This window comes from Dendropsophus ebraccatus, chromosome 6 (assembly GCF_027789765.1).
Source record: "Dendropsophus ebraccatus isolate aDenEbr1 chromosome 6, aDenEbr1.pat, whole genome shotgun sequence".
Taxonomy (NCBI): Eukaryota; Metazoa; Chordata; class Amphibia; order Anura; family Hylidae; genus Dendropsophus; species Dendropsophus ebraccatus.
In genome coordinates, this window is record NC_091459.1 from 48551451 (window position 1) to 48695629 (window position 144179).

Sequence of the window (144179 nt, forward strand, 5' to 3'; positions counted from 1 at the left end):
TGTATTACCGTATATGTGTGGTTCTCCCACACAGGTAGCTGATAGAAATCCAGGAAGTGAAGAAAATTGGCCTCTGTGCCAATTCATGGTCTCCTGCTCCTTCTGCTATCCCCCTTAGGAGACAAATATTCCATGCCTCTGTCTCCCAATTGTGTGTGTTTGCTGAGCACAGGCTGATGATGCAGACAGGGGGCAGGGCGTGATGTCACAGGAGGCTTGGCTGGGTTTCCCAATCCCCTGAGTGATTCACCATCTCTGACCGGCCAGAAGCAGCTGCTGCAAGGACCTTGGACTGTGATGAACAGCTGAGGGAAAGCATTTCATTCTGGAACCAGTACTGCATTCTGGGAACTGCTCAACCAGGAAGTACAGAAACACAATACAGAACAAAAAAAACCCCAAACAAATGGATTTTTGGTAGTTTCAAACTGGGATAGATATGTAAGAAATGCATTATGCTTCTGCAGAAGTTTCTTTTTTTTCACCTCTACCTGGAGTTCCCCTTTAAATGGTCCGAACAGCTTTGGGCAGGAGACTGGCAAGAGTGGAAGAACTGTGATCAAAAACTGAGGAAAACCAATGTATTCTGCAACTTGTAGTACTGAGCAATTGCTCAACAAGGATGTTCAACCAAAATGCATGACTAAGACCCCCAAAATAAATGGATTTTTATTACTTTCAGAACTGAGGCAGAAATGTAAGTAAGGGTGCCTTCACACGTACCGACTCGCAGCGTTAATAACGCTGCGAGACGGCTAGGTCCTGGCAGATCACTGTCAGTACATACACGCAGCGGTCTGAACGACCGCTGCGTGTATGTAATTCTGACGGGCGCTTAACCCCTTCTGATGCCGGCCACCTCCCGCTCCGCTCTGTATACATACCTCCTCGCTCCACGGGGTCCCGGCGTCCTGCTCTCCCGCCCGGCCAATCAGTGGCTGCGGCAGGGCAACACACTGGCTGGGCGGGAGAGCAGGACGCCGGGACCCCGTGGAGCGAGGAGGTATGTCTACATAGCGGAGCGGGAGGCGGCCGGCAGATTTATATACACGCAGCGGTCGTTCAGACCACTGCGTGTATGTACTGACAGTGATCTGCCAGGACCTAGCCGACTCGCAGCGTTATTAACGCTGCGAGTCGGTAGGTGTGAAGGCACCCTAATACTATTTTTTTCTGTCGCAGGTTTATTTTTTACCTTATGTCAGAGTACCCCTTTTAAAAGGAATGTATTACCAGCAATTATTTGCAATGAGATACTAAAAAAATTGTTTTATTTTGTGATTTTAGATTTTTATTCTACTTCCAGCACATGACTATTGGGGAAATCCTGCCTGAGCTGCTTAGAAATATGTCTTACAACAGCCACAAGAACAACAGAAAACGAAAGTCTGGAGCGACCTCTGTGGGAAAATATTCTAGGTATGCTCTACGACCTGGACTGAGGGAGGAGGTGAGCTATGTCCATGTAATGGATCCTGTGTTACCTATACATAGATGTTATTTTTTATTGTAATCCTGCATGTGATTATAAGGAGGAGGAACTACAGGAACAGAAATTGTCAGTTTATTAGGCTTAGTGGTCGGATTGAAAATTGTGCACTTTAAGCCCATGGGGCACTCCCTCCCTCATGTGTGGCCGATAACGATAGATTTTAAAACCTGCTCTAAATACACCATCAACCGAGGATCAAGCATTTTTCCTGTCCTCAGCTGATCACTGTTACTTTTACACAGGCTGATTATTGGCTGCAGGAGTGTTTTGTGCAACACTAAAAGGCCCCTAACATATCTCGGGACTGTCAGAGCCGATGTACACAACAAAAGTATTGCCTGATTAAGGATGAGGAGATCTGTTCTACCATGTGCTTGTTTTACAGACTGGTGTACAGTCTCTACTTTTGTCCCTGGATAACCAGGGATGATGTGCTACAGCTGGGCCCACCACATCAGGGGTAGCTTTGCTGTGCCAGGAAATGGCATCCTGTTGCGCACACCCGTAATAGCGCCCGGCTGCTCTGACCCTGAACACCCCCCCCCCCCGCCCCCTATTCTTGGGGTCACTGTACCTTAATGATTTGCCACAATGTGCAAATGATCTATACTACTGTACCCTAATAATTTGCCATACACAAAACAAACTGTCCCTCTAATGTACTAACCCGCTATTCTCCTAATATACTGAATGTACTGTGCCGCTGTCCCCTCTAAAGTACTGTGCCACTCTCCTTTCTAATTTACTGTGTGAGTGTGCCGTCTAAGGGTCCTTTTACATGGCCTGGCTATGCGAGGACACAAACAGAGTTTGTTTACAGTACTATGTGGCACAACAAATCAAATCAAGCAGCCAGACTGCACAAATAATCCCTGTATCATTCATGCAGCCATGGAAACTGACAGCACAGATATGCATATGTCCATGCTGTAAGTTTCCATATCACAAGCAGTGCATACTTACCGTCTGTGTTGCTTGTTATCCGTCATCCTGCTCTCCAGCTCTCCCATCCTGCTCCCAAGCTTAAGATACAGCAGCAGCCGGATGACTGGAGAGCCAGAGGGCACGGTGCCGGATCACAAGCAGTGCAGAAGGTAAGCGTGTAATGCTTGTGATCTGAAAACTGACAACACGGATATATGCATATCTGTGCTGTCAGTTTCCCTTTGCTATCTCCTGTTTACACCGGAAGATGTGAAGCCAATAACAAATTTTTAAGCCATGGATAGGGCGTTTTCCCACTCCTCCACTGATCGCTGTCACTTTTACAATTTACGTTTATCTGAGCATTCAGAAACTGTGTAAAGAGCCTATCTATTGTCTACCAGCGAAGGAGCTGAGAATTTGTCATATATATACACAGTGGTACCTCGGTTCTCTAACTTAATTGGTTCCGGAAGGCAGTTTGAGAACCAGTTTGAAAACCGAGCAGTGTCTTCCATAGGAAATAATGTAAATGTGATTAATTGGTTCCAGCAGCCACCAATAATTACCTACAATACTCATTTATTACACTGATAAGTGCTCAGTATAATCACTACAGTACAGTACAGCACTATACTGTACAGGACGCTAAACATAAGAAATGTTCATCAGAACCAGCAATTATAGTACAGTAGTCACCAACTCCTCACCCATCCTTTACTGTATAGCGTCCCCCCCCCATCCAAGCACCGTAATGTATGGGAGATGGTGGTGCACTGCCTGTACTACTACTGCACTGTATATGCACTCCAGCAGTCTTATACAGCACTGTACTGTATGTGAAGCCTCACCACTGCTTAACTCACCAGGTACAACCCACCATCCACGCTCGCAAAAACGTTCGAAAAACGTTCGAAAACCGAGCAAAGTTCCAAACACTACAAACACTAAATTTTCGTTCGAATACCAAGCAGTTCGAGTTCCATAGCGTTCGAAAACCGAGGTATTACTGTGTGTATATATATATATATATATATATATATATATATATATATATATATCCATCTAAATCCACCATTAAGAAGCTGAGAGTATTGGTCTACTACTAAGAAACTGTGAAGCAAACTATTCTATGAATTGCACTGTATCTAAAGATTGTATTGCATGTATTTCTCATGAGAAGGTTTCAGTAAACCTGTTCCTGTTTAAAGCGACTCTGTACCCACAATCTGCCCCCCCCCCCCAAACCGCTTGTACCTTCAGATAGCTGCTTTTAATTCAAGATCTGTCCTGGGGTCCGTTCGGCAGGTGATGCAGTTATTGTCCAAAAAAAAACAACTTTTACACTTGCAGCCCTGTGTCAAATTGGCGAGGCCAAGAGTACCCATGTCCTAAGATTGGGACACCCCTCTGCCCCTCCTCTCCACCCTCTTCATCATTAGAAATGCTTCTAGAACAATTTCTCCTATTCATCACCTGTGTAAACACTGCACATGTTTTGGATCATTAAGGCACGTGTGCAGTGTTCATACAGGTAATGAATAGGAAATATCCTCTCTGGGGGCGTACCTAGTGATGAGGAGGGCTTAGAGTCCATTTACACAGAAAGATTTTCTGACAAATTATCTGCCAAAGATTTGAAGCCAAAGCCAGGAATGGACTATAAACAGAGATCAGTCATAAAGGAAAGCCTGAGATTTCTCCCCTTTTCAAATCCATTTCTGGCTTTGGCTTCAAATCTTTGGCAGATAATCTGTGTAAATGGACCCTTAGACACTCTAGGCTACACCATTTTGACACAGAGCTGCAAGTTTAAAAGTTTTTTTTCAGGACAATAACTGCATCACCTGCCAAATGGACCCCAGGACAGATCTTGGAATGAAAAGCAGCTATTGGAAGGTACAAGCGGTTTGGAGGGAGGGGGGGTCAGATTGTGGGTACAGAGTTGCTGTTAGGATAGGGACAGGAAAACACAAGGACAGGTGAGCCCTGAAGCTGGCACCCGCCCCGCTGCCCCTACCTGCTTGCCTCAGAAGCTCTAATAGCAACGGACAACTGAACGGCAGTCCCTGATCTCACTGAGTGGAACACAGAACAAAACAAGACAATACAAAACACAATAAAGGGAAAGTCAGGAGTCCAAGTCAAAACCAACCGAGCAGCAAAGTACACAATCGTGTCCAGAGGGGAAGTCAAAGGGTTAATAGCCGAAGTCAGGTAACCAGAGAATAAATGCAGGAAAACGCTAGGTCAAGTAAACTAGGAGCTAGATACTATCGCAGGCAGGAACATGATACAAATGCTGGTACTTATAGAGCCTGTAGTTCCAGCCCCAGACTTGATTGGAGCTAAGGCTCCAGGTCCTGCCCAGATACTGACAGCTTATTGGTGAGTCAGCTGTCAGTCAACAATCAGTGAGAACACACAAGACCTTTGTTGATCAGCCAGGGGAGTGAAACCCTGGCCTCTGCTACAACATGGAATAGCAGAGCAGAGTAGGTGAAAAACATGAGAAGCAGTCAGCTTGGGAACCATCCATGCCCTTTCTTATGAAGAAGCTGTCTTTTTTCTTTGTGTACAAATATGTGTGTGTGTGTGTGTGTCCAATAAACTATAAGCTTGTTTCAAAGAATCTAGTGTCTGTGTCATGTCTCCCAAGCTTGTAAAATACTCTACTGATAATTTGGAGTCCCGATAAGATTAGCACAGGGTTAAACTGATGAATGGATTTTAAGGGCCTGTGGTATTCACCCTTTAACCCCTTTGAAAATTGGACTTTGCTAAACTAACAACATTCCTTGATTCCATCAGAAAGCAAAAATCTTCAACTTTGTTAAAACAGCTTTAAAAAAAAATGCGCACCTTTACCACTCCCCTCACCACAGAAAGGGTTACACTTTTTAAAGCCTTGGCCATGGTCTTATTATAATAAAATTGCAGATTTTTTTTTTATCATCAGGAATTGCCCATCCACCAATCGCAGTTCCAGTTGGGATGACATGTCACAGAAACCATTGGTGAGTGTTGGGGACTGGAAACTATTGAAAAAGCAGCTGGCTACAGTGGAGTATCACCCTAACTATGTTTTAATTTTTGTTTTTTAAGGGGCTGAAGAACTCCTTTAATCTGCTGCTTGTGATCTTTAATTTATTTGTGCTTTCAGTTTTCTTTTATCATTCTAGGCCACACATAACCCTATTTACACAAGAAAATGTGTGGCTGGCAACTATAAATTTTAAAGCCTGCTCTAATGACACATTGTGCCAAGGATTGAGCATTTTCCCCACCCTTGGCTGGTCGGTGTCCCTTTTACACTGGCCAATTATCAGCTACAGGAGTGTTTCCTTCTGTGGTGTAGCCCCAGTGTGGGACTCGACCAGTCACTTGCCAGATGGGGAAGTGTGACTCCACTACAGTGGGGGTTGGTCGGGCAATAGCTGAGCCAGGTGTTATGTTGTGGTGACGCCAGTGCCAGTTGGGCACACAGGTATGATGGCACACCTGCTTTTAGTTTAGATGGCTATACCCTTTCCCCTGTGGTCAGTAACCTGCCGGGATGTGAGGGGGTCCCTTAGGCGCTTATCACAGTAGTCCGGAGTGGAGTTGTGACCCACTTGGACTATTGGTACCGCCCTCCACAGAAAGGGGAGATGACCCAAGGAAGGTGCCGTTACTGTGTAGGTGCTGAAATAAGAATCACTGAGTCCTGTTACAAAAAAATAAATAAATTCTTCTTTACTACAGGAATACTTGTTTAAGTGGTATCCAATACTTTGGACTTGACTGACAAGATTTGCGCTGAGAGTTTGAGAGGTAGAATAGTCGTGCTGGCTTGGTTGCTTGCTGAGAAGTAGAGTAAGTTCAAAAAAGTAGAGAGGAGGATGTCGAGAGAGTCCCAACCCAATGTAGTATTGTGCTCTACCAGAACATTAGAGTTAGAATAAGTAGAATACTTGACAGTAGATAGAATACTTGTTCCCTTGTTTCGACTCTTTGTTCTTTGCACCACCAAGAGGTTACGTAGGCTTCTAGCAACTCTCGGTTCCTCTTTCTTAAAGGGGTTGGCCACTTTATAATAAAATAGGTTGGTGTACAGTATTAGTAATTGTACTCACTGTATATACTGACAGCAGCTCCCTGTGTACCTCATAGAGCTAATATCAGACTTCCCTCCTCCAGGCTGGGCTGCCCTGCTCGGTTTTGTTTCTGTCCATAAAATGTCTGACATGGAGGAGCATGTGACCATGCCCCGCACCCTGTGTCCTCCATAGACATATACAGGCTCAGTGGTGGACACTGGGGGGGCGGGGCATGGTCACATGCTCCTCCATGTTGGCCATTTTATAGACAGAAACAAAACAGAGCAGGGCAGCCCAAAATTGGAGAAGGGGAGTCTGATTTTAGCTCTGTGAGGTACACAGAGAGCTGCTGCCAGTATATACAGTCACTACACCAACTAATACTGTATACTGAACTATTTTACTATAAAGTGGCCAACCCCTTTAAGGATACTGTCCTGCACCTTTAGACTTATTCTCGGCGTGGGCTGTGATGATCCCTCTCTCTGAGAGTGTTTAGCACTGCATAGTGTTTAGAAGTGCTGCTTTCAAGAAAAGAGTGTCCTTGCTTCTCATGTGCATCGGTTCTGCTTAACAGCTAGGCTACACTCGACTTGTCCTATATCAGGGGACCTGGCATAAGCCAGGACCCAACTTGGCTACTGTAGGGATCGTTCTGGCTTGCATTCTACATATCCTACTGCGCAGCGCAGGTAACTGAGAAGACTCAGACACCTAGCTAGACCCAGATAACTATGACTGGGGCTTTTACTACCCTACTGGGATGGGTTCTACGATACCAGAGGGCAGAAGGCGGTCGGATACAGTCTAAATGTGAGTATGAGTATCACTTCACTAAAGATATCTACCAAAGGTTCCGGCAGAGTACAAGGCTACATTGGGTTGGGGCTCCTCTGGCAAACTCCTCTCCTCTCTACAAGCACTACTACAACTCCTTCTTCTACTCTTCTCAAGCACTAAGTCAAGCACTGACATTTCTATGTCAAAGATTTATACTGTCTGCAAAGCGTGTACTGTAACTTGCAAAAACCTCTTAGTAAAGTTGTTATATTTTTATATAAACGCATGGGACTTAGTCTATCACTTCTAGGCACCTATACACACCAACGCTCACTTTGGGCTATTTTTTCCCCTTCTGTGGGTGGCGGTTCCGACAATCCGGGCGGGTCAGCTGCCACTCAGGGTTGCCATGACAAGAGCCCAAGGAACCCACAACAACCCAGCAGGTCACTGACCATTTGGGGAATACAGCCAGCCATACACAACAAAGCAAGTATCAACATTACACTTGTGTGCTGGACTAGCATCGGCGTCACAACAACTAACATCACTGGCTGAGTTCACAACAAACACCAGTACTTCACCACACTTTTATCTATGTAAACACTCCACCTGTGACTTTTTGAAGTGAGAATCTGGGCTAACATTGGGTATTTATCATGTATGGACTCCAAATATGCCACAATACACATAGAGGGAGATTTATCAAACTGGTGTAAAGTAGAATTGTCTTAGTTGCCCCTAGCAGCCAATCAGATTCCACTTCTCATTCCTCACAGATCCTTTAAAAATTAAAAAGGTGGAATCTAAATGGTTGCTAGGGGCAGCTAAGAATTCTACTTTCCAGGGATTACACAGGAGGAGCTGCGGTTGCATGGGATTGGGTTGGATCACTTATGCTTCGGAGTATTGTGCCTCTCTTCATTGCACAACCTGCTCAGGTGAAATCATTACCTTAGGTTGCGTTTACACAGACAGGCTTATCTGACAGACTTTTGACATATGGTCACTATGAATAAAATGTGTAGTCACTGCTTAGTGTGTCAACTTATAAAGCAGGGGAATGGGGAACCTTCGCCCCTCCAGCTGTTGCAAAACTACAGTTCCCATCATGACTGGACAGTCTTTGTCTGTCCAGGCATGATGGGAAATGTAGTTTTGCAACAGGTGGAGGGACGAAGGTTCCCCATTCCTGTTATAAAGCCTGGTTCACTGTGGTGTGATTTGATTGTCTGTTGCCTTCTCACACAGTGTATACCCACACAATGGACTTTGTAGACAGAGTCAATAAAGCAGAGACATCATAGTACAGACAACTAACAATGCAAAAAGGAGGTTTGACGGTGAGACGAGCAATTTATCATTTTTGCATTGTGAGTTGTCTGCACTATGGAGCACTGTCTCTGCTTATTGTTCTTTTGTATTTTCCTGTGGCACAATAAATTTATCTACTCTGTCTACAAAGTCCATTGTGAGGGTGTGCACTGTGTGGGAAGGCAACAGATGATCGAATTGCATAACAGTGAACCAGGCTTTATAAGCAGATGCACTAAGCAGTGACTAGATATTTTGCTTATAGTGACCATATATTGTAGAGTTACTATGTTGTTTCTGTGGCTGGTTCTGGTAATGGGCAATCTGGAGGAATCCAGTCAAAATGAGATTTTTCCTCCGTTGTGGGAATTAGTTCCTGAAAACCTAGCTGATTTTAACATTCAATCTGGCAAAGTCATCATCAACCCCTGGAATTACCTGGAGAGGATGGGAATGTATAAAGTATTACTAAATGTCACAGCACCATTTCTGGACATGAAGCAAGAAGACAACAAAAAAAATATTCTTTGGGGATTACCACTGCAACACGGATGGCAGTTCCGTACAGGTAATGTGATCATCAGCGATTTATATATTCTGTGTATGTCTTGGGATATCAAATATTTTGGTCGCTTGTGATGCCTTTTATAGTGACGCCGCATACAAATCAAATATGCTACTAATCCAAACTCTTGAACTAGTAATCCTATAAATGTAGCCTTTTTTATCCTTATAATTACAATTTAATCTCTAAAGGTTTTGTCTGGTAAATGTTAAAAAATTCTCTACAAGCTAGGGCTGGGTTAAAAAAATATTACATCAGTCTCAGTTTGAAGGGAATTGTCTAAAAATATGCACCAACCCCTAAATCGCACTCAGGGTTCTGTATAGGCAGAACTTTATTTTCATTAATGTTTATGATAATTCTTGTCTTGTATTTTAGTTCTTTGTCAATTATGTTGGGGTTTCTACTGCTGAGATTAAACAGGAAATTGTGGGTCTAACTTTTTTTTAACTTACAGAGGAAATTACCAATACATTTAGATAGTTGTTTTTTTGTTGTTTTTTTTTTTGTAGTTTCTGGTACAAAATGTAGACTTGTTTCTTTAGCATTATTTTTTTGTGTCAGATGACTTAAATATCATGTACTTCAATTACTTTATCATCCAAGTTATCTAGAGGGGCAATTGCCAAGATGAGAAGACAAACATAGATCTGTCTGAGACAAGAAAAGTATTTTGAGATCTGTAGATTCCCTGCTTAGGTCTGTTGTGAGTTTAAAGTGTCACTGTCGTTAAAATTTTTATTGCAGAAATCAATAGTCCAGGCGATTTTAACCCCTTCATGTCAGCAATCTGTATATATACGTTCCTATTGCACATGCCCCGTGCAGTAGGAATGTATATATACGTTCCTGACTTCAGGGGGCTTTGTGATGAGAACGGGATCGCTGCAGGGATATCGATCCCGCTCTCATCTGACTGCAGCACCGAAGATAATGAGAATCAGCTGCGATCCCGCAGCTGACCCCCATTAACCCCTTCGTGACCGCCGATACGGCGGTCATTAACGGGCCGGTGCCGCCGATGCATTTCATGTCCCTCCACCGTGAATCCACGGTGGGGGGAGATGAAATAAGTAAAATCAGACCCCAGATCAGCCCCGTTCACTAACCCCCCCTCCCCGCGGCAGCCATCAGATCCAAGATGGCCGCCGCCATCACTGTGAACAGACTAATGTCTGTTCACAGTGATCTTAAGTAAAAATTAATGAAAGCCCCATGCTCTCCGCCACCGGAGGTAGCGGTATCATGCCAGATTACATGTAACCCCCCAGATTGCACGCAACCACCACAGGTTGCCTCTGACCACCGCACCTTGCCTTTGACCACCGCACGTCGCCTCTGACCACCGCACGTCGCCCCTGACCACCGCACCTTGCCTCTGACCACCGCACCTTTCCACTGACCACCGCACCTTGCCTCTGACCACCGCACCTTGCCGCTGACCACTGCACCTTCCCTCTAACCACCCCAAATTGCCAGTGACCCCCTCCAGATTGCCCGTAACCACGCCAGATTACAGGTACCCACCGCAGATTACCTATAAGCACTTCAGTTTATCCGTAACCACCCCAGATTGTCTGTAACCACCCCAGATTGTCTGTAACCACCCCAGATTGTCTGTAATCACCCCAGATTGTCCGTAACCACCCCAGATTGTCCGTAACCACCCCAGATTGTCCGTAACCACTTCAGTTTGTCTGTAACCACCCCACTTTGCCCGTAATCACAGCAGGTTGCCTGTAACCACCCTAGATTGTCTGTAACCACAGCAGGTTGTCCGTATCCACCCCACGTTGCCCGTAACCACCCCAGGTTGCCTCTAACCACCCCAGTTTGCCTGTAACTACCCCAGGTTGACCGTATCCACCCCAGATTACCCGTAACCACCTCCACATTACCCGGAACCACCCCAGACTGTCCGTAACCACCCCGCATTACCTGTAATCTAATTTTTTTATTTTATTTTAGTAACTGCTCTATTCTAATAACTATTACTAGCTGCGGTTTTGCTCCAGCAAATTGGCGCTCCTTCCCTTCTGAGCCCTTCTGTGTGCCCATACAGTGGTTTATGCCCACATATGGGGTACCGTTGTACTCAGGAAAACCTGCGTTACAGATTTTGGGGTACATTTTTTCTCCTGTTCCTTGTGAAATTTAGAAATTTCAAACTAAACCAACATATTAATGGAAAAATTCAAGTTTTTCATTTTTACTGGCCAATTTTGAATACTTTCCTCTAATACCTGTGGGGCCAAAATGCTCATCCTACCCCAAGATGAATTCTTTGAGAGGTTTATTTTCCAAAATGGGGTGACTTTTGGGGGGTTCTATTCTGTAGACATTACAGGGGCGCTGCAAACGCACCTGGCGCTCAGAAACTTCTTCAGAAAAATCTGCACGGAAAATGCTAATTGCCGCTCCTTCCCTTCTGAGCCCGGCTGTGTGCCCTTACAGTGGTTTATGCCCACATATCGGGAACCGTTCTACTCAGGAGAACCTGCGTTACAGATTTTGGGGTGAATTTTCTCTCCTGTTTCTCGTAAAATTGAGAAATTTTAAACTAAAGGAACATATTATTGGAAAAATTCGAGTTTTTCATTTTTACTGTCTACTTATGAATACTTTCCTCTTTTATCTTTGAGGGGTGCACTTTCCAAAATGGGGTGACTTATGGCGAGATATTACTCCGCTGGCACTACAGGGGCACTGCAAAAGCACCTGGCGCTCAGAAACTTCTTCAGCAATATCTGCATTGAAAAAGCTAATTGGCGCTCCTTCTCTTCTGAGCCCGGCTGTGTGCCCATGCAGTGGTTTATGCCCACATATGAGGTACCTTTTTACTCAGGAGAACCTGCGTTACAAATTTTGGGGTACTTTTTTCTCTTGTTCCTCGTGATATTGAGAAATTTTAAACTAAAGGAACATATTATTGGAAAAATTCGAGTTTTTCATTTTTACTGTCTACTTATGAATACATTCCTCTAATACCTGTGGGGTCACAGGTGGGGAAGCTTCTCCTGAGTACAATGGTACCCCATATGTGGGCATAAACCACTGTATGGGCACACAGCAGGACTCAGAAGGGAAGGAGTGTGTCATTTTAGTTACAGGCAATATGTTAGTGTTTACTGGCTATCTGGGGTGGTAATGGACAATCTCGGGGTGTTTACTTGCTATCTGAGGTTGCGAAAGGCAATCTGGTGTGGTTATGGGCAATCTGGGGTGGTTACAAGCAGTCTGTGCCAATCCGGGGTGGTTAGGGGCAATCTGGGGTGGTTAGGGGCAATCTGGGGTGGTTACAGGCAATTTGGGGTGGTTACAGGCAATCTGGGGTGGTTACAGGCAATCTGGGGGTGTTTACTGGCTATATGGGGTGGTTACGGGAAATATGGGGCTGTTTACTGGCTATCTGGGGGTGTTCACTGGCTATCTGGGGGGGGTGATGGGCAATCTGGGGGTGGCGACGGGCAATCTGGGGTGGTGACGGGCAAACTGGGGTGGCGACGGGCAATCTGGGGAGGCGACGGGCAATCTGGGGAGGTGACGGGCAATCTGGGGAGGTTGCGAGGAATCTGGGGTGGTGACAGGCAATTTGGGGTAGCTACGGGCAGTCTGTGGCAGTCTGTGGCAATCTGTGGTGGTTACGGGCTGTCTGCGATGGTTACAGGCTGTCTGCGATGGTTACGGGCTGTCTGCGATGGTTACGGGCTGTCTGCGATGGTTACGAGCTGTCTGTGATGGTTACGAGCTGTCTGCGATGGTTACGGGCTGTCTGTGATGGTTACGGGCTGTCTGCGATGGTTACGGGCAATCTGGGGGGTTACGGGCAATCTGGGTGGTTATGGGCAATCCGGGGTGGTTACGGGTAATCTGGGGTGGTTACGGGTAATCTGGGGTGGTTACGGGTAATCAAGGGCACTTGACTTTGGTGACGGGTAAAAAAGTGCCGACACCATTTGGAACAAGCGATCAGTGGTATATAGTATATACACCGCTGATTGCTTGTACTGGGACCACACTGGGTGGTCCCCGATCATTGCCCCATGCTCTCTGCCACCTCTGGTGGTGGAGAGAATGGAGCTTTGATCATTTTTAGAAATTCCATCACTGTGAACAGAGTCTGTTCACAGTGATGGCGGCGGCCATCTTGGATCAGATGGCCGCCCAGGGAGGGGAGGGTCAGTGATCAGCTCACTAGGGTTAATTCTGGGGAAGGGGGGGACATGTTCTCATCTCCTCTCACCGTGGATTCACTGTGAGAAGAGATGAAAAGGGTTCAGCTGCGTTGACAATGTCCGTTACCGGTGGCCGCCGTTATACTGGTAATAACAGCGATCGCCGGTGCGGGGACTGGCCGGGACTGAGCCCACACTCTGCCCCAACCCCTCAGCTACCTCCGATAGCTGAGAGGAGGGGGCTGCGGGCATTAAAGGCGCCGCTGCACTATTCTGCACCATTGCCATAAAGAGCTGATGGCAGCAGAATAGAGCCCATTAGTGATCGCCGTAAAAATCCGTATCCGCAGTCACTAATAACATTATACATGTATTCTCTGGGTCACTACGGTTACGGCGATACCACATTTGTGTAGGTTTTTTTAACTATTATCACTTTGGCGCAATAGAAACTATCTTCCTAGCAAAAACCCACAAAAACTGTCGCCGCATTGCAAGATCCATAGCGTTCATATCTTTTGCACGACAGAGCTGGTTTGGGGCTTATTTTTTGCGGGAAGATCTGTAGTTTCTATTGATACCAAGTTTTTTATGTATATGACTTTTTTATCTCTTTTATGACCTATTTTCCAAAGTGGATTGATAAAATACAGCTATTCTGGTGCTGTTTTTTTTTTTTTTTTACAGCGTGTGTTGTGCAATATAATTATTGATATCGTTTTATACATTGGGGTACATAGGATTTGTGTTTTTGATCACTTTTATGTCACGTTTTATTGGGTATAGGTAATGTAATGCATCTTTATTATTGGGGGGGGGGGCTGGGGGGGCTGGGTTGTGTTTGGTGCACTTTTTTTCCACTTTTTTTTACTTTTACACTAGTGTACATTACTGTACACTAGTGTAAAATACTCAGATCACTGATACAATACATTGCAGTACCTGATGTACTGCAATGTATTGTATCATGCCTCATGCTGACCCCTGTCAGCATGAGGCATCTCCATGGTGACCCCGGGGACCTTCATTAGGACCCCGGGATCACTATGGAGACATCGGAGGACCCGACGGTGCCGCGGGACATCGCGATCACGTAAGTGACCCACGGCGCCGACCGGGATCCACCGGGACCCGTTAGATGCCGCTGTCATGGTTTAGAATCCTCCGCTCCGGGCAGTTACAGGAGGGTGTCAGCGGTCACACTGACCGCTGATCCCCCGTCCTGCAGCCGCCGCCGGGTGGTAATTTATTCCGATGCGTCCGCCGTTAAAAGGCGTACGCATCGGAATAAAGCCCATTAGTGGCCGCCGTGAAAAGGCAGCATGGCGGTCACTAAGGGGTTAAAAAGAAAGGAACAAATGTGGTTGAGCAGCAACATTTCAGAAAGCAGCAAGACAAAATAACTAGAACATCTCTATTATTACATAGTCAAGTTGAGCTCTTCCTGACACAGCTCTCATAATAGGTAACATCCCCTTTTTCTCAGTCCTATTGCTATTCTCATGATTAGAGATGAGCGAACCTCGAGCAGGCTCGAGTCCATCCGAACCCGAACTTTCGGCATTTGATTAGCTGTGGCTGCTGAAGTTGGATAAAGCCCTAAGGCTATGTGGAAATCATGGATATAGTCATTGGCTGTATCCATGTTTTCCAGACAACCATAGAGCTTTATCCAAGTTCAGCAGCCCCTGCTAATCAAATGCCGATCTTTCGTGTTCGGATGGACTCGAACCCGAACCCGGTTCGCTCATCTCTACTCATGATATGTCAGACCTGACAGAGTTCCAGAGAGAAATGACTGTTGGCAGTGGTGTAGCTACTATAGAGGCAGGATAGGAAGTTGCTATGGGGCCCGTGCAGGAGGAGGGCCCCGGGGAGAAGGTAAGAGCCTGTGTCCTTCGGCTTAATCCTTATGTACTGTTTCAATGCACTGATAACCTCTGACCTCTTTTGTCCAGCTGGCAATCAAGTAGGAAAGGAAAATGTGCAGAGCTCCTGCAGAGGTCAGGGGTTATCAGTGCACCAGCAGTAAGGTGTGTATGTGTGTGTATATATATATATATATATATATATATATATATATATATATATACATACAGTGCTTTGCATTGTGCGTAGGGGAGGGAGGCCCCTTAAAAATATTTGCTATGGGGCCTTACGCCCCATACGCCCCTGATTGTTAGTGTGCACCTGGTGGAGTTGTCTGTTACCTGAGTTGCTGAGTTCATGGGTGTATTAAAGTCTACTGCTTCCTTAATCACATCTCAATATGAAAAAACCAGCAGAACATCTGAAGACAGAAGTAACTATGGTTGAAAGTCAAGGCTTGATGCGAAGGGCAGAGAATTGCTTTGTTGAATTGTAACAGAAAACAGAAACTATGGCCCCTCACATTACTGGAGAGTTGAATTCAAGTTTAAAGCGACACTATCAGCAGGTTGGGGCCAGTGAACCTGCTGATATGAGCCAGCCGTTATTTACCTCAGGATTCCCGGGCTGTCCTTCTTATTCCTGTGGGGTCTGGTAAAGTGGTGTTTTCTGCTATCTGCTGATATGCTAATTAGCGGGTTCAGAGCATTTGGGGCGTTCCCCATGCTCCTGGAGCACCTGTTCAGCCCACCTAGCCTGCCCCCTCCCGGGCCCGCCCACTATGCATATTCATATATGCATAGTTAGGCCGCTTGTTACGGTGCATGTGCAGGAAGCAGCCCGTAACAAGTGGTCTAGCTATGCATTTGATATCAGTGAAACGGTGCACACAAGTAGCATAATTTGGTGGGGGAGGAGCAGGCAGACGCTCCCGGGCGCAAACAGGCAGGAAGACCACTTAAGATTTCACCAGTAAATGCTGTCTGCAAAAGCCAGCACCCAGCAAGTACGGGCCCCACTCGGCTTACGGGAGCTGTGCCTGACCATTTAATTGTATGCGCTCATGAGGAGCACATACAGTTGAATGTGGCAGAGTGATTGACAAGGCGAGGAAAGTTTGGAACAAATCTGGGTTCGGGAGGCTCAGTTTGCTCATCTCTATTAACAATATAAAAATGTTGGCCCTATTTCTTGCATTAATATTTTATTTTCTGCCAATCCTAGGTCGCTTATATGACTCCACGAACAGTGAAAAGCAGATAATCATGTCGGTAAAAAGTTGGTGGGCTTGTAAGTATAGAAGTATAATTCTGTTCACTAGTAAAACTTGCAGCTGTCAAATAATTACATCTGCAGCTAAGGGGTCTTTCTCAACTCAATAAATAAAATAATCAACAATAAAATAATCTCTTATCTACAGGACAGGGGATAACTATCTGATCCCTGGGGATCACTTGTGATTACTGCTCTTTTCAATGGCTATGGGAGCTGTAGAGATACTGTAGCTATATACTGTACTTGGCTATTTCCAGCAGAATCCATTGAGAATGAACAGAGCGATGAGAGACACAGATTAGATTTAGATTAGAGAAATCCCTGCTGTTGGATCCCCTACAATCAGATAGTTATCCTCAGGATGGGGGATTACTTTACCAGTTGGTATAACCCCTTTACTTTAGTAAAATATTACATAATCAAATATTAGATAAAATATATGAAAGAGGATAAATGTCAGATATGGGCCTACACTAGATCCACTGTGCAGCTAGTGGATGGATGAGTTGTGTAAAACCCTTCTTTTACAAATGACACTAGTGTTTAACAGAATGTATCTGTATTTACAAAAAGAAATAATACATGCAAAAAAAGAGCAATGAAAGAAGTCTCCAGCAAATCCCTTCACAATATACATAGGGTTCTGTATGTGTCCTTGGTGGTCTGTGCTACTTATCTGTTTTTGATGTTTAAAAGATCTCACCAGAGACCACAAGGGCATAGAGTTTGTATCTCCTGTTTTTGTAAGATTTTATCACTCCCAAAAATATACCGTCTTCCCATAAAAAAACTTTCCAAACCATAATGCCAAACAATGATAATGTCCAAAACAATCTGTCTGTTCTACCCATTCATTTCTATGTGCTGATTGTAGCCTAAGGCTAAGGTCACACACCGTAAAATAAAAGCAAAATACAGGGTATTTTCAATGTAATAAATTATTACATTGAAAATACCCTGTATTTTGCTTTTATTTTACATTTTACATTGTGTGCACTGCCATCCAATTTCCCATTGACTTCAATAGTGCATTATTACTAATAATGCACTCTATTGAAGTAAATGGGAAATTGGATGGCAGTGCACACAATGTAATGATGAACATGCTCATTATTTACAATCTGATGTTTTTGTTTTTTGTTTTTATTCTGTTCACACCTTTTTATTTTTACTCAAGATGATTTATTTAGCTTTTATTTTACTGGATGTGAACCTAGCCTCACTCAAAATTACAGCTGTTTTTGGCATTAATTGATTGTGAACATAGCCTAAACGTGACCACATTGGCACATTTGCAAGTGTATATTGTTTATCTATAGAACTCAAAGCACTGTAGTGTTTCGACCTAAAGGTCCCAATACGCCTTATACTTTAGACAGCCAAACCCGCTGCCTGCCATGGATATGGGTGTCAATATAAGGTGTATGGGGCTTCCCCGAACAACCGTTGACAATTGAAGTCGGTGGTGATAGGGGTCAGGCATAATGAACAATCAGACATAAGCTATAATGAGAGCTCTCTAGCTGCGGCTTACCTCTCCCCATAGAGAATACAGGAACGCTTGGACTTGCTCATCATTCTAATGTATAGGGGGATGTGATGTACAGTATGTGCTGCACAGCTTATGCCAACTCCACGCTGGTGTAGATTTCAGCTCGGAGCCTGTTAATAATAGTGAATTTGGCAGACTGCTGTGGTCACACCGATTTTATGGGCCTCATTTACTAAGTTACCCTGCTTTTTCCCCCCTCTGCCATAGTTTGTGTCATATTATTTCCCATCTAATTTACTTCTTACTTCTTCTAACTACTACTATTTAAACAAAACACACCATGCTACTTGAAAACCATATCTACATATCAAACGCCTCAGTGATGACAGTAATGAGTTTTGTAAATACCTTTGTGTTTTTTCCTCTTTATATGCAATATTACATTATGCTTTCTTGTAGGTATGAATTACTACTTGGCGACAATCCCATTTCTTGGAGCTCTTGATGCTGGATTATTTGACGAATTTCCTTATGGCATAGTCATAGCTCAACCAAATGAATCTCAATCTGATTTTTGCTACAGTGTAGAAGGTTGTCGCTCATTTTCTGCTACAACCATGGATGCATGGAAAGCCTTTTTTGAGGTAACTGTATGACCCATATGGTAGAACATGTACATGTAGGTTGTTACTAGAGATGAGCGAACCTCGAGCATGTTCGAGTCGATCCGAACCCAAACTTTCGACATTTGATTAGCGGTGGCTGCTGAACTTGGATAAAGCCCTAAGGCTATGTGGAAATCATGGATATAGTCATTGGCTGTATCCATGTTTTCCAGACAACTTTAGAGCTTTATCCAAGTTCAGCAGCCCCAGCTAATCAAATACCGAACGTTCGGGTAAACTTTTAAAAGGGTACTCCGACATCAGTTGAAAGAAAATTCTGCTAAAACATAAAGCATTGCTTACCTTTCTTACTTAGTTCTAAAACCACCAAAACTCCATTCATTTTGGAGGGTGTTAGTTCTGTATTGCCTAGTTGAGCAGTTGCTCTGTACTACAAGTCCCATAATGCATTGCTTTCCCTCAGATCTTCACCATAGTCCTCCCATCCTGCCTACTCCTACTCCCACAGCACTCCTGTCAGTACCACACCAAAAGTTGTAGCTGAACATCACATTTTACTGAAAACTATCACACAGTGAGGTTGCAGCCCCTGGTGATGGTGATGTGGGCTGGAGGGGCTGGTCAGAGATGGTGACATCACTCAGGAGTGGGAGACAAAATCCAGCCAAGCCTTCCGTGACATGAGGGATTGATGGGTCATCACAGGAGAGACATTTTTTATGCCTTAAATTTTAATTTCCTGCCAGTGGAGGAGGACGGAAAAGCAGATGAAGCCAGTAGTATTAGGTATTACACTATATTAGTAACACCAAAGTAATAGGGTCCTTATAAGCCTTTAGAACTCACACAAGATCCTCCAAGTGGCATAGTGCAGGTATATATATAGGGGTAGGGTAGTCAGTGGTAAGCCTTGTGTTACTGGCTGCCAATGGATATGACTCCCGGACCAGATAATGGTACAAAATGCCAAAACAGATTTATTAAAAATAGCGACGCGTTTCGACACTCTAGTCTAAGTGCACAGAGATATATATATACCTGTAGTACAACAGATCCCAGCGCGGCACTTTCGGTGTTGCGGAATGCCGCCCAACATGCATCACAGGTCATTGGGTCATATCACATAATGCCATGTATATATCACACATCGATAAACCAAACAGGCGTCTACTTACTGTCCTCTATGTGATGTGATATGACCCAATGACCTGTGATGCTGGGCGGCATTCTGCGACACACCGGAAGTGCCGCGCTGGGATCTGTTGTACTACAGGTATATATATATATATATATATATATATATATATATATATCTCTGCACTTAGACTTTTGTTAGGCTTGAGAAAGGCACTGATAGACTAGAGTGCCGAAACGCTTTGCTATTTTTAATAAATCTGCTTTGGCATTTTGTACCATTATCTGGTCCGGGAGTCATATCCACTGGCAGCCAGTAACACAAGGCTTACCACTGACTACCCTACCCATATATATATATATACCTGCGCTATGCCACTTGGAGGATCTTGTGTGGGTTCTAAAGTCTTCTAAGGACCCTATTGCTTTGGTGTATGTACTCCACACGCTGTGTGGATGATCCTGTGCTGAGCTGCAGTATTGGAATTACGCGTGATATAGTGTTGTGCCTATCACTGCACAACACAAAAAGGTGAGCACATTGAGTGATAATCTCTACACTATTGTTACTCAGTAACTACTTTGTTGCACTAGGAGGCGCCCTTTCCCCTCTTCTCTTTTACTATATTAGTAAGTTACTAAGTTTTTCTGTATGAAATGGGGATGGTCTTTGTAAAAGGAATTGGCTTAACCTGCCACACTGTTTGCCAAAAAATGTGATATATATATATATATATATATATATATATATATATACAGGGGCGTAACTAGGATTCATGGGGCCCCATAGCAAAAAAGTGTATGGGGCCCCCCCCAACATATTACCTGTACCGGCAATATGGAGCTGTCCCCCTGCCTTTGGCAGCTCTGAGACGCTGTGCCCTGGGGTGGGTGAGTGGTAGCAGGCCACTCGGAGTCCCTGCTGGTTGGAGCAGCTCTGAGTCCAGGAGGGTGACCTCCATTATACTGACCACTATACAAGATGCTAGGAAGGCTGAGTGACCCCATTATACAGGATGCCAGGAAGGCTGAGTGACCCCATTATACAGGATGCCAGGGAGGCTGTCTGACCCCATTATACAGGATGCCAGGGAAGCTGAGTGACCCCATTATACAGGATGCCAGGGAAGCTGAGTGACCCCATTATACAGGATGCCAGGAAAGCTGGTGACCCCATTATACAGGATGTCAGGAAAGCTGAGTGACCCCATTATACAGGATGCCAGGAAAGCTGGTGACCCCCATTACACAGGATGCCAGGAAAGCTGAGTGACCCCATTATACAGGATGCCAGGGAAGCTGAGTGACCCCACTATACAGGATGCCAGGGAAGCTGTGTGACCCCCATTATACAGGATGCCAGGGAAGCTGAGTGACCCCATTATACAGGATGCCAGGGAGGCTGAGTGACCCCACTATACAGGATGCCAGGGAAGCTGCTGACCCCCATTATACAGGATGCCAGGGAAGCTGGTGACCCCATTATACAGGATGCCAGGAAAGCTGAGTGACCCCAATATACAGGATGCCAGGGAAGCTGGTGACCCCCATTACACAGGATGCCAGGGAGGCTGGTGACCCCCATTATACAGGATGCCAGGGAAGCTGGTGACCCCCATTACACAGGATGCCAGGGAAGCTGGTGACCCCCATTACACAGGATGCCAGGGAGGCTGGTGACCCCCATTACACAGGATGCCAGGGAGGCTGGTGACCCCCATTACACAGGATGCCAGGGAAGCTGAGTGTCTTCCAGCTGGCAGTGATAGTTACCATCTTCCTGCTGTGTCTCCTCCTCAGGCCCTGTGCACTCTGCCATGAGCGAATATCCCACCCGCGGTGGGCGCTGGGGGGGGGGCTTGCCGCGATGGGGGAGGGGCTTAGCGGAACGTCCCGGGACTGTTCCACTTGTGGAGAGGGGGACACTGGTGCAGGATGCTCTGAGCCTGTGTCCGGGGGAGGTGCAGAGGTGTTTCAGAGGGGATTGCAGACGCTCCCTCCTGCATCTCTGGCAGGGTGCTTTGCTATCAGTAGCGTAGCTACCTTAAAGACAGGGGAGACGGGCAAGGCGGCCCCCGGGCCCCCTGTAGTCCGGGGCCCCATAGCAACTGCCTTCCCTGCCTTCATGGTAGCTACGCCATTGTATATATATATACACTCACCGGCCACTTTATTAGGTACACCTGTCCAACTGCACGTTACCACTTAATTTCTAATCAGCCAATCACATGGCGGCAACTCAGTGCATTTAGGCATGTAGACATGGTCAAGACAATCTCCTGCAGTTCCAACCGAGCATCAGTATGGGGAAGAAAGGTGATTTGAGGCCTTTGAACGTGGCATGGTTGTTGGTGCCAGAAGGGCTGGTCTGAGTATTTCAGAAACTGCTGATCTACTGGGATTTTCACGCACAACCATCTCTAGGGTTTACAGAGAATGGTTCGAAAAAGAAAAAACATCCAGTGAGCGGCAGTTCCGTGGGCGGAAATGCCTTGTTGATGCCAGAGGTCAGAGGAGAATGGGCAGACTGGTTCCAGCTGATAGAAAGGCAACAGTGACTCAAATAGCCAACCGTTACAACCAAGGTAGGCAGAAGAGCATCTCTGAACGCACAGTATGTCGAACTTTGAGGCAGATGGGCTACAGCAGCAGAAGACCACACCGGGTGCCACTCCGCTCAGCTAAGAACAGGAAACTGAGGCTACAATTTGCACAAGCTCATCAAAATTGGACAGTAGAAGATTGGAAAAACGTTGCCTGGTCTGATGAGTCTCGATTTCTGCTGTGACATTCGGATGGTAGGGTCAGAATTTGGCGTCAACAACATGAAAGCATGGATCCATCCTGCCTTGTATCAACGGTTCAGGCTGGTGGTGGTGGTGTCATGGTGTGGGGAATATTTTCTTGGCACTCTATGGGCCCCTTGGTACCAATTGAGCATCGTTGCAACGCCACAGCCTACCTGATTATTGTTGCTGACCATGTCCATCCCTTTATGACCACAATGGACCCAACATCTGATGGCTACTTTCAGCAGGATAATGCGCCATGTCATAAAGTTAGAATCATCTCAGACTGGTTTCTTGAACATGACAATGAGGTCACTGTACTCCAATGGCCTCCACAGTCACCAGATCTCAATCCAATAGAGCATCTTTGGGATGTGGTGGAACGGGAGATTGGCATCAAGGATGTGCAGCCGACAAATCTGCGGCAACTGTGTGATGTCATCATGTCAATATGGACCAAAATCTCTGAGGAAGCTTCCAGCACCTTGTTGTATCTATGCCACCAAGAATTGAGGCAGTTCTGAAGGCAAAAGGGGGTCCAACCCGTTACTAGCATGGTGTACCTAATAAAGTGGCCGGTGAGTGTATATATATATATATATATATATACTGTATGTCATCAATACAATCCTTGTTTCCTGCACCATAAGTATTCCCTAAGTAGTTGTTTTGTTATATTTATTTCAGTTAATAAAGACAATAAATCAAAATACTGACAAGTCTGTACCACCATTGTCCCCAGAAGAAGATAAAGCCTTATCCTCGATGTGGAAGGCTCATATTGGGTCTATTAATGCTGCACTTCCACGGTGCTCAAAAAGGTAAAGTGGCTAAAAACCCAAATCCTTATCAACACAACCAGGAATGTCCCTGTGAGGCATAGCTACAGTATTTGACATGTTCAATGTGTTGTCCATGGTGCTAGTCACAGAGCTGAAGCTGAACTTTTGAAACACAAGAGGTAATTTAAATCACACTCTATTTTGATAATTCTGATCTTCTTTAATATGCTAAATGACCACCTTCTCATTGGAAAAACCTACCCGTGATCCAATATGTCGGCCATGCATGACACATAGCCTAAAATATAGGACCATTTAACCCATTACTTGCTGGTGTATTTAGATATGTAATTTTCCCTTTCATTTCTGAAATAAAAAGGTGCACTATGACTTTGACTATGACTCTATAGAATAAAATTTAGGCTATGTTCATACACTGTTGTTTTTATGCCCATCTTTTAATAATGATCACCGCAAATTGGGAGAGATTTATCAAACATGGTGTAAAGTGAAACTGGCTCAGTTGCCCCTAGCAACCAATCAGATTCCACCTTTCATTCTTCACAGACACTTTGGAAAATGAAAGGTGGAATCACTTTTCACCATGTTTGATAAATCTCCCCCATAGTGTTCATGTTCATTATGTGCAGCCGTCATTATCAAGAGATGGCCTCCTTTTGCCATCAAAATGACGACTTAAAAACGATCGTTGTGTGAACATGGCCTCAAATCCATCACTCTGACCTCCAAAGCTCTCCACAGTGCTGCACCTCTCTATATCTCCTTTCTTATCTCTGTCTACCACCCTGCCAGGGATCTTTATGCTACTAATAAACTGAAATTAACTTTCTTTATATTTGAATTGGAACCTCCAAATCCCAGCTCCGAGACTTATCCTGATATGATTGTGATATCCTGGACAATCATGTTAATTTCCAGCAACCATAGTTTAAGGTGCACCCTAAAAACACCGGTCTTTCTTAGTTTTACCCTTTTATTTTATTCAAATGCACATGATATTTGTACATGCACAGATACTGGCTGGGTGACTGGCTTGTATACTTTTATGTGCACTTCCCTATTTTTAATGAAAAGTTACTGTACAATTGTTCTCTTTGTCTCCCCCATATTTCCTTACTCAATAAATTGAATGCTCAAATATAGCGTTGTCATTCCGTTTGAATTGTTGCAGTGTGAATTTTGGTCTGCACGTGCATGTACTGTAAAGGGCAGAATTTATTGAAGCTTTATGAAGAAGGCCTATTATATTGGGGAATTTTATATTGAATTCAAGTCGAAATCAGGAGTAGATGTGAGTGAATTAAAGCAAGTTTGCAATATACATTAATTTTTATTTATATAAAGCGTAACTGTAATTTTTTTTTTTTTTTTTTTGCAGAAATCAACAGTATAAGCGATTTTAAGAAACTCCTATAATAGGTTTAATTAGGCAAAAAAGCCTCTTTCTGTACTAAAAAAACAATATCCCAGCCTCCCCCCCTGACTTCTTATCTGTGCATTATGAGGCAAATCAGTCTTCATTACAGAGAAGCCAGTAAAGACGGGTTCTGCTGTGTCCATTATTTCCTATAGAGGGGGGAGGGGCCGAGGAAGATGAGAGAGCAGGAATAAGAGACATGAAGGACAGCTGTGTGTAGACTGTCTGGGCACCTAAAACGCTGGATTCAGGGGTCAGAAAGGTCAGTGCTTATTTAGGAACTTGTTAAAAGCAGATTTCAGGGTGTTGTGTTGTGCAGGACTGCTCTGTGCTCACTCACTCCTCTTAGCCCCTCCCCTCTCCGTAGCTACATAATGGACACAGAAATCCTGCTTCTTCTGAAGTCAGGGGGGAGCTAGAAAAACATCTTTTTCAGTACTCTTTTGGTAAATAAAACCTATTACAGAGTTTCCTAAAATTGCTTGTACTATAGATATTTATTGTTTTCAGAAAAATGACCCTGAAATGACAGTTACGCTTTAATTTTTAATTTTTTTTTTATGCTGTAAAACAAAGCTTTACATACCAGAAATCCAGGTCCAGTTTCCTGAAGCTTTTTAGTATTGTCCTTGTTGGAAAAAAAGGGACTAAACACACGAAGCCCCAACCAGTACTGAGTGTCACAGCACAATGTGTCCATCAGTCACATGACTACCTTCTCTGTGAGCGCTCAGATGACCTGGGAAACACAGGACTTCCTGTGTTTAGACTCTTTGAGGAAAAAAAAAAAGGAGTCAGAACACAGGAATGGCCGTGTTTTCCATGATAACCAAAAAAATATATAAATGAATGTATATTACAAACTTGCTTTATTTCACATCTACTTTTGATTTAGGTTTTGAAAGTTATAACGACAGTGACACTTCAACCTACTTTACCTAACTTTACAACTTGCATACAATTTGACTTGCAATAATAATTAGAAATGAGTGAAGTTTTCAAAAGTTCGGCAGTTTTGCTAAACTTTAAGACAAATTTTTAGTTCATTGGAACCAATACTTAAACAGCTAAACGATTACAGTTATTTAGTTGTTAAAAAAATCCTCTTATCTATACTAACCTGTCCATGCTCCCCCAATGTCCTTCTGTTCCAGTGTCTAGTGTGTCCCCCCCCCCAGCCACCAAAATCCCACTGACTGACTGACTGAGACAGTCAGCTAGAAATTGGCTGAGCGCGCTGTCAATCTCTAGACAAGAGTGACAGCCTGCTTAGCCAATTACTGCCCGTGGTGCTGTCCCATCTCAGTCAGTGACTGAGAGACAGGACAGCGTCATGGCCAGCGATTGGCTGAATGGGCTTTCATTCTCAAGAAAAGAATGACAGTCTGCTCAGCCAATTACTGCCCGTGGTGCTGTCCCATCTCAGTCAGTGATTGGCTGAAGGGGCTGAAGGCAGCTGCAGACACCAGAGGAGAAAATCCAGGAAGCATGGACAGGGGAGAAAAATATTTTTGTTTGTTTTTAGATATGTAGACATTATTTTTCCGAACTTCTTCCAAACTTTTGCAAATTTCAGAATAACTCTTGCTTTGGGAAATTCAGTCACTCATCTCTAGTTATAATACAACTTTTTAATAATTCTATAAACAAAATATATTTAAATTACCTTCATGTATTTTTTTTCATTATTTTCCATTATATGTACATATTTAAATTACCTTCATGTAATTTTTTTCATTATTTTCCATTATATGTTCTACGGTTTTGAGACAGGAGGAGGCTATCCTGCACCTTAAAAAGTTTATGTGATCGGGTCATTTTTGGATTTAGATGATAAAAGTTAAAAACAAGTGTCACATCAAATTAAAGAATATTGTGTGTTATTTTTTATTGTTGTAAATGACAGAACATGCTGTTTTAATTAATATTCATATGTCTACACAGGTTACAATACCTCTCAGAACCTGAAGGAAACTTTGGACTAGACTGGTCAACAGCAGTTGACTTCATTGCAGCTACCAACTTCCCCACTAATTTTCCCATCACAAATGAGTTCCAGACATTTCTACCACAAAGAATGTTGAAAGAGGGGGATAAGGCTCCCAACATTCCCGACTTCTCAGAACAAGAAAATAGTGTTCTGCACACATTACATTTGCTTAAAAAATTCAACTCTCTTACAGGTATGTTACATAGATTTTATACACTGGCTAAAAATAAAAAAAAGTTTAAAATTTTAAAGGGAATTTGTTGCCCCTCCAAAAAGGCTGCAAAGCCTATGCTATCATGTCATACCTGTAAAACATTTGTCTGTGGCTTTATTTAATGAAAAAAATACTTCTATTCCTTGCCCTGTGTCCTAGAAGCACAGCGACTCTTTCCTCTGTATTACTGCCTATGCCCTCCCATCTGAATAATGACATACATGCTGGGCCCTGCCTACAATGCTTTTTTTTTTTTAATGCTTTTTATTTGTATAGCGCACACAGATTCCGGAGCACTTTACATAGTTTTGACAACTATTGCTCCCTGTCCCCAATAGGGCTCACAATCTAAATTCACCTATCTGTATGTTTTAGGGTGTGGGAGGAAACCGGAGTACCCGGAGGAAACCCACGCAAACACGGAGAGAACATACAAACTCTTTGCAGATGTTGCCCTTGCCTACATTAAAGTTAGTATAGGCACCGAATTATCATAGTGCCTATCATTTAGTTGGTGCAGGCACATTGAGTAATTGAAGCCTTGTCCTCAGTTTTTAAACTGACTACATGGACAAAATGACAGGAAGCGTACTAACTCAGCACTGCCGGGAGAGCTTTGGAAGAATGACAGAGCCCCTGGAAGTACCCGAAGCCTCTGTCATTCTTCTAAAGCTTTCCCGGCAGCCGAGTGTCTCCAAGCTTCTCAGATGAGACGCTCAGCTGCTCGGTAGAGCTTCGGGGTTCCCCGGCACAGTCAGTGTACGTCACACTGCCTGCGCCAGGAACAGGACAGGAGGCGCGTGGAGGCCGGGAACGGGCCCCAGGTGAGCTAACTGTTTTTTTTTTTTTTAATTTAGCTGCAGTTAACCCCCTGCGGTCAGGCAGGTGTTAACATTTTCCGGCATACAAGGCGAACCCCTGACACTCTTCTTAAAAGTCAGGAATCGTCTTATACGCCGGGAAATACAGAATATATATATATACTAGAAAATGTACCTGGCGGTGCCCGGGTATAAAGTGTCAGTGTGTTAATTAGATTTGTTCTAAGGTGCCCAGGAGGCCAAGCTAAAGGTATTGTTTCATCTGAGTTAATCAGTGGAATTAGTGTATACCTGTAGTGCATAGTTGGAGGGGTTCTGTATACCCACAATGTATAGTTTTTAGGGGTCTCGCATATCTGTAGTGCATAGTTGGGGGGGCTGTATACCTATAGTGTATAGTTGAGGGAGGTCCTGTATACCTGCAGTGTACAGTTGGTGAAGGTCCTGTATACCTATACTGTATAGTTCAGGGTCCTGTATACCTGTAGTATATAGTTGGTGCTGTATACCTGTAATGTATAGTTGGTGGAGGTCTTGTATACCTGTAGTTTATAGTTTGAGGGTCCTGGATACCTGTAGTGTATAATTGGTGGAGGTCTTGTATACCTGTAGTATATAGTTCGGGGGTCCTGTATACCTGTAGTAAATAGTTTGAGGGTCCTGTATAACTATAGTATAGAGTTGGTGGAGGTCCTGTATACCTGTAGTGTATAGTTTGGGGTCCGATATACCTGTAGTACATAGCTGGTGGAGTTCCTGTATACCTATAGTATATTTGGGGTCCTGTGTACTTGTAGTATAGAGTTGGTGAAGGTGCTGTATACCTGTATTATAGAGTTGGTGTAGGTCCTGTATACCTGTAGTGTATGGTTTTGAGGTCCTGTATACCTGTAGTGTATAGTTTGGGGTCCTATATACCTGTAGTATATAGTTGGTGGAGTTCCTGTATACCTGTAGTGTATAGTTTTGGGGTCCTGTATACCTGTAGTGTATAGTTTGGGGTCCTGTATACCTGTAGTATATAGTTGGTGGAGGTCCTGTATACCTGAAGTATATAGTTGGTAGAGGTCCTGTATACCTGTAGTATATAGTTTTGGGGTCCTGTATACCTGTAGTGTAAAGTTTGGGGTCCTGTATACCTGTAGTATATAGTTTTGTGGAGGTCCCGTGCACTTGTAGTGTATAGTTTTGGGGTCCTGTATACCTGTAGTGTCCTGTATACCTGCAGGGTTGTATTTACCTGTATGGCAGTGTTATTCAGTCACAGAGTGTCGGTATTGGTCATGTCTGGTATGGGGGTGTTATCCAGTCACAGTATGGCGGTATTGGTCATGTCTGGTGTGGCGGTGTTATCCAGTCACGGTATGGTGGTATTGGTCAGGTCTGGTATAGCAGTGTTATCCAGTCACAGTATGGCAGTATCGGTCAGGTCTGATATGATGGTGTTATCCAGTCACAGTATGGTGGTATTGGTCAGGACTGGTGTGGCGGTGTTACCCAGTCACAGTTTGCCGCTATTGGTCATGTCTGGTATGGCAGTGTTATCCAGTCACAGTATGGCGGTATTGGTCAGGTCTGGTATGGCAGTGTTATCCAGTCACAGTATGGCGGTATTGGTCAGGTCTTATATGACAGTGTTATCCAGTCACAGTATGGCGGTATTGGTCAGGTCTGGTATGACAGTGTTATCCAGTCACAGTATGGCGATATTGGTCAGGTCTGGTGTGGCAGTGTTATCCAGTCACAGTATGGCGGTATTGGTCAGGTCTGGTGTGGCAGTGTTATCCAGTCACAGTATGGCGGTATTGGTCAGGTCTGGTGTGGCAGTGTTATCCAGTCACAGTATGGCGGTATTGGTCAGGTCTGGCAGTGTTATCCAGTCACAGTATGGCGGTATTGGTTAGGTCTGGCAGTGTTATCCAGTCACAGTATGGCGGTATTGGTCAGGTCTGGTATGACAGTGTTATCCAGCACAGTATGGCGGTATTGGTCAGGTCTGGTGTAGCAGTATTACCCAGTCACAGTTTGGTATATCTGTTGTGCCCTGTATATACATGTACTGTATGGATAGAGTAGGGGGTCCTGTATATACATGTACTGTATAGATGGAGTAGGGGGTCCTGTATATACATGTTCTGTATAGATGGAGTAGGGGGGCCTGTATATACATGTCCTGTATAGATGGAGTAGGGGGTCCTGTATATACATGTACTGTATAGATGGAGTAGGGAGTCCTGTATATACATGTACTGTATAGTTGGAGTAGGGGGTCCTGTATATACATGTACTGTATAGATGGAGTAGGGGGCCCTGTATATACATGTACTGTATAGATGGAGTAGGGGGTCCTGTATATACATGTACTGTATAGATGGAGTAGGGGGCCCTGTATATACATGTACTGTATAGATGGAGTAGGGGGTCCTGTATACATGTACTGTATAGATGGAGTAGGGGGTCCTGTATATACATGTACTGTATAGATGGAGTAGGGGGTCCTGTATATACATGTACTGTATAGATGGAGTAGGGGGTCTACCAGTTATTACTGTGGATGTTGTGAGGCAGCTTCCCTAGCAACCATTGCTCCCTGTGAAAATGAAAGCAGTAATCCTATTGGTTGCTAAGGCTCCAACTGCCGTGTCTGCTGCAGCTAATTATATCACCTGTGTTTGCAGTGAGGAGATTTTCCCATTCATCTCTATGGGGCGCCTCTCTTTCCCCTCCCCCTTCCCTCCTGTACATCTGGCGGGGACGGGAACTTCGCAATAACCTTCCCGGGCACCCAATGTATCTGTGTGCCAAATTTGGGGTCAAACGGTTCAGGCGTTTGGAAGTCTATAGAGGACAGACAGACAGAAGGACAGACAGACAGACAGACTTTGATTTTTATGATATATATATATATATATATCAATGTCTCAGAAAGATCAGTGGCAACTGTAGTGAGTGGGGAAAAGCCAGCCAGTATTACTTTATAATCCTCTATATTCTGTTTCATCAGCCGTAGACTGCACACCTCCTATTACATGGAGCGATGTGCAATTGGCGGCCAATAAGTTTAGACCATGCTGAAAGACAACGATGAGCCAATGATCAGCTCCTCCGCTGATTGTTGTCATTATTACAAAAGGCAATATCAGCCCTATTGTGTCTGATTGGGCAGAGAAATGCCCCGTATAATAGGGCCTATAGGCTGAGTTAGGCCTTATTCACATGTTCAGCAATTCTGTCTGTAGTGCATCTGTAATCCATATTTTTTGGAGATCCGCTAAAAATGGGAGGGTGATAGTTACATTAAGGTGATCCATATTTTTCTTCTCCTTGCCATGCGCATGCTTAGGCTAGGTTCACACTGCGTTTTCAGCATCCGTTTAACGCATCCGTTTTTTGCAAAAAACGCATGAAAAACGGATTGCAAAAAATGGATTCATTTGTGTGCATCCGTTTTTCCATTGACTTCCATTATAAAAAAAAACGGCTCCGTTCCAAAACGGACCAAAAAACGTTGCTGACCCTATTTTTCTGGACGTTAAAAAAAACAGATCCGTTAAACGGATGCTGAAAACGCAGTGTGAACCTAGCCTAAGCAGTTATGCCCTTATTTTCAAGAAACTTTGCAGACTTGATTATGTTGAACACTCTATCCTTTGTACTGTAAATATGTTTTTTGTATTCTATTTTTATTTATAGTTTGGTAACAGAGAAGCATGGAGGTTCACCTCTGGCTGTCATGTGTTTCTAGAGCTAGCATGGGGAGACCATTATGTGACTAATGTGGATGACCCCATGTGATCATTTCATGGGCAAATCTCTATGCTCAATTTAAAGATGGTGAATTTCCCGCTAGATGAGGAGTGTAAGCTTGGACATCAGAGTTCCTGGCCAGTGTGACAAGCTACCCCTTGTACAGTGTGAGAGAGAGAAGCCTGCTGAAGCAGTAGAGGAATCAGAAGGCAAAGTGTGTGCTGCCAAACATTGTGTATATATGCTGCCAAACATGTACATATGTACAGTATATATGATGTAACTGCCAAGCTGGAAATGCCACATGTAAGTAAAGTGATCCAGAATGTGCCATCAAAGGACTGTTCCCAGGGCCAGAACTGTCGCCAAAGCAGCCATAGTTATTGCTAGTGGACACATGCCATCAGGCTACCGGCCTGTCATTTCCTGGTCAGGACTTGTGTGTAGGAACCCCTTTTTAGCTGTTTATGTATCAGGCTTCTTAGATTACCATTCTTGTAGCCTGCAAGGCAGCTTTGTGCTGCATATAAGACACTGTGTGCAACCTTCCATGTCCCAATGCACGTTATGATATCAATGCGTGCTGGGAATTTTGATATGTCAGTATATGGCCCCTAGTTTAGTCCCCCTATTAGTATATAGCCCCCAGTGTAGTCCCCCTATCAGTATATGATACCCAGTATAGACCCCTAATAAGTATATGACCCCCAGTGTAGTCCCCCTATCAGTACCTATCAGTTACCTGGCCTTGGTTTTTCCCTTGTCATTACATTGACTTATAGGGCCACTTAATATGATGGTTTTGGTGGTTTCCTTACAGGAGCCACCCCTTGGCTGGGTCCTTCCAGGAGGGATATCTGGCTAGTCCTGTGTTTCGAGACTCTTTGATGAGGCTCCACGGGCTCTTCTTTTGCATCTTTCAAATCAGCTGATATGAGAAAGTAATATAGATTTGTAATTTACTTCTATTAAAAAAAACTTCAAGTCTTCCCAGTCTTATTAGCTGCTGTATATCATGCAGGAAGTGTTGGTTTATTTTCAGTCTGACACAGTGCTCTCTGCTGACAACTCTGGCCGAGACAGGAACTCTCGGTTTTCTATAAATCCCCATAGAAAACCTCTCCTGCTCTGGACAGTGCCTGTCTCGGCCAGAGATGTCAGCAGAGAGCCCTTTATCAGACTGAAAATAGAACATTTCCTGCAGGACATACAGCAGCTGATAAGTATGGGAAGACTTGAGATTTTTTAATGGAAGTAAATTACAAACCTATATAACTTTCTGACACAAGTTGATTTGAAATAAAAAGATTTTCCCTGGACAACCCCTTTAAAACCACCTTTAAAGTAGGGTGTTGGGCTCCAGATAACAAGCGTTGAATCATGTTGCTGGGCTGCATAAACTCTCCCTGGATAATTCATACAGTCCTTTAAATTTATCATTATCAGGTGAACATAACTGGTTTAAAAAGGACAATATGCAGCAAATAACAATCATTTAGATGATCCAGTCAGCCAAGGAACATGTATTTGTCTTTTCTTTGGCTGATGGCTGGCTTTTTTACATGGACTGATTATTAGGAACGATCATCCTGTGTAATAGGGCCTTAAAGGTTACTCTAGAAAAAATATTTTCTTTCAAATATACTGGTGTCAAAAAAGTTATGCAGAATTTTAAAATACTTCTATTTAAAAATCTGAAGTCTTCCAGTACTTAGCTTTCTGCTGCCACCTCTGTAAAGAGCAGTAGCAAACCCCATAGAAAATATTTCCTGCTCTGCACAGTTCTTGACATGGACAGAGGTGGCAGCAGAGAGCACTGTGTCAGACTGGAAAGAATACACCACTTCCTGAAGGACATACAGCAGCTGAGAAGTACTGTAAATAGAAGTCATTTACAAATTTATATACCTTTTTGACACCAGTTGATCTGAAACAATTTTTTTCCCTCTGAAGTTCCCCTTTAAGTTGTCTATAGTACACTTCAATTCCATCATCCTAGACTTACAATGATCTGTGACATCAGAATTTGCTTTTAACAAGACTTCCCCTTTAAATATTTTATTGTATACTTATTATATAATAAAAACGTAACTAATACAATTAGTAATGCAGTTCTAACCTTTTCTGCTAGGAGACATATCGTTCTTTATTTCACATCCTGTGGTGAATGAATGAGCACTGTGGTGGGCTCAGAAAGACAATGACCACATTTCCTTTGTATTTGCACCCTAAAATATTTTTGACTTTAGAAGTAACATTTGGTGTACAATGTAACTCTGGTTAAATTTAGCTGTCACATGTATTTTTATGTGAGATGTACTATTTACATTTTATTTGGCAATAATGCTTGCCAAACTATATGTACTTTGATGGATAATTGAATGTAGAGTTTGCTGACTTAATATTACAAGATGAATAATTGAATGCCTTCGCTTCAAATGTAATTTTCAGAAATGATTTAGTCAAATACGCTTCTGTAAACTGGGGACTTTATGCTAGAATTATTCTCTGAACATTTCAATGCAGGTCTCATTTGCCTGAGTGTTCATCAAGGTGCATAGGAAAGAATAGGTTTAAAACGTGCTCAGGATATTAACTCTCTGAAACAAGTCAACTGGTGTGAAATAACAGCACAGCCAGATGTGACAGATAGTAATACAAATCATATACAAAGGAAAAGCTTACTATTGATTTCTCTATTAGAAAGAGTATTACAATTACTTTTGTCATTCCGCAGGCTTGTAATGAATGTTGTTACTAGATTGGTTAAAGGCTATTAAAGTGAATCTGTACCCACCAACCCAGCTCTTTAAACCATTGAAACTGTTTGTTAGATGAACTGAAGCCCTTCCCAGATCTGCTTTTCAAAATATCCCTGGTGCCTTCTTTAGGTTGACAAATCATCTTTTATTCTGCAGCAATGATGTCAATGAGGTGGAGCCTAGAACGTAAATGCCCTTGACCTGCAATGCCTCCTGGGTCTTCTCCACCCCCTCTAGTTTCTTGTACCATCCCCGGCCCAGATCTCTGCTGTACAATGCTGTTGGCCATATGGCAGCCACCGAAATCTACACCATGTTTATGTGTACATATTTTACCCACATGGTATAGACTTTTTCTGCAGAAAATAGATTTTAAAATCTGCAACACAGTCTCGCAAACATTTTACCCTTTTTAAGCACCACCCACTGGAACAATAGTTCTCTGACAATATGTTCTTTTTTCTCTTGTATGACTTCCTACCTCTAATCTTCTATGGGCAGCATGTCACCTGAGTGAAGTTTTACAAATTTATAAATGTAGTTATAAATGTATAAAGGTGTGAGGGTGGTGACTTTTTCTGATAGATTTCCATTCTCATACATTACATTATATATGCTGTACCAATGATTTACTCAAAGTAGGTTGAAACAGACTGACCATAGCAAAGTCTAGAATGCATTGTTGGCCATTATAGTTGTCATTTGGAGCCCTGCTTTATTATTATTAGAAATAATTTGTGATTCATTTTTCTTGCCTTTTTTTTCCACCAAAGGTGGTTTGCTATTGAAACTCTGGGAAAAAGCCATGTGTTCTGAAGAAGGAAGAGCTGCAGGAAGAAATCTTCTTCAAAATATGGTCAATGGTGACTTTGCACCAGCAACAATAATTACGGTTATTATTGAATTAGCCAAAAATTCAGCATGTGATGTGCAGAAAAACATTCGGAATTAACTGAATTATATTCAGCAGAACCGGAATGTTTCAAGTGACACTCAAATTGTACCCAATCTTTTAATTATGTTTCTTGCTTCGCTCACTTCACTCTTTTCAAGACATCTCTAGATAGGAATACCAATGAGAACTCTATTAATTAGGCTTCTAAGTCCTTAGAAGATTAATATAAGGACAAATGGACTAAAGCTGTCCATTTTCTTGTAAAGCAAAGGATCAGACTGTAGCAGGACAAGTACTTTGCCTTTAATTACTTCATATTATTTTTCTCTGAATGAATTGATTTTTGCAGATAGCATTGTCATTAAGCCCACCTCAATGAACTGTGATGATGATACAACAGCCAATACCAAGGGATTTTACAAGTTCACAGACAATCATTGTTTTCTATTCCTTTCATTGCATCTGAATCAAGTACTAGACTCAAGAGCATTGACTAACCCCCCCAAGTACATTGCTCAGACAGTAATTAAAATCTTTACAACACTACTTTATATATTTTTTTTTACACCGTAACAGGTCAATTTCATGCTTGGTGAGTGCACTCACAGCAATCAATTTCACAAGTCTATAATTATATATTTTTTTTAATCTGAAAAACTTTTTCCTAAACAAGGAAAAATATAAATAAAAGAAATGACTGGGAGTTTTCAGGGTTTGATTAAATATTTTGATGACCTTTAATATCACCAGATCCAGCTTTCAATTACATTGTGTCACTCAATGGATACCCTTGTAATATGGTGTCATTATTGAACAATTTTCCAAGGAAATAAAGTAATGAGGTCTAAGGAAGTCTGTTTTTTTTTTCTTTTAATTACTTGGTTCATAGATCAGAGTAATTATATTTTAACAGATATCATGTATTATAATCTTAAAGTAATTACTGCAGCTGCCAGCTGTCGAATAATTAGGTTAATTCACCGAAGCAATGTTTTGCCATAAGCAATGTTTGTATCGTTAACAACATATATACAAGCAGATTAGAGGGACAGTGAGATTAGCGCATCTGTAGAGGATTGTAATGGATACATGGCAAAGGGCTGGCTGGATAATTTGGCCACAGCTGGAACATTACTTAGTTATTTAAGAGACAAAATCAATAAAGTCAGTTAAATTACATTTTATAATGATGCATCTGCCAAATCAACAAGCAGGTAATAGTTTCTATTGATTGTAAATATGGCAATAACATTAATTCCTTAGAGCAGTTGTTAGATATTGTTTAAGAGTTTTTGCTTGGCAATATCATGGTAAATAATTGAGTTTAACACTTATCAACTAGCTGACGCTAATAGGAACCAGTAGCCCAGAAACCAGGAAAGGCATCATGCACACCACAAAATGCACAGAACCTTCAAAGTGGTCCCTGTTGCATCATACTATACAGCCATTCTGTGTGATGCCTTATTATGGAAGAATACAGCCCTTAGTCCCCTTGCTATCTCGTTCTCACTGGCAGCTGCTGCTGCAGAAAAAGCAAAGTGTTTCAACTCTGCAGTGAGGAGAACAGAGGGTTAACATGGCTGGCTGCTGAGCATCAGGGCACAGGTCTCCAGGGACAGATTAACTTTACCATAGGCCTGTCCAAACTTGCCCACCAATCCCCTCCCCCCAATCATTACACATACCCCAGTGGAGAATACTGCCCAAAGTAATTACATTTTCCCATTTTTAATTTGCCGCCTAAGTACCTTAACAGAGGCACCATTGTCTCTACTCCATGCTGTCTGTACCTGTGAATTAGGAGGCAGGGGGGGAGAGGGGGCCATCTATAAGGGAGGGGAGAGAGGGGGGCCATCTATAAGGGAGGAGAGAGAGGGGGGCCATCTATAAGGGAGGGGAGAGAGGGGGCCATCTATAAGGGAGAGGAGAGAGGGGGCCATCTATAAGGAGGGGAGAGAGGGGGGCCATCTATAAGGGAGGGGAGAGAGGGGGGCCATCTATAAGGGAGAGGAGAGAGGGGGCCATCTATAAGGAGGGGAGAGAGGGGGGCCATCTATAAAGGAGGGGAGAGAGGGGGGGCATCTATAAGGGAGGGGAGGGAAGGGGGCCATCTATGGGGGAGAGAGGGGGGGGATCTATTGTGGAAAAATAATCACTATGGGGGGCATTTATCAAGATGTGCCCCAGGCGTACACCACAGAAAAGAGGCCGATTTGTCTCTTTTACAGGGCGTACACCGGCCATATCCGCGCTCACCTGATGAGTGGGCGCGGGTAATAAGACGGGGAGGAGGAGTGACCTCATCCCATGCCAGATATATTATAATTGATGCCCGCTTCAGAGCAGGTGTAGATATGTTTTGCAATACCTGCACCAGACACAAAGCCGGCTGGTTTTACCAAAATGATTCAGGAGCTTCAGTAGGCCAACAGGACTCTGTGAGCAGTGATTTGCACACACACACACACACACACACACACTCTTAACTTATTTATTAGGTTCAAGCATCCTCCTGTCCATTTTCAATGGAGTTCGCCTTTAATCTTTGCTTCAGCATCACATCTCAAAAGAAAACTGCTTGTATTTAAGTTAAAATGAAAATAAACATACTCTATAGGGGAGATTTATCAAACATGGTGTAAAGTGAAACTGGCTCAGTTGCCCCTAGCAACCAATCAGATTCCATTTTTCATTTTCCAAAGAGTCTGTGAGGAATAAAAGGTGGAATCTGATTGGTTGCTAGGGGCAACTGGGCCAGTTTTACATTACACCATGTTTGATAACTCTCCCCCTATGTCCCAAATATTTTAAGGTTTACACCATCTTGTGTGTTAGATTATGCAGGAGCTTTGCCCCCACCTGCAGTAAATGGGATATTTAATGCTAAGCATAAAATGATGCTTTAAAAATGTAAAAAGTAAACAGTCATATAACATAAATAATAAAATAAAAATGTAGACAAAACACATTAAGTAAAAGAACATCCAAAAAGATTTTTATTTTTTTAGCATATTTTAATACTCAATACAAGGACAACAAACAAAACAATCTATCAGAATTTCTCAGGCATGTCTGTGTGTACACATAATAAAAAAAAAAATATTTAAAATTTAAAAAAAATTACAGCTGTTTTCCAATCACTGTGTTTTTACATAGCTGGTACCCATTAAGCATGATAATTCGTTTCCCTGACATCAAAACTTCAGACCCCCCACTGTAGCAAAATTACCATTCCCACCAAAGATCTGGCTGTTGAGGCATATTATGTGGGAATTGTAGTTTTGCGATAGCTGGAGGGCTGCAAGTTTGACACCACTGCTTTAGATGGTCAGATCGCCCTGCCAATACATGATACAGTGATACAGGGATGCCTGCTTTCGAAATAGGATAAACTACTCATTGCCTAGGGGAATAACCATAATCTCCAGGCTCTGGCATTTCCTCTGGGCAGTGCACTTCTCTTGCTGCTGTGACATCTATCTTTAAAGGAACCAATCAGCATGATTGTGCTGATATGGTTCCCAGCAGCACACTATAGATCTACTGTGCCGCTCGCTGAGCATACCAACCGTGGCTGCAGCAGTAGCTTTACAAAGGGAAAAAAGTAGTTTTATTACACTGTGCAAGGTAGCAACTAGTCAACTGAGCGAGGAGCTGCCTGTGACTAGTTATGGCTCTCTGCCTGTCAGCATGCTCTGTGGGGATGATTGACAGGCAGAGAGACCCATTAGTGGCTTTCTGCCTGTCAATCATCCCCAAAGAGCACACTGACAAGCAGAGAGCCATAACTAGCCACAGGCAGCTCCTCGCCAGTGGCGTAGCTACCATAGAGGCAGGGTAGGCAGTTGCTATGGGGCCACTGCAGCAGGGGGGCCCGGGGGAGAAGGTAAGAGCGTGTGTGCTTCTGATTAACCCCTTAGGTACTGCAGTGTGTAAGTGACCCAATGTTTACTTACATGCTGCATCACAAGAAGAAGACAAAGATCTCTGCTTCACTGCACCAATAACCTCTGACATCTGTTCTCCAGCTAGCAATCAAGCAGGAAAGGAAAATGTACAGAGCTCTAGCAGAGGTCAGGGGTTATCATTGCACCACAGTGCTTTGTGTTGTGCGTAGGGGAGGGGGGCCCCTTAAAATTTTTTGCTATGGGGCCCTGTGAATCCTAGCTTGGCCTTGTGCAGTGTAATAAAACATCTTTTCCCCCTTTGTAAAGCTACTGCTGCAGCCACGGCTGGTACGCTCCATGAGCTGCACATTAGAGCTATACTGTGTTGGGAACCATATTAGCACAATTGTGCTGATTAGTCCCCTTTAAAAGAGTTGTGTTTTGACTTGGTCCTCTTCTATTGTTGATTTTCAGTACTGGGAAAATTCTCTTGCCAACACTGGTTGGCTAGGGCTGCCCTGGTTTCAATATGGATATGAAAATGGGAGCAAGGGAAATAAAGGAAATATGCAAAGCATGGGCCTATGTATATACACCTGTATGTGTCCCAAGTGTACATGTACAAATGTACTATATTTGTTTAGGTATTTTGAGTGGTTTATATAAGCTTGGCTCAATGCAACTAATACCAAGTAACTATTATATAATGTTAATAAGGCTCTATTCAATTTTTAGAAAATCCACTGAAAGGGCTTTTCCAAGACACAACTGATTTCTATGGCCTGAAAACATAAGCTTAATAAACCTTCAAATATACTTGTCTTACTGATTCTCACCTATTTCCACAGCACTTGTCTCCCTAGTCCCCTGTCAGTCCTTGTTTAATCTTGTGTGACATGTCATCTATGAAAATGAGACTGTAGAGTTAATGTGCATGACAGCAGGTTATATAAAGGGATGTCTTCACGGACAAGATGCTACAACACACAGTTGTAAATAAGGGACAAGTGGTGTGGTTATAGAAATGAATTGCCCTACAAATAGCACTTACTGTTTATCCAAATCATATACTGACCATATCAGAGTCAAAGGATTTGGAGCAAAGACTATATATATATATATATATATATATATATAGTTATCAACCGATGTAAAACTTTCACTTTCTTACTAATAATTAAAGTAGATCAGCTAGCACTATGTAAGGGCCCTATTTCACCGAATGATTATCTGCCAAATAAGGCAGATACTGGCAGGAATATCGCCCTATGTAATAAAGACAACAACTATCGGCCATTGACCGCACATCGCTATAGTGATGTGTGACTGACAGCTGATGACAGGATAAAGAAAATAATAAAGAATAAACTTACCTGTCCAGACTTCCCCTGGTGTCAAGATACTTTCACGCTCACCGCAATTGCCACTGAAGCTTCTAAAGTTGTCTCTGAAATGACAGACGGCTCAGCCAATCACTGGCAGCAGCATTGCCCCGTCTTGGTCAGTGATTGGCTGAGAGGCCTGTGACTGCAGAGATATGTCAAAAATGTCAATGGCGGCTGCAGTGAGTAGGAAAAAGGCAGCAGGACACCAGGGGAGCCTGGACAGGTAAGTATAACTTTATTATTTTCTATGTAAAGCAAGGGCTGCACGGCCATCACTATACATATATAAATATATATATATATATATATATATATATATATAAAATAAATAGATATATATATACACACAACTGCAAGATTCTCAAGCTGTTCAGTAGGCTCTGTAAGCAAGCACCAATCTAACAGATCGGCGCTCGTTTACAATGGTCATGGGGCTGTGTATTACCACTCTAAAAGCCCTATTACCTATTACACATTACGGACGACAATCGTTTTGTGTCATAGGAGACAACGATCAGCCAATATTGTCTTTCAATATGTTGAAACGTCAACGATGTTGCTAGCAGTGATCTGCTGCCATTGCACCGCTATCCTTTATAGGCTGCCTGGATGATCTAGCGATCACTAGGGCAGCCCCCCGGCGCACCTCCCCGCAGCCCCCCCTGCACTTACCCGCTCACTGTCCATGCATGTAATAGCACCGGCAGCGAGCGAGGAATGACGAGCAAGCAACCACTGACCTGACAGGTCGGCGCTCACTTGCTCCTTTTAATCGCCCCGTGTAATAGGGGCTTAGGATGTGGTGCTCAGGTTTAGAGAACGCCATAATAAAAAACAGAGGAAGCTCTTTATAATTCAGAAATGCTAAAAGAATGCCCATGCTTCAAACAGTTGGTGGACAGGGTGTGCCATCCAGGCTTAACACTGAGAAGTACACATACAGCATTACAGGTAGAGTTCAATGCGGAGGCAGATCAGCATGCTTCAGCTCCTGAACTCAAGAGACCAAGAACACACCACACCAAGCAGGATCCAACAGGTGCCGACCAAAACGTGATAACCAAGGAGGTAGGTAAGTATTATATTTTACTGAATAACGTGCAACATGAAAGTGTTTCTGGGTCGCTCAGATCCCTTCCTCAGGCTGGAAGGAGTGTAAACGACTAAGAAACATATGTTATCAAATAATATATAGTTCTTACCTACCTCCTTATCACGTTCCGCTCAGCGCCTGTTGGATAATGCTTGGTGTAGTGTGTTCATTTACTATAGTAGACTCCTTTAAAAATTCCAGCTTGAATCTTTAGCCTCTAACAGTTCAATACAAAGCATTACTATACAATGCACACTTAATAAATGGCTGTCACTGTCAATGGGTACATCATCACATATAAATATTTAACATGATAAATAATTTATTAATAGCAGATGCTAACAGACATACAGATGGCTCAACCTATAGCTCTACCAAGGTGAATAAATTTGCAAAGACCCGGCAGTAAAACAGCTCCATACAAATTGTCCCCTTTTTCGGGAACATTGTCTCAATGCTCTGGAACGATATCTAAAAGAGAAATGATAAATATGTATAATGTTTCTCTGTAAAAATATTAGTGATGGCAAGTGGACAAACCTGCTACATGACAATTATGGGCTAATCACTTTTGATTTATTAAGACATGTATTCAGAAAAGACACAATGACCTACTGTTGTTTCATGCATTCTGCTTTAGTCTGTATATATATATGTGTCACTGTGGATTATCAAGTAATACTGTAAACATGGACATAGAAAAAGATGCATTAAAAAATGATATATCTAAAAAAATTTGATACTCCAGGGATTTTTTTTTTCTTTAAAATAATTGGTGTCTGAAAGTTATATAGATTTTTTATTTACTTCTATTTAAAAATGTGTATTCTTTCCAGTCTGGCACAGTGTCTCTGCTGCCACCTCTGTCCATGACAGAAATGTCCAAAGTAGTAGCAAAACCCCATAGAAAATCTCTCCTGCTGTAGACAGAGGTGGCAGCAGAGAGCACTGTGTCAGACTGGAAAGAATACACCACTTCCTGCAGGACATACAGCAGCTGGAAGAAATATATAGCAGCACAGGGAGACTGGAAAGGAGACCTCAGCCCCCTGTGCTGTTGCTGGAGAAGCTGACGGCTCGGTAATGGTCGCTCCGTCCTGAGGGCTCAGAGAGGCGGCGCTCGGTGTCATTGTGTCTCAGCGGGTAAGAGACAGCAGCCGTGCCCGGGCCTGGCTCTCCTCCTGGGGTCTGTTTTGCAAAGAGACCCTGGGTACTCTGTGTGTGTTCAGACATAGCCGGCACCAGGCCTCCCGGTAACCAATCATAAGGGGCCCGGAAGAACACCCAGCAGCTGCGTCCCTCTCTGCTTCCCCTGTGCTGCTTCACCACCGCGGCACATCTCCGTGCAGGAACGCTGCTGCTGGATAACCTTCCCGGTCCCTCTATCTCTCCTCCTTAGGGTTGGTGCAGGAGTGCGTTCTTCTGCTTTGATGTTACTGGGGATGCAGCGAGGTGAGCGCTCCTGCACAGGACATAAAATTCGGGGGTCCCGACCACAAATCTTGCCTGCGGCCTAATTCTCCTCTGAGACTGGGGCCTCAAGTACAGGAGCAGCACCAGGCACGTTGGATCTGCGGGTGCGGTAACATCAGAGCAGAGGTACGCACCCCGGCACCAGCCCTAAGTAACCTGCCTCTTTGCTTGGCTTGCACGCCGGGAGGAGAGAGCGGCCGGGAAAAACACTCAGCAGCGGCATCCCTGCTAGTGTTTTGGGACGTCTGTTCTACATATAGCACGCCCCCTGCTGGACTCTGCCGGAACATACGGCTTGAGACATGACATCACGATTTTTATGAGGAAGTAAAGCCTGCCTGATCTACTATATTGAGGAAAATTGCAGAATATGTGCATTTCCTGTGTATAATTCCGGTGTATATTAGAGAGTTGTATAACTTTCTTTATGTAATGACATATTTAAAAATATGTTTTGCCCGGAGTACCCCTTTAATCAATATGAGGTGGTTTGGTGCACTTGTGGTGGGGCTACTGTTCTCAGTACACTGATCTGACCCGGCCTTTTAATGAGTATTCATCCAGTTCTCTACAGTGTTTAACCAATATTCATTAGGAGGGCTGGGCGGATAGGTGCACTGACAGTGGCAGCCCCGCCCCAGTGCACCAAACGCCTTATTAGCATATGGATTAAACTACAAAGTACACACAAACAGCACAGAGGATCATGGTAAGAAACGTTCCTTCATCCTCAGTGCCTTGTGCACTATAGAGACATAGGTTAGATATCGCTGATAGTTTCCCTTTAACTAAATTAAATAAATCGAATGCATCATCCCTCAACAAATTTAACTCTTGGTTAATATCTCCCGCAAACTCCCCTAAAGGTATTTCTAAATCCTCTTGCATATTTACCTCCTAAGGACGGAGCCAATTTTCGTTTTTGTGTTTTTGTTTTTACCTACTTGTGTTTAAAAGGCCATAGCACTTGCATTTTTTCACCTAGAAACCCACATGAGCCCTTATTTTTTGTGCCACTAATTGTACTTTGCAATGGCAGACTTATTTTTTGCATAAAATATGCTGCGAAACCCAAAAAAATTATATGCACAGTAAAATTGAAAAAAAAAACGCAATCCTTTTTCTTTGGGGGGTTTCGTTTTTACGCCGTCTGTCCTATGAAAGAACTGACATGTTATAGATGTTCCTCAAGTCGGTACGATTAAAACTATATGCAACTTGCATAACTTCTATATTATTTGATGGCTTTCAAAAAAATAAAACCTTCTACAGCAAAAAAAGGTTCCCTTAAAATTGCTCTATTCCCATGCTTATACCGCTTTTATCCTTTGGTCTATGGGCTGATTGAGGTGTCATTTTTTGTGCCATGATGTGTTCTTTCTATGGGTACCTTGATTGCGTATATGCGACTTTTTGAACGCTTTTCATTACAATGTTTCTGGATTTGATGCGACCAAAAATGCACAATTTGCGCTTCCCTTGCGTCCCATTGGCATCACAACGATAGGGGAATTTTCGCCCCTGCGAGCCCCTGGAACGAAGGAGTATTTAATGAAACATATAAACTTTAATAAATTTTTCCAATAAACCCCTCCCACAGGAAGTATAAATAGGTCCTCCTCCCCACAATCATCAGTCTTTTTTACTTCGTCTCCTCTTAGCCCCAGGCTATGGCACATGCGTTATCTCCAGAGGGAAGTCCTGACAGTCTGGAATCGACAGATAGAACATCTAGACACTCTTCACATACTGTCCACAAGAACCCGCCAATCTCTAACCTGGTGGAGACAGGTCAAGCATGGAGCGGACATACCAGAACCACAGTGGATAACGATTACCACAGATGCGTCAGGCTCAGGGTGGGGAGCGCATCTGGAGGAGATGACCGTATCAGGCACTTGGAACAACCAAGAGGCGGCTCTCCCATCCAATGCACGGGAACTAAGGGCTATATATCTAGCCCTTCTTCATTTTTCGCAGAAACTAATACAGATGGCTGTCAGAATTCGTACGGACAACATTGCCTGTGTTGCATATATAAACAAGCAGGGAGGCACCAGATCTCCCCTACTTCTCAGGGAAGTAGAACAAATATTCAATTGGCCAGAACCCAGAATAACGAAACTACACATAAGAGGTATCCACAACACATTGGCAGACCGTCTGAGCCGAGGTATGACGATACCAGGGGAGTGGTCGCTTTCAAGGAAAGTGTTTATCCAGCTAACCCAAAGATGGGGATACCCTCAAATAGATCTTATGGCAACGAAAAGCAATGCCAAACTGAGGAATTTTTGTTCCCTATACTCGGCGGACAACCCGACGGTGGTGGATGCGATGTCTATCCAGTGGAATTTTCAGCTGGCATACATCTTTCCTCCGATCTCCATGATTCCCAGGTCACAGGGTCAGCATCTTTGCCAGGACCTGCCCAGCCTCAGCCTAACAGCCTGGAGGCTGAAGGGTCGTTATTCTCAGACAGAGTTCTCGGACAGAGTCCTACAGACCTTATCTCATGCCCGCAGCCCTGCAACTAACCTATCATATGCCCGAATATGGAGAATTTTCCAATCCTGGTGTAATTCTAAAGGCCTAGATGGAGATAAACCTTCTACTCCCCAACTCCTGGAATTTTTCCAGGAAGGCTTTGATAAGGGTCTATCTCCAAGTTCCATCAAAGTTCAGATTGCGGCCTTATCAGACCATCTGAAGTGCAAGCTGTTCCAGATATCGGAAGTGAAAAACTTTGTTAAAGCTATTAGGAGATTAAGGCCAAGATTAAATAAACATATTGACTCCTGGGATCTCTCTTTGGTCCTACAGCAGTTATGTCTTCCACCATTTGAGCCACTAGAGTCAGTGGATTTAAAATTCCTCACTCTGAAGTGCGTTCTTCTTCTGGCAGTGACTTCAGCTAAGCGTGTGAGCGAGCTTCAAGCTCTAGGATCAACACCTCCATACATTCTATTTTCAGAGGACAAAGTCACACTTAGATTCTTGCCAGGATTTATCCCTAAAGTGGCTTCATTTAGGAACATTAATGAGCCCATTATTCTTCCGTCATACTCACCTTCAGATCCATCACAGGAGAGAGATCTTTCTCTGTTAGATGTGCCCAGAACCCTAAGAATTTATTTGAACAGGATGGATCCTTTAAGAAGGGAAGAAAACCTGCTGATCCTTTTCTCGGGGAAAAACAAGGGGAAGAAGGCCTCTAAACCATCTATTTCCAGGTGGATCTGTGAAGCTATCGAATCATGCTACTCTACAGTCGGTAAATCTCCACCATCTTTCACTAGAGCACACTCGACGAGAGCTGTAGCTTCTACCTGGGCAGAAAGATCTTCGGTCTCCTTGGAAGACATCTGTCAGGCTGCTTCATGGTCATCTACCTCTACGTTTGTCAAGCATTACAGGCTGGATGCTAGACTTTCCGCCAGAACAACGTTTGCCAGATCAGTGCTTGATGCTGCTGTTCCGGATGTCCCGCCCTAGGGGATGATACTTGCTAGTTCCCCTATCGTTGTGATGCCAATGGGACGCAAGGGAAGCAAAAATTATGATGTTAATTTGTTTTCCCTAAGACCCATTGGCATCACAAGACTCCCTACCCTTGATTTCTTCTTGTTGATTGACTGATGATTGTGGGGAGGAGGACCTATTTATACTTCCTGTGGGAGGGGTTTATTGGAAAAATTTATTAAAGTTTATATGTTTCATTAAATATTCCTTCGTCCCAGGGGCTCGCAGGGGCGAAAATACCCCTATCGTTGTGATGCCAATGGGTCTTAGGGAAAACAAATTAACATCATAATTTTTGCTTATGCTGTATACCTTGTGAGATCAGGATGGTAATAAATTAATAGTTTGTGCAATTATGCATGCGGTGATACCAAACATTTATTTTTATTTATAAAATGGGAAAAGCGGGGTGATTTAGACTCTTATTAGGGGAGGGGGTTTTGTACTTATAAAAAAAACTTTATACATAATGTTATTGGTAATTGTAAGGGTGTAAAGGTAAAGATTTCCCTTTCCAGGTACTGGAAGTACTGAGTACTGAGTGGTCATGAGTATTGGTCTGGGGAGGGGCGTGAAAGGATCGGTGGGGCCGATACTGTGTGTCTACCAGGGCACTCTATTCCAATCCAATTGAAGGATGGTTATTAGTGTAAGAACGACAAATATAGAACAGGGGGTAAAAAAAAATGTACATGTTCTAGAGCTGTGTGGAGATACATCCCATGGATAGTAAAGTACTGTAAAATGCAATATTGATGGAAATAAGTGAATTAAGCTATACCTAATTTAAGTAACCTTGGAGGGGGTTGGGCATCTCAAGTCTCTCTAATTTTATGTGGATTTCTGTATGTATGTGATTTGTTAATAAATAAGAAAAAAAATATTTTTTTTCTTTCACTTTTACATTAATTTGAAGTCCCCCTGGGGGACTTCTAATACAGCTACACTGATCTCTCGTAGAGATCAGTGTAGCTGTATAATACAGCTCCGATCCATCAGATCGGTGCTCTATTGCTTTGGTCTGCTGCAGGCCAGTGCAATAGAATACCGAGCCGGCATCAGCGTCATTACGCCGCTGAGGCCCGGCTCGGTAAGACCAAGGTATCCCCCCTAATAGATAGCAGTCGGCATCGTGGCAGTTCAGAGCGGGGTTGCGGCGTGCCCTCCTCTGAACTCCTCTTGCAGGTATATACCGTACGGGTACGGCATATGTCCCTAGGAGGTTAATAGAATCCCATTTTGACTGCTTAGTCAAACATGGGAACAGGATCTCATTGTAACTGTTGGTATGAATCTAATATTGCTTCCTAAAGGTATCACTCCTAAAATACTTTGATTGAAAGTATTTACCACTATATGAATATTGCTTCATATAGTGGCTAGATTCACCATATAACACGGTTTTGATTCCCTAAATAGCCTTATAGCAACATAAGGGAAGGTTCACATGCGCCAACCTGCTGTTATTTTCCCTTTAATAGATGAATAACCAAGGACATGCTATTTGTTTGTTAGGTATCGAGAGGTGGAGACATCTTTATTATATAAACTAAAAGATTTAGGATTAGGTAAAACACAGCTACTTTTTTGCAAAAACAGCACCACCCCTGTCCTCAAGTTGTGTGTGGTATTACAATTGAGCTCCCTTAACTTCAATGGAACTTAGCTGCAAAAAACACACACCGAAACAGTGATGTTTGGGGAAGAAAGTGACCATGTTTTTGTGAGCCTGAACAACCCCTTTAATTAGGACATTACAATATTATAGTCACAACCTTTAATCTATTTAGATCATCTTAAATGACCATTAGTAACTGTGAAGTTTTTTCAGGAGAGGATCTGGCTCCGGCATGGTAATGTCATTCCCCAGATAAATATCAACCTCTGTACAAACATGTTATATTATGCTAAAATACACAAATCAATCACACCACCTGTAATTTCCCCAGGGATGTTTATTTCCCATGCTAAAATCCTTGAGGTAATTGCTGTTACTGTGATAATTCTATTTGTTTAGTGACTGCATTGAATCTTATGACTTGGAAAGTTAGGAGATGCATAATAAATGGGTATTTCACCACTGTGTAGAGTCTTAGTACTAATTAACAAATACTGTCTATTCTTAGGTCGCACCAAATTAACTTCACACAAAAAAAAAATTTGATGTGTTTTAATTTGCACAATCACAAATTACCCTATAACTAGAATAGTCCAAGGTCTGCACTTTCAAGACCTTGCTTTTCTACAACCCATGAAACTAAATTGTTTTCTAAACAAATTCCCATCACCTACATTTTTGTTAGGTGATGGGTAATGCAAGAGAAAGCAGTTTTTCGAAATTTACTAAATTGGTCTCTTTTTAAGTTTGGCCCCTTAGTGTCCCCGTACTATTGTCAGTTTGTTGCCTGGGTTCCCGAACATCGCTCTCTGCTATGGTGTAGTGGCTAGGCAAGTCGGGTTATCTCCCTCTCTCTCTCTCCCACTGAGGTAACATACGTCTCCAGGGCTTGGATGTATAACCTAGAGACTGCTCTCATTGATTGAGAGAAGCATGTGACCAAAGCATCTTACTCTCTTACAGAATTGCTAACCCTTCCACTGCAATATACCTAAATGTATGCTGGTGAGCAGTGTTTAGCAGTGTTACAAGCAAAGTGGCAGTACATACAGCAAAAATGCAATATCCAAACAGATACTAAGGTATTCCTCAGCCACATAACAACTTTATACCTTAAGTAGCTAGGATAAAGGTATAGGCATTTTTCTTTCTCAGGGTGCGTTCTCACGTAGGGGATCTGCAGCAGATTTGTTGGCCTAGATTTGAAGTTGCAGATTCAATGCAAAGTAACTCTGGGCCATCAAATCTGCTGCGGATCTGCTGCGGATCCTGTACATGTGAATGCACCCTTAGTGCAGTTTTAGGTTTGGTTTGGTAAAACCTGAACTTTAAGGGCCAGTTCACAATGATTAAATTTGGCGGAATTCCTCAGTGTCAAACAGAGGAAGGCTGGTGCGCCTCGGCTCTCTACTCAAAGAGTGGAGAAAACCACCCTTCTGAAAGAAGAAGGTCATGTGACCAAATTTTTATTTTCTTCTATCTTGTCTAGGATTGCCCACCTGGACTTTGTTCATAAACATTAGTGAACATAGTGATCCATTGACTGTTAATGCACTAATAGGCTTATATATCATAGTGCCTGTTTTCTTAGGCCCAGCAACTTTTACTCTAATACTTAATATCCCAGGAAATAAAATACCTATTAATGTGGTATTTTGGAGCTTGTACTGCAGAATGGTGTCAAAATGGCTTTGTCTATACCTTGATTCTTGTCTTCCACAAGTGTATTACATTCTAAAAAGACAGAAACAGAAAATATAAAGATTAAACAACAACAACAATAATAAACTATACATTTATATTATTAGGCTATGTTCACACAAGGGCAAAAATATTGGCGGGCGATTTTCATATTTTAAAAAACATCAGTTTTTGCCGAGATTTAACTGACTGCAATGGCAATGTATTAAAGTCAACGGGAAGACAGATGTACACACTGTATTGAATAACGGAAGTTTTTGCTGCAGACGTCAAAATAATGAACATGATTATTATTTTCGGACATCTTTTGCAAACAGCGGACGTTTTTTATTAGTTGTTCACACACAGTTTTTCTTTTGTCACCGTTCTTTCTCCGTTTTTACCATAAAATTTAATGGACTTTTTAATTAAGCCACCCCCAAAGGGCAATTAGTAACCCCAAACTAGAATAATGTACAAACACCAGTCATTGCACTAAGGGGAGGCAAGGCTGCTAAATGACGTCCGTTATTTTAGACTCAAAATAATGGACGTCATTTTTAAATGGAGTTGAAAAAACATTGTGTGAACATAGCCTTAGAAATGTAACCGTCGGTCATCCACTAGATTACATTTTATTTTTTAATTACCTATGAGCTTTCCAAAGTAGATGTCAATACTAGGACACTGCTAACAGAAGAAAACACTCTAAAATAAAAAAGTATAAGTATATAAAGTATATTAAGACTGTGTTCACACAACGTCTTTTTAGGCAAAATAACAGCGGTTGTTTGATAATGGCGTATGTCTGTCTGTAAGATAACAGACTGAGGCAATCCTATGACCTGGACCAAAAAAATATATGTGCTGTTCCCAGCACTCCAAAATATAAAAAAAATCAATACTTTAATATTTAAAAAAAAGGATAAAAAATGATGAGAGCCACATTAACTACCATGGTTATTTATGTGGCTATCATTATTTTTTATCCTTTCTAATATGAAATAAAGTATTTTTTTTTTATATTCCAGAGTCCTGGGACCATCACATATATTTTTTATTCCATGGAAAATCAACGACTGGCTACCGTTGGACTCGTGCACCCTCTTAGATGAAGTGTGATGAATGCGAGGTGAGCAGACATCCACTCTATCTGAAATCCTATGACCTGTCTGCAATAGGAAAATCTAATCATTCAACTAATGGTCCTTTTATAATCGTTAAAGATGGTTTAGCGATTGTTTGTTGTTTGAAACGATTGACGTTTACACAATGAAATAAATTGCTCCTAAAATGTTATATAAATCGCTTTAATATCGTTCAACAGATCCATCGTGCCTTTAAGGCCAGCCCACACACCAGGGTGAATCTACAAACTACAGTTTTGACGAACCGATCTGTAAAATATCAGCAAATGACCAGCTACAATTTTAGGACATGTTAAAAGACCACCATTAACAATTTATCCCTCGTTGTTTGATTGTTAACTGATAATCGTTGAATTTTGATCACTAACACGAAGTTTTGAAAGATAACCGCTACATGTAAAAAGACCATAAGCCAACCTCTTTTGCTGTTTCTCATCAAAGAGGAAACAGATCTTTAAAAACCCTGTTTCCTCTGCACCTACAACTATGTTTAACCCCTTCCCTCCTCACTTTTCCTTTTTGCACTTTTTATTTTTTCCTCCTAATGTTTACAAAGCCATAGTGGTTGATTTTTCCAACTACAGGCTATGTTCACACTACGATTAACAGCGTCCGTTGCATAGCAACAGACGCTGCTAAACTGCTTTCCGCCAAGCTGCATTTAGGACGTTCCTGCAGCCGATACCTCTGTATCAGCTGCAGGAACGTTCTTTTTTTACTAGGTGTGCGGGCAAATCAATTAGCCATTCACTTGAATGTAATGTGCAGCCGCCATGTGAACAGCTATTTTTTCCCGATGCTGTTCAGTGAACAGGGAATGATAGGCAACTTATAAAACTTTTGTTTTATTGCTTTTAAAAAAATATTTAGCACTTTTTATTCAAATTGTGACCAAAATCTGCAATTTTGCACTTACACAGTTTACCGTTTATCAGAATACAGTTTATCAGAATAATTTAATAGTTCAGGCAATTCCGCATGCAGCGATAGCAAATATGTTTGTTTTTTTCATATATAAAATGGGAAAAGGGGGGAGATTTAAACTTTTAATATAAGAAGGGATTTTTTATTTATTAAAATATATTTTTTTTAAACTCATTTGTAGTCTTACTAGGGGACTCCTATGAGTAATACCATGATTGCTCATAGGGATTAATGCAGTACCTATATACTGCATTGATCAGTGTTTTCTTCACTCAATTTTTTCAAGCTGCTGCAGACAACCTGAAACAATTGCTGAGCCTGGGACAGCACCAGGAGCCAGAAGAGGACCCGAGCCGTAAGTATGATGGATTGGCTTGCTGCAATGTGATAAACTAGACCACTGGACCAATGGGAATGGCTTCTTCAAGCCATTTAAATGCAACTGTTAGTTTTGTCAGCTGCATTTAAATGATTAATTAGCTGGCACAAACAATCAGTTCATGCCGGCTAACAGCTGTGTTCCCTGGCTGCTGATAGGAGCCAGGAGTGGCATGGTACACAGGGGCTTGTGTCCTGATGCCTCTCTGTATCCCCTTAAAGAAAATATGACATTGCTTGATGTCATAATGCATTAAGGAGATAATATGCTGCAGCTGTACAAGGTAATTCAAAAAACCATGGGGCAAAAGTAAAGGCCTATAGTTAAAGTAACGTCAGTTGTAAATGGCCAGTGACTGAAAATTAAAGCAAGACTGTCTTCATTGCCCATTGTCACCATTTTTCTTTTCAGGAGCCAAATTTGAGACATGCCTACATAGTCTGACATAAATTGGTGACATAAATTGATTCAAGAATAAGCTTTTTGCATGTTGGAAGTGCAGAGAAAGTGTCAAAATGAATTTGGTAAATGTGCTCCACATAGAAACTGTATTTTGCATTGGATGAAGCAATTATATAACGATGGGTGTTTTTGTCATTGGACTATTCAAAGACTTTACAAGACACAATGAACAGGATTCAAGCTGTGTACTATCATAGTCCTGGAAGGGCAACCAGACCGACCAGCATGAAACTACAGGAGCCACAAACTATTTAAAAAAAAAAGTGTTGTAACCCATACAGATTACATCTTCTCCAAGGGCTGAAATATAAACGACAGACCGAAATGCTAAAACTTTTTGCATTGACTTGCAGGGAGAATTTGTTGACGGGATGTCGTTCAGCGATAAGGCTACCATTCACTTAAGTAGCAGGGTCAATCACAGGGATTTTAGAATTTAGGTATCAAGAAAAATCATGTTTTTTTATTCAGTGCATGAGGGACTCAGGGGCTGTGCAGGATCTATGAGTGTTGGGCTGTCCTCAGTGTACCTGCCCCCATTCACAGTATATGAACAACAGCATACAATGCATCACTGAAACAGTGGAGTCCATATACTGGCACACATCTGGACAGAACTGGACTACCACCTTAACATCTGCCGTATCACCAATGAAAATCACTTTGGATACAAATGTTAAAACTAATACCATCATGTATGTCATATGACATAAAACAAAAAAAAAAGTATTTTTTTCAGAATTTTACATTTCTTTTAGAATAGAAAAAAGTTAAATGCTAAGGTGTATGTTCTACATAATGGTTTCAAAAACAAATCTTCCATTAAAATTACCTTTTCATTTGCCCAGTATGCCACAATGAAGAAGATAGATAGGAGATAGATAGATAGATAGATGTTTAATGTTGCATTTAAAACTATTTAGTATTAATGCACATATACAATTCTTGGCATAAAATTTCATTTTGATTTTAAGCATTATGACAAGAGATGAGCACAGTGGCTTTGTAAAAGTTTGTACAAAGCTGAACCATTGACTTTTGTATCCATTCCATGGATAAGGTGGATACATCCTGAGGACCCCTTTGAAAACATGGATACAACCATACGCCATAGGCTGTATCCATGTTTTCTAGGCTGTCCTCATGTATCCACGTTCATCTTTCTATAAAATTCTAATTGGATTTTGTGTATGACCTATTCTAATTTGTGAATTAGATACATAATGCAGGCAGCTGTTTAAGTAAGCGATAGCGTATTTCAGTTCTTTTCATAAAACATTTTACCTTTTAATAGTTACATTTTCAATATAAATTTATGAACGAGACAGAAGATTTGCTTTATGCAAATACTTGGAGACATTAGAGCATGGAGCAATTAGCAATAAGGCAGCACCGATGACAGCACACGTAAATTACCACATCTCTAATTAGGTTTTACAATTCTGTACAACTCAGCTACCAGCATCTAAAGGGAACATGAGTATACAGCATGGTCCTTAAATATTCAGAATAAGGGCTAATACTGTATAGCTCCTCAACATGGATCTGAAGCCTATGGCCGTATCCATGTTTTCTCGGACTCCCTAGGGCTGCATCTAACTTCATTAGCCACCAGTGCCGAATGCCGAACAATCGGTCTTGAGCATGCATGAGTAGTGGCCATAGAAAATGGAGTCATAATATTGCTATGGGTAAGAATCATAAGACTCTTTAACACTTATCCTATATGGTCTACCGCCCTGATGGCGAACTTATGACACGCGTGTCAGCACTGACACACGTAGCCAGAGACGCTGACAAGTGGCCGCCCTGTGGCCGCATACAGGAGAGTATGCGGCTGCATGAAAGCTCCAAGGCAGTCCAGAGGCCTTACAGTGCGGCCCGACCCCACATATTCCCTGCCCCATGTACCACCCGGACGCAGCTACTGTGACTTCACCCGGCACAGTAGCTGCGTACGGCCGGCCGGAGCGGTGCCGCGATCCAGCCCTGTCTTCCTCCTGCTTCCAGCCCCGCCTTGCTCCTGCCTCCAGCATTGTCTCCTGGTGCCACAGCCTGCATCCTGGACCACAGCAGTATTGTAAGTGTGTGTGGGGAGGGATGGGGGTTGGGGGATAGGTCAGGTGGTGTATTGTGTGTGTGTGGGGGGGAGGGATGGGGGTCAGGTAGGGTAGTGTATGGGGAGGGATGGGGGTCAGGTAGGGTAGTGTATGTGGAGGGATGGGGGTCAGGTAAGGTAGTGTGTGTGTGGAAGGGTCAGGTCAGGTGGGGTAGTGTGTGTGTGGAGGGGTCAGGTAGGGTAGTGTATGGGGAGGTATGGGGGTCAGGTAGGGTTGTGTATGGGGAGGTATGAGGGTCAGGTAGGGTTGTGTATGGGGAGGGATGGGGGTCAGGTAGGGTAGTGTATGGGGAGAAGTGGGGGTCAGGTGGGGTAGTGTGCGTGTGGAGAGGTCAGGTAGGGTAGTGTATGGGGAGGTATCGGGGTCAGGTAGGGTAGTTTATGGGGAGGGATGGGGGCCAGGTGGGGTAGTGTGTGTGTGTGTGTGTTGTTTTAGTTTACTTACCACAATTATGTTTCGGTATATTAAGTACAGTTTTATATTACAAATACGTTTTTTTGTTATTTAAACTACAAATAACAAAATTATGGTGACACACCATTCGAGTTATACCCGCTGTCTTCCACCTCCGTGGAGAGGGTGGATACAGCCTGAGGACCACCTGGAAAACTGGGATACAGCCTATGGCTATGGCTGTATCCCAGTTTTCCAGGCGGTCCTCCGGCTGTATCCACCCTCTCCATGGAGGTGGAAGAAAGCGGGAATCATTGCCGAGAGTTCAGGTTCGTAAGAACCCGAACCTCGGCAGGTTCGGACCATCCCTAATCAGAACTCGGGGAAAAATGTCTTCCGTGGGGGTCCCGGAGCCTGTGAAGCTGGGAAGCCCCGGAAGGGCGAGAGGTAAGTAATGATTTTTTATTATGTTCCCCCCTGATGTTAACAATTTTATTCAAATCATCAGACTTCTCCTTTAAACATGGGAAACTGTTGCAAAGTATCACAGCCATCCAGTAAGGACAGAAACAAATTAATTATGCATACAGGTTTCTGATTGCTGTTAGTGGATACATGGATTACATTGAATAGGTTAATACTAATGATCCTGGAGTGGTTTTGTGTATATACACTGATATGCAAAAGCAGAAGGGATTTAATCTAGATTTCAGCAGGATTGCTAATAATCACAGATGTGCGCAACTTAAATCTATGGCTGTATGCATGTTTTCCCAGACTCCCTAGGACTGCATCTAACTTATTCAGCCACCAGTCCGGATTCAGACTCGAGCATGCTTTAGTTGTGCTCATCTCTACTAATAATGTTTGTGTACGTAGTTAATATAGTTCAGTTACAACATGGTCAGCTTAGGTTTTAGGGTAATATAAATTTTTATATGTTTTCCATTTATGTCTTCATATTATAATTAGGTTCATGCAATTCAAAGGCCGAGGACATTAAATTGAAGTCCTACAATGAAATGATTGTATACAGTAAATGAATACACGATCATGTTAAAGTTAGAGTAATAAAAACTCCAAGGTATGTTAAGTGAATTTGGCCCAGACTCTTAGTTTAATATAATAATTCTATTAATGGAACAAAGTATAGTCTAATACTCAATGTCAGATTATTGTACTGTATGTTCTGAACCACTTACCGATATATGAGAAATGGCAGAAAGCGGTTTAGATGACTTTATCAAAAGAGTTTTGGGATACATTAAATATCAGCTCAAGGTAAATGGAACCATAAAATGATATGCAGCACTGACGTTTATAATGTGTCTAAAACCATTAGAATACCATAGCAATACAATCTCTGGTACAAAATACAAGGTTTTTCTTTTTGTAATGTGAATTTGTTGCAAACACTGCAACATGAATTATTGAAGGTAACAAGTTCTATAAACATTTCTATTTAACCTTCTAAAGTAGATACAGTGGTGCCTTGGATTACGTTCCGGGACTGTGTTTGTAATCCAAATTCACTCTTAAAACAAAGCAAATTTTCCCATAAAAAATAACTGAAATGCAGAGAATTGGTTCCACACCCAAAATAATGATTTTTTTTTATTCTGAATAACACATAGAACAGATGAAACAAGCAATGAGAAACAGCTGAATATGTCATATTATAGGTTACTGTACAGTATAACCATCAGCATGTGGTGTATAATGTATAGTAAGTGCATAAACCTAAAAAAACAGAAGCAGTTTATAGATACAGGATGGAGCTGCAGATAGAGATCAGTTCATAGAGATCAGTGTAGCTATATAACACAGCGCTGATCCATGAGATCGGTGCTCTATTGCTATGGTCTGCTGCAGACCATTGCAATAGAATACCGAGCCAGGATCAGTATCATTCCAACGCTGAGGCCCGGCCCGGTAAGACCAAGGGATCCCGCCACTAGACACCAGGGATGGGTTACAAATAACACTGTTAGATGCAAGCTGTCATGTTTGCCAGCTGCATCTAACGGTGTTAGATCGGCCCGCTCCTGCTAATAGCCGTGGTCCTGTGCTGCAGATAGCAGTCAGGATCGTGGCAGTTCAGAGCGGGGTCGCGCCGGACATATGCTGTACGGGTACGGCATGTGTCCTTAAGAGGTTAAAGTCTACAAAAAAACAGGTGTCCATGCACATTATGCAATATGTGCACAGACTGACATTTTCCGTAGACTTTAATGTAGTATATTATTGAATTAAAAATATTGCCGTGTTTTATACCTATTTTATTGCCGTATTTTGCTTTTATTTTACTGTGTGGGATAAAATTACCTTTGCTGGCTGTTTTTTCTTCATTGCATGCTTGCACGCTGTCTTTTTCTAATTGTAATGTTTCTTTAGGATTTTCCTCTTCTGGTACAATCTATAAAAGTGCAACAAGACAATTAGTTATCACATCCAGAGTATACAAACACTGCATGCTATCCACTATAACAATAGACAACATCAGATAAATGAATGGTGCTCATAAATACTGTGTGTGTAGAGGGTAACACCCAGCTGGAGATGACAAAATGTGATAGTGGGTGTGGTAAATGGTGGCAGTGGGTGTGGTCAGTGGTGATGGTGGGCACAGAAATAAGCAGTGGTGGGCTGGGGCCAGTTGCTGGAGGTGAACTCTTCTTGTCCCAAGTTGGGGAGCAGTATTGTTTATGATTCAAATAAAGCATGCTGTAAAAGACTCTATTCACCTTGTTAAGGTGGCCATACACCTTCAATAACTAATGGACGTACATGCAGTCCTGGCTGTAATATGACCCTGAAAGGGGTTATCCCTCCTAGAAACTAACAATGTGTTCCATACATGTTATTAGCTTTTCAGTCTCTTTCTGCCAGTTTGGTGCTGCTTTCTGTTGAAGACACAGAAAATCTCCCCCCCCCTTCCCTTCTGAGACAGCTGATATAAACAGCATCTCTGTCCAGCTATTTCTGCACTCTGTAATGCCACGAGGGTTAATCACAGGGTTAATCAACGACTTGACCTAAGATGAATTCTCCCCAGCTTTACAGAGTTCCAAGACAGCTGGAAAGCCGACATTGTTTATATTAGTTGTCTCGGAAGGAAGGGGGTTCAGAGCAGAGATGGAGTTTTCTCCCCCCCCTTCCCTTCTGAGACAGCTGATATAAACAGCATCTCTGTCCAGCTATTTCTGCACTCTGTAATGCCACGAGGGTTAATCACTGGGTTAATCAACGACTTTACCTAAGATTAACCCCCCCCAGCTTTACAGAGTTCCAAGACAGCTGGAAAGCTGACACTGTTTATATTAGTTGTCTCGGAAGGAAGGGGGTTCAAGGCAGAGATGGAGTTTTCTGTGTCTTTTTTTTTTTTTTTTTTTATGATTTAAATTTTTTTATTAATTTTCAAACTTTACAGAAATTTACATTAATAAGGTATATACCTTATACTCATGATACGAAGCAAACACATAAACAATTATAAGCAATACACTAAGTCCCTCCCCCCCCCTCCCCGACATCTGATTCTCTATATTAGCCTATTATTTTATATATCACTAATTCTCATTATATTTTACCTTAATTTTTATGTCTCTTATCCTAACTTCTATTGGGGTAAAGCTGCAAATAGTACATGCACCATTTTTGCCAATGTTTATGGGATCTTATAATCCCATCCATTCCTACAGCTATTGCAGTTTCCATCTTATAATTGTGTTGTACCTTAGCTATTACCTCTAGTGTAGATGGGATTTCACTAGATTTCCATCTTCTAGCTATGCTGCTTCGTGCTGACATTAATACATGCAGCAATATTACCCTGTCTTGGGGTGGAATGTTCTCAGTTTCCATTGAAATCAATGCCAGACCTGGACCCCAATTTGGTTGGTAGCCAAGTATACTTCGTATGAGGTCCTCTATTTGGGACCAAAACATCTTAATTAAATGGCATTCCCACCATATATGAAGCAGAGTGCCATTACTCTCATGGCACCTCCAACATACCGGGGACATATTTGGAAAAATTTTTGCTAACTTATATGGTGTCCTATACCATCGGTATAGTAATTTGCGGGATGCTTCTAGGTGTCCAATACAGTGTGATACTCTAGATGGAATACTATATACCGTGTCCCATTCATCCTGTGTAAATATATGACCTAGGTCCTCTTCCCATTTCTTTGTAAATGTAAATTATTTTCTTTGAGATGATAAAATTCTGTATGTTAGGGCTAGGCCCTTTTGACTTTCTTTTAAGTTGTATAAGAGTTCTTCATATTTTGTTGTTTTAAGGTCAGATAATGAATTAGTTTTCTGTGTCTTTAGCAGAAAGAATCAGCTCATAACTGGGGGAAGGAGACTGAAAAGATAACAACTATTGAATAAAATATCAATCTCCAAGAAGGGGGGTGATCGAACATATATTTTACCTAACTGGATAATCCCTTTAAAAAAGCATAAGAGAGAGAAGACGTCAACAATAACTGTGGGAAACATTGTTTTACCTTGCATCTGTTATGCATTTAGGTCCGTAGATTTAAATTCTACCTCTCAATTCAGCGACTAAACATGTTTATGGGGAGAGGAAAAGGGAGCACTAACCAGGGAAGCATAATACAAAAATGTTCAGTTGTTTGTGTGCTATTTTTGCTGCTTTGAAGAAAGTCAAAGAAAGGTTGCCATATGCATCACATCCCCCAGCTAATACACGCAGAAAATATCTGCTCTGAAGCTGTGAGTGGTCACAGCGCATGGTATAATTTCCTTAATATACATATGATGCATAATAGCAATTTGCACAAAATGATATTAGATATAAATATCGTTAGCAATTTGCGCTGATTTTAATAGGTTATTACGTACGATGATTTATGCTTAGTGTAACACAGAGGTTAGCAATACAATAAACATGTTTTCCCAGCTTTATCTGAATGATATTTTTATAGGGAGCAAGTTTCATTCCTAATGAATAAGCCAGCACATATAAGGCGTTACTGGTGGAGAAACAAGAATCAATTAGGAAACCTGTAGCTCTCACTTCAGCCAGTATAAATTACTGTGTCCGCTGATCGTTGTCTTTAAAAATGTTGAAAGAGCAATGATACAGATAATAATGTGTAACAGGAGTGCGGCAGCAGCAGACCGCCGCTATCTCCTAAAGATTGTCCGGGGAGCCCCCCGCTTCTCCCTGCACCCTCCACCCCCCATACACTTACCCGCTCGCTGTCGACACATGTAATAGAGCCATCAGCGAGCAGGAAACAATGAGCAAAAGAGTGCTGACCTGACAGGCTGCCACTCTCTTGCTCCTTCTCATTGCCCCTGTAATAGGAGCTTTAGAAGATCTCATAGGGTTTTGTCTGGCTGGGTGGGATGCCTCTTGCAAGGGTAACCCTTGGGGAGGCTGGTATAGAACTGGTGTACAGCTTATTTGCATACTTTTACCAGGCAATAAAGTGTATAGGACTGTACCAGCTGGATTTTCACAAAGAGAAACAGTGTATTTTAAGTGCAGCTTTAGGATAGGTTCACACTATGTATATTTGAGGCTGTATTTGGTCCTCATGTCAGGTCCTCATAGCAACCAAAACCAGGAGTGGATTGAAAACACAGAAAGGATCTGTTGAATGTTGAAATTGAGTGGATGGCCGCCATATAACAGTAAATAGTAAAGCGAGTGCTGGAAACACAAGAAAAAGGCGCTCCCTGGGTGAATCAGTTTCACAATAATGACAAAAGGAAAGTGGCGAGGAATGTGCTCACCTGGTCGGGTTGTACTAAGAGCACAACACCTTTTTGCGCATGGAATTTAGAAAACCTTGGTGCTGCCGCTCCAATGCCCAGGACAGGATGCCTCTAGTCGTGGGTTACAAAATGCAGGAACTCGTGCAGAAGGATTAGTGTTCCGAGTGAATGGACACTTTCAGGAAGGAGGTATCGTGGCGCACAGAGGTTCTCAGGACAAGTGGTTGAATAAATATTTGCTTATTACAGCATAAGGCAACGCGTTTCTAGGCTACAAAGCCTCTTTCTCAAGCCAAAATTAAACGCATCTGGCTTGAGAAAGAGGCTTTGTAGCCTAGAAACGCGTTGCCTTATGCTGTAATAAACAAATATACTTATTCAACCACTTGTCCTGAGAACCTCCGTGCGCCACGATACCTCCTTCCTGGAAGTGTCCCTTCACTCGGAACACTAATCCTTCTGCACGAGTTCCTGCATATAACAGTAAATAACTTCCATTATTTCAATACAACAGCCGTTGTTTTAAAATAACAGTACATATTTGCCATTAAATGACGGCCATCCACTCAATTACAACATTATGTGAACAGAGCCTTTCTGTGTTTTCAATCCACTCCTTGTTTTGGTTGCTATACAGCCTCAAACATACAGCCTCAAATATACGTAGTGTGAACATAGCCTTAGGCTATGTTCCCATAACCTATTTTTTTGTCCGTTTCACATGATTTTTTTGAATGCCCATCAATTTGGCCTTAAAGCTCCTAAGTTTTATGCACATTTTGGCCTTAATTTCCATAAAATGGGCATATTTTGTGGCCAAAATGATGGTTGTCCAAAAAATGGTCTGTGATATGGCCAGAAAAAGGAGATGTGGAACATAGCCTCAAAAAGACATCTCATCCAGCCAACTAGATTTCTGCTTTTGAGGAGTAACATCTTGAAAACAGTGTGAGGCTATGTTCACACTACGTAAGTGCCGCGGAAATCACGGCCGGAGTGTATAAACATAGTATAGCTATTTAGTGAATAGCAGCCGCAGAAAGCCCTGTCAGTGTGCAGTGTGCAGTGGGGAGTTCTGATGCAGGCGCGCACGGATGCGCCCGCATCAGAACTCTGCAGCGTTAAAGATCATCCGGCCGGTAGTGGATGATCTTTTCAGAGACCGGACTTTCCGTGACCCGGCCAGTCTCTTACAGTTTGTCAACATAGCCTTATATTGTTCCACCTAAACTAAAAGTCAACCGTTTTTCCAAGTGAAAAGCTTGAGAGAAATTGACTTTGAGGCTGGCCATACATTTTCAATAACTGACGACTAAACGATCATTAGGCTGTCAGTTATGTCTTCTGACCGGCCCCATGTTCCCCACACACATGAACATTTGGCATGGCCAGGGATCCCTGTGTTGTCTATGAAAAAGGGAAGGGTAAGCTGCAGCAAGAGAGCTCTCGCTGACCTCTCCTGAAATAAAGAGGTTGGACAGTGACTTTCCATCACCTCTGACCCCTATTTCCACTGACATCAGGTCAGGAAAAACCCCATACAAGATTGCCAAGCCAAGACTCTTTAGCTAAATGAACCTGAGCGGCAGTGTCTCTGGTCATAGGATATTAGACAGTCTTGCCCTCCCCAGGAACACTGTGCAATACATCAAAGACCAGGGGCAGCCTGAAGACAAAGCAGCGGCAAGACAGCAGGATGGGAAAGCAAGATATCAGATCAGACAGCAGTGTTGATGGTAAGTATGCACTGCATGCGTGACCTGTAAACTGACAGCAGAGATATATGCATATCTATGTTGTCAGTTTCCATGGCTGCACGAACAATACATTCATGCAGCCCGACCGCTCAATTGTGTCATGTAAAAGTGCTACAAACGAGTTTGTGGCTGCGCATGGCCAAAAAATCTTTAAATGTAAAAGGCCCCCTAATCTGACAGGAAGAGAAACAAAAAAACTAATATGAAGGGGGCTATGAAAACGCGACAATCTTAGCGAATCTAGGTCAATATGTCAGTTTTACCACACAGTAAACAGCATAAAAACGAAACCTTCTAAAACTTTCAGAATTGTATTTTCTTTTTCAATTTCAAGCCACAAATATTTTATTTTTTTGTTTCACAGTACATTATATGGTAAACTGAAGGGGGTATTTAGAAAATACAATTGATTCTGCAAAAAAAAAAAAGTCCAACGTGGCCCTGTAAGTAGAAAACAGCAAACAAATATCATGAAATTGGTGAGAGATAAAAACACAATGTAGATTGGAAAGATGTAGCGATTATAATTTACGGAGCAATTCAGCCTAAACTAAAAAGCACATTAGCAGGGGATTCTCACATGTATCATAAAGGATTATTAGAACAAACAATAAATTGTAGCAACATTTTGTTTGCAGTTTTGTTGCAAAGGAAAACCACAGGTAGATTACTGAGATACCACAATAAAAGGTTTAAGCCATCTGAAGCTAAAGAACACACCCCAGTTTACTACTCATCCACTTCCTGGATGATTTTCTAGTTCTTTTATGATTATAGTTGACTGCACACAGGACTTAGTTACATAGACTTGTACTGTGTCGGGCTGAGGTATCTGGGGCCCACCAGAGGAAATGACCCTGGGTCCCACCAATGAAGAACCAGTGGAAAACGACATGTCAGTTAGTCTTAATGCAGGTTCTAAAGCTGGGGGCCCATCGGAGGATTCTCCGGTGCTCTGGTGGGCCAGTCCGACACTGGAATTGTACACTGAGCTGCCTCAAGGTGCTAACACAAGGACTAGAGCAGCTTGTGTGTATGATCAGGGCCGCCGATAGGGCAGTACAACCGGTACTGCCGTATGGGGCCCGGACCCTAAGAGACATGGGGGGGGCCCCCGCACGGCCCCCCTTGCCACCTGGGGGGGGGGTGTTGTGCTGCTTCGGCCCGGTGAGCTTCCGGCACACGCTGCCTCTATCACTGGCCGGAAGCTCACAGCTGCAGCCCTGCGGTCCTTCTCTCCTGCTCGGCAGCGGCGCACGTGACGTCATCGCGCCGAGCAGGAGAGAAGTTCCTGGACCGCGGGGCTGCAGCTGTGAGCTTCCGGCCAGTGATAGAGGCAGCGTGTGCCGGAAGCTCACCGGACCAAAGCTGCATGGGAAGGGGGGACCTGCCTCACCTGCCTCTGCTCCCCCGGCCGCTCCCTCTTCCCCCAGCCTCTCCTCCTGTACCCCCCCTCCAGCCTCTCCTCCTGTACCCCCCCTCCAGCCTCTCCTCCTGTACCCCCCTCCAGACTCTCCTCCTGTACCCCCCCCCTCCAGCCTCTCCTCCTGTACCCCCCCTCCAGCCTCTCCTCCTGTACCCCCCCCTCCAGCCTCTCCTCCTGCACCCCCCCCTCCAGCCTCTCCTCCTGTACCCCCCCTCCAGCCTCTCCTCCTGTACCCCCCCTCCAGCCTCTCCTCCTGTACCCCCCCCCTCCAGCCTCTCCTCCTGTACCCCCCCTCCAGCCTCTCCTCCTGTACCCCCCCTCCAGCCTCTCCTCCTGTACCCCCCCTCCAGCCTCTCCTCCTGTACCCCCCCCTCCAGCCTCTCCTCTTGTACCCCCCCTCCAGCCTCTCCTCCTGTACCCCCCCTCCAGCCTCTCCTCCTGTACCCCCCCTCCAGCCTCTCCTCCTGTACCCCCCCTCCTGTACCCCCTCCAGCCTCTCCTCTTGTACCCCCTGCCTCTCCTCCTGCACCCCCAGCCTCTCCTCCTGTACCTCCTCTAGCCTCTCCTCCTGCACCCCACAGCCTCTCCTCCTGCACACCACAGCCTCTCCTCCTGTACCCCTCAGCCTCACCCCCTGCACCCCACAGCCTCTCCCCCAGCCTCTCCTCCTCTACCCCCCCCCTCCAGCCTCTCCTCCTGCACCCCCCTTCCAGCCTCTCCTCCTGTACCCCCTTCCAGCCTCTCCTCCTGTACCCCCCTCCTGTACCCCCTCCAGCCTCTCCTCCTGTACCCCCTCCAGCCTCTCCTCTTGTACCCCCCCCCGCCTCTCCTCCTGCACCCCCCCCCCGCCTCTCCTCCTGCACCCCACAGCCTCTCCTCCTACACCCCACAGCCTCTCCTCCTGCACCCCCCAGCCTCTCCTCCTGCAACCCCCAGCCTCTCCTCCTGCACCCCCAGCCTCTCCCCCAGCCTCTTCTCCTGCACCCCCCAGCCTCTCCTCCTGCACCCCACAGCCTCACCCAGCCTCTTCTCCTGCACCCCTCAGCCTCTCCTCCTGCACCCCACAGCCTCTCCCACAGCCTCTTCTCCTGCACCCCCCAGCCTCTCCCCCAGCCTCTTCTCCTGCACCCCCAGCCTCTCCTCCAGCCTCTCCTCCTGCACCCCACAGCCTCTCCACCAGCACCCCCAGCTGCTCTCCCTGCCCCCCAACTGCTCCTCCTGTCCCCCATCTTCTCCTCCGCCTGTCCCCCATCTTCTCCCCCTGCCACCCCAGCTGCCCAATCTTCTCCCTGCCACCCTAGCTGCCCCCTATCTGCTCCCCCTGCCTGCCACCCCAGCTGCTCCTCCTGCCCCTCATCTACTCCCCCTGCCACCCCAGCTGCTGCCCCCGAGCTGATCCCTCTGCCCCACATTGCTCCCTCTGCCCCCCCAGCTGCTCCCCCTGCCCCTCTCACCCCAGCTGCTCCCCCTGCCCCATCTACTACCCCTGCCCCTCTCACCCCAGCTGCTCCCCCTGCCCCCATCTGCTCCTCCTCCTGCCCCCATCTACTCCCCCTGCCCCCAGCTGCTCCCTCTGCCTCCCCAGATTCTCCCCCTGCCACCCCTAGCTGCTCTCCCTCCCCGTCACCCCAGCTGCTCTCCTTCCCCCTGTCACCCCAGCTTCTCCCCTTCACCCCAGCGGCTTCTTCTGCCACCCCCAGCTGCCTCCCTTCCCCAGTCACCCCCAGCTGCCTGCTTGCAGACTAGTTGTGGTCGGAGAAGTCTTCTTGATCGCTGCGCCAGATGGAGAAGAAAGCAAGAAGCGACGGCAATCGGAGAAGACGTCACCTGTGAGTCATTAGTAACTGCACTGTAATCACTTCTATAGTGTGCAGAGCCTGTGTACCATTGGGGTCTAAATGGGTCAGTGTATTGTTTGCGGTAGTGTACTGACACAGCCCCGCAGTCACTACAGTACACTAGCGCAAACTTTTAAACTAGGACCCAACTACAACAGCCGCAGGCACTACAACTCCCAGCATATGCTGAGGGCTGCAGACTGTCAGTAAATGCTGGGAGTTGTAGTGCCTGCAGCTGTTGTAGTTGGGTCCTAGGTGCATTATACACTGGATGCTTTGTAGCATATAAGAATACATAGATCTGTGGGGGCTCAGTGCAGTGACGTGACCCCAGAACATCACTAATAGGGGATAGTGGTAGATGTTTTGTTCTATCCCCTATTAGTGATGTTCTGGGGTCACTTCCCTGCACTGAGCCCCCACAGATCTATGTATTCTTATATGCCACAAAGCATCCAGTGTATAGGACCCAACTACAACAGCTGCAGGCACTACAACTCCCAGCATGTACTGACAGTCTGCAGCCCTCAGAGTATGCTGGGAGTTGTAGTACAGTGTAGATTGCAGCCACCAGGAGCCTCTGCACACAGTGATTTATTACAGGGTTGTCCTCTCAGAGACTACAACTCCCAGCATACCCTGAGAGCTGTATAAATGTAGGGATTTGTCACAAATACAGATGAATTCAGGAAAGGAGCGGGTCAGCATGTCGTGTCTCACTGGTTCTATATTGGTGGGCCCCAGGTCCCCCAGTCCGACACTGGACAGAAGCGGCCCCCAAACTAAGACGTCCCCGGCCTCCTTCCTTCCTCCATCACATTTGTTTGATGAGAACAGCGGGCATCAAGCAGAGCGACACCCAAGTGCCAGGGTATATACCATGCATGTACAGTAATGGGGGGGGCGCATCAGCGTGCAAAGTGCCTAGGGCAGCATAAACTCTAAATACAGGCCTGGCTGCCGGCACTTCATACCAGCAGCCTATGGGAGGCCGGGCCGTGACCTCTCCGGCAGGCGTGATCATGTGACGTCATCACGCCTGCCGGAAGTCCCGTCCCTGCGGCTCGCAAGATGGAGCCCGAAGAGGAGGAAGAGCTGCTGCCTGCACAGCGCGGATTAGGTGAGTAGGATGTTTGTTTTTTTAGGGGCACCTCTGGGGGCATTATTAGTTCATGGGGGGCACCTCTGGGGGCATTATTAGTGTATGGGGGCACCTCTGGGGGCATTATTAGTATATGGGGGCACCTCTGGGGGCATTATTAGCATATGGGGGCACCTCTGGGGGCATTATTAGTTCATGGGGGGCACCTCTGGGGGCATTATTAGTATATGGGGGCACCTCTGGGGGCATTATTAGTATATGGGGGCACCTCTGGGGGCATTATTAGTATATGGGGGCACCTCTGGGGGCATTATTAGTATATGGGGGCACCTCTGGGGGCATTATTAGCTCATGGGGGCACCTCTGGGGGCATTATTAGCTCATGGGGCACCTCTGGGGGCATTATTAGTGTATGGGGGCACCTCCGGGGGCATTATTAGTATATGGGGGCACCTCTGGGGGCATTATTAGTATATGGGGGCACCTCTGGGGGCATTATTAGTGAATGGGGGCACCTCTGGGGGCATTATTAGTGTATGGGGGCACCTCTGGGGGCATTATTAGTGTATGGGGGCACCTCTGGGGGCATTATTAGTTCATGGGGGCACCTCCGGGGGCATTATTAGTATATGGGGGCACCTCTGCGGGCATTATTAGTTCTTGGGGGGCACCTCTGGGGGCATTATTAGTATATGGGGGCACCTCTGGGGGCATTATTAGTATATGGGGGCACCTCTGGGGGCATTATTAGTATATGGGGGCACCTCTGGGGGCATTATTAGTTCATGGGGGGCACCTCTGGGGGCATTATTAGTATATGGGGGCACCTCTGGGGGCATTATTAACTCATGGGGGCATCTCTGGGGGCATTATTAGTTCATGGGGGCCACCTCTGGGGGCATTATTAGTTCATGGGGGCACCTCTGGGGGCATTATTAGCTCATGGGGGTACCTCTGGGGGCATTATTAGTTCATGGGGGCCACCTCTAGGGGCATTATTAGCTCATGGGGGCACATCAGGGAATCCTACATACAGGGGGCACAGCAGGGGATCCTACATACAGGGGGCACAGCAGGGAATCCTACATACAGGAGGCACAGCAGGGAATCCTACATACAGGGGGCATCCCACATTCCTACTCGCTTTACTGCACATAACACCAAACAGCGCAGTTACTATTGGAACCTACAGGAGGGAGAAAGGGAAGGAAGTTGCTAGAAATGTGCGGAGCCTAAATTGTTTGTCTCGCAGGTTCTGAAAAGATGAAACATATCTGGAAGGAATCATCCTGGAGGTCTGGGCCGGATGGAGAGGAAAAGGGAAAGTGACGCCTCAGATCAAAGAAGACGTCACCTGTGAGTCACTGTATGACACTTTTCTTATTTTGTAGAACATCATTTAGTAGGGGTGCCCCGAGGTGACAGCTACTACATTATCTGTACTCAGAGATATCACTGTGTTATCTGTGCTGTTACATAGGACTGCAGGTGACAGCTACTACATTATCTGTACTCAGAGATACCACTGTGTTATGTGGTCTTACATAGGACTGCAGGTGATATCAGGTGATTTCTCCAGGTTGCAGAAGTTCAAACTTTATTGTGCCCTGGTGTGCTGGTGTCTGTATACATGTGTGCTGGTGTCTGTATGTGTGTATACATGTGTGCTGGTGTCTGTATACATGTGTGCTGGTGTCTGTGTGTGAGATCAATTCTAGAGAACTGGCTCATATATCCCATTTTCCCCAGTGGCTTAAAATGTAACCTCTGTTATACAGTTATAAAATTGTAGAAACTAAATGTGAACAAGGTGCAATTCAAATAGACACTTGCTTGTATAGCTGTCTCTTGTGCTCTGTATGCAGTGCATTATATTCACCCCTGCAACGTACAATTTATAGCGTGTCTACAAGCCCAGCGGGGCTCATTATGATGGAGACTAAAACTTATACAAGAGTGGGGTAGGGGTTCCCCTGTATTCAGAATGCTGTTGAGTGCTAGGCAATGCCCCGTCTGGGATTATTGAATTTCGAGGGTCTATGCAGAGCAGGATAAAGACACCTCTGCTGCACAAACAGGATCTCCTAGAAAGCGTTCTCACCGCCATGTATTCGCTATCACTGGCTTGGGTGAGCTAAACTAGTCTGCCTGGGGGGTGTGTGATTTGTATATGCTCACTAACATGGAACAGCCTCATTATATTAGCCTTATCAACATATTCTATGTTAGTGAGCATACCGGGGGGGGGGGGGGGGGATATTGGTGAACATATACAAATCAAACAGCCCCCCAGACCCTCGAAATTCAATAACCCCAAACGGGGCATTGCCTAGTACTCAACAGCATTCTGAATACAGGGGAACCCCTACCCCACTCTTGTATAAGTTTTAGTCTCCATCATAATGAGCCCCGCTGGGCTTCTAGACACGCTATAAATTGTACGTTGCAGGGGTGAATATAATGCACTGCATACAGAGCACAAGAGACAGCTATACAAGTAAGTGTCTGTATGGTGACATTTAAATTGCACCTTGTTCACATTTAGTTTCTACAATTTTATAACTGTATAACAGAGGTTACATTTTAAGCCACTGGGGAAAATGGGGTATATGAGCCAGTTCTTTAGAATTGATCGGAACCAAATTATACCTCCCAGCAAGGCGTGGGGCGAACACATTATTTTTTTTTTTATTAATGTGGGGGGCCCAGACACTTTGGTTGTATGGGGCCCCGAAATTCCTGATGGCGGCCCTGTGTATGATTACCTGCTCAGTTGCATTATGGAGGAGAACGCAGTACATACACATACAATGTGATAATGAGGTATTATAATAGATGCAATAGATTTACTTCTGTGAATGTGAATTAGTATCAGCTATCTTTATAAATTACATTTAATGGGGCTAACTACCATCTTGTATTTCCAACAAGAGTTACAGAGAAATATGTTCTGAATAGTGATGAGCGAACATCCTGATCCCGAACACAGAAAAAAAAATAATTCTTGATCGGTTTGTGTTCAAAGAACATTCACAAACAAATAACGAACTTACAGTAGAAGCGTACTTTTCGGTCTATGCACATACGTACAGATTATCAAGTGCAAAAATTACGCAGTGGCTCACATCGAGATAAACATTCGCATGTTCAAATATGGTTGAAAATTATCGTTATAACCATTCTGATCATTGACCAAATTGTTTGTGATCGGCGAACACCAACAGCTTGCGTCATGTTCATACGAACATTTACGAACATGTTCACTCATCACTAGTTCTGAATAAGTGTAGTCAATTCCTCAGGCTATTTGAAATAGGGAGGGGGATGTGTGTGGCCTTTACAGTTTGTCACTGGTATACAGGTATAGCTCTGATGCTGTTTTTATACAATTTTGCCTTGTTATTGCTGTGCTTTCTCTGTAATCATATGCTTACCTGTTTACTTAAAGGGGAAGTCTGGGCAAAATAATTTTAAGATATGTTTTTGTCCAACAAAAGTTATAAAAATTACTAATAGACACTTATTATGGGAAACGTACCTATAGTGCATTTTCCCTGCACTTACTATAGCATGGCGTGTTCTGATCTCTGTAAAGTTGGTGATGTTATGTTATATAAACTGCCGACACCTGCTGCTCCAGTCTGTCCCACCACTGCAGCAGGAGTCGGCAGTTTATGTGACGTGACATCACCGACTGTACAGAGACCTGATCACACCATGCTGCAGAGAAAATGCACTATAGGTGCATTTCCCATAATAAGTGTCTATTAGTAGTTTTTATAACTTTTGTTGGACAATAACATATCTTAAAATGATTTTGCCCGGACTTCTCCATTAACTATTAAACTGTTATGCTCTTGCATTTTATGCAAATTGATACTTGCATCATAGTAGTGGCCCCTACGTATCAGTCCCTCTTCTTTTTATTGTTTTATGTGTCTTCTAAGTTCCCATCGGACCAGTGACGCTGAGAAATAAGGTCATTTTTATACCTTTATTCTCTGCGCCATTTTTTCCCCTAAATCTTTACTTTAATCAACATGTACAGACCTGCACTGCTTACACAGAACCACAGCGTACCGGAGTGTTGTAAACAGATGGCGAGCCCTTCTTTGTATGGTGGAGCCCAATTCTGAACAATCAATTCGCACAATACAATAGGAGAAAGCAGGTGGCACTCACCAGCTCACAGTATGACACTTTTATTAGGAAATCCATAAGTACATAAGTACAAAAGCTCCTAAGAGCTCCAGTAGAACAGCTGTTTTGGCTGCTGTGGCCCTTAAAGTATCTATACACTTAAGACTATTTCAGCTGAACACCTGTATGAGGCCATTCTCAAACACCACTGACAGATGTAGGTAGGATAGGGGTCTGCCATGATGGAAAATCACAGCCGACCCCTTTGTTCTGAAACAGATAAGCTGCAGCGTGAGTACTCTTGCTACGGCTTACCCCTCCCCTCTCTATAGACAACGCAGAAACTTTTGACAGTGCAGAGCTCTACTGTGTATGCGTAGGACGGGTGGCAAGCGGGAGATTCAACTGACAGCCGTCAGTTTTAAGGGAGTGCCGGCCACCTTTAGTTCACGTGATGTCACCTGACACGGGACAAATCACTTTCCATTGAAAACTAGATCATGCCTGAGCGGGGATCACATCGCCCAGCTGCACTAATGAAATATATTGATTCAGCCGAACAAAGATGAAACAGGTGACACTTCAGGGTAACTGGGTTTGAGTTTGCATTACAGTGGTACCTCGGTTCTCAGACTTAATTGGTTGCAGAAGGAAGTTTGAGAACCGAGCAGGAAATAATGTAAATGTGTTTAATTGGTTCCAGCACCCACCAATAATTACCTACAATACTCATTTATTACATTAATATGTGCCCAGTTTAACCACTACAGTACAATACAAAACAGCACTATATGCAGTACAATACATTATACACAAGAAACATACAACAAAACCAGCAATTATAGTACAGTAGTCACTGACTCCTCACTCATCCTTTACTGTATAGAGTCCCCCTCATCCCAGCACTGTAACAGATGGGAGATGGTGGTGCACTGACTGTACTACTACTGTACTGTATATGCACGCCAGCAGTCTTATACAGTACAGGATGGAAGATGGTGGTGCACTGACTGTACTACTACTGTGCTGTATATGCACTCCAGCAGTCTTAAACAGTACTGTACTGTATGTGAAGCCTCATCCGTGCTAAACTCACCAGGTACAACCCACCTTTCACACTCACAAAAACGTTCAGATACCGAGTACTTCAAGACTGGGGGCCCGAAAAGTGTTTGAGAACCGAGCAAGAGTTTGAGAACCAAAGCAAACTTTCCTTGAAAATACAGTTTGAGAACCGAGGTACCACTGTATATTTATAAAAAGGGAATATTCCACAGTTTAAATAGATTTACTGTTTACATACTATATTCCACCCACCCCTACTTAGACATTGTGCTTATATGCCATTGTTTATTAAAAGAGATAAGCGCATCTGGACTTATATAATTCTCCCTTTTAAATCATTTTGTGTTGAATGCATTGAACACTCACAACTTTATAACATTCAGGCACCTCAGAACTTCTGTACCATTTTGTAAAATGCCTGAAAACAACATTCTATTTTATTACATTTCTGCTTGTTGAAATTCTCATTTTCTTCAAGCAACTTGAATGTTGGTTTTATTTTTTTTTTATTTTAAAAAACAATCAATCAAAATCATTTGGAGAATGTGCAAACCTCAAAAATGTATTGCCATTGTAAAGCAATAAAGAATTGCTCGATATTGTCCTCATATGTGTTGTAACCAGTGAAGGCTGGGAAGACAGCTGATAAAATGAAAATATAGCCTTGCCGAGCGGAGCACAGAGAGTGTTGATGCAGTTATACTTACAGCGGGGAACATATAACAGCTAATATTTTGACTGACAGAGTTAATGGCACAGTAATTGAGAGGAAACTGCAGTCAGAAAATGAGTATGAAATTATAAAGAAACAACAAAGCCAAGTAAATAAAAGTGAAATAAGCTAATAAAAGGGCATTATTGTGCAGCTTCAGCAATTCCACATTTACAATCTACCTGTAAACACTATTTTGATTATAAACAGCAGAGAAAAATACTGTAGATCTTTTGTGGTTTAGTAATTAGATATTTAATCAATATACATTTTGGCTTTTTCATATAATGCCACTAATATTCTTTGCAAAATATTTTTTTTACATTTTTCTATGACAATGAGTTGGTTTAGTAAGAAGTGATGAAGTGTTTTTCTCCAGTCAGGGCTGGCATCAGCACCCGGCTTACTAGGGCAAGTGCCGGGGCCCACATCACCTTTAGGGGCCTACCAGGGGCCACACTGCACCAAAAGTCCCAGCCACCTGACAAGAGCAGCTGGGACTTCCTGCGCAGGCAAAGTCTTTAACACACACTACCTGTGCCAGACGACAGAACAAGGGAGAGAAGCACTGTGAGTCCTGCAGCGACGAGAGAGTGTGTGGGAGGTGAGTTTTGTTTTTGTATGCTATTTATGTACACTAGCAGCCATCTACTAAAGGGAGACTATACTGGGTGCCATCTACTGACTGGGGGCCATCTACTAAAGGGGGGCTATGTTGGGAGATATCTGCTAAAGGGGGACCACACTAGGGGCCATAAACTGACTACCTACTGGGGATACAACCTATTGGGGGATGCCAAATACAAGGGGATACTACCTATTGGGGGATTACGTCTACAAGATACCACCTACTGGTGGGTGGTGAGAACAACCAGGGGTGATTACCTCCAGAGTGATGCCTACATAGGGGTTATTATTTTTGAAGATAATATGGTGTTAAATGGGGGGTACATAGGGGCCTAACCACTATATGGGGACACAGATAGGTGCCTTACTACTAAATAAATGCACAGCTTTTAACCCTGAACAGAGGGGACCTATCTACTATATGGGGGCACACAGGGGACCAAACTACTATATGGGGGCATAGAGAATGCCTATGCTGTATGAGAGAGAAGCCTTAAAGGGAACCTGTCATGCCCCGTGCCGGGGTGAAGGCCGCCCGACCCCCTGCTAGAGCCCCGGATACTTACCCCATGTCGCCAAGTCCCGCTCCTGGAGCCGGTCCCGGGACGGAGGTGTTCTGTGCCCCTTTGACCGGGTGCCTGGAAAAGCTAGATCCAGTCCGGGGAGAAGTTTCCCAGGACTGAATACAGCTTTTCTAGGCACCCGGGGTGGAGCAGCACGTAGAGAAGTGGACTTAAAAAGCAGCAGGCTGATAAACAGATTGCTAAGCTAACAAAGCAATTTGCTTCATTTCTACTGTAAATGTGCTCATCTCTACTATCTACCTCTAAATAGGTCAGTGTATAGGGGGTTAATGATAATTGTACAGTGAGTGTTAGTTTTAAAGTCACCACATAATTTGCTCCCCAAAGGAGCCCAGGGAGGCTCTGTCACCCAAGGGCCCACACCTAGAGACGGCCCTGTCTCCAGTGTTCCCCAATGGAAGTGCTGTGATGATTGATCTGTGCAGTCGTAAGCTACTGATTTGCTGCAATGTCACACACTTCAAGATGTCATTGGGTCAGGATGTGCACCCCATTGTATGTCCGCCTGCCATTATACCTTGGAGATATTTCTGCATCTCCTTTGTTACCTACTGCACTTTTTTAGTCATACTTGCTGATATGTGTGTGTGTGTGTGTGTGTGTGTGTATTCAGCCCCTATTTACAGAACTATCTATGTGTTTAATATCATATTCTTTCTATTTATTGGCATTCGCACTTTTCCATTACTGTTTTGCAGGGTTAATGAAGTTAGAGTACAGGTGGTATTACACGGGCCGATGGGGGCCCGATAATACCTGTAAATGAGCGCCGATCTGCTAGATCGACGCTCGTTTACTGGGCTTATTACACGGCCTGATAATCGTTTAACAAGGGCTGCAAGGACATCGTTACCGATGTCCTTGCAGCCCTTGCTTTAACTATATACTTTACCTATGCACTCTCCAGGGCTGCTCCTGCGGTCCACTTCTCCCCGGGTCCCACACGCTCTAGCTTTAGAGCTGCCTGTCAACTGATAGGCCCAATCACAGGCCGTGGCAGGTCGATTATCGTTCCGTGTAATACCACCCTAAATGTAATTTTAACACGCCCCCCCCCCCAACAGAGCATAGTGTGACACCAGGGAGTTAACTTAAGCCCTCAGGGCTGGACTGTCAATTTAGGTTAACCAGGTACCCTCCACTCTGCACCTAGAGGTACTTGGTTAAATGCTTGAGTCTTCTTTCGTTTTCAATGGGACTTGTTACTCAAGTCAAGCAGTCGAACATTCAAGTGTTCAATCAACTGTACTTACTATTATTGGAACTGAATGTAGATACCGTGCTACACCCATTTTTGTCTAATGACAATATTCTCCTCTTTCTTGTCAGGATGTAAGTAAAGCACTATCAGCAAGGACATCAGGACATCAAAATGGCATCGCTGAGCAGCAGCAAACTGAGGGTGAGTATAGTCCCCCCCCCCTAATGTGTTCCTTGCCTGGAGACAAATTAAAAAAAGGAAAATCCCTGAAAGACACCCATTGGGTCTGTGACAAATCAGTACCATTTCTAATGCCCTGTGTTTACCTGTTTTTCTTGCCTATATGAATATGTTTAACCAATGTAGTGTCAACTATCGGACTTATATCAGCTAAATTATATTCCCTTGGTAATGTAGATCTCAAAACTACAGGAGTACTATGACCTCCCTTTAATCTCATGGCTAGGCAGAAAGAACCTTCTGAAAACCTATATCTTGCCCAAAGTTCTCTATGTCTTGCAAATGGTCCCTATTGCCCCCATTGCCAAATGGTCCCCATAATTTTTCCAAACTATGTGCAGTATGTTCTCACACTTTCTATGGAAAAGCAAACTACAGCGGCTTTGCATAGCTTACTCATGCAACACCAGAAGAAGGGAGGAATAGGTCTACCTGATGTGCAAATCTATTATAAGGCAGTACACTTAAATAGATGGTTAGACTTAGCTGTCATAGACCCTACCACTTCTTAACCTGTATCTCCAGCATGCCCACGGCACCCTTACTGTATAGCACTGCAGGATATGTGTCTGCCATTCACATGATCTTTAGGTGACCCTGCACTTTGCTCCACTCTAAAAGGAACCCTCCATGTGTGGAAAAGTCTTACGGATCGATTAATGCCCTCCCTATCTCCACTTATGTCAGCAGCCTTGATTCCCTGGTAGGTGAGTGATCCAGCACCTATGTATTTGCGCATGTGGCAGTGCCTAAATCATAAACCTCTGCGAGAGTTGCAACATGAGCATTCTAAGCCAAACTTGGAGGTGGTGAACAAACGCCTGTGTTCTACAAAACTCAGCTTCCTTTACCATGCCCATACCAATAAATGCTTTAGACAGCTGATGGCTGGGGATTTGCTACTCAGGGAGCTTACAGAATTCGAAAAAATATGTCTTAAGCCTTTCCTCCTTTCCTCACCTGTACAAACTAGTCAACACATTACAAAGCCCCTCTAAACTGGGTTACATTCTGTCCTGGGGGAAGAAGCTAAATATTATTTTATCATAAGCTGAACTACACACTGCCCTGCTCTCTTATGGGTTCTGCAGATGTGTTTATTGCAAGAAAATCATTACAATATTTTGTCCGGATGGTACAAAACACCGGAATGGCAAATTGTCCCCCACGACAGGTGCTGGAGATATTTGAGCTACACTGGCTCCTTAACCCATCTCTGGTGGAGCTGTCCAGAGTTAACTTTGTTTTGAGAGAAAGTGGAGGAGACTATCAATGCAGTCACCCTCTCTCCCATAAAGCTTTCCATGTCTATAAATGCGCTGGGATTGCCCTCTCAGGGATTTGTCCCCTCCAAGCAAAAATTGGCCACGCAGCTACGGGCAGCAGCAACATTTTTAACCCCATTAAAGTGGAGACAAACTAAACCTCCTACCCAGGCCGAGTGGTTGAATATAATCAGATTTGCAGATTTGAGGAACTAAGCAGCTGGGCAAACAGATCACACAATAGTTTTCTGAAAGTGTGAAAGCCTTGGCTAGACTCCCAATACTCAGCTTCAATCTCACTTCTGACCCATACCCCCCGGGAAGCCCACAACAAGCCTAGGATGGGTAGCCCTCCTTTCCTCCCCTTTACCCCATCCCTTTTCTGGTTCTTCTACCTTTTCTTCTCTTTCTTTCCTTCTTGCCTTCTTCGTTTTTTCTTTTTACTGGACCATGTTTGGTCCTGGAAGACCCTCAATTGTCCAGTTGTGGACCAAAGCTTTAGTAAAGTCTAATCCCTTAATTGTCTCGTTCTCTGTTGATTGAACATATGTTATCTGGGATAATCTGTTCCTTTGTAGTTCCTATTTGTGATTGTATTGACTGGTCAGTTCAAGAGTCCTATTACACAGAGCAATTTTTAATGATTAACGACTAATAATAAAGGATCGCAAACTAGATTGTTTATTGTTAACCTGGAATCGTTCACCATTTTACACAGAATTATAGTCGTTAGTTACAATCATTACAATCATCGTTTTCTCCTTCTGATTCCAGCAAAACAATGAACAATGTGCAATTACACCGAACGTCTAGTAAACAAATGCGGAACTTGAGCAAACGAATGTGGAATTACACCGAACGATTAAAGAACAATTAGCAATCGGTTCAGATCTAAATCAATGATTAACGACACACGAATGATTTTTCCATTATTTCCTGCAATTACACAGAACGATTATCAATTTATTTCGAACGATTTTTTGCACGATAATCATCTCGTGTTATAGGGCCCTAAGACTCTTTGTCTAACTTTATCAAAACTTCTTTACCGGCACCTTATTATTCTGTGTTGTTGTAATAAAAAATAAAAAAAAAGATAATTGATTAAAAAAAAAAAAAAAAAAACATTGAGGTTATGTTCTCACAATGTCTTTGTTTGGCCATTTTGAGTCTAAATAACAGTCATTAGTTCATGAAATTGGCCGTTATTGTACAAATGACAAACAGTCAAACAAAAAAAGACATTGTGGGCACATAGCCTAAAACCGAACCAATTTATGATTTGTCTTGTTCAATTTTTCTACCACAGGGAGACTCTGCTATGAACCCATACACAGATATATAATAGATGGATGGATAGACAGATAAGAGAGAGGAGTAGAAGGCAAAACCTTAATAATGTATTGTAAAATAAATTAAGCAAAAAAGTACCTCTTGCACAATTATTGGCCTAGATTTATTCACATATACTGGAGTCTTAGGAGGTCGTGGTGGTGGGAGCTGAACATGGTTTTCATATCTTCTCACCATATAATACTCTTCTTCATTAATTTCTTCTATGTTGGTTTTTGTTGGTAAAGAAAATACTTTTCCATTAAAACGACCAATTACTTGAAAAGAAATGCTTAGCCGGAACACTGGAAGTTCCCAAACCTCTTCAGGTTTGTCATATAAACTAATAAGCAAGTACGAGTCTGTGATCTGTTCTTCCAGTTTTAACACGGATGTGTTGGCTAAGATATCCTCTCCCACGGTAAACAGGTCCCTCACTGAGACCTTCACATTCAAAGGTAGCTGAAAAAGTTTGCAAAGCTCTGATAGGGTATACTGTTTGCAGTCATGCACAATCTCCATAAAGCCTCCATCTACATATAGTGGAAGAAGGACTTTCTCGCAATTTCCATCCTTTTTTTTTGTACATTCCAGGGAATCCACAACAGTCTTTGTTCCTTCACATAGAATTTCACAGGACTTAAATTTATTTACCTGCAACATATCTCCAATACTCAGTGAGGAAAATTCTTCCTGTGCTGAATGAAATGACTTTGTTGCTACCACATACAAGTCGACCATTTCTCTCTTGGCGATATTTAAGTCATAGACAGTTGGGAAGAAGCGGGGCCTCCTTTTAAATTTTCCCTTGTAGCTGGATGGAATAAGAAAATGCCTCTTTGGGATATCGCTACTTGACTCTGAGGCAATAATTCTATCAGCTTGATACTTTTTATGAACAATGATCCTTTTGCCACATCTTAGTTCTTTTAAAGCCTTGCAACGTTTTGATGGCCCTTCTAGAATTTCTGCAACTAATGGAAATTCATTAGTAGTTCTTTCAAAGATATCTTGAGTGTTTAACATTTGGGTGAAGTGTTTCAAATCAGTCTGTTGGGTAATATCCAAAACTTCTACATCCAGATCTGAGGAGAGATCAAGAAATCCTCCATCTGAAACGAGATATACACATCGTATTATTTACCGAAAATTCCCAAATCACTGGCAATTACTGGCAACGATATTGCTGTTGACATTTATTGGTATTTGTAACATAGTGTAGAGGTAATACCATGATGGCAGGAAAAACATGGTTCACCAACGCGTTTTATTTGACTTTACATTTGGAATTTTAATGTTTTGGAATAAAAGTCATGTGTTTTATTCGATGCAAAGAAGCAGTATTGAGACAGCAAGTCCAAAACTAAGTTCACTTTTAATCACACCAGTTCAAAGTTTCACCTGTAAGTTAAGCCTTTCTTAAGCAGGGATACTTAAATTTAGATTTCAAATGGGGACCAGCCACAGGCTATCGAGAGTCTCTTCTTTTTTTAATTTTCTTTCTCAGTTTTCCTTTGCATTTGATAATTAGTGTGCTCTAGTTTGCTGTACGTTTAGTTGGTAGGATTGATGTAACAATGTTATTGGTTTGGACCACATGCACATTGAGTGGTTGGTCCTGGATGTTGTTGTCCGTGGTCCCTTTAAGGGTATCAAAGAACTACATATCTTCCATGGATGGTGTTCTGGTCCGGTTCCCTTTTGCTCATGCTGAGCCTTAAATGGCACTTACTTTACTATATATATATATATATATATATATATATATATATATATATATATACTTTGTATTAACTCCTACCTTATATATTGGACAATATGTTCATTTATATCTGATCTGTACCATACTTAATGTGAGGGCAAGTTTGGATGCGTCTGCGCCTCCTCTGAGCTACGGAGCGCATGCACACGGGACACAGGCAGGGTCATTTGACTTTCCGGGCAGCCTTCCCGACCTAGCGTGGTGTGTGATGTCAGTGACAGGAGCAGGCGCACTTTGACTGATCGGCAGCCATGTGGATTCCTTTTGCATGACGATATGTAAGTATTACCTTTAGGAATTTATTGACTTACACATGTTTTATTATCAACACATTATTAATACTGTTTTTACGGTTTTATTAAATGTTTTTGATGAGAGCACATATTAGCTTATGTATCATATCCGGTTGGGGTTGCTGATGCATAGCATATTATCATTATACATATATTTATGTTTGATCATGGAAATTCACATTGTTTTTTTTACGTTTACCAATTGAGATTGTGATTGAGAATGCAATTATGTAATCACTTGTGTATTGGATTCACACACATATATACTGAGATTTTGAAGTATATTGTATCACTGCTTAAGAAAGACTACACTTACAGCCGAAACACTGCACTGGTGTGATTAAAAGTGAAGTTACTTTGGACATGCTGTCTCAATACTGCTTCTTTGGATACCTGCAATCTGTGTACTGTAGCTGCATAGGAACCATGAAGAAGAGGGTGACAATGCCCCCTTAAAGCTTACATCATGTTTTAGTCCGTACATCAGAAATCTATGAAAAAAAGACATACAGCCCAGCGTGGGTCCAATGGCTCCATTAACTTAAATGGGCAGGACATTGTCATTTTGAGACTATGTTCTGCCCATTTCCCCAATAAGTACTGTAAGAGTTGAGATTTGTTAATAGAAATAAATTACAAATCTGCAAATACTAACACTTAGGCCCGCTTGTTAGCAAGTGTCTAATATACACAGCAGTCATATGGCAGTGGGTAGTTTGATGCTATAGATGCTGGTCAAGAGAACCAGTAACTCTCAAATTTAGTCTATGTCTCCAACAAATTCTTGTGTATCAAGCACTTCCAACTTAACTCTGGGTATAAAAGTTTCTATATAGAACTTACTATTTAGCAGTAGACTCTTTCATAGAAGTCCGATATTAAGTTCAATCTCCAATAGGTAGCCTTTATCATGCGTACTGGAAACGCGCCCCAGCAACTAGCTCCAGCATTCAGAACACTCACGGAACACTGGAGCTAGTTGCAGCAATCCCATAGGCCGGGAACGCTCCAATTGAAGATTGAACTTAAAATCTACTATGGAAGAATCTACTGCTGAATAGTAAGTTCTATACAGAAGTTTTTATACACAGAGTTTAGTTAGAAGCACTTGATACACAAGAATTTTTTGGAGACATAAATTACAAATCTATATAACTTTTTGACACCAGTTGCTTTGAAAGAAAAAAAAGTTTTGCCCAAGTATCCCTTTAACTTCTAATTTTATCCACATTGCTGTATATGATTTTTGTTAAATGAAATAAGGGTTTTATTTGATTGGCACACCTTTGCCTGTGTTGGGTATATAAAGCTATATAGTTAAGTAGCAATAATTTAAACAGGAAAAGGTTCAGTTGTATAAATAATTAGCAAATATCTTATTTTACAATATATGAATCTCCTGTTGTCATCATTAGGCTGGGTTCACACTACGTATATTTCAGTCAGTATGGTGGTCCTCATATTGCAACCAAAACCAGGAGTGGATTAAAAACACAGAAAGGATCTTTTCACACAATGTTGAAATTGAGTGGATGGCCGCCATTTAATGGCAAATATTTGCTGTTATTTTAAAACAACGGATGTTGTATTGAAATAATGGCAGTTATTTACTGTTATATGGCGGCCATCCACTCAATTTCACTATTGTGTGAACATAGCCTTTCTGTGTTTTTAATCCACTCCTGGTTTTGGTTGCAATATGAGGACCACAATACTGACTGAAATATACGTAGTGTGAACCCAGCCTTAATCTGTAATTAATTATTTATTGTCCGTTATACATTATACTTACATTGTGTCAGTGCCTTCACTTCATAGACAGGCGTTAGAACCATCATTCCTTTAATAAAAGCATTGTAGAAAAGCTTTTGACCATTGCCTATAATATCTTTGAGTATTACAGTTCTTGGCCTGTTCTTTGGAATTTTCCAGTCCACAATCTCTTTGAGTGTATACGTTCTTTCATCCTGACTCTCATAAAACGCTCCAGTATAGGACAAGGGTAACATAAATACATGATTTGTTTCCTTTGCTATCACTTGACATAACACTGACTTGACGCCATTTATTTCTTCTACAGAGTTAAATGTGATGTTTTCGCCTTTATCAATGGTTATGTCTCCAACACGTACTTCGGAATGACTATAGAGAGTTGGCTTGCCTATATGTAAGGATCCAATATGTAGTGTCTGTATGATTTCCTCAATGGAGTGATATGGGTTTTTATCAGGAACAATTGTGAACAAACCTACAAAGAACAGAAATATATAGAAAACCTTAATATACGGAAATATTGCTTACAAAGGGCATGTTGAAATAGACATTAAGGATATGTTCACGCACAGTAATATAAAAGCAAAAAACAACAGTAAAATAAGTATAAAACCTAGTTCTATGAAAATCTCTCTTCTGGGCCCCAGGACCCACAATTAGAAATGAGCAAACTTGTCAAAAGTTCAATTCAGCAGGTTTGCCGAACTTTAATGTAAAGTTCTGGTTTATGCTGAACTGAATATTAACGAGCCACTTATTATACTTGCGCTCCCCAGGGGTCCTTCTCCTTATCTACATGGACCACCTACCTAATAGAGGATATTATGTACTGGAACAACCTACCTAATGAGGCATATTATTTATATGGACCACTGACTTACTGGAGGATATTATCTACATTGTCCACCTAACCAATGGGGCATATTATCTACATGGACCAGCTACTTTGCCACTTTATTGTGTGGGACATATAATAAAATGACTAAGTGGGGCACTATAGATAAAGTAAGGTAAGAAAGGTGCTGAAAAAGTGAAGAGCCCAAGAAATTTGTCCAGAGGATACTGTGGAGACTCTGATCAGAGAAGATACCCCCTGTGAGTCACTGGATGTTACTGCTCTGTAATCACTTGTATGGTTTATAGTGGTGATGACCGTGGACATGATGTGACAACATTGTTTAGGAATTATGTAGTGATATCATAGGTAAAAACTTTCTATACACAGTGTGCTTTTTTTTCAGGAGCTGTATTAAAGGGGTATTTCCATCAGCTTAAAGAGGTTGTCCAGTGAAAATCTTTTTCTTTCAAATCAACTGGTGTCAGAAAGTTATATAGATTTGTAATTTACTTTTATTTAAAAAAAAAAAAAATCTCCAGTCATCCCATACTTATTAGCTGCTGTATGTCATGCAGGAAATGTTTTATTTTCAGTCTGACACAGTGCTCTCTGCTGACATCCCTGGCCAAGACAGGAACTGTCCAGAGCAGGAGAGGTTTTGTATGGGGATTCATAGTAAACCGAGACAGAGTTCCTGTCTCGGCCAGAGATGTCAGCAGAGAGCACTATGTCAGACTGAAAATAAAACAGCATTTCCTGCATGATTTATAGCAGCTAATAAGTATGGGAAAATTTGAGATTTTTTGGTGCTACAAAGATGGCTGTCACTTTCTCATTGGTATGTCTTAGAGTTGGTATCTGTCGGTAGGGTATCCGTGCCACAGCTTTGATTGTTTATTTCTAGTTATGTCTCCCTGTATTGATGCTTTTATATACCTTATGGCTGGTTTATTTATCTCTATAGGCATTTTGGGGGAGATTTATCAAACTTGGTGTAAAGTGAAACTGGCTCAGTTGCCCCTAGCAACCAATCAGATTCCACCTTTCATTTTCCAAAGAGTCTGGGAGGAATGAAAGGTGAAATCTGATTGGTTGCTAGGGGCGACTGAGCCAGTTTCACTTTACACCATGTTTGATAAATTTCCCCCTTTGTGTCTGGTATATTTCACTTTTAACTTTTTGAGCATTATAGTAAATCCTACTTTATACATTTACAGGCTTGGATTTAGCTGTTTGCTGGTATACACATATTTGCCTTTAACCCATGCATTCATTATACATTTTTTTATATGACTGAATATTAGGCTTTGCACAGTCTTAATATATAATTTAGCATGTATTCTCTTGTCATACAAGTATATATATTTTACAGGTGGTATCCTCCAATGTAACCTGATGATCCTTCATTTCATTAAAGAGGTACTCCAGCAAGTCTTTCAAATTAACAGATGTCAAAGAGCTATATAGATTTGTAAATGACTTCCATTAAAAAATCTCAAGTCTTCCAGTAGTTATCAACTGCTGTATGTCCTGTAGAAAGTGATATATTCTTTCCATTTTGACACAGTTCTCTCTGCTGCAACCTTTGTCCATGTCAGGAACTGTCCAAAGCCAGAAAGGTTTTCTATGAGGATTTGCCACTGCTCTTGTCAGTTCCTGACATGGACAGAGGTAGCAGCAGGGACCACTATGTCAAATTGGGAAGAATACACCACTTCCTGCAGGACATACAGCAGCTGATATGTACCGGAAGATTTAAGTATAACTTTAAAGGACAATTCCGTGAAAAATGCATTTTTTAATGTGTTATTACATAAGGAAAGTTAGACAAATTACTAATGTATATCATAAAAATGAAAGTCTGTCTGTCCTGTATAGACTTCCAAACGCCTGAACCGTTTGACCCTAAATTTGGCACACGGATACATTGGGTGCCCAGGAAGGTTAGAGCGAAGGTCCCGTCCCCGCCAGATGTACTGGAGAGGAGGCGGAGGGGGGAGAGCGCCCCATAGAGATGAATGGGAAAATCTCCACACTGTACACACAGGTGATATAATTAGTGCTGCAGCTGAAACGGCATTTGGTAGCCTTAGCGACTAATAGGATTACTAATTTCATTTTCACAGGGAGCTGGAGTCTGATTGGTTGCTAGGGCAGCTGCCTTACAACATCCACAGAAATAAATACAGTAAGGGTGCCTTCACACCTACCGGATCCACAGCGGATTTCACACTGCGAATTCACTGCGGATCCAGTGTCATTCAACCCTATGACACTACATACTCGCATCCTGCTGACATCCCGCTGCGAGTATGTAAATTAACCCCCTTGGCGGCCGGAGCGTAACTTACACTGACAGAGGCTCTCATCATCCCGCCCGCACAGGCCGCTGTTAGATGGTGCAGGCTCCCCTCCAGTGTGTTCAGCGCTGTGCTGCTGCTGCCGGGCACAGCTCTCTCCTCACGGCTCTGGATGTCCCCCCCGAAGCAAGCTGGAGCGGTGTGTGCAGTGTCCAGAGCGGTGATGAGAGAGCTGTGCCCGGCAGCAGCAGCACAGCGCTGAACACACTGTCATAGGGTTGAATGACACTGGATCCACAGCGGATTTTGCTGCGAAATCACAGCGTGAAATTTGCTGCGCATCCGGTAGGTGTAAAGGCACCCTAACAGTGTACAGTGTATATACAGTGTATAAAGTAAGGGGCTTACCTGCCGGGTGGTGGTGTTGGGGAATGTATACAGTGAGGGGGTGTTAGGTAATGTATACAGCATGGGGGCTACCTGGGGGGGTGTATACAGCATGGGGGCTACCTGCAGAGGGGAGTTTGTACAGCATGGGGACTACCTGATGGGGGTAGTCCATACAGTATGGGGGCTATCTGCAAGGGGGGCAGTGTATACAGTATGGGGGCTACCTGCAGGGGGAGGAGTATATACAGTATGAAGGCAACCTGCAAGAAGGGGGGAGTCTATACAGTATGGGGGCTACCTGAAGGGGGGAGTGTATACAGTATGGGGGCTACCTGCGGGGGATGGAGTGTATACAGTATAGGGGCTACCTGCGGGGGGTGGAGTGTATACAGTATAGGGATTACCTGCAAGGGGGGGTATTGAGTATGGGGGCTACCTGCAAGTGGGGGGAGTTTATAGAGTATGGGGGCTACCCGCTGGGGTGGGGGGTGTATACAGTATGGGGGCTACCTGGGGGGGGAGTGTATACAATATGGGGGCTACCTGCAGGGAAGGTGTGTATACAGTATAGGAGTACCTGCAAGGGGGGGAGTGTATACAGGTATTAGGAACTTTGAAACCTCTTCTGTGTTGTCCTCACCAAGTATGAAAGGTAGTGCCTAAGAGGGCCAGATTATTATGATGCAGGATTGTGTATGCACTTATTATTATAAGCTGCAGGTTTTCTGCACACACACACCTTACTTATGGTCTGCAGTCGGCAGGGGGATCCCCAAACTACACACTTCAGGTATACAGGACCCCAGAACTATACACTACAGGTATACAGGACCTCCATCAACTATATACTACAGGTATACAGGACCTCCTCTAACACTGTCAATGTTGTATACAACCAGGCTCAGCATAACACTACCAATGTTGTACATAACCAGGCTGTATATAACACTGACAATGTTGTATATAACCAGGCTGTATATAACACTGACAATGTTGTACATAACCAGGCTCAGTATAACACTGTTAATGTTGTATATCAGGCTGTATACTGTATAACACTGTCAATGTTGTATATAACCAGGCTCAGCATAACACTACAAATGTTGCATATAACCAGGCTGTATATTACACTGCCAATGTTGCATATAACCAGGCTGTATATAAAACTGCCAATGTTGTATATAACCAGGCTCTGTATACAGTCTGATCACATGACATCTCAGTTTGGCTATTAGGTATTTAGAATGATTTTAGTTTATTTCTCATGTGCATAAGCTACAATTTACATAAACAGTGCAGAACTGTCGGGGTATATAGCGTATAAAGGGATATATAGGGCTCTTGGCGATTTCCACTTAAACAAAAAAAACAAGGGCCTCCTGGGAGACCTTGGAACAAATCTAACACACTGACACTTTATACCCGGGCAGCTGCGGGTACATTTTCTAGTATACACTTATTATGGGAAATGCACATAAAGTGCTATTTCCCTCAATTTAGTAGATCAGGTAGGCTTCAATTTCTCTAAAAACTGTGACGTCACGACTCAGGTGTAATAAAATGAAGCGTCCAGCAAAGGGCGCTGTATATGGAGAAATTACATTGTAAGAATAACTAGGGTCTTATTCCTGCTTTATTCACAAAATACACCCATTGTGGTCCCCTTCAACCTCCCCCCACCCTGTAGTGTAAAAGTTACCCCCCAAGGACCCGCAAATGCATCACAAGTGCCAGCAGCCCTTCCATGGCACATAGGACGGGGCTGCTGGCACTTGTGGTGCAGCTTCCCCCCCTTCAGCTGCTTTCGCTTCCGCTAGCAGCCCCCAGTGAACACTCCCTCCAAAGACACCCAAACTAGCCCAGTCCTGTGTGCAGCGGGGTGAATGCTGCCATACCAGGGCTGGGGGCTTCACTGATCTGGGGGCTGCTGGCACTTGTGCCATGGACGGGGCTGCTGGCATTTGTGAGGGGGGGGGGGGGTTGGGGGTCTTTGGGGGGGGGGGTGTTAACTGGGGGCTGCTGGCACGGGGGGGGAGCAGCTAAAGGGGGGGCAGCCGCACCACAAGTGCTGCTGGCACTTGTGATGCATTTGGGGGGGTAACTTTTACACTACAGGGCAGGGGGAGGTTGAAGGGGGCCACAATAGCTGCATTTTTTGAATAAAGCGTAAAAAAGACCCTAGTTATTCTTACAATGTAATTTCTATATATACTCCACCCCCTGCTGGACACTTCATGTGAATTACACCTGATTCGTGACGTCACAATTTTTAAGAGAAATTGAAGCCTGCCTGATCTACTAAATTAAGGGAAATAGCATTATGTGCATTTCCCATAATTAGTGTATATTAGTAATTTGTCTAACTTTCCTTATGTAATAACATATTAAAAAATACATTTTGCCCGGAGTTGTCCTTTAACATCTATTTGTTGAAAGAAATAAGGGTCTGATTTGATTGGCACATCTTTGCCTGTTTTGTCTTGAAGCTGCCATCTAATGGAGTTAATTCATCATGTTACTAATGCTAGTATAATAGAATACATATCCTTACATATCGCTCTGATAATAATGACTACTACTGTATAATACCTGTGAAATCAGGTAAAAACTCTGCTGCAGGCACCTTGTTGTATTCATTGTATGTTGCTATGACTTTCTTGACTTTTAATTCGGTGATTTTGATAATGTCTCCTGTCGAAAGGGAGCATTCATTTCCAGAGAGTTCATAATGCGTGCCTAGACATTTGCAAAATTAATGTTAAAAATGTGATTATATAATTTCAAGTAATTTTCTTGTGACTGCTATTACTTTCGTTTTAATACTATTGAAATATACAACATTTGACAGTCAGATTTATTTATCAAGGCTGAACATTACCTGTTGTAAAAGGCACGATCATGTATAAGATTACAAATAACATAAATGTATAATTGAAGGGGTCGCCTAGTCCTGCTCATATGCTTGTGTTAGAGCATTAATAATGTAAACTTACTGTATTAATAATAATGAAAATACCACCTATACAGCTATGTCATATATTATACATTGCTGGGTGGAAAGGTATTAACCATAGTATTAATAGGGCTCAAGACAATGATACTAATAGAGATGAGCGAAACTCGAGCATGGTCAAGTCTGATCCTTCAGCATTTGATTACCGGTGGCTGAAGAAGTTGGATGCCGCCCTAAGGCTGCCTGGAAAACATGGACACAACCATAAGCCATAGGCTGTATCCATGTTTTGCCAGACTCTCTAGGGCTGCATCCAACTTCTTCAGTCACCGGTAATCAAATGCTGAAGGATCATTGCACTCATCTCTAGATACTTAAAAACAAATAGAATATAAATGTTAGGCCACAAAGAGTTACAAAAACATACAATTACTTTTATTCATAGACTTATTAAAAAGACAAACAGATTAAAAAGCATTGTTTTGGTGACAGGTTCCCTTTAAACTATTAGTGCCAATGTTAGAGCATACAAATGTAATAAAACTATGAGCCACAGTGCTAAACTGCTGAAAACTTGCAGCTCCCATTAACCCACCCTATTCCTGTATTACATGAATGGCCATTATTTTGAGTGGCAGCCATGTACTGTAATACTACATTTCCTCTGCAGTGACCGCTTCAGTAGACCGCTTCTAGCCACAGTTTCCTCTGGTCGTAACAGCTGTTCTCTATGGGTTTCTGAGCTACATCAGTCACCTAAATGCCCGAACCACTTTATCAGCAAATGGATTTATGGACAAAAACAAAGCAACCGGGGTATTTCACAAACAGGATCAAGAAAGTTAAAGCCGACTTGGATTATTATTTTTTTTATACAACCTTTTTATAGAACCTATGATTATCTTTGTGCTATATTATTACAGTATAAACTAGTGAGGGTACAAGATATAGTCAAATGACTTGCAGGCTGAGCTGTATTTACAGCTGCGGCTGCCTGAGGCACTAAACCTGAGGACACCCCATTTTCACTCATCAATCATTATGATTTTCTAGTTTCTGAACATTATATTGATATCTCATCAGTCTTAGGCCACGTTCCCACATTTACTTAACAACGCCACATGCAGCCAGGGGCGGTCTTGGCATTTCTGGGGCCCCAAGCGAAGTTATGTCTGGGAGCCCCCGCTCGACACGCGTTCCAAAACAATAGACCGCTGTGTGTTGCCCCCAGTAGTATATACCCTTTGTGCACTACCGCCAGTAATATATACTCCTTGTGTGCTGCCCCCAATAGTATATACCCCTTGTTTGCTTCCCCCAGTAGTATATAGACCCCTGTGTGTTCCCCCAGTTATATATAGCCCCTCTGTGTGCTCCCCGCAGAAGTATATAGACCTCCTGTGTGCTGCCCCAGTTGCATATAGACCCCCTGTGTGCTGCCCCCTGTTGTATATACCCCTGTGTGCTCCCCCACTAGTATATAGGCCCCCTGTGTGCTCCCTCAGGGGTATTTAGCCCCCCCTGTGTGCTCCCCCACTAGTATATAGGCCCCCTGTGTGCTCCCTCAGGGGTATTTAGCCCCCCTGTGTGCTCCCCCACTCGGATATAGACCTACTGTGTGTTCCCCCACTTGGATATAGACCCCTGTGTGCTCCTCCAGTAGTATATAAACCCCCTGTGTGGTTCCCCCAGTAGTATATAGACCCCCTGTGTGCCCCACCAGTATTATATAGACCCCTTGTGTGCTGCCCCAGTTGTATACAGACCCCTGTGTGCTCCCCCAGTTATATATAGACCTTATATATAGACCACCTGTGTGTCTCACAAGTAGTATATAGACCCCCTGTATGTTCCCCCAGTAGTATATAGACCCCCTGTGTGCCCCACCAGTAGTATATAGACCCCTGTGTGCTCCCCCAGTAGTATATATCCCCCCTGTGTGCTCTCCCACTTGGATATAGACCTCCTGTGTGCTCTCCAAGTTGTATATAGACCCCATTCTGCTGCCACAAGTAGTATATAGACCCCTGTGTGCTGCCCCTAGTAGTCTATAGCCCCCCTGTGTGCGTCCCCAGTAGTCTATAGCCCCCGTGTGCTCCCCCTGTTATATAGCCCCCCTGTGTGCTCCCCCCCAGTTATATAGACCCCCGATGTGCGCTCCCCAGTTAAACAGACCCCTCTGTGCTCCCCCTCCCATATAGTATATAACACAATAAAACAAACACTTATACTCACCTGGGTCCGGGCGTCTCCTCTTCTCTTCACTCTTGTGGCCACAGGAAGGGTTTTCCCTGCGATCACAAGAGGCCACACTCCCCTTGTCCTGGCGCCGATGCTCCAGTGATGTCACTGGAGCGCCGGCACCACAAGGACAAAGCTGCCACTTGTGACCGCAGGGAAAACCCTTCCTGCGGCCACAAGAGTGATTAACAGGAAGGGAGCCAATGTCTCCCGCCCTGCCAGTGCTGCTGCATGTAACTATGAGCGCTCATTACGAGTGCTCATAGTTACAGTTCAGATGGCAGCAGCGAGCGCGGCAGTGGCCCTGTCCAGCAGTCTTGAGCACAAGAGCGGGGCATGGGGGCCCCCCTGGATGTTGGGGGCCCCAAGCGATCGCTTGGGGTGCTTGGTGCCAAAGACCGCCACTCCATGCAGCAGATGACAGCACCTTAGATGGCAAAGCATGGAGAAGCATGTGACGATATCCTGCCCCTCAGTGTCCACCAATGAGCCTGTAAATACCTATGGATGACACAGAGGGCGGGACATAGTCACATGCTCCTCCATGTCAGCCATCTTGTGTAAAGAATTTCCACAGAGCAGGACAGCACAGCCGGGAGGAGGGGCGTTAGATTTTAGCTCTATGAGGCACACAGGAAGCTGCTCTCAGTATATACAGTGAGTACACTTACTAATACTGTACACTAAACTATTTTACTATAAAGTGAACAACTTGCTTGGCCCACTATAAAAAATATAAATAGGCATACTCACCTACCTGTTTCCCCTGCAGCTCTTGACATAACATCATTCTGTCCATAGCTTATTGTTCTGTTTCCTACGTCTAAGAAGGACTCATCTCAGCAGTGATGGCCACATAGCCAGTAACCTGCCATAGTTATTCATGTTTGTTTCTGCTAATTTTCCTCAGGAGATAAATTTATTATAAGGATGAGTTTAAAGTTGTCCCCATTGCTTTAGCTTTATATTATGTGCTCCATCAGAACATATCTGTTACCACATTTATAAAACCATTTTTCAGTGCAATCCCTCCTCTCCACTTTGTCTTATGCTGCAAGAAACTTTGATGAGAAAATAGAGTGATTTCAAATTGTATCTGTTGTGTTTCTCTTTTACCTCACGGCATCATTTTTCTTGTTATCTTGTTGTTGATGCTGCTATACAAATAAGTGCAAGGATTCCTCCACATTTATCATCCTTCTAGATTCATCCGAGAGTTTCTGTTATGCAAACTCATCAGGACACGTAATGTGATTCTGGGACTCCAAAACAGTTGATAAATAATAACAGTGCCTCAGATCATCATTCTCCAGCCTGTGTCTCTTTAGCCTACAGCTGACAGGACAAGATGGGAGTTGTTGTTTGGTAATACCTAGAGAGCCACAAGTTGGGGAGCAATGCTGTAGAGGGTAATAATGTTTATTAGTTTAAGGGTAATATCAATATTTATTTATCACTTTCCAGATTTTTGCGATTAATGGCCCCGTCACACCTTGTATCTTTTTTTGTAAATGCCTGCAATAATATGGGGGTGGGGAACCTTCAGCTCTCCAGCTATTGGGGGAAAAAAGCCCCCACTCTCAGTGTGACGTGCTGCTTCCACTTCAAAATGTCCGCTCGGCATAGACAGTATAGAATCTATTGTGAGTGGCCATTTCTGGTGGGAACAACCCATTCCCAGATGTTGCTTAAATGCTGACAGTGTCGGAGAGCGGGCGGCCAAGGAACTGGCAGCTGCAGTGGAGCTAGAGAGGTAAGTATGTGGCACTTTCATGTCCCCTGCAGCCCCGGCACGATCGCTTATGATCAATTCTTCCCAGACAACCCCTTTAAATGTCTTTACGTAGAAATTAAATATATTTTATTGTCCAGAGGTAATAATTATTTGCAGGTTCAAACTCACATAGACTTGGATTGGGATTGGTTTACACTTGTAAAAATCTATCAAAAAGAGAGATTAAAATTTTCCCTGTTGCAATATAAGTTAATCATTGCTTGACAGGGTTTGAAATTCACAGAAATTAGTTTCACGCAATGTCAGATGTAAATGTGAGTCGTGTTAAGTGTTATTACAATTAACAATGTGTGTCAGCTATCTAACATATGTCATGAAAATAAAATTAACATATCTGTCCTTAAAGAGTCACTGTCGTATTTTTTTTTTTTGCAGAAATCAATAGTCCAGGCGATTTTAAGAAACTTTGTAATTGGGTTTATTAGCCAAATCTGCCATTATCTGCATGTAAAAAGCCTTTTCCCAGGTCCCCCCCTCCTTCCTCTTTTTCATCCACTCTGAAAAATCTGAAAATTGTGACTTGTTGCAGGAGACGTCCCCTGTCTGTTCTAGGGAGAGGGGAGGGGGGAGGAGGAAGGAGGGAGTTAGCCGGCAGCAGAAAGCAGATAACAGTGGATTACAGGCACGGAGCTGGGTGACAGCTGTAATCTGAGCTCAGACAGGTCACTGGTGATGGTCAGAACAGATAACGGGTGAGGTATTTGTAGATTAACTCTTTGTTGTCCTGTTTTGGTCTTTTCTTTAGCTCTCTCCATAGGAGAACAATGAAGACAGGGGGGAGAGCTTCAAACTGCTTTTTCATGATAAAAATGCATTTTTCGGATAATGAACCCAATTACAAAGTTTCTTAAAATCGCCTGGACTATTGATTTCTGCAAAAAAAAAATTCACGACAGTGACACTTTAAGGCGTCTAATGACAACTAACAATTCTAAAATACAAGTCCATATTTGATTCAAAGTAGATATATGTGATAGCCGCCACTATAAAGATCATGGGCCCTGGTGCATCTAAGATTTGAAAAAAATTATATCTCCCTTTTCTTAATAGGAAAATAAGCTGTTGTCAAAGGTGTCTCGCACTGCCCCCCCTTCCAAGCTAGGGAAGGCTAGAGGGAGCTTTTTCCCATGGCAGGGAGAAGCAAGGATGGCACGGCAAGTTCAAACAGCGGCCCGTTCTTCCTCTGCTGCAGATAACACCTGTTTAGAGTGGGGATTCCCGTCATTTTGACAGGACTCACTGCTCCTTTACAGTAAGTAGTGGTTTAAGATGCACCACTACTTACTGATAGTCTTTACACTCTGTGGGCCATGCGCTTTGGACCAGACCTTTGGAGTGTAAAAAACCATTTAAAACTTTTACATTGTTCCCTATGGAAACACACAGCTCAGTTCTCGAACTGCTTGGTTCTGGAACAGCCCTCCAGAACTGATTGTGTTCCAGAACAGAGGTATTACTGTATTTAAAAATCAAACAACGTGATTATGTGGATATATATATATATATATATATATATATATATATATATATATAATATATATATTTATTTATTTTTTTTATTGTAGGTACACTTCACCTGTGAGAGACAATATATATATATATATATATATATATATATATATTGTCTCTCACAGGTGAAGTGTACCTACAATTAAAAAAAAATAATTACAGATCTTTTCATTCTTTGTAGGTGGGAAAACTTGCAAAATCAGCAGGGTATCAAATACATATTTTCCCCACTGTTTATGCCAAATTAATAACACGGTCAGAGTCCACAGAATAACCATGACCTGTCAAATCACTATAACAATATAATTAGATTAGGAAAGTAGACTTCCCAAATCGGTATGCCTTAAAGGGATGGATATATTATTAACAGCAAAAGAATATTTTATACTGCTTACAGTGTTTTGTGCAGAAATAAGGAAAGTAGAACTTGGGAAAAACTTAGGATCTAAAATAACACATTAATAAGGGTAAAGAACATCGAACTGGGAACAAATTTGCAAGTAATTAACCCTGTATGTATTTTAAAGTACAATTTCTAAGAAAGCTTGTATTTTTTATAGAGAAGACCATACAGAGTGTATGACTGGGACATTAATTGTTACTGGAAAAGAGATGCTCATACCAGCAGAGAGACATTTTTCCTGCATGGTAGATAAGTAATAGAATTCCCTTCCAGAGACATATTCATTAACCAGCTTCAAAGGAAGTTTAGATACTGTTCGTACTGCAAATGCCACCTGCAGTTTTATTAGTGTAGAGAGAAATAAGGGGATATTCAATCTCAGCAATTTTTCTGAATATGTTCATCCTGTCAGATAGAGTTGAAAAAGCTCATCCATAATATTGGTAATAAAAATGCATTCAGTGCATTACATGTGTATCTGTAACCATAATGCCATTGTGCTATCCACACTATGAGGTCTATTACAATTTTTAAAGATATATGTAACTAATACATCTTCATCTGAATGATTTGTAATACTGTGTGTTATGGTTTAAGTATTTACGATTGCTCTGTACTTTGCCATGGGTTGTGATTTTTATGTTCTATGCCGGCAGCATTACCACTGGTGAAAGGTAATTGAGTGTAAAATGTTTAGACGGCATCCACTGCTTCACCAACTGCACCTCTGTCACGGCCACTCAATACCTTTTACATTTCACATATGCTACTACGACTGGCACATAAAGAGAAATTATATTGGCAATGTTGAGCAAGCATGACTTTTACAGATGACACAATGAGCAGTCCCGGGAATTGAATAGTCAGTCTGTGAAATAATAAGATGTAGGTTTCTGGTGGTTCACTCCATAATTCTAATGTCTGGGGGTAAAGGGGGTGATACTCTATATGATAAATGAGGATCACTCTCAATTTGAAAATGAATAACCTGAGGACATACCCGGAAAGGCTTGGGCACTCACAATGTGGGTCTGGACCTTCTTAGGGGAGGGTCCCATAGTGGTGAGTGTGTGGTGGATTGTGGAGCAGGACTGTTAGTTTACTGGCAAATACCATATTGAGGAAAATACTAGGAAAAGGATCAGTGTCAGACTGGCCCACCAGAGGACCAGAGGGTCCTCCAGAGGGCCCCTCAGCTTTAGCACCTGCACAAACATTGACTAACATGTCGTTTCTTTCTGGTTCTTCATTGGTGGGCCTCTAGCATAATTTCCTCTAGTGGGCCCCAGTTACCCCAGTCTGACACTGAAAAGGATGCTCAAATATAGAGGCTACGTTAGGTATATCTACAGAGGGTAAAACGGTTTGGAGGCACGGAGTGGACCCAGGGCCGTATTTACCACTAGGCACCCGTGGTCCGGTGCCTAGGGCAGCACCTTGCAGGGGGGCAGCATCAGGGAGCAGTGGGGAAAAAACTTTTTTTTTCTCCCACCTCCTGGTCAGACTTGCCAGTAAATCTGGTGACTTTTTGAGGGGGGTGGGGTTTGGGGAGGTATGTTCAGGTCTGGTATGGCTGTGAAGCCTGGAGCTATTACCTACCAATCTACCAATCCTGTGATGAGAATTCCATCAGACAACATGCAGACGGCTCTAATCATTGATTCAATGTGGAAATTTATGATATAAGCAGTTAAAAACCATGAAAATGTAAAGAAATGCATGTGGCCAAAACCACGCTCACCCACACTGGGGCGTCTTCAGGTTTTGTGCCTAGGGCAGCAGCAGCTGTTAATACAGCCCTGAGTGGACCTAGGGGTGAGATGTTTTTATAGCGTAAGGGTACAAACCCACACACCGTATACGCATCAAATAAGCAGCAAATACGCAGCAGTTTGATGGTGCAGATTTGATGCTGTGTTCAGTTATTTAGATCTAATCTGCTGCGTATTTGTTGCATATTTGTTGCGTATTTGCTGCGTATCGCAGCAGTAAATACGCTGTGTATACGGTGTGTGGGTTTATACCCTAATAGGAATTAGTGGAAAGGGAGAGAAGAGATAAAAAAAAAATGGGTAATAGAGATTGTGGAAGAGGATGTTGGGTGATGGAGGCGTTTCATTAGGGGTTTCCCTCAACAGATAAAAAATAGGAAGAATATATAATGATATGTAAACAGACTCATCTCGATAATGGTATGTGAACTCTTGGTTTCCTTTATATTTATTTTTCTTTTGTTATACTTTTAAAAATAAGAAAGTTAAAAAAAGATTATATCTGTCACTCCACATAATCAGAATACATTCACTTTCACATTCTACAGTACAGTGTGATACTGCTGCTGCACTGCTGTGTGTGTCTAGTATCTCCTCCCTACAGTACAGTGTGATACTACATATCCTGTACTGCTGTGTGTCTAGTATCTCCTCTCTACAGTACAGTGTGATACTACATGTCCTGTACTGCTGTGTGTGTCTAGTATCTCCTCCCTACAGTATAGTGTAATACTACACAGGGCCGGCTCCAGGTTTTTGCGGGCCTTTGGGCGACAAAGCCTCAGCGGGCCCCTCATCCATCCTCTATGTGCCCATCATCCACACGCTATGACACTCAGACACTGTCTGACTAACACAGGCTCTGACTGACACTGATTGATTGACTGACACTGACTGACACAGACACTGACTGACACACACACTCAGACACTAACATACAGCACTTACAGCTCAGTCTTCTCCCTCTTCCTCTCTGTCCAGCTGCTCTCCACATTGTGAGGTTGAAGACCTTTGGGTCATGTGATCAGGTCCTTCACCCTTTTCTCTCTCTGTGCAAGTCCTGCTCCGTCTCCTGTGTCTTTTGATGTTCAGGCCGCTCACCTGGCACTACAGTGATTAGGCTGAACATTAGAACGCCAGGCCCCTCTCCCTCTCTGGGCCCTTAGAGGGTCTGTGGGCCCTGGCACTTGCCCAGGTAAGCCATGTGCTGACGCCGGCCCTGATACTACATATCCTGTACTGCTGTGTGTCTAGTATCTCCTCTCTACAGTACAGTGTGATACAACATGTCCTGTACTGCTGTGTGTGTCTAGTATCTCCTCCCTACAGTACAGTGTGATACTACATATCCTGTACTGCTGTGTGTCTAGTATCTCCTCTCTACAGTACAGTGTAATACTACATGTCCTGTACTGCTGTGTGTGTCTAGTATCTCCTTCCTACAGTATAGTGTGATACTACATGTCATGTACTGCTGTGTGTGTCTAGTATCTCCTCCCTACAGTACAGTGTCATACTACATAGCCTGTACTGCTGTGTGTGTCTAGTATCTCCTCTCTACAGTATAGTGTGATACTACATGTCATGTACTGCTGTGTGTCTAGTATCTCCTCTCTACAGTATAGTGTGATACTACATGTCCTGTACTGCTGTGTGTGTCTAGTATCTCCTCCCTACAGTACAGTGTGATACTACATATCCTGTACTGTTGTGTGTCTAGTATCTCCTCTCTACAGTACAGTGTGATACTACATGTCATGTAGTGCTGTGTGTGTCTAGTATCTCCTTCCTACAGTATAGTGTGATACTACATGTCATGTACTGCTGTGTGTGTCTAGTATCTCCTCCCTACAGTACAGTGTCATACTACATATCCTGTACTGCTGTGTGTGTCTAGTATCTCCTCTCTACAGTATAGTGTGATACTACATGTCCTGTACTGCTGTGTGTCTAGTATCTCCTCTCTACAGTACAGTGTGATACTACATGTCCTGTACTGCTGTGTGTCTATTATCTCCTCTCTGCAGTATTGTCATACTACATGTCCTGTACTGCTGTGTGTCTAGTATCTCCACTCTACAGTACAGTGTGATACTACATGTCCTGTACTGCTGTGTGTCTATTATCTCCTCTCTACAGTATTGTCATACTGCATGTCCTGTACTGCTGTGTGTCTAGTATCTCCACTCTTCAGTAGAGTGTGATACTACATGTTCTGTACTGCTCTTTACCTATGGCAGGATGAGTTACACCAGGTGAGGGCGGCTTCATTTTATTTCTCTGGGACCCTGTGTGATCTGTACAGGACCCTGAAAACACTCCAATCCTCTACATAGAAAGTAATTTATAGTCTCCAGTAGCTCTTTCTGGTTATGTTCACACAAAATTTCTTTTAGGCGAAAAAACGGCCATTGTTTGATAATAATGGCTTTAAATAATGATCATGAACATTATTGACGACCATCAGTGTAAAACAACTGCTGTAATTTTCCATAAAAAGATGTTTTGTGAACATAGCCTCTGACTTGTACATAAGGATTTGCTTTATCCATATTAGTTGTCTGCTTATTTTTCTTTATATCTTCACTTTTTCTTATTTTGGGGTGACATTTCAGGGTCTTTAGAACAGATTACCAGTTTTTCCATACAGTTTTGGGCTCATGTTACAATATTTTCAACATACAATGGTTGTTGTGGAACTAATTAAACAATAACTTGAGGGACCGCTGTATTGTTTTTACTAAAAAATGTGACATTTTGATTTAACTCACCTATTCTTATTGTACACGAGAACATCAGTGAATTTTGCGGATACTAAATTCTAATATTGAATTCAGGCTTACCACAGTCAAAGATTTACAGGACTCATACACTAAGTCTGAATTACATGGCCAACATTGCCCCAGGTCAAACAACCAAGCTCCTTCATGTGTGACATACATTTCCAATACTCCCCCCAATTTCCACAACAATAAAAACTTCTGACATGTCTACAGAACACTGAGGACATTAGGGACATTAGGGAATTAGTAGAACATTTCTGGGTTCAAAGTGCCCTCAAAGTAGACCTATAGCAGAACACCTCAGAAATCGAATAAGACGGACCTGTAAAAGTTGTTTGACAATATCAATCTTGCTACGTAACAAACAATAGGAAAAAATACTTTTTAAAAATCAAATTTTCTATTGATACATATATTATGCACTTGAATTTATTAGCTATTATGAGATTTATAGTTTCATATATATTATTCATATATTTTTTTACGGCTATGCTTTGGGTAAAATACTTTTCTATTCTATTAGCAGTAGTTAGCTTCTTTTTATTAATATAAAATCGAATATTTCAAGGTACTGGTTCATTATGTGATACATAATCCCATCCATGTCCACTCTTGTCCAGTGCTTTGTAGCTGAACAGCATCTATATTTGCATGTCTACTTAAAGCAGAACAGATACTGTACAAGGGATCACTGTAACAATTACAGAAGCACCTCAAGGTAAAACGGAAAAGGATTCAACTCTTGGTTCCCCTGACTAGGCTTGTTCTAAGTTAGGCTGGGTTCACACTGAGTTTTTTCCATTTGTTTAATTTATTATATTTATTCAAGTTTCACATTACAATATAATAAATAATATTTTAAAAGCATTCTGCAAACTGCAACGGCTGAATATATGCTCACTACAATATATTGCAGAATGTAATAATATTGTGAATAACGTTTTTTTGTAGTCAAAAATGTTCTAGTATTTTTAAAAAAATTATTGGCAAGAAATAGAAAGAAACTAAAAAAGTTGGCACTATAATGCCATGTGAAGTTTAAAAAAAAAAAAACGGTTGAGATGAGCATGTTCGATCATTCAGCATTTGAATACCAGTGGCTTAAGAAGTTGGATGCAGCCTTAGGGAATCTGGGTCATAAGGCCATAGACTGTATCCATGTTTCCCGGACCTCCTAGGGCTGCATCAAACTTCTTTGGCCACCAGTAATGAAATGTCGAAAGGTCATCTCTGATAATTTTATACTGCTGTATATCTTGCTCTGCTGAATGGCTGCCACGGCACATGACGTTATTTTTTTATATACAGTTTGTAGACAATAAAGACCAGGATAAGCAGACAAAAAATCTTTTTGAATCCTCAAAAAATGTTAAACTTTTTCAAATCCTGCACAGGTGTAATTTCAATTATGGAAAATAAATATTTTATCACAGGTATATACTATATAGTGCTTTAGTCATCCAGCAGTAACAGTAACATAGGGGCTTCTTTTAACAGTGAAATACATGCACACAAAAAAACAAGAAGTATATACACCGTGTATATTACATCCAGCGATAATTACTGCATAATTACATATCATACAAGGAATGGGTATAGTCTCAATAGTATTCCCATACATGCCAAATAACTGTGCTCAATATATCTCAGTGAATTATAAAAAAAACATATAAGATGTATACTGATACAGTGCAAAGTGTCTTAAAATTTCAAAAAAGTAAGGGTAATGAATTAATCCAAATGGACCATTAATAACAGCTAACTGCTGGGTGAAAAAAATACTCATTTGGCTCATGGTTTTCGAGTAGAGTTAGGTTTACTTCGAGCGCAATTGCGTTAGTCTGAGCCCCAGAGTGCGCTATGTCAGCTGTGGCTGCTGAAGTTGGATGCAGGTCTAGGGATCCTGGGAAACATGGATAAAAACCCAAACATGCTCAAAGTTTGCTAAACTCTATTTTTAAATGCTGCTGTGACTTCTGTGTACTGTCTATCTTTTTGAAACTTTTTGAAAGACAATGACGGATGCATTTACCTCACCAGTGACTAAATTTCCATTTTACTGCATTAATTGGATTTTATGTCTATGAATAGATTTCCAATGATACTTCATTCTCTAGCTAAGGCTGGTTTCATACAGTAGTATTAGGTCAGTATTTTACATCAGTATTTGTAAATCAAAATTTAGAAGGGAAACCTACAGAGAAAAAAAATAGGAAGAATTGAACCTTTCCCATGTTTTGGACCCACTCCTGGTTTTGACTTATACTGATGCCAATACTGTTGTGCAGTGTTGAGCGGATCTGTCAAACTGTTTGGGTTTGGCAACATTCTCATAACCCCAGTGTTCAGCATTTGAAGTTGGATGACGTCCCAGGAAGTCTATGGTTGTATCCATGTTCTCCTGGCAGCCCTAGAGCAGCTTCCAACTTCTGCAGCTTCAGGGAATCAAATGCCGAGCGTTCAGGTTCGGAGAACGTTGCTGATCTCAAACAGTTTGACAGGTCTGCTCAACACTACTGTTGTGTAAAACCAGCCTTACTCTACTGGAAACTTTTTAAGAAAATGGCAATTTAATTAAACAATAACAATAAAACAGCATTCCTATGGTTACCCATTGACAATAACCTAAACCATCATACGTTGAGCAAAAGGACCAATGGTTGGGTCCACAGATTTACCTCCATGATAAAATCCAGACTGGATCTGCAGGACCCTCGGTAGAGTTTTGGGATTCAGAGACTGAACGAAAGCCTGAAGTGTAGTTGTCATCGTGTAATGCAAGACATACAGTCTGCTAGAAGGTTTTGCACTGTTATAGCAAAGGTGAAGGGCACAATATCCAGCTACAGAGAGAATGCTCGGTTTTTAGAGCTACAGACAGGAAGAGGCTTTGTGTGTTAGGTTGATGTACAGTTCCTGTTCTTCTGCACTTCACAAACTGAGAAATGTGATCAGCCAGCAGCACCTCGCTGCAGGTATTTCTCATATGTCTGGTTGAAAAGTCTCTGTGATTTAAATAGCATTTTATGTTCCTATAGTAAGCAAAGCTCAATAACTTCTCAATGTGGAAGCTGGAACACAATAGTATTTTATATTCTGAATTCTCTCATATTCAGAATCCTACAATCTCATTGCTAAGCAGGTGTCTGTGAAATCTCAATCTGATGTCTTGTATATTTTTGGTGCTGCATGGATGTTTTCCTTGAATTATTAATATTCTGCCATGAGTAATAATTCAGAGCCACCATGCATGCTCCACCATTGCTGTCACTTCTTCAGTACCTCTTGTTCTGCCTATAGACTTATGCAGACATCTTTTTTTTCTGTTGTATTCAATGACATGTTGTCCATAACAATATTCTGATGAATGTGTAAAGAGAATAGTAAACTTTATACATACCTGTCCACGCCTCCAAGTGTTCTTCTAGCTTCTGCGTTCCCTGCAGCCGCCGCTGGAACTTGTGAGCTGGTCTTTAAAGTGTCCCATTTTGGCCAGTGATTGGCTGAGCGGCCTGTCACTCCAGAGTCTGGCTCATAAGTTCCTGCGGCGGCTGCGGAGAATGGGCAGAAGCTAGAAGAACACAGGGGAGTGTGGACAGGTATGTATAAAGTTGATTATTTTACACTTAAGGCAAGGGCTGCACGGACATTGCTAACAATATATATACAGCCCTTGCTGCACAATTATCAAGCCGTGTATTAGGCTTAGTAAGCAAGCACTGTTCTAGTAGATCGGCACTGACTTATCTGGAACATCAAGCCATCTAATACAACCCTAAGAGTCACTGGCATTGCCAATACTTTTTGGAGTGGGGTGACCCCACTGGGGATAATAGTAGTAGTAGTAGGTAGGACCCGGGTTGCCACTTGACAGATGTTATGGTCACGGTTAATGCACGAGGGGAGGTGGCCAATCCACGGGAACCTGACCCTGCGGGACGCCAGATTCTTCGTTGCCCTTAGTCAAGGCACCATTAACTAGATCAATGCCGGGGTTCAGAAACAGCGGGAGTTGTGCGTTTATTGAAACGGCAAATGCTAGTAGCAACAGTCTCTGGATGCAACCAGGAATAGGCAGAGGCAAATACAACTGAGCAGATGGGTGGTGCTACAATAGGCCGTAATATGATAGTGACGCTGTAGTTAGGGAGATCTCTAACTATGTCACTGATGAGCGGCCGTACAAAATAGCGCTATCAATTATTTTGTACAGCTGCAGAGAACCATGCCTGTAGTGTATACAGCGTGTATAACTACAGCCATTGTTCCATCCACTTCTATGCAAGTAAGCAGTGCACTCTGAATGGCCATTGTTTAATAGCCAAATACAGTGTGTGAACATGATCATGGGCTGTATCCATGTTTTCCAAGGCTCCCTACAATAGTATCCAACTTCTCCAGATGCCGAGAGTTAAACACAGAGCGTTTAGTTTCGGCCATTTTTCTGAAATTTGATCAACACTATACATCTTAAATCCAGGTGATATTTTAATAACTTGCTAGGGAAAACCAGCTTATGTACCTTGTTCCCTCCATATAATCCAGCCCTGTTACTACATGTGAATAATTCCAACTTTTAAGTGGTTAAGGTTAAGTGGCCTCTTCCTCACCTTCCAACAGCTTAAAGTTCCTGTTTTCTGCCTTTAAGCTTTGTGCAAATGTTTAACATGCTCCTCAAGGTAGATGTAGCTTCAGGGTCTATGCCTTAGCTTTTCAGTGAAGCAGCAACAGGAGAGATGAAAGCAAGGAGGGACATCTGGTCAGAGCAGATAGCAACCTGTACCTATCCTCCTATTAAATGGCATCAGCAAATGACGCACATTATTTGCCACTAAATGAAGGACGTCCAGTAAAAATGGATGTTATGTCGACAGCATGTTACTGTGATGTGTGATGTTATGTGTATTTAAAAAAAAATAATAATTTATCTTGATAAACTGTTAATACTAGGCTCTTTTTTCTGTCAGGTTGCCTCTTTTCAAATGTCAAAAAACTGACAATGTGGAAAAACTAACCACGAGCTGAGTGCCTTGTGCATTTGCATTCTGCAAGCAAAAAAGTTTTTGAATTCTGACAAGGATACCCTGAGAAGTTGATATGCTCGAAGACAGATGGTTCAAAGAGTTTATACTGACATTAGCAGAAAACAATCAGAATAGAAATACTTGTAGATCAGAAGGCATAAAACAAATGTACAACACAAGGTGAATTCAAAATCAAAACCAAAACAATGTATTTTCACTTCTAAGTTTGGCTTAAAATATATTTCTGCATTTGTCGCAGAACGCAAACGCTGACGGTTTTCAGATGTGTACCTTTCTAAATTCATTCGTTTGGTTTTGTAAGACTGGCAAAATGCAAATAAAATTAGGATTGCATAAGATTTATGTATGCAGTAGGGCATATAGAAAACAATCCATGTAGGTAAATGGAAACCATTTTGAGATATGCTTCTAGAGATGGGCGCAACTCAAGCATTCTCACAATGCTAATGCTCCAGGCGGAGTTGAATGTCGTCCTAGGGCTGTCAGGAAAACATGTGTAGTGTACAGAAGTTGTGTTTTCCCTAAAGTTGGGCAGAGAATGGACCCTGTATTGTATTAACATAGATTTATTAATATATTGGTTATCCTTTATTGTATTATAGAGAAGAGCCATGCTGGAGATGGGTCATCATCACTATTCACACACACAACATACACGTTACCATAGCAACACCAACTGCCTCTTGAGTGTACTACACTAGCTAGAAGAAACATCCAGAAGATGGGTGGAGCTATTCTAATGAGATCCCCTTAAGTGGCTGTTGTGACAGGAATTCCCTGAGTAGTTGAGTGCAGCTGTGATAGGAAAAGTCTACACTTTGTTAGAGTCAGCATAACCAGGGCCGTGTTTACCACTAGGCACCCCTTGGTCCGGTGCCCAGGGCAGCACCAGGGAGCAGGGGGAAGGAAACAACTTTTTTGTTTTTTATATTTTTAGCCTCCCACCTCCCGTTCAGACTTGCCAATGAATCTGGTGTCTTTTTAAAGGGAGGAGGGGTATGGTGGTATTGATCAGGTCTGGTGTGTCTGTGTTATCCAGTCACAGTATGGCGGTATTGGTCAAGTCTGGAGTAGCAGTGTTAAATTTGACACCTGGAGCTATTGACTACCAGTCTACCAATCCTGTGGTGAGAATTCCTTCAGACAGTATTCAGACTGCCCTAGTCATTGATTCAATGAGGAAATTTGTTTATGGTTTAAGCAGTTAATAACCAAGAAAAAAGCCATTCAGAAAATGTTTCTACATGAGGAGAAATGCATGTGGTCAAAACCAGGCTTCCATTTCTTCCTCAGTAGTCATGTGCTGTTACCGGGATTATTGGCCTATTGGTTACCGCATGAGGGTCTGGTTTTGGCTGCATGTAGTGAGCTACAGTAAATGTGGGAACACGGCCTAAGACTGATCAGATATTAATATGATGTTCAGAAACTAGAAAATCATGATGCTAATTGGTAAGTGAAGATGGGGCAGCTTAAGGTTTAGTGCCTAGGGTAGCTGTTAATACAGCCCTGAGCATAACAACTAACAGAGACAGTGCAACATATGGGAGTTGTTGAGCCAAGGAGCTTATTTTATTGATGAACTTTCCTAGAGAACAAGTCTGATCTACTTACTTTTCAAGGTATTCACACTGAGGGGCAACTCCTCAACATACCCTTAGTATATTCTGGGATCCGAAATGTTGTGGCTTACGGCATGGCCCAGATAACCCTAAAGGACTTCCATTCCACTGGTTTGCAGATCACTACCTATCATCAGTGGCGTAGCTACCATAGAGGCGGGGAAGGCGGTTGCTATGGGGCCCGTGGAGGGAGGGGGCCCAGGGAAGATAAGAACCTCCTGTGTCTTTTTGCTTAACTCCTTATTTACTACAGTGTGTAGGGGACCCAGTTTTCTCTAACATGCTGCAAAACAAAGAAAGGGTTAATACAGAAGACAATTAGCTCTCTGCCTGACTACTCTGATAACCTCTGACCTCTGTTCTCTGAGTTCCTGCAGAGGTCAGGGGTTATCAGTGCAGGAGTAGAAGGAGAGAGCTAATTGTCTTCTGTATTAACCCTTTTTTGTGTTGCAGCATGTAAGAGAACACTGGGTCACTTACACACTGCAGTAAATAAGGGGTTAAGCAAAAGGTAGTCTGCTCCTGCACCTATCTATATAAACATAGGATTCTGCCTCTGGCCACTAGAATTTTTTTTCTGCCACATCACCGAATATATATATATATATATATATATATATATATATATATATATATATATATATTAGTGTGTAGGGGAGGGGGGCCCCATACAGTTTTTTGCTATGGGGCCCCATGAATCCTAGCTATGCCCCTGCCTATCATATTCACAAAGGGTGACTCCACATATACCACCATACCTCCAGAATAACATCAGTTACCAATCTCTGGTAGTCGGCCATATTAAGAGATATTAACCCCTCAGACACAGCCAGTTTCCATTTTTGCGCTTCGTTTTTCCTTCTTGTGCTTAAAAGGCCATAGCACTTGCATTTATTCACCTAGAGACCTACATGAGCCCTTATTTTTTGCGCCACTAATTGTGCTTTGCAATAATAGGCTTAATTTTTGCATAAAGTATGCTGTGAAACCAGAAAAAAAAAATTATATATTTTTAAAAAATAAAAGTTCCTTAAAATTTCCCTATTCCTATGCTTATAACACTTTTATTTTTCAGTCTATGGGGATTTTAAGGTGTAATTTTTTGCACCATGATCTTTATTTTCTATCGGTACCTTGTTTGCTTATATGCGACTTTTTGATCACTTTTTAGTGCAATTTTTCTGGATTTGATGTGACTAAAAAAGCGCAATTTAGAACTTTGGAATTTTTTGCGCCTACGCCGTTTATCGTGCAAGATCGGGATAATGTACATGTATGCCTGGTGTCATTAAGGGGTTAAGCACAAAGAACCTGTTCAAATTATATACTTCTTATGTAAGTAAAAGTCACTGTTATACCTCACTGCCTCGACTCCCTGTTGTATGATTTTCTCTGCACCTCATCGTCATCATCATCATCAAAGCCTTCTCCCAATGGGTAACTACAAGTACCATCACCATCTCTTTAACCTCTGTGGCAGTATTTACCTCAGGAAGACGGAAAGAATTAATACCACTTGGCCTGTGACAGGATGTTGCTTCATTTATTGAATATAACCTCTATCCTCCCTTAGTTCCCCTATGGGCCTATAGCTGTATCCATGTTTTCCAGGACTCCCCAGGGCGGCAACCAACTTCTGCAGCCACAGGGAGCCAAATGCTTAGTGTTTGAGTTAGGAGAATGTTGCTCAACCCGAACAATTCAGCAAGTTTTCTCAACACTAGTGACAATCCAAAACATAGATGGACGTCATTCACTAAAACAAGAGCTGCTGCTTATTAGTCCCCCTCCAACACCTACTTCACCCCTACTGTGGTGTATACATATACATTTTTATATTTTGTATTACATTATAAATTGCCATATAATATGATTAAGTAATTGAAAGTTACAATATAAGCCTAAATATGACATATGCAGCTCCAGTAATGGGTGCAAACTCAGGATGAGCAGTATAGTGAGAAACAGTTGAGGAAGCACCTGTCTTCCCTGTCTGCAGTGATAAGGATTGCTCACATTACTGACAGCTGCTGCTCCTCATAGCAAGAAACTGTCTTACTGGCAGAAAAAAAAAATGGTTGCATTATTCTCCCTTTCCTGTACTATTTTCTAATATAGGACTATTCAGGGTAAATTCACACGGGCGTCTCGCATAAAAAAAACGCAGCTAATCCGCAGCTAATCCGCAATACATTTATTATTCTTATTATTATTAATACGTGTTTTGCGGATTAGGTGCGAATTAGCTGTGTGAATTTACCCTTAAAGGAATTTTATGGAATCCTCATAGGCCAAAAACATAAAAAATGCCTCATAGGCCGAAAGCGAAAAAAAGTTACCACCAATTGTTTAAGCCCATGCCCAAATTAACCATTTTAGCCATTTTTTAAATTAACCATCTTAAGGGTCCATTAACACAGAAAGATTATCTGACACATTATCTGCCAAAGATTTGAAGCCAAAGCCAGGAATGGATTTGAAAAGAGGAGAAATCTCAGGCTTTCTCTTTTTATAGTCTGTTTCTGGCTTTGGCTTCAAATCTTTGGCAGATAATCCAATAGTTGGTGTCAGAAAGTTATACAGATTTGCAAATTACTTTTATTTAACCCCTTAAAGACAGAGCCAACTTTGATTTTTGCACTTCTGTTTTTTTCCTCCTTGTGCTTAAAAGGCCATAGCACTTGCATTTTTTCACCTAGAACCCCACATGAGCCCTTATTTTTTGTGCCACTAATTGTAATTTGCAATGACAGGCTGATTTTTTTTTTATAAAAAACACTGCAAAACCAGAACAAAAAAATGTGGTGAAACTGAAAAAAAAAACCACAACGCATTTTGTTTATTTGGGGGGTATTTGTTTTTACGCCGTTCACCCTGGGGGAAAACTGACTTGTTATATATGTTCCTCGAGTTGTTACAATTACAACGATATGTAACATGTATAACTTTTATTTTATGTGATGGCTTGTAAAAAATTCAAACCATTGTTAACAAATATATGTTCATTAACCCCTTCAAGACCGAGCCTATTTGCACCTAAAAGACCAGGCTCATTTTTCAAAATCTGACCTGTCTCACTTTATGCGCTTATAGCTCAGTGATGCTTTAACGTATGCTAGCGATTCTGAGATTGTTTTTTCGTCACATATGGCACTTTATATTAGTGGCAAAATTTGGTCACTACTTTGTGTGTTTTTTGTGAAAAACATCAAAATATCATGAAAAATTGAAAAAATTAGCATTTTATGAACTTTGAAATTCTCTGCTTCTAAAAAAAGAAAGTTGTATTACATAAATTAGTTACTAAGTCACATTACCAATATGTCCTCTTTATTCTGGCTTCATTTCATAAACATATTTTACTTTTTTAGGGTGTTACGGGGGTTAGAAATGTATCAGCAAATTACCACATTTTCGTGAAAGTTTCCAAAACTGATTTTTTTAGGGACCAGTTCTTATTTTAAGTTGATTTAGGAGGTTTGTATACTGGAAACCCCCATAAGTGACCCCATTTTGGAAACTAGACACCTTAAAGAATTAATCTAGGGGTATAATGAGCATTTTAACCCTACAGAGGCTGGAGGAAAGTATTCACCATTAGGCTGTAAAAAAATGAAAAATTAAAAATTTCCAATAATATATACATTTAGATTAAAGTTTCTCATTTTCAAAAGGAACATGAGAGAAAAAGCACCCCAAAATTTGTAACACATGTTCTCTTGAGTACTACGGTACCCCATATGTGGGCGTAAACCACTGCATGGGCACACAGCGGGGCTCAGAAGGGAAGGAGCGCCAATTAGCTTTTCCATTGCAGATTTTGCTGAAGAAGTTTCCGAGCGCCAGGTGCATTTGCAGTGCCCCTGTAGTGTCAGCAGAGAGAAAAAAAACCATAAGTCACCCCATTTTGGAAAGTACACCCCTCTAAGAATTCATCTTGGGGTAGGATGAGCAATTTGACCCCACAGATGTTAGAGGAAAGTATTCAAAATTAGACAGTAAAAATGAAAAACTCAAATTTTTTCCAATAATATGTTCCTTTAGTTTGAAATTTTTCAATTTCACGAGGAACAAGAGAAAAAAAGTACCCCAAAATTTGTAACGCAGGTTCTCATGAGTACAACGGTACCTCATATGTGAGCATAAACCACTGCATAGGCACACAGCGGGGCTCAGAAGGGAAGGAGCGCCAATTAGCTTTTTCAATGCAGATTTTGCTGAAAAAGTTTCTGAGCGCCAGGTGTGTTTGCAGAGCCCCTGTAGTGCCAGCGGAGTAAAATCTCGCCATAAGTCACCCCATTTTGGAAAGTGCACCCCTCAAAGAATTCATTTTGGGGTGTGGTGAGCATTTTGACCCCACAGGTATTAGAGGAAAGTATTCAAAAGTAGACAGTAAAAATGAAAAACTCAAATTTGCCCAATAATATGTTCGTTTAGTTTGAAATTTCTCAATTTCACGAGGAACAAGAGAAAAAAAGTACCCCAAAATTTGTACCGCAGGTTCTCCTGAGTAAAAAGGTACCTCATATGTCGGTGTAAACCACTGTATGGGCACACATCAGGGCTCAGAAGGGAAGGAGCGCCAATTAGCTTTTTCAATGCAGATTTTGCTGAAGAAGTTTCTGAGCGCCAGGTGGGTTTGCAGAGCCCCTGTAGTGCCAGCGGAGTAAAATCTCGCCATATGTCACCCCATTTTGGAAAGTGCACCCCTCAAAGAATTCATCTTGGTGTGTGGTGAGCATTTTGACCCCACAGGTATTAGAGGAAAGTATTCAAAAGTAGACAGTAAAAATGAAAAACTCGAATTTTTCCAATAATATGTTCCTTTAGTTGGAAATTTCTCAATTTCACGAGGAACAGGAGAGAAAATTCACCCCAAAATCTGTAACGCAGGGTCTCCTGAGTAGAACGGTACCCCATATGTGGGCATAAACCACTGTATGGGCACACAGCCGGGCTCAGAAGGGAAGGAGCGCCAATTAGCATTTTCTCTGCAGATTTTTCTGAAGAAGTTTCTGAGCACCAGGTGCATTTGCAGCGCCCCTGTAGTGTCTACAGAATAGAATCCCCCCAAAAGTCACCCCATTTCGGAAAGTACACCCCTCAAAGAATTCATATTGGGGTAGGATGAGCATTTTGGCCCCACAGGTATTAGAGGAAAGTATTCAAAATTGGCCAGTAAAAATGAAAAACTTGAATTTTTCCAATAATATGTTGGTTTAGTTTGAAATTTCTAAATTTCACAAGGAACAGGATAAAAAAAGTACCCCAAAATCTGTAACGCAGGTTCTCCTGAGTACAACGGTACCCCATATGTGGGCATAAACCACTGTATGGGCACACAGCAGGGCTCAGAAGGGAAGGAGCGCCAATTTGCTGGAGCAAAACCGCAGCTAGTAATGGTTATTAGAATAGCGCAGTTACTAAAATACAATAAAAAAAATTAGATTACAGGTAATGTGGGGTGGTTACGGGTAATCTGGGGTGGTTCCGGGTAATCTAGAGCTGGTTTCGGGCAGTCTGAGGTGGTTACGGGCAGTCTGGGGTGGTTACGGGCAGTCTGGGGTGGTTACGGGTAATCTGGGGTGGTTACGGATAATCTGGGGTGGATACGGTCAACATGGGGTGGTCACAGGCAACCTGCTGTGGTTACGGCAACCTGGGGTGGTTACAGGCAACCTGGTGTGGTTAGAGGCAACCTGGTGTGGTTAGAGGCAACCTGGGGTGGTTAGAGGCAACCTGGGGTGGTTATGGGCAACGTGGGGTGAATACGGACAACCTGCTGTGGTTACAGACAATCTGGTATGGTTACAGGCAACCTGCTGTGGTTACGGACAATCTGGGGTGGTTGCGGACAATCTGGGGTGGTTACAGGCAACCTGCTGTGGTTACGGATAAACTGAAGTGCTAATAGGTAATCTGAGGTGGGTACCTGTAATCTGGCGTGGTTACGGGCAATCTGGAGGGGGTCACTGGCAATTTGGGGTGGTTAGAGGCAAGGTGCAGTGTTCAGAGGCAAGGTGCGGTGGTCAGATGCAAGGTGCGGTGGTCATAGGCGAAGTGCGGTGGTCATAGGCGACGTGCGGTGGTCATAGGCGACGTGCGGTGGTCATAGGCGACGTGCGGTGGTCATAGGCGACGTGCGGTGGTCAGAGGCGACGTACGGTGGTCAGAGGCGACGTGCGGTGGTCAGAGGCAACCTGCGGTGGTTGCGTGCAATCTGGGGGGTTACATGTAATCTGGCATGATTACGGGCAATCTGGGGTGGTTATGCCCAACCTGCGGTGGTTATGCCCAACCTGCGGTGGTTAGGGGCAACCTGGAGGGGTTACAGACAATCTAGAATTGTTACGGATAGAGTGAAGTGCTTATAGCTAATCTGGGGTGGTTACATGTAATTTGGGGTGTGTTACAGGCAATCTGGGGTGATTACGGACAATCTGGAGGGGGTCACTGGCAACGTGCGGTGGTTACGGGCAACGTGCAGTGGTTACGGGCAACGTGCGGTGGTTACGGACAACGTGCGGTGGTTATGGGCAACGTGCGGTGGTTACGGGTAATCTGGGGGGTGATGTGCAATCTGACGTGATTACGGACAACCTTGGGTGGTTACGGGCAACGTGCGGTGGTTACGGGCAACCTGCGGTGGTTACGGGTAATCTGGGGGGGGGGTTAGGGGTAATTTGGGAGTAAACTGTAATTATTACTATAATAAAAAGTGTGTGTTTTATTTTTTTGTATGTTTGTCACTTTTTGTACTTTATACATTCATTTTCACTGTATTACTATGATTACTGTGATATTTTCTATCACAGTAATCATAGTTCAGTGACAGAGACCAAATTGGTCTCTGTCACTTTAAATTTTCAGAGCTTGGCTGGTTGTGGAGCGCATGCGCACTTCATAACCAGCCAGGACGTCGAGGAGGACGGAGCTCCGTGGATCCGGTGAGTATATGGGGAAGGGGGGGTGACTGGGGGACGGGGGCGACAGGGGGGGTGGGGGGCGACTTGGGGGGTGGGTGGGGGTGGGGTAGTCTGTTCACAGTGATTGCGGCGGCCATCTTGGATCCGATGGCCGCCGCGGGAGGGGGGGTTAGTGACTGGGGCACTAGGGGGCTGATCTGGGGTCTGATTTTTACTTATTTCATCTCCCCCCACCGTGGATTCACGGTGGGGGGAGATGAAATACAGCGGCGGCACCGGCCCATTAGTGACCACCGTTTCGGTACCGCCGGTGCTGTACACAGATGAGAACGGGATCGCTGTCCCTGCAGCGATCTCGTTCTCATCACAAAGCCCCTGTCAGTCAGGAACGTATATGTACATTCCTACTGCACGGGGCATGTGCAATAGGAACGTATATATACAGATGGCTGACGTGAAGGGGTTAAAATCGCTCCATTCCCATGCTTATAGCACTTTTATCCTTTGGTCTATGGGGCTGTGTGAGGTGTAATTTTTTGCGCCATAATGCGTTCTTTCTATCAGTACCTTAATTGCGAATATGCAACTTTTTGATCGCTTTTTATTACAATTTTCCTGGATTTAATGCAACCAAAAATGTGTAATTTTCCACTTTGGGATTTTTTGCGCTTACGCCGTTTACCGTACGAGATCAGGAATGTGATTAATTAATAATTTGGGCGATTACGCACACGGCGATACCAAACATGTTTATTTATTTTTATTTATAACATTGGAAAAGAGGGTTGATTCAAACTTTAATTAGGGAAGTTTTTTTTTTTTTTTTTAGATCAATAATAACAATTTATTTATTTATTTCATACACTAGAAGCCCCCCTGGGGGACTTCTAGTATATGCACACTGATCTCTCATATAGTTATACAGCATAGATCAATGAGATAGGCACTCGATTGCTTTCGGCTGCTGCAGCCGAAAACAACCGAGTGCCAAGCCGGGATCAGCACCATAACGGCGCAGACCCCGGCCGGCAGAGGATGTGTGGATTGCTCCTCCAGGACAATGTCCCGGGGGGGGGGGGGGGTCGATCTACCCCACTAGACCACCAGGTATGAGGGACTGCAAGCAATCAGATGCAGCTGTCAACTTTGCAATCAGATGCAGCTGTCAGCTAATAGCAGCTAGATGCCGCACCCTGGACCGCGGCAATGTTCTAGAATACACTGGCGTTGAGACACATGATGGTGTCTCTGCGGTGTTTTGATTGATTTCCCTGAGGTCAACCAGCGTCCTTTTGCACCCTGGATCGCGGCGGTTCAGAGCGGTGTCGCCGTGCGGCCCCCCTCTGAAGTCCCCGAGGCAACCACAGGGCGTAAATATACGCCCTGTGTCGTTAAGGGGTTAAAAATCTCAAGCCTTCCAGTAATTATAAGCTGCTGTATGTCCTGCAGGAAGTGGTGTTTTCTTTCCAGTCTGACACAGTGCTCTCTGCTGCCACCTCTGTCCATGACAGGAACTGTCCAGAGTAGCAGCAAATCCTCATAAAATACCTTTTCGGTTCTGGATAGTTCCCAGTGATCACTGCTACATGTCTTGGTGCTTTTCTCCTCTTTTTATTTACGCTTTTCTCGGTACGGGAATAGTACTGTTATATCTAGAGATGAGTGAATTTACAGTAATAACAAAGCAAAGCGCTTGTTTACCCCAGAAATCCGCTCACCAGCCTGCTTCCTTTTAACTGACTGCCTCCCTGGGTGTTGGGAAAAGCTGCATCTTCTCCTGGGAATCTTTTTCCAGTTTCCCAGGACTGGATCCAGCTTTTTCCAGCATCCGGGGAGAAGTAGCATGGAGTGGCAGTCAGTTAGAAGGCAGCAGGCTGATGGGAGAATTTCTGGGATAAACAAAGGCTTTGCTTTGTTATTACTGTAAAATCACACCTCTCTAGCTATATGATAATAGATCGGACAATTGTGCATGCTACAATATCAAATATGTTTATTTACATCACTTCTCGGCCTTTTGGCTAAGATCAAGTGTAGTATCTGTTTTTATCAGTTTATTTTTTGATCCTCCATCTGGGGACCATATATTAAATGGATTTTTAGGACAAGGAGATGGATAAAGAGCTTGTTCTGTCCTCTCCAGGCTGTGACCTGGTATTGCAGTGCTTCCAGGTTCAGTGCAATACATATATATATATATATATATATATATATATATATATATATATATATAACAAAATGGTAGAGAAAGGCGGCACTCCGGACTTAGTGAATAAAAGTGGTTTGGTTTATTCACCCAACATGCAACGTTTCAATCTTCTCAATGAGATCTTTGTCAAGCAGTACAATAAGCAATAAAGGGCTGGTATATAACACCCATAAGGACAGCCCACAAATTAGGTGACATCATAACAATCAAAAATGTAAACATATAACAAAATTCATAGTGGTACAGTGTATATATAAAAGTGCAATGATAATGTGCAAAACATCATATATACATTGTGGCAGTTGCGGTCAATCATCAGGTTCAGACATTAGTCCATAAATATATACAAAATAAAGAAAGTCCAGCAATCTAGTGGTTAATGGAGGGGGTCGCGACCAGATTTTATACCAAGCAGCTGCTCCGAAATCTGGTGAGCCACGACCCCCTCCATTAACCACTAGATTGCTGGACTTTCTTTATTTTCTTTTTGTATATATTTATGGACTAATGTCTGAACCTGATGATCAACCACTACTGCATCGGGACCTGGGGCTGGGACCATGAGGCTGTGCCTTGAGCCTACACTGTGCCATTCTGCAAAACAATTTTTTGGCTATATATATATATATATATATATATATATAATTTTTTTATTTTTTTTTACTTTTTTAGTTTTATTTGTAAAATGGGGGTGGTTTAAATTTTTACTTTCTTAAAAAAAAAATTTACATTTATTATTATTATTTTTTTTAATACTTTATTCTTTATTCATTTTCTTATAAATAATACCACAATTATTAGTACAAAATGCCATAACTTACATCATATTAACCCATTTCCCTTGGTTTGGTGAAATCTTACTTCCTTCTCGAGGACCCCCTAAAATATCACAAGCTCAACATTCATTTCATCTCAGGTCCTTCTAAGAGATGTCCCTTAGGACGCCCAGACTTGTATTGAATACAACTCTATCCCCTTAGTGTTCGCTCCCCTCCACCCTCTAATCCAATCATCCTCCTCTATTCTATTCTCGCCAGCCCCTTGTTGATCATCCCGAACCAGTGCTAAATCACGCCTTTTCTTACAAACACTCTCCTCTATACCTTTTTAACCATCTCACCAAAGATTACTTCAAAATCAACCTTTGTTCCCACTCCCAAGATCATCCACCCGCTCATCCGCCTTTCCCCCCCGACATTTATTATTACAAGTAATCATTGAATTGCTTACACTGGTTAATGGTATGCCATTGAATAGCATTGATCAGTTTTATCTGCGCTCTTCCCATAGAGTCTGCCTGAGGCAGCCTATGAGAAGATCACCAATCTGACTGCACAGAGATAAGTCAGGGAAAATGATTGGGACCCCTACAGTTACACTGCACAGGTCCTTATCGGACAGTGTCAGCAGCTAAGCTCCTGTCACTGACACCTAAACGCCACAATTGTCAGTGTTTAAGGTTTTAATGACAGGCGGCAACACAATCTTTACTCTCTGTCATTCACAGTAAGGACCCTCTATGACAGACATGTCAAACTGTGGCCCGTGGTGCCATTATTTTTGGCCCGCCAGACTATTTCCCTGTTTTAATAAATCTGGCCCGCCGACATTGCAGATTATAATATGGGAGGTCCGAATGGCCTCTCAGATCACCCATATTATAATCTTGTAGATCACAGGCAGTTTTTAGCCTGAGGCCTAGCAGTATGAGATCTGCGTCCAGACGCCGGAAACATGGTGACGGCGCCAGGCGCCTCCTGCGAGCTCTGGAGCTGCAGGAAGGGTGAGTCTACGGAGGAGGGCTGGCTGCTGTATAAGAGACTTGGGGAGGGCTGGCTTCTATATAACATACTGTGGGGGAGTGCTGGCTACTGTAAAAGAGACTTGGGGAGGGCAGGCTTCTATATAACATACTATGTGGGAGGGCTGGCTACTATATAAGAGACTTGGGGAGGGCAGGCTTCTATATAACATACTAAGGGGGAGGGCTGGCTACTGTAAAGATGATTGGGGAGGGCTGGATTCTATATAACATACTAAGGGGGAGGGCTGGCTACTGTAAAAGAGACTTGGGGAGGGCTGGATACTATATAAGAGACTTGGGGAGGGCTGTCTTCTATATAACATACTAAGGGGGAGGGATGGCTACTGTAAAAGAGACTTGGGGAGGGCTGGATACTATATAAGAGACTTGGGGAGGGCTGGCTTCTATAGAAGAGACTATGGGGAGGGCTGGCTACTATATAACATACTATGAGGGAGGGCTGGCTACTGTATAAGAGACTTGGGGAGGGCTGGCTACTATATAACATGGTATGGGGGAAGGCTGGCTACTGTATAAGAGACTATTGGCAAGGGCTGGCTACTATATAAGACACTATTGGGGGCTGGCTACTATATGGGACATTTGGGGAGGTGACTATTATATGGGTCACCATTGGGAGGGCTGGCTACTATATGGTTACTATGTGGGGCAATATTGGGAGGGCTGGTTACTGTATGGGACACTATTGGAGGGGTTGGCTACTGCATAGGGCACAGTTATGGGATTACCTACTGCTTGGGGGAAATAATGGGTAACCGTTGGGGTTTCACCATATCATAGAAATTTATCTTATCATTTACCATAGTGCACAGTGCAGGGAGACGGACACCACTGACAGTGCCAGGAATGCCGCACGCAAATCTGACAGTGCCAGGAGCGCTGAATGCCCTCTTAAATAAATATCAAGGTTGGCCCGCGACTTTGTCTAATTTTTTTAGTTTTGGCCCACTGTATATTTGAGTTTGAAACCCCTGCTCTATAAAGCAAGCTCAGCTCCTGAGCTTGCTGCATAAAACCCCTGACTTAATGGCGTATTAGCATGGCATGGTTCTTGGGGTTATCCAGTATTAGAAAAACATGGCCATTTTTTCCAGGGACAGCATGACTCTTGTCTCCAGTTCAGGTGTGGTTTGCAATTAAGCTCCTTTCACTTTAATTAAATGGATTTGCAAAGCCCTTTCAAACTGAAGACAAGAGTGGTGCCGTGTTGGCCATTGGCCATGTTTTAATAATGCTGGACAGCTTCTTAAAGTGACAGGCTCCTTTGGCATACCAGTACATTCTTGGTTCTTAAGGGTTTAATGTAGCTCATTGAGTTCATCAGTTCAAAAAAGCTCACTGTTCCCATGTGTCTTTAGGCAACAAATTCTGAACAAATCCCTTAAAACCCCTATTCATACATGTATGTGGCACATTTGTCTTAGATTTCCCATAGTAACTGTACCAAAGTACACTACAATACAAATACCCTTTACATGTCACAGATTTTTTTTTTATTCAAGCAGGTATTGTTGACCTTCAAATCCACACCATGCCTAGTCAACAATGGATAGCACATAATATATATAATTTTAATGATTTATAGAAACTTCTTGCTCCTGATCTATGAATGTAACCCAACGTCTCTTTTTAGGCTGTTGGTTAGTGCTGGATTAGAAAATACTTTTGAGCAGTGTTTGATGGTTCAAGGATTAGAACATGTGACCTTAAGCAAAACTTTTTTTTCTCTTTTCGTCAGAGTAGAAGAGCCCAAAGACAAAGTGTCGCCAGAAATCCCAGAATACTTCTACTAAACACAGAATATACAATAGGAATGCATAAAAACTCATCCAAAATCTTACATTCCGCAAGATAGTTACTTAAAATAAAATCTCTCTACACAGGGGCTCTTTTATTCTAGGCAGAAAGTCTTATCTCAAACAGATACTAGAAAAGCATAAAACAGATAACGCTACATTTGTAATATTTTTAATTGGCTTGAAATTACTCTGCTCCGCGAGGATAAATGAAACCATTTTCTCCTCCATATAACACATTAAAAAACATTCAATTCTTTACAACTGTTTTAACTGAACTGTCTTCAAGCCTTTCATTAAATGGCACTTGTCTATTAAAGATTTACTGTGGAAAGGAAAATTGCTTAATATATCATGAAAAGGCAGAGAAAGCGGACTGAAATATGTTTGACATATCTAAAGTGCATTTCTGACAGCTGGAGGTACAATGAAGAACTTTTCAAATTAATTTTAAATACCACTAACTCCTTGGTGGTTTGTCAAGCTCTCCTTGGTGTAATTCATGTTTAAAAGTAGCACCGGAGCTTTGCTGAATAACTGCTTTTAAGGGAAAATACACCTTTAATCTGCTAGGGAGATATTATACTGACAAATTAGCATTTCCACAAAGTTCAATTTCTTTGGCATGAGGCAGAAAAGCAATTTAGGGATCGGTTTCAACCGTGAATTCCGCGCCAGGAAAAACAGAATTTAGAAAATTTGTTGTTTATTAAACTTATTGTAATTTCCTATGCATTATTTTAGAATATATTTTTGATTACAATAGCTTTTATTATGATAACACTCAGTGTGTGACAAGTTGAAATTTGACCCAAGACCCCTAGAACAAATGTCTTTTTAACTGTAACATTTAACCCCTTAAGAAGCGGGCCAATTGTCACTTTTGCGTCTTTGTTTTTTCCTACTTGCCTTTTAAGACCCATAACTCTTTCCTTTTCCCCCTACAGGGCCATGTAAGGGCTTCTTTTTTTTCAAGAGCAGGTGTACTTTGTAATGACATCTTTCAATCTGCCATTAAATGAATGATAGAACCCCCATAATATCATTTATGAGGTGAACCAGTGTCAAAAAATGCGATTCCGCAAATTTTAGGGGGCTTCCATGTTTACGTAATGCACTTTACGGTAAAACTGCCATTTTGTATTTACAGTCATATGAAAAAGTTTGGGCACCCCTATTAATCTTAATCATTAGTTCAAAATTTGGGGTTTTGCAACATCTATTTCAGTTTGATATATCTAATATCTGAAAAAAAAAAATTTGTGAACTGCTTCGATAATAACAGGACTGTGTATACTGTACCCCCTGACTGTAACAGGACCATGTATACTGTACCCCCTGAATGTAACAGGACCATGTATACTGTACCCCCTGAATGTAACAGGACCGTGTATACTGTACCCCCTGACTGTAACAGGACCGTGTATACTGTACCCCCTGACTGTAACAGGACCGTGTATACTGTACCCCCTGACTGTAACACACCATGCCACCTGAATGTAGTAGTGTCACACATGGCTTCCTGAGAATTTAGGTGTCACACACCAGGCCCCTCGGGTATAATGATGGTGCACATTGTGCTATAGGTATAACAGGAATATACAGCGTTACAGACTTCAGGAACAGAGAAAATGATGCAGCACAGGAGCCTCCCCTATACCATGACAGCACAGCGCCATATACACATCATATACTGATCCTGCCACATACACCTCCCCTATACCATGACAGCACAGTCACAGCGCCATATACACATCATATACTGATCCTGCCACATACACCTCCCCTATACCATGACAGCACAGCGCCATATACACATCATATACTGATCCCGCCACATACACCTCCCCTATACCATGACAGCACAGTCACATATACACATCATATACTGATCCTGCCACATACACCTCCCCTATACCATGACAGCACAGTGCCATATACACATCATATACTGATCCTGCCACATACACCTCCCCTATACCATGACAGCACAGTCACAGCGCCATATACACATCATATACTGATCCTGCCACATACACCTCCCCTATACCATGACAGCACAGTCACAGCGCCATATACACATCATATACTGATCCTACCACATACACCTCCCCTATACCATGACAGCACAGTCACAGCGCCATATACACATCATATACTGATCCTGCCACATACACCTCCCCTATACCATGACAGCACAGTCACATATACACATCATATACTGATCCTGCCACATACACCTCCCCTATACCATGACAGCACAGCGCCATATACACATCATATACTGATCCTACCACATACACCTCCCCTATACCATGACAGCACAGTCACAGCGCCATATACACATCATATACTGATCCTGCCACATACACCTCCCCTATACCATGACAGCACAGTCACAGCGCCATATACACATCATATACTGATCCTGCCACATACACCTCCCCTATACCATGACCGCACAGTCACATATACACATCATATACTGATCCTGCCACATACACCTCCCCTATACCATGACAGCACAGTCACAGCGCCATATACACATCATATACTGATCCTGCCACATACACCTCCCCTATACCATGACAGCACAGTCACAGCGCCATATACACATCATATACTGATCCTGCCACATACACCTCCCCTATACCATGACAGCACAGAGCCATATACACATCATATACTGATCCTGCCACATACACCTCCCCTATACCATGACAGCACAGTCACAGTGCCATATACACATCATATACTGATCCTGCCTGACCCAGTACAAGGACCCAATACAATAAGGATATAAAGCACCAGTGTCAGGAGAATTAGCCTGTACATAATAAACACATGTGTTCACCAACCTGTGGGTCCCAACCTGTGGCAGGACTACAACTCCTATCATGCTGTGACTGTTGTAGTTTTGGAGCAGCTGGTGACCCACAGGTTGGGGAACAATATGGGAAGTGCTGTGTATAGAGGAGCAGTGCAGGGATATGGGGCAGTGTTATATGGGGCAGCCCTGTGACCTAGGTGACCTCCCTCTCCCAGCACTCCCAGCCTCCCTACAACTACAGGATGATGAGAGTCAGTCAGTGAACTCACCAGACAGCAGCCCCAGCAGTCGGCACGGCCTCCAGCAGTTAGATAGTGAGGAGGTCACATGGTGAGGAGGGGGCGGAGCCTCTAGTCCGAGTGAAAGGTCCTAGCAGGTCCTTGCAGGCCATCTTCAGGGCAGAGCAATGATCCTGCTCGGGGTGAGGGGATATTCACACTGCCTGCCCAGGAGGGGAGAGAGTGGGAGGACATGAGGATGCTGAAGGTGAGCAGGGAGGGGTAGCACTCTGAGGCCACCAGGAGTACAGGAGCCTGTATTATTTTTATTTTTTTTGGAGATTAAAATTGCGCCCCCTGTAACTCACCACTAGATGGCGCCCTAGGATATCGCCTACCCTGGCCTACCCTTTGTCCCGACCCTGCCTTTGACTATTCCTCTTTACAAAATAATTCCAGTTCAGTTAAATTAGATGGTCGCCAGCCCGCTTCAAATCATCCCACAGATGTTCAATGATCTTCAGGTCTGGGGACTGGGATGGCCATTCCAGAACAATGTAATTGTTACTTTGCATGAAAGCCTGAGGAGATTTAGAGCGGTGTTTTGGATCATTGTCTTGCTGAAATATCCATCCCCGACGTAACCTTAACTTCGTCGCTGATTCTTGAACATTATTCTCAAGAATCTGCTGATACTGAGTGGAATCCATGCGATCCTCAACCTTAACAAGATTCCCGTTGCCGGCATTGGCCACACAGCCTCAAAGCATGATGGAACCTTCACCAAATTTTACAGTGAGTAGCAAGTGTTTTTTCTTGGCATGCTGTGTGTCTTTTTGGCCGCCATGCATAACGCCTTTTTGTATGACCAAACAACTCAATCTTTGTTTCATCAGTCCACAGGACCTTCTTCCAAAATGAAACTGGCTTGTCCAAATGTGCTTTTGCATACCTCAGGCGACTCTGTGTGTGGCGTGCTTGCATAAACGGCTTCTTTCGCATCACTCTCCCATACAGCTTCTCTTTGTGCAAAGTGCGCTGTATTGTTGACCAATGCACAGTGACACCATCTGCAGCAAGATGATGCTGCAGGTCTTTGGAGGTGGTCTGTGGATTGTCCTTGACTGTTCTCATACCAATTAAAGACAAGGCACTACTAAAATATGTCCACAATAAGCAGAGGGTGCTCAACCCAAAATGACACAAATAACCCAGAAATCCCTGATCCACAAGAAAGAGTGTGTCATATATATATATATATATATATATATATATATATATATATATGGGTGGCACATCCAAAATAAAAGTTAGCATCCTCAATACTGTGTACAAAATATTCAGGGATTTACGTTGTTCAGAAGGGACCGGGTTAGCAGAAGGGGAGGAGGAGTATGTCTGTATGTCAGAATGATATTAAAGTGAGTGTAAAAGATGCAATAGTGGGCGATGACTGTGATGATGTGGAAGCATTATGGGTAGAACTACAGAAGGAGATAAAGAGTGAAAAAATTATTCTTGGTGTAATCTATAGACCCCCCAACATTACTGAGGAGGTAGATGGCCAGTTGAATAGACAAATAGAGCAGGCTGCCCGGGAGGGAACAGTAGTGATAATGGGGGACCTCAACTACCCAGATATAGATTGGGGTCACGGTTCAGCTAAAACCACAAAGGGGAGGGAATTTCTTAACCTCCTGCAGGATAATTTTCTGGGCCAGTTTGTGGAGGAGCCAACTAGAAGTGATGCCTTGTTGGATCTGGTTATTTCTAACAACGCTGAGCTGGTTGGGGATGTCACTGTCCGTGAACACCTGGGTAATAGTGACCACAATATAGTGACTTTTAGCTTAAAGTGTAGAAAAGAAAAACATGTTGGGAGGGCAAAAACTCTTAATTTTAAAAGGGCCAATTTTCCTGGGTTAAGGGCAGAACTTCAGGGCATAGACTGGGAGCGGCTGCTGTCACATACGGATACAGCTAATAAATGCGAAATCTTCAAATCCACATTAAATAACTGTACTGCCAAATATATTCCTATGGGTAACAAATATAAACGGATAAAATCCAATCCCACATGGCTTACAACCGAGGTTAGAAGGGCTATAAATGAGAAAAAAGGGGCATTCAAAATATATAAATCAGAGGGGTCAGCTGTAGCATTTAAACATTACAAAGAAGTCAACAAAACCTGTAAAAATGTAATAAAAGCAGCAAAAATTCACAATGAAAGGCAGGTAGCTATAGAAAGCAAAAGAAACCCCCAAAAATTCTTCAAATATATTAATGCAAAAAAACCAAGGTCAGAGCATGTAGGACCCCTAAATAATGGTGACGGGGAATTAATAACTGGGGATCAGGAGAAAGCTGAGTTACTTAATGGGTTCTTCAGTTCTGTATATACAAAAGAGGATGGAGCTGTGGTGGGTGGGGCCAGTACTGAGGTGGGTGGGGCCAGTGCTGCTAACACATGTAATGTACTGAACTGGTTTACTATAGATATGGTCCAAGATAAATTAAACAAACTCAATGTAACCAAAGCTCCAGGGCCTGATGGATTGCACCCCAGAGTTCTTAGGGAACTCAGTTCTGTAATTTTTCTACCCTTGTATGAAATATTCCGTGATTCTTTGCTTACTGGTATTGTGCCGAGGGACTGGCGTAAGGCAAATGTAATACCGATCTTCAAAAAGGGCTCTCGAACCTCCCCAGGTAACTATAGACCCGTAAGCTTAACGTCCATTGTGGGGAAACTATTTGAGGGGCTTATAAGGGACTACATCCAGGAATATGTAGTGGCTAATAGTATTATAAGTGATAACCAGCATGGTTTTACTAAGGACAGAAGCTGTCAAACCAACCTAATATGTTTCTATGAAAAGGTAAGTAGAAGCCTGGATGGCGGCGCGGCTGTGGATATAGTGTACCTGGATTTTGCAAAAGCGTTTGACACAGTTCCTCATGGACGTCTGATGGGTAAGTTAAAGTCTATCGGTTTGGAAAATTTAATGTGTAACTGGATTGAAAACTGGCTTAATAATCGTACCCAGAGAGTGGTGGTCAATGATTCCTACTCCGCATGGTCCCCGGTAATAAGTGGTGTACCCCAAGGGTCAGTACTGGGCCCTCTTCTGTTTAACTTGTTTATTAATGATATTGAGAATGGAATTAACAGCAATGTTTCTATCTTTGCAGATGACACCAAGCTTTGTAGTACAGTACAGTCTATGGAGGATGTGCAGATGTTACAGGATGACTTAGACACACTGAGTGTTTGGGCGTCCACTTGGCAAATGAGGTTCAATGTGGATAAATGTAAAGTTATGCACCTGGGTACTAATAACCCACATGCATCATATGTCCTGGGGGGAGTTACTCTGGGAGAGTCGCTGATGGAGAAGGATCTGGGTGTACTTGTAGATAATAGACTACAGAACAGCACACAATGTCAGTCAGCTGCTTCTAAGGCCAGCAGGATATTGTCATGCATTAAAACAGGCATGGACTCACGGGACAGGGATATAATATTACCGCTTTATAAAGCTTTGGTGCGGCCCCATCTGGAGTATGCCGTCCAGTTTTAGAACCCGATTCATAAAAAGGATGTTCTAGAGCTGGAGAGGGTACAAAGACGGGCAACTAAACTAATAAGGGAAATAGAGCATCTTTGTTATGAGGAGAGATTAAAAGAATTACATTTGTTTAGTCTGGAGAAGAGACGTTTAAGGGGAGATATGATTAATTTATTTAAAGTGACACTGTCACCCCCATATATCATTTTTCAATCATCATAGACATTTACAAGCCTCAATTAGCCCTCTGCATACCTTATTTTTTATTTTTTTTTCCTCACGCTGGTTGATGAGAAATTGTTACTTTGATGAGGCGCTTCTAGCGCCACTGGGCGGGGCTAAGTCCCTGAAGCGCCACATAGCCCCGCCCATTACAGCGCCGTTGACCCCGCCCCCTTGGGCTCTGTGTTTGAGGCCTCCCTGACGTGCGCGTCCACATCTCCCGCCGTCTTCCGCGTGCGGGATTGTCATGTGGCGCGCAGGCGCAGAAGGTGGCCGCCGGGTCACCCACAGCCGGGCTGTGCGTGCGATCGCACAGCCCGCCGATTACACCGGCCGCACCGTCCCTTGTTGCGTGGGACTCTCCGGATGCCTCGCTGCGGCTGTGAAACCCTCCTCACAGCCAGCAGCGAGGCGCAGACATAGAGCGCAGGCGCACCGCGGCGTCCGCCGCGCACTGCGCATGCGCCGAAAAGGACCGCCGCAGTGCGCCTGCGCTCTATGTCTGCGCCTCGCTGCTGGCTGTGAGGAGGGTTTCACAGCCGCAGCGAGGCATCCGGAGAGTCCCACGCAACAAGGGACGGTGCGGCCGGTGTAATCGGCGGGCTGTGCGATCGCACGCACAGCCCGGCTGTAGGTGACCCGGCGGCCACCTTCTGCGCCTGCGCGCCACATGACAATCCCGCACGCGGAAGACGGCGGGAGATGTGGACGCACACGTCAGGGAGGCCTCAAACACAGAGCCCAAGGGGGCGGGGTCAATGGCGCTGTAATGGGCGGGGCTATGTGGCGCTTCAGGGACTAAGCCCCGCCCAGTGGCGCTAGAAGCGCCTCATCAAAGTAACAATTTCTCATCAACCAGCGTGAGGAAAAAAAAAAAAAATAAGGTATGCAGAGGGCTAATTGAGGCTTGTAAATGTCTATGATGATTGAAAAATGATATATGGGGGTGACAGTGTCACTTTAAATATATAAATGGCCCCTACAAGAGATATGGGGAAAAGATGTTCCAGGTAAAACCCCCTCAAAGGACAAGAGGGCACTGCCTCCGCCTAGAGAAAAAAAGGTTCAACCTCCGGAGGCGACAAGCCTTCTTTACCATGAGAACTGTGAATCTGTGGAACAGTCTACCCCAGGATCTGGTCACAGCAAAAACAGTAGAGGGCTTCAAAACCGGCCCAGACAAGTTCTTAGACCAAAATAATATAAATGCATATGTATAGAACCTATCACCCCTCCCCCTTCCCTGTATCCATCCCCTCCTTGGTTGAACTTGATGGACATGTGTCTTTTTTCAACCGTATTAACTATGTAACTATGTAACGATGTAACCATATCCATATACAATTAGGATACTGTAAAGAATATCGTGAACAAATAAAACTGAATATATAAAAAATATATATATATTTAAGTGATTACGTGTTATAAATACTTACAAATACTATATAAACACAAAAAAATATGTATATACATAAAAGAATATGAGGACCATATTAAAAAATATAATGATATAATAAAACATCTCTGACCTAGAACACAGAAAAAAATAATATATAAATAATCTCCCCAAAAGATTATTAATACGGAATCTATGAATACATAAATAGTCAAAAGACAGTCAAAAAACAGTCCATACCAACGTATGATAAGAGCATTGTGGTTAGCACATGTCCCTCAGTGCATATCTAATCTTGGTTACAGTACTAAGGTGTCCCACACCATAGAAGGGAAGCATTCAAATAGATCACCTACCCAAGAAGTAGTATTGTACAGCAACCACTAGGCTCTATCATCCTATAGCTCATTCCAGCAATAATATGTCCCAACCGGACTGCGCTAGGTCATGAGCAAAACACCATAGACAGTATGTAAACAAATATATTAAGCCAAAAATGAGACAGCACATAATACTCAACAGAGGTCGGCGCAGTATGAAAATCATTTAGGATGCAAGCGGGATCAGAGGAGACAGGAATAAACAATATATGATACGTAGTATGAAAAAAGAAACAAGAAAAATAATGAGTGTATGGAAGCCATTAGTAACCCACACATATGAGGAATACAGACAAAGAATATGCAAGTCATAATAGACTATCTTATATATATAGATACCAGGACGAGGCCTGAAACGTATAGGTCGTACTGATCCACATGTCAATCAATGTCATGTGGTGAAGTGAATCTCACTACACAGTGGTACGTTTTTCTCTCAAAATGGAGTCCATACCACATCCCAATATTATATATAGGGAGTTATTAAAGTTCAAAGATCAAACCAGGCCTTAGAAGTTCAAATGCAGAAATGTGGAACTTGACAGGTATGTCAAGTTATATGTCCAATATGTCGGAAAAAATCATAAACAAGTTAGTAATGGCAATTCGGAATTGAGACTAGTCCAGAACTTCTTGCCAGGGGGATCAGAAACACTTGGTCGGCCGATAATAAGGGCCAAATACAGGGCTGAGGAGTAGATCCTAGGTTGTAGGTCCATCTCGAACTTCAACACGGGCTACCGGAAAAGTAAAACACATACACTGCAAAATATCAATCAGAAAATCAATCAAAAATAAAATGTCCAAACAGCAAACCACAATGCAGACCATGCAATCAATGTGTGAAGTGTGAGGGAAAAAAGAACAAGAGCAGAAGAGCCAAGAAAAAAGCCAGGACGTGAGAATGTGGCTGTGTGTGGGTGTACTGTATGTGATGTTTGTAGTGGTTATAGACCTAATGGATGAGGATGTTGATAGAGTAGTGAGGGGGTGTGCACAGGGAAAAAGGGGGGGGGGAAGAACCAATCAAGACGAAATACGGAGAAAAGTATGTGTGAAACCAAACCAGAGATATGTGTCATGAAGGAAACTGCGTGTGAAGATAATATGTGTGAGCACTGATAGTGGAATATGGGTGAAAAACAAGGTGGTGAAATATAGGTAGAGGGAGGGTTGGCCGGTGTGGAGACAGAAGTGGAGATAACACAACAATTTAAACATCAGATATACAACTGAATCTCAGTATGAAAGTCCTATTTGTAAAACCCTGTATAGAGCAACTCCTCATTCATGCCCACAGGTCTAAGACTGTGGAGTTTGTAAATCCACCTGGACTCACTTAGTTCCCTCCTCTAATTCTTAAATGTACTTGTTCCAGCCCAACTATCTTCATACCCGTATTCTCACCATTATGATGTCTCAAAAATGTTCGGATACAGAGGTCATGTCAGGTAAGAGGACCGGAGATCTGGCAGCTTTTCGAATAGTAAACGTATGATGTTGTATTCTCTTCCTTAATTCCTGGGAAGTCTGTCCAATATAAATCATGGGGCAGGAACACATAAGCGCATATATAACGTTACCTGTACGCCAATTAATGTAGTCCTTTAGGACCACATTTTGTCCATCCCCTGGGTTAGTGAACTGTCCCGCTGTTAGCATGTGGGGGCAAATATTGCATCGACCACAAGGGTAGCTGCCAGCCACTCGTGTACCCCTATCTAGCGTAGTATGTGGTCTCACAAAATGACTCCTGGTTAGTAGATCCTTAAGATTCCTGGCCGTCCTGGCTGTGAATGATGGTTTGGATGTAATGTGAGGTGTCAATCTTGAGTCAATATATTCCAATGTTTCTGTAGAAGTCCATAAACATCCTGCCACTGATTATTATATGATGTGATTAATCTCACCTTGTTATCCATAGGGCGTGTCTTCGGGATGAATAGTTGTTCCCTTTCTGTATCTCTAGCCCGACAGAAAGCTCGAGAGATCACTCCATGAGGGTAACCTCTATTTTTGAATCGAAGAGTCAAATCTTTAGCATTCTATTGAAAGTCTGTGTTTAGGGAACAATTTCTCTTGATTCGTAGAAACTGTCCCACCAGGATCCCATCACGTAGGTGGCGTGGACGGAAACTTTGGTACTGGAGTAGACTGTTCGTGGCCGTTTCCTTTTGATACAGTGAGGTAACGATTTTGTTGTTTTCCACCCTCAGTTCCAGGTCCAGGAAATATACCTTCTCCTGTGAAAAAGTAGAGGTGAGGAGTATGTTGCATGTATTGGTGCTGAGCCTAGCAATGAAGGCATCACATTCCTCTTTAGTGCCCGTCCACAGGAGGAAAATATCATCAATAGAGCGAAACTACCTTAATATCCGGTCCTGATAGTCACCCATGGGGTACACGTGTGTCCTTTCCCACCATCCTAAAAATAAGTTAGCTTAGGAAGGCGCACAACATGCCCCCATGGCCTTACTGGAGACCCGTCGGTAAAAGGTGTTATCACAGATTAAATAGTTCTGATTCAAGATAAAATGTAAAACGTCCAGAATGAATGTATTATGTTGTTCCTCCCGTGTATTACGTGCTGTTAGAAAAGATGCTACTGCACTCACCCCTTGTTGGTGGTCAATGATAGTGTATAACGACTCCACGTCAAGGGTCACGAGCCAGGTATTCGTCGGGATCTCCAAGTCTTCCAGGCTTTCTATGAGTTGCATCGAATCCCTGATGTAAGATGGCAATCTTGTAACCTGTGGCTGTAAAAAGAAATCCACATATGTACTGGCTTTTTCGCATAATCCCCCCATGCCAGCCACAATCGGCCTCCCCGGGGGGTTCTGTACCGACTTGTGGATTTTGGGTATCATGTAAAACGTTGGGGTCACAGGGTTGTCCACAGTGATGAATTTGTGTTCATTTTTCGAGATGATCCCCCTCTGTAAGGTCTTATCTAGGAGGGAATCTAATTTCTTCTTAAAGATGGGGGTTGGATCTGATGGCATAGGCAAATAAAATGTCCTATTGTTAAGTTTTCGTTTGGCCTCCGTGAGATACATCTCAATAGGCCACAGAACTATATTGCCCCCTTTGTCTGCCTCCTTAATCAAGAATTCTTTGTTATTTTCCAGAGATCGAAGGGCCTGTCTTTCCTGTATTGAGAGGTTTTGCTGTCTATTTTTATCCAGTCTAAGTTGGTTTATGTCCCGCACCATAGACTCGAAGAAAATTTGTATACTTGAAAACATCTTGAAAGAGGGGGTGGCTCGTGAAGATAATCTAGATATAAATTGTCGCCTACCTGCCTTCTGCGTATTTTCATCCAACAGAGCAAGAAGATCACGCAATACTTGATGGTCTTTCAGGGGTGCCATGTCGATCAAGGAGGGCTGGTGGTATAACAATTTGAACGCCAGTTAACGGCAAAACATGTAGATGTCCTTAGTCAGCTCGAATTTATTGACTAATTGCATTGGAGCAAATGTTAAACTCCTCCCCAAGACTGACCGTTCCAATTTAGTAAGGTGGTGAGTGGATAAATTGATTATTTGAAGGTCCAGGGTGGGAGGAGTTTCAGTCGACGTGTTATTAATTATCTGTGGGATGGTCTCTTGGTCCGATATTCGACCGGTGACCGACCCCGACTCTTGATTTACCTCTACCGCTCCTTGTCTTGTGTCCATGTCGCTTGTGTCTGTTGATAAAAAATCACTGGAGGCAATGTCTGTGGTGTCTGTAGCATGTCCTGCAGTGGTAGTAGTCACCTTCCTTCTACGTGCATTGCCTCTATGTGTCCACTTAAAGATCTTTCCACTATCATAATCCTTCTTATTCCTTTGGAATTTGACCTTTTTCTTTTGCATAATCTCCTTCTTATATGTTTCTATAGTCTCCTTCAATTTCTTTTGGAAATTGTTAATCAAAGTTTCATCAAAGCCTGTTAATTTTTGTTGCCCAGTATGTATGTCTTGTTTCACTTGTTGTACTAGTTGTGCGTCATGTTCTATGAGCATTTTGAAAATGATATTAGAGCTCTTCAAGAGGCCTTTTTCCCATTTTGTCTTCAATTCTGTATCCACTTCCCAAGAGGAAAAGATTTTTACTCTCAAGCCACGGGGGATAATGTCTAGTCTAGCACTAATTCATCACAGCAGGATTTAAAATCTGTGGGTATGGGGCTAGACTCCACACTTCCAAACACACTACCAACCTGGCTGCTCCAGACCGCATCCCTGGCATCCATATCAAACGCCATAATCAAAAAGTAAACAATGTATATACGTGTACAATAATATAAACTCGTAAGTGTGTGCTCAATTGTCCAAGAAGCACCACCCTACATAATAGGGGGTGATAACGCAACCAATGTCATACCAATTAAAGACAAGGCACTACTAAAATATGTCCACAATAAGCAGAGGGTGCTCAATCCAAAATGACACAAATAACCCAGAAATCCCTGATCCACAAGAAAGAGTGTGTCATATATATGGGTGGCACATCCAAAATAAAAGTTAGCATCCTCAATACTGTGTACAAAATATCTTTATTAGTACATAAAACACAAGTGCAAACACAAACACTTAAAATCATTTAAAACCATAAATACAAACAAAGGATCGTGCAGGTGAGCACAATACCAGGACCCACCGACAGGTGGCAATGCAATACCCCCTCCCAATGGCCCAAACTAGTCATGCAGTAACAATGTGTAAATATATAGATGTACCTAAAAGATATGTTATATAATATCTGATATCAGCGTAACCTGTATGTGTATAAACACAAGACTAGAAGTGGCAAAGCATGAGGAAAATCCAACACGGCCAAACAAGGTAAGGATAGATATCACCATTGGAGGGAGTCCATGCCGAGGTGCAAGAACCCCATGTGTTCCGTCTCTTGACATGAGACTTTCTCAAGGGTACTGATCTACAACAATGATACATATATATAGCACTTTTAATTAGCGTTGTGGGCTTCCATACCTGTGTAATCATACTCCTCATGTATGATCCCCGCTTGCATCACCAAACATGGCCGCGGAGTACCGGGCCGTCCATCGCGCATGCGCGCAAAGAGGGCTGCCCTAAAGTACGCAATGTAGTATACCGAAGTGTAGCCTGATCCGAAAATGGCCGCAATCACCCAGATATCGCGGTGCGCATGTGAACAGTGCACCGCCGCCCACAAGATGATGTAAATAGACACATGATACTACAGGCGCGGACGGACGAAATAGTATAGTCAAATTGAGTAGGTGTGGCTGTGGCGTACGTAAGGAACCATATCTGACATGATCTATTCCCCATACACAACTCATATATCAGAACAAACCGTTGAAAGAATAAATAAAAAAAAAAAATAAAAAAATATATATATATATATATATATATATATATATATGTAATCTCTCTGACCAGAACCTACCTAAATAACGAACTGTGCCTACATGTGATGAGAACTAATACAAAGTAGTAAAAAGAAAAATTATAAATAAACAATGTGAATATCTCGTACCAACCATATCCATATACAATTAGGATACTGTAAAGGCTATCGTGAACAAATAAAACTGAATATATAAAAAATATATATATATTTAAGTGATTACATTTTATAAATAGTTATAAATACTATATAAACACAAAAAATATATGTATATACATAAAAGAATATGAGGACCATATTAAAAAATATAATGATATAATATAACAACTCTGACCTAGAACAAAGAAAAAAATAATATATAAATAATCTCCCAAAAAGATATTAATACGGAATCTATGAATACATAAATAGGCAAAAAACAGTCAAAAAACAGTCCATACCAACGTATGATAAGAGCATTGTGGTTAGCACATGTCCCTCGGCGCATATCTAATCTTGGTTACAGTACTAAGGTGTCCCACACCATAGAAGGGAAGCATTCAAATAGATCACCTACCCAAGAAGTAGTATTGTACAGCAACCACTAGGCTCTATCATCCTATAGCTCATTCCAGCAATAATATGTCCCAACCGGACTGCGCTAGGTCATGAGCGAAACACCATAGACAGTATGTAAACAAATATATTAAGCCAAAAATGAGACAGCACATAATACTCAACAGGGGTCGGCGCAGTATGAAAATCGTTTGGGAAGCAAGCGGGATCAGAGGAGACAGGAATAAACAATATATGATACGTAGTATGAAAAAAGAAACAAGAAAAATAATGAGTGTATGGAAGCCATTAGTAACCCACACATATGAGGAATACAGACAAAGTAATAATAGACATAATAGACTATCTTATATATATAGATACCAGGACGCAGCTATACCTACTCAATTTGACTATACTATTTCGTCCGTCCGCGCCTGTAGTATCATGTGTCTAATTACATCATCTTGTGGGCGGCGGTGCACTGTGCACATGCGCACCGCGATATCTGGGTGATTGCGGCCATTTTCGGATCTGGTTACACTTCGGTATACTACATTGCGTACTTTAGGGCGGCCCTCTTTGCGCGCATGCGCGATGGACGGCCCGGTACGCCGCAGCCATGTTTGGTGATGCAAACGGGGATCATACATGAGGAGTATGATTACACTGGTACGCGTGGGGTTCTTGCACCTCGGCATGGACTCCCTCCAATGGTGATATCTATCCTTACCTTGTTTGGCCGTGTTGGATTTCCCTCATGCTTTGCCACTTCTAGTCTTGTGTTCATACACATACAGGTTACGCTGATATCAGATATTATATAACATATCTTTTAGGTACATATATATATATTTACACATTGTTACTGTATGACTAGTTTGGGCCATTGGGAGGGGGTATTACATTGCCACCTGTCGGTGGGTCCTGGTATTGTGCTCACCTGCACGATCCTTTGTTTGTATTTATGGTTTTAACCCTTAGGGGACACAGCCAGTTTTCATTTTTGCATTTTCGTTTTTCCCTCCTCGTGTATATAAGGCCATAGCGCCTGCATTTTTCCACCTAGAGACCCAAATGAGCCCTTATTTTTTGCGCAACTAATTGTACTTTGCTATGGCAGATGTAATTTTTGCCTAAAATGTGCCGGGAAACCAGAAAAAAATTATATGTGTGGTGAAATTGAAAAAAAAAATGTTTTTTTTTTTATTTGGGGGGGGGGGGGGGGGGTTGTTTTTACTATGTTCGCCCTGGGGTAAAACTGACTCATTATATATGTTCCTTAAGTTGTTACGATTACAACGATATGTAACATGTATAACTTTTATTGTATCTGATGGCTTGTAAAAAATTAAAACCTTTTAAAGAAAATATATGTTCCTTAAAATCGCTCCATTCCCAGGCTTATAGCGCTTTTATCCTTTGGTCTATGGGTCTGTGTGAGGTGTCATTTTTTGCGCCATGATGTGATCTTTCTATCGGTACCTTGATTGCGCATATATGACTTTTTGATCGCTTTTTATTACAATTATTCTGGATTTGATGCGACCAAAAATGCGCAATTTTGCACTTTGGGATTTTTTTGCGCTGACGCCGTTTACCGTGTGAGATCAGGAATGTGATTAATTAATAGTTCGGGCGATTACGCACGCGGCGATAGCAAACATGTATGTTTATTAATTTATTAATTTATTTTTATTTATAAAATGGGGAAAGGGGGGAGATTCAGACTTTTATTAGGGGAGGGGGCTTTGTGTTATTAAAAATACTTTTTTCTTTTACTTTACACATATACTAGAAGCCCCCCTGGGGGACTTCTAGTATATGCACTCTGATCTCTCATAGAGATCCATGCAGTATAGTTATACTGCATGAATCCATGAGATCGGTGTTCTATTACTTTTGGCTGCTGCAGCCAAAAGCAATAGAATGCCGAGCCGGGATCAGCGCCATTACGGAGCAGACCCCGGCCCAGGATGGATTCGGGGATCGCCCCCCGCAATCGCGCCGCAGGGGGGCGATCCCCCAACTAGACCACCAGGTATGAATAAAAGCAAGTATTTAGAAGCAGCTGTCAACTTTGACAGCTGCTTCTAAGTACTTAATTAGCGGGCACGGCGATCAGACCGTGCCCGCTAATAGCCGCGATCCCGGGCTACATGCGGCACCCGGGATCTCGGCAGTTCAGAGGGGGGTCGCCGCGCGACCCCCCCTCTGAACTCCCATAGCGGCACGAGGACGTTCAATAACGTCCTGGTGCAGCTATGGGTTAAATGATTTTAAGTGTTTGTGTTTGCACTTGTGTTTTCTGTACTAATAAAGATATTTTGTACACAGTATTGAGGATGCTAACTTTTATTTTGGATTTGCCACCCATATATATATGACACACTCTTTCTTGTGGATCAGGGATTCCTTGGCTGTTCTCACCATTCTTCTTCTCTGCCTTTCTGATATTTTTCTTGGCCTTTCACTTCTTGGCTTAACAAGAACTGTCTCTGTGGTCTTACATTTCCTTACAATGTTCCTCACAGTGGAAACTGACAGGTTAAATCTCCGAGACAACTTTTTGTATCCTTCCCCTGAACAACTATGTTGAACAATCTTTGTTTTCAGATGATTTGAGAGTTGTTTTGAGGAGCCCATGATGTGACTCTTCAGAGAAGATTCAAATAGGAGAACAACTTGCAAGTGGCCACCTTAAATACCTGTTCTCATGATTGGATACACCTGGCTATGAAGTTAAAAGCTCAATGAGGTTACCAAACCAATTTAGTGCTTCAGTAATGGTCCTTTTACACGGAACGATTGATCGTTCGTTTTTGCACGATAACGATCGAATTCGAACGATAATCGTACGTGTAAACGCAGCGAGCGATCAAACGACGAGCAAAAAATCGTTCATTTTGATCTTTCAACATGTTCACAAATCATCGTTCATCGTTCGCAAAAAATTCGCAGATCGTTCAGTTTAAACAGTCTTTCAACGATTTCACCTATGTGTGAGATAGACTTAAACGATTGCAAAACGATCGCATAGCGAATTTTCCGTACGATGTATCGTTCTGTCTAAACGCTGATCGTTATTAAAAAAAACATCGTTCATTCAAAATCGTTAATCGTGCGATCAGTCAGTAAAAAGTAGTTAAGAGTATTCAAATCAAGAAAATGATAAGGGTACCCATACTTTTGCACCTGTCAAATTTTGTTTGAATGCATATTGCACATTTTCTGTAAGTACAATAAACCTCATTCAATCCTAACATATTACTGTGTCCATCAGTTATTAGATATATCAAACTGAAATAGCTGTTGCAAAAACACACATTTTGATAACTAAAAATGATTAGGAATAATAGGGGGGGCCCAAATTTTTTCATATGACTATTCTATAGGTCAGTCTGAACACAGCGATATTCATGTTTACTAGGTTTTTCTAACATTTTACTATTTTTATTAGCAGTAAAAAAAACTTTTTTTTTTCCAAATAGGTGTATTTACAATGGCTCTATTGTGACTCTTATAGCGCTTTTATTTTTTCATCTATGGGGTCGTATGGGGTGTCAATTTTTGTGCCATAGTTTTTATTAGTAAGATTTTTTTAGAGATCAAACATATTAATCGCTTTTTATTATTTTTATTATACATAAAATGTCATGTAATTTTTTTAGCGCTTTTTGTTCACGCCATTCACCGTGCGGGAATAATATTATTTTATTATAATAGCTCAAACGATTATGCACGCTACAGTATAGTATGTTAATTAACTTTATTATTTTTATGTGTTTTATGTATAAAATGGGAAGGGGGGGGGTGATTTTCACTTTTATTGGGGGAGGGGCTTTGGGGCACTTTTTAAAACGTTTATATATATATATTTTTTACACTTTTTAAGTCTTCTTAGGGTACTCTAACATTATTACATTAGATTGCTAACGCTGATCCCTGCTATGCCATAGCATAGCAGGGATTGGTGTTATCTGTGATCTTCTGGCCTGTGGCAGACTCTACCAGAAGATCGGATTGCACAGAGGTAATCAGCAGACCTCTGGCAGTCAGGCAGTGCGATCAGGACCCCTACAGACACGCTGCTGGGGTCCCGGTCACTTATACTTAAACGCATTTAAGGGGTTAATGGTGGGTGGCCGTGCCACAGCTCCTGAGCCCGCTCCATAGCCCGGTACCCCGAAAGGGGCGTACATTTACACCTTCCTGAGTTAAGGCACAGGCAGTGGCCCACATTCGTTAAGGGGTTAAAACAAGCAATGTCCATAGAGATGTAGCTATGTCTGGTGCCGAAGCTCAACCCAGAGTGTGTGCAGTTGCATATCTACCATAAAAGCAGACCTTGCAACTACTAAGGGACCCGTGCACTAGGGGGAGCATGCAGGCCTAGACTGGCATCTGGCCCTTTAACTGTGAGCATTCGTTAAGTGCAGCACTCTGACAGAGCAAGAATATACAAGGTGCAAAGTATTCTAAATAGACAGGGTACCAATCAGGCAATACAAGGTATCAATAATATTGTAAACATAGGTTTCGCAGAATCACCACACATTGGTAAGTGCTATCATCCCACCTATTGAGGGGTAGATCCTTATCCCTGACTCGTCACAGTAGGGTCAACACAAGTTAGGGCATATGCATAAACCTGACATTCCAGGAATACCATAACTATAGTTAATCAAACTTTTATATTGTACTTACCCATGTCTCCTGACAGGTGCCCGTACCACTAAAATGCTTGAGTGCTCATTACTTGAGTTACTCAAGTACTTGACTCAAGTAACAAACACCATTGAAATCAACGGAACACTGAAGCATTTAACCAGATGCCCCCTGCTCGATGTGTAAGGTGAATACACAAAAAATGACGGCATACCGTCTGAGTTCTAATGCATCGTACAGTAACGTATTGCATTTTTTCATTCTACATATTGTATGCTTGGTAAAGCACATTAGTAATAATATATAGGTTTCCTACGTCTACTTGTATTATTGATTTATGTAAAGTTATTTATTATTGGAATTACACACATATTATGACATATTGCCTGTTAATGGTGACTACATCCCCTGTCCTCCTCCTTTGGCTGGATTATGTTATATTCCATCCTAAAAAGTAATCCGTGACATTTTCTGAAATCTCTATATAACATATAATAAGGAGAGAAAAAGCTTTCCTTTAGCAAGAAGGTTTAGCAGTAAGAGCCATCTCTATTTCAGTATATCCCATCAACATGTGTTCGACGTTTGAGAACATTTTGTGATTTCTGCACAAGCTGGGAAGAACTTTGGTTTATAGACTCTTCTGCTAAGAGTTGGAAACATTACAGTTAGCTGGAATAAGTTTTTTGACAGTAAATATTGTAGCTATATTCAGGAAATGACAGCAAGTAACACTATATAGATTATCCCCATGGATTTATCTAAGTGTTTACAGAGTTACAGAGTAATCCTTGCTTCAGAATGATTTTATTTCTGTGCAATTCTAAATCATAGACATACACTAAACAAATATTTCTTAAAGAATATAATTAAATGGGAAATAAAATGAAACGTAAAAATAAGTATACAAAAGTATATTGACTATAAGTATATAGTATATATATAAGTATATATGCCTCTTTTGTGCCCCTATATAGTAGTTAGGTCCTCACTGTGCCCTTATATACTAATTAGGCCCCATCTCTACCCCCATATGGCAGCAAGGCCCACTCTTTGCAATCACATAGTAGTTGAACCCCCTTTGTGCCTCCATATGGTAGTTAGGTTGCTCTGGGCATTCATATAGTAGAAAGGCCACCTCTGCCTCCCATATAGCTGTTAGGCCCCCTTTGTATCTCAATATTGTAGTAAGACAATAGTAAGACAGTAAATGGTATCCCCCCCCCCCCCTACACACTGTGGTTAGCTCCCATCAGTAAATCGTAGCCCTCATATTGGTAATCCTTTCATTTAGGTATCAGTTAACATCAAGCTAATATTTATAAAAATCAACATTAACTATCTATTGTCAGACAGGGTGGACAGAGAAATGCGGCAAAAGAAAAAGAGAAGAGGAAAAAAAAAAAGATTGAAGGGACGGATATTGTGAACTGTGCCATTCAAATGAATTGGACCAGTTGAAACATCAGTTTCCCTCCAACACTTTGATGCTGCGCCAGAGGGAAATGGACAACTAGACAGATGTGAAGGGTTCCTGTTTAGTCTAACCCCTGGAGCAGTATGGATATGGAAATTTGGTTCTGTAAAACCACAGTTTAGGAGTTGACAATGGTCCTGTAGATTGGTCTCAGCACGTGTGGCTTGGCCTTTTGTACTGCTGTATAGACACTCTATTTGATTTCAAGTGCTATCTTCTGCTGCTCTTTGTTGATTTGATACAAACCTGGGTCCGGCTGCTGCTTAGTTTGGCCTTTTGTACATTATGGTTCTCCATTATTCCTTACAAAACTGTTCAGGCATGGAGATTCAAAGGCAAATTTTACAAATTCTCTATTGTCTTAATGTCTGGACTTAGCTACTCCAGTGTCATTAGGCAAATTCTGTGTAGCTTTGGATTGGTATTCACAACATTAATTTTCCTCTAAACCACAGATTTATAGCTGCTTTTTTGCATTCATTTTACCCTCTACCTACATACAGTATGTAATTCTGGGACTTCTGAGAAAAGTCATCCTCAAGATTCTACCATGTTTTAGAGCAGGGGTAGGGAATCTTCGCTCTCCAGCTATTGAAAAGCTTTAGCTTTGGCTGTCCAGGCATGGTGGGAGTTGTAGTTTTGAAACAGCTGTGGAGCAAAGGTTCCCTACCCCTGTTTTAGAGTGAGTGCATTGGGCAACGCAAGAACCCACCAGACTGTATGGACTTTATTTCTTATGTGGAATGGCAGTTTGTGGGAGGGCAACATGAATTGGCAAAAAAAAGGACTCTTTCTGTGACAAAAAGCTGTTTAACAGCTTCATCCCCCCCCCCTTTTACTTCTTATTTGTGCATTATCAGGCGAAGACATCTTCATTACAAAGTAGCAAAGTGAAGATGGGTTTGCTGAGTCCATAATAACCTATGGAGGGGGGAGGGGTTGAGGGGGGTGAGTTAGCAAGGAGAGCAAAGAAGCAGCCTTGCTGTTTGGAGACTGTGTCTGGGGAAATAAAACACTGGATTCAGAGGTCAGAAAAGTCAGTGCTGTTCTGGGATCTTGATGAAAGAAGATTGCAGGGTGTTGTTTTGCAGGGCTGCCTTTTCTCCTCTCTGTGCTCACTCACGCAGACACAGAAATCCTGCTTCTTCTGAAGGAAGGGGTGGGAGGTAGAAAAAAAACCAGCTTTTTAAGTAAAGAAAACTCTTCTACTTAATAAAACTTATTACAGAGTTTATTAAAATCACCTGTACTATTGATATCTATTGATTTCTGAATTATTATTTTTTTATTTACAGACCCAGTGGCACCAGTTGTACTTTATAATTGAACTCTCCATTTTTCCATAAAATATGCTGCAAAATCTGGAGTGAGTGGTGTGTTTTCGGCACTGATTGGGGGGGGGGGGGGGGGGGTGTTATGTGAGTGATTTACATTAGTAGTCAGACTATAACTTTATGTTTTTTATGTATTTGTAACATCTTAAATTTCCTCCTATAGATGTCTACTATTGATTTAAAGCGACTCTGTACCCACAAACTTACCCCCCCCCCCCCAAACCACTTGTACCTTCGGATAGCTGCTTTTAATCAAAGATCTGTCCTGCGGTCCGTTTGGCAGGTGATGCAGTTATTGTTCTAAAAAAACTTTTAAACTGGTAGCCTGTGCCCTACGGGAGTGGCCTAGATTGTGTATGCATTAGGCTGATACAACCTCTGTCCCTCCTCCCCGCTCTCCTCATCATTAGGAATGCTCCAGGCAGATTGCCTACTTTTCGTCAGCTGTGTCCGCCCGTCACATGGGCTGGATCGTTAAGACACCTGTGCAAATGTTCAGCATGGAGAAAATGTTCCAGTGGCATTCCTAATAATGAAGAGGGTGGGGAGGAGGGACAGAGGGGTAGTGCAAAGTTAGGGCATAGATATTCTAAGCCACGCCCGGGGCACGGGACTAAGTTTAAAAGTTGTTTTTTAGGACAATAACTGCATCATTTGCTGAACGGACCGCAGAACAGATCTTGGATTAAAAGCAGCTATGCGAAGGTACAAGTGGGGTGGAGTGGGGGGGTGTCAGATTGTGGGTACAGAGTCGCTTTATTGGCCGCCACTGAGATATCACCTTGGGAAGCCCGGCGCGCGCGCATCAAAGATGAGTCCGATGCACATAGAAAATGACGGCTCCATTCATTCTCTATGGGCATCGGACACTGATGCGCGCCTGGCATCCCAAGGTGATATCTTGGCAGTGGGAGCAGCTCCAGGAGAGGGACTTTATGTAGGGGTAAGCATAAGGGTTTATAGCGGGGGATCAGCCGGGCTCTGCCCCGGCGCGGGGGGTGACAGGTCCTCTTTAACCCTTTGAGGACCAGGCCCAAAATGACCCAGTGGACCACGCAAATTTTGATCTTTGCGCTTTTGTTTTTCCCTCCTCCCCTTCTAAGAGCTCTAGAACTTTCAGTTTTCTATCTACAAGGCCATGTAATGGCTTATTTGTTACAGGAATAGTTGTACTTTGTAATGGCGTCTTTCATTTTACCATAACATGTATGACGGAATCCAAATATATTATTTATGAAGATATAAATAGGTGAAATCGTAAAAAAGAATGCAATATGGTAACCTTTGGGGGGTTCCTGTGTCTACGTAATACACTATATGGTAAAAGCGACATGATACAATTATTCTATAGGTCAGCCCGAACACAACCATATGCAGGTTTACACAGATTCTCTAATGTTATATATATATATTTTTTTAATTAAATCCTTTTTTTTGGCAAATATTAATAAAATGGCCCTATTGTGACGCTTAAAACAGTTGTATTTTTTCACCTACAGGGCTGTATGGGGGGTCATTTTTTCTGCCATGATCTCTAGTTTTTATTAATAGCATATTTGTGAAGATCGGACGTTTTGATCACTTTTTATTCATTTTTTTTATATATAATGTAGCATAAAATCGGTAATCTGCGCACTTTTTACCCTCTTTTCGTTAACGCCGTTCGCAATGACGCTTGTTATATTTTAATAGATCAAACAATTACACACGCTACGGTATATTATATGTTTATTTATTTTTAGATGTTTTATTTATATAATGGGAAAGGGGGGTGATTTAAACTTTAATTGGGGGAGGGGTTTTGGGGTAGTGTGTTATCGTTTTTAAGTCTTTGGGGGACTTGTACATACATAACTTAGATTTTTACACTGACCATTGCTATGCCATAGGCATAGCATTGATCAGTGTTATCGGCGCTCTGCTGATTGAGCCTGCCTGTGCAGACTCAGTGACCAGAGCACCGATCGGACTGCATGGAGGCAGGTGAGAGACCTCCGGCAGTCCGTTTTAACGATCGGGACCCCCCCCAGTCACACTGCGGGGGTCCCGATCGGTAAGTGACAGGGGACTCCCCCTGTCACTTACACCTAAACGCCGCGGCGTTTAAGGAGCTAATGTCACGCTGCAGCGTGTCATTAACGGTGAGGTGCCGGCTGCTGATTGCAGCCAGCCACCACTTGCTATGAAGCTCAGGATGTACCGGTACGTCCAGGGTCGTCTGGGGACAAACTTCCAGGACGTACTGGTACGTCCTAGGTCGCCTAGGGGTTAACATTCTATATGACAGTACATTATACCCACACATTCACTAATCAGCAGCATGCACAATATGCATACACAGCTCTGCTGCATCATACAAACACAGCAATGCTACATAAACATCCAGCGCTGTCACTGCCAGAAAATCCAATTCACCAGGCGAATGAAGAAAAACTTGTTTATTTGGTTGCACAACGTTAACATGTTTCGGGAGAGTATCCTCCCTTCCTCAGAACCAAAGTGCATAGTGAACTCATGGAAACAGTGTGGTTTAAAAGACATGGTAAAACCCACTACACCCGCCCAGGGGGCAGGGGGAGGAAAGAACGCAAAACATAGGTTAATACATATTCAAATATAAAAGATATAAAACTACTATATAAAGCACAGCACTAGCGCATATATACACATATACATTATATATATATATATATATATATACATATACATATACATGTGAATGGACCTAAGCACCTTTTTTTTTTTTTGCCAAAAATTTATACATACATTTTCTATTTTTTATTATCTATTAATATTTGATACTTAGTGACATATTTATGTCCTTTTATCTTACACACACTAACAGCATGTATCTATTGCTATATGCTTTTTTCATCCTCACATCATGGTTATTGAGATATGAGGTTGTTTTTATTATCTTGACTTCATTCATTTTATTTTATTTTATTTCACTTTAGATCGTCATAACCATTATAACTCATACTGAAATCATAATTCATACCAACTTGGAAACTTTGGTGTTCTGAGAGCCCGCCCCTTTTGTACTGCATGATGGCTGTATGGGGATTTCCCTGTCAGCCAGTCCACTATCTCAGCTGGACCTTATTCATTATGCTAATTCAGTTCAGAAGCCTGTCTCCACTAAAGCGCTGGGACAGCTGTGGAGACACTCCTCTGTTAGTTGCTTGGCACATTCACTCATACAGACAGACTAGAAATACTTGCGTCTGAATAAAGTGCACCTTTTTAATGCGAAGGTGCTTAGGTCCATTCACATGTATGTATATATATATATATATATATATATACATATGTGTGTGTGTATATATATATATATATATATATATATATATATATGTGTGTGTGTATATATATACGCTAGTGCTGTGCTTTATATAGTAGTTTCATATCTTTTATATTTGAATATGTATTAACCTATGTTTTGCTTTCTTTCCTCCCCCCGCCCCCTGGGCGGGTGTGGTGGGTTTTACCATGTCTTTTAAACCACACTGTTTCCATGAGTTCACTATGCACTTTGGTTCTGAGGAAGGGAGGATAGTCTCCCGAAACATGTTAACGTTGTGCAACCAAATAAACCAGTTTTTCTTCATTCGCCTGGTGAGTTG

General features: G+C 42.6%; 2 protein-coding genes and 1 non-coding gene across 4 annotated transcripts; 2 read left to right on the forward strand and 1 right to left on the reverse strand.

The window, feature by feature from the left end:
• The first annotated feature begins 8555 nt into the window (after nucleotides 1-8555).
• C6H6orf58 (chromosome 6 C6orf58 homolog) lies at nucleotides 8556-36008 on the forward strand. 2 transcript variants are annotated; one of them, XM_069973689.1, is made up of 6 exons: nucleotides 8558-9157; nucleotides 16423-16488; nucleotides 18425-18609; nucleotides 23202-23335; nucleotides 26679-26917; nucleotides 35042-36008. In XM_069973689.1, exons 1-6 carry the CDS (start codon nucleotides 8878-8880, stop codon nucleotides 35218-35220), a joined length of 1083 nt encoding a protein of 360 aa, XP_069829790.1. In that variant the 5' UTR covers nucleotides 8558-8877; the 3' UTR covers nucleotides 35221-36008. The 2 variants fall into 2 exon arrangements, with proteins under 2 accessions (XP_069829791.1, XP_069829790.1); XM_069973690.1 differs by lacking the exon at nucleotides 16423-16488 and having other exon boundaries at nucleotides 8556-9157.
• A 5536-nt stretch (nucleotides 36009-41544) lies between these two features.
• On the reverse strand, nucleotides 41545-101908 carry THEMIS (thymocyte selection associated). Its single transcript, XM_069973692.1, has 7 exons — nucleotides 101787-101908; nucleotides 88242-88388; nucleotides 82144-82599; nucleotides 78396-79408; nucleotides 57576-57666; nucleotides 49784-49878; nucleotides 41545-42002 (listed from the first exon to the last, which is right to left on the reverse strand). The coding sequence occupies exons 1-6, from the start codon at nucleotides 101875-101877 to the stop codon at nucleotides 49787-49789; spliced, it is 1890 nt and encodes a 629-aa protein (XP_069829793.1). The 5' UTR covers nucleotides 101878-101908; the 3' UTR covers nucleotides 41545-42002; nucleotides 49784-49786.
• Nucleotides 101909-114702: 12794 nt separating this feature from the next.
• Nucleotides 114703-114889, forward strand: LOC138796144 (U2 spliceosomal RNA). Its single transcript, XR_011363752.1, has one exon. It is a non-coding gene; the product is annotated as a U2 spliceosomal RNA (small nuclear RNA).
• Nucleotides 114890-144179: the final 29290 nt, after the last annotated feature.

What these genes read in the sequence shown, in the direction of transcription:
- C6H6orf58 (XM_069973689.1), top strand. Translation starts at nt 8,878, where the DNA reads ATGTTGTTTCTGTGGCTGGTTCTGGTAATGGGCAATCTGGAGGAATCC. An exon ending in GGTAAAAAGTTGGTGGGCTT is followed by an intron (nt 16,489 to 18,424) that starts GTAAGTATAGAA and finishes GCTTTCTTGTAG; the next exon opens with GTATGAATTACTACTTGGCG. An exon ending in CTTCCACGGTGCTCAAAAAG is followed by an intron (nt 23,336 to 26,678) that starts GTAAAGTGGCTA and finishes ATGTCTACACAG; the next exon opens with GTTACAATACCTCTCAGAAC.
- THEMIS (XM_069973692.1), bottom strand. Translation starts at nt 101,877, where the DNA reads ATGACAACTACACTTCAGGCTTTCGTTCAGTCTCTGAATCCCAAAACT. An exon ending in GTCTGGATTTTATCATGGAG is followed by an intron (nt 88,389 to 101,786) that starts GTAAATCTGTGG and finishes GCAAATGTCTAG; the next exon opens with GCACGCATTATGAACTCTCT. An exon ending in AGTGAAGGCACTGACACAAT is followed by an intron (nt 79,409 to 82,143) that starts GTAAGTATAATG and finishes ATCTCGTTTCAG; the next exon opens with ATGGAGGATTTCTTGATCTC.